The sequence below is a fragment of the Pituophis catenifer genome, unplaced genomic scaffold (assembly GCF_029215685.1).
Source record: "Pituophis catenifer annectens isolate HBS135680 unplaced genomic scaffold, rPitCat1.0.hap2 SCAF_4, whole genome shotgun sequence".
Classification (NCBI taxonomy): domain Eukaryota; kingdom Metazoa; phylum Chordata; class Lepidosauria; order Squamata; family Colubridae; genus Pituophis; species Pituophis catenifer.
The window spans coordinates 91,530,500-91,652,752 of NW_027256884.1; the positions used below are offsets into that span (position 1 = coordinate 91,530,500).

Below are 122,253 nucleotides of genomic sequence, written 5' to 3' on the forward strand. Positions count from 1 at the left end.
TTCACCCCACCTCCAGTCGCCGTGGTGATTCCACCAGCAAGGGCCCCACCCGCACGGTTTAAAGCGATGTTTGATGGTAAGCCTATCAAATTGGCCTATTTCCTCAGCCGAGTATGGGCTAATATAGATCAGTATGGAAAGCAATACGAAACAGATCGCAACTTGATATCTGCGATCTTGGAGGGGATGAATGACGGAGATGCTGCTGACTGGATAGCCCAGCTGCATAATGAGGGGGTTGCTGAATTAAATGATGCGGAAGGTTTTGTTGAGCTGCTTCGGGCCAGATTCGAAGACCGAGACCGAATCAACGAGAGTGAAGCCGAGATAAAGGTGATGAGTCAAGGAAATCGACCCATAAAGGACTTCGTATGGGACTTTAGATGGGTCACGGGGAACTTTGGACATTGGCCAGACAGAATACTTCTGCATTATTTTAAAGAAGCCATTGATCAAGAAGTCAGAACCGCCTGTGGAATCCAGGGGTGCCAAGCGACTGCAAGACTGATATACCATGTCAATAGCTCTTGATAGAAAAGTTCACCCATGCCACAACCTCTCAGCTGAGAGGCCCCCAGGGAGAACTTTGGCTAGACATCCTCTGACAAACCCCACTGAAATCCCTCCTGCTCAATCTACAGGGGTAATCAAATGCTACCATTGCAGACAAGTGGGTCATCGAGCTGCGGAGTGTCTGGCACTGTGCCGGTTCCACAACCATGCCCCGCCACGTCAGCCCAAGGCAGAAAGGACTCACGAAAGCCCCTGGATGCCAGCAAAATTTCCAGGCAGGCAGTCGAGACTTCCCCTCCCCCTGGAGAGAGCGATTGTTCTGGTCTCATACACTATTCCACGTGTATGGGACCAGCTATCATCTTAGGTTGAGAAGGACATTACAAGGAAGACCAAATTACCTGAAGACAGACATAACTCTGTCTTCATTTTTATTTTTCTCCATATGGAGATGAAGATGAAAACAATGGGCAAATAAGTTACTTGCTCACAACCTGACCTCACTTTTGTCAATGGCATAATATTTCACGCCAGATTTCATGCCATGGCTCAGTGTTAGACTTTGGAAGAGAAGCTTGTTACTTTCCAGAATGTCATGAATCTGTATCAAACAGATTAGAATCTATTAATGCTAAATAAGCAGTGGAATAACCTGCCCACTGAATCACTGGAGCTCTTCAAGAAAAGATTGGACAGCAATTTCTCTAGGACAGTATGAAGATTTCCATGTTGGACAGTGAGTTGGACTACTCGGATCTCCAAGTCGCTTCCCCTTCTGTAATTCTATAGAAATATGTTTGTGCATAAGGAAAGATCAACTTTATGTGATTGAAGAGTAAAATCAAGGCTGCCAGACATTCTGGCATTGATGTAGGGATGTGGGATCTCTTATTTAGGGCAAGAATGTCTAGCAGGAAAAAGGTACTTTGTCTCAAAGAGTCTAAACTTCTTTCAGCAATGTGAACCATGCAAGATTGCATCTCCAAAAAAGTCTAGTGTGATTTTTTTCCCCCACTGACATACATATATATATATATATATATATATATATATATATATATATATATATATATATATATATATATGGAAGATAGATAGAGCCTAGTTTAAATCTCCATTCAGTCACTGTTGACATACAGCCAATTACTCTGTTTGTTTGTTTGTTTGTTTGAACTATTATTGAGAGGAGCCTGGTGTAGAGGACAGCAGAAGAAAGGAAGCGGAGAAGGAGACAAAGAGAGATAAGACCAATTATACTAAATGTGGTTGCAGCTCTTACCCCTTGCATATTTTAGTTACAGAAGAGTTTTGTGTCTTTGCAAACTGCCTGGCTATTATAACATAACTAAAACAATATTTATATCCCGGGGAAAGCTGTATTATTCAGTAGCTTAAAAAGTGGCGGGAAATAACACGAAATGTATGCATTTAGACTGCACAAATTGTCCCAAAGGTGTTTTTTCAAAAGGAAAATTGGGTTTTGTTTTTCTAGAAAAAAGCACCTTTGGACAATCACGACCTGGATGATTGAGAATCTCCATAGACAGATAAGTAACTCTGGCCAATGATAAAGCTGCATATACTGGCTTGTGGTTTTAATTGATACAAGTCAAACATGAGTCAAAATGTAAAAATGTAGTTATCAAGATCCAGGTGTCGTTGTGTTCTGGCTACCATTCTACTCTGTTTTATCTCAACATTAATGCCGTGCACAGTTGCACAGTTATTCTCCTGATAACCATAAAGCGGTTCTCAAAATCAACAAATTCTGTGAATCTCAGCAGTCTTCTACTTACAGGAACAGGAAGCTAGTAAAAAAAAAAAACCACTATAGTGTTTCCACATGCGTAGTGGAAACAAACATGAATGTTGTTTTTTATTTTCACAACGTACATCAGAAGTATAAAACAAATCAAGATTCTAAAAATGTGCAGTACAGAGTGTAGGAAGTTAGCACCCACTCCTCTCCTAGAAGAATGAAATATTCTAGAAAATATTAAAAAGGCAGAATATTATATTTCCCTGGATGAGAAATGGAGAAACATCCCTAGTATAGGTCTCCTGCATGAGCAGGGAGTTGGACTAGATGACCTCCAAGGTCCCTTCCAACTCTGTTACTGTTACTAAAAAAAAGCAGACTCACTTTTAATAGGCCCCACCCTCCTCAATAGCCCACAGCAGATGTCAGCACTTAAGAGATAAAGAGATAGCTAGGTCTATTCTTAAGCAAATGCCCTCACTCATGATCCAACAAAGATAGGATTAGCCGTCTACCGATCTAGCAACAGAACTCACCACATGGCACCTGGAGAGATTGCATCACTCAGCAAGGCTCAACCAAGCCTGGGACTCAAAAGACAACCTACAAAGTTACCCCTGCATGGCCCCATGGGAGCCTGACAACCAATCCAGGGGTGGGTTCTATTTACCTTTACTACCGGTTCGCAACGGGAGCACGCGTGCCCTTTATTTGGGGTGAAGTCAGGTTGACTAAATGGAGCTGAGCATTTACTGTCCGAATGCCCTCCCTGATACCTACAAAGAGTTCACAGCAGATATTTTTTCTTTGTACCTTGATAGAGAAACATATGCCATTGCTACAATTGAATTGTCAACCTTCTAAGTGGGAGGTGAGCATCTTCACCTCTAGGGCACCATGCCATTGGTGAAGATGAATGCATAGGGCTTGTACATAAAATCAGGGAAAGGCCAAAAAGTATGCATTATGTTATTTTCACCTCATAGACATTCTTAAAAAAAACTAGTTTTAAAAATCTAAGTTGACTTGACTCCTGTTTTTCTGGGCAGCAAGAAGAAATTGCCCTTGCTGCCTTCTAAAATATATTTTTTTGCTTGTTAGTATAGACCACAGTCCTGGGTGACTGTGACCCTAATGGTCAGCCAGTCAAGTAATAAATAGACATGCTAGTTGGGTTAGTGAGAATTGAAGTTTAGCACAACTGCTTTGGATTCCAAAAACTCTGAACTTTGTGGAGATCGTTTGATTTTCAGATTTCAATCCATCCTTTATTTTTAGTTAAAACTAGAGCATTCTTCTCCTCCTCCTTCTCCTTCTCCTTTTTTTTTTTTTTTTTTTGTATATCATCATGGCATTCAGCTGACAGGAGAGAGGTTTTCAAATTACACATTTCTGCACTGAGGTTTCATAAAATAGAGACTTATCAAATAACATATGCTAGCCTATTCTGGAAGGATTAATTAAAGTAATTGCGTCTCTGGAACTTGTTTATAAACATTATTTATTTTCCTAAAATTGTCAAACAGTTTGGCGCTCTCTCTCTCTCTCTCTCGCTCTCTCTCTCTCTCGCTCGCTCTCTCGCTTTCTCTCTCTTTCTCTCTCTCTCCTTCCCTCCTTCCAACTCACTTCTGCAACAAGTACATTTGGGCAGAGAAATAAGAAGCAGAAGGAGAATAGAGAAAGAAAACTATGCCCCCTCCATTCTGAGGTCCTTAGAAAAGTAATGGGTCCTGCAAAAAACATTTGCTCAAACTTCCAATGCTGAAGTTTTGCCCTTTGCTGCCACCTGGCGGCAAAATTGTCAAATTGCACAGCTGTCCAATGCTTGATGCAGCTCCCTGAATGCATGTTAAATTATTTATAATTAAACTCCTCAGCATAATACAATCCTTCGAATTCTTGGTAACTGTATACCACCAACTTGCTTTTCCCAGCTAGAAATATTGTATCCTAATACTACTGACCCATAAAGCCTGAAAGAAGGCAGTTAAAGCAAGTTATGAAAAGTATGCTGGTCAAAAGTATGCTGGACATTGAATCTCCTCAGCCTCCATTAAAACTGGCCACACATTAACATGCAGTGTTTAGCATTGCCTGGAAGTTGTCCGGGCCCATAGTCTTTGTTAGCTGGGCAACTCTTCTGGCCCAGAAGCTAAACAGAGGCATGCCTGTTTATTACTTGACTGGCTGACCATTAGGGAATATCCAGGACTGTGGTCTATACTAACAAGCAAAAAATATATTTTTGAAGGCAGCAAGGGCAATTTCTTCTTGCTGCCCAGAAAAATAGGAGTCAAGTCAACTTAGATTTTTAAGGCTAGTTTTTTTAACAATGTCTATGAGGTGAAAATAACACATACCTTTTGGCCTTTCCCTGATTTTATGTTCAAGTCCTATGCATTCATCTTTGAGTCAGCACGAATGAATTTTAATAATCTTTATTTTATTCTGATTCCCCACTGCATCACTTCATTGCCAAACAGGTCTCTTGTCTTGAACAGGAGTGTGCCACTTGTTATCCTGGAAAGTGATTAGTTTTTTCCTCTGACTTTATTTCCATCTTCTTCCAGCATAACACCAACCAATTTTTAAAAAATCACATTTACTAATAGGACACTGTGGTATAAGTGCAAAAGATTTAATTTTGAAACCCTGCCTGAGCTCTCTCAGTGTCTCTCCTCTTCTTTGGGTCTTTGGTGAAGCCCATCCAAATAATCTTTCTTACCTTCTCATTCTTTGAAGCCTTCTCCTTATATTTCCCATTCTTTTCTATCCCCTGCCTCTTTTATATTAGCTCTGAGAATTGATGTTATCTCTCCTACCAGTAGTGGTTTTCACTTACTTTTACTACCGGTTCGGAACTGTGAGCACGCATGTGCATTGCGCTTGCTTTGCTTGTGCACGGCACTTCTGTGTATGCACAGAGCATCCATGATGATGTCCGGGCAGGTGGGAGGAGCCGGTTCACCAGAACCAGGGTGAACCGGTAGAAACCCACCATTGTCTCCTACTCTCATGTCTGCTATAGCTACAAAACAACAACAACAATAAGTTGTCATGAGAAAATAGAAGGTAGCCCTGAGCCATTGCATACAAGGTAAAGAACTTTTACAAGCTAGGTCCTACAGAGCTAGAAAACTTAACCTGACTAACTGCTGGGAATGTAAAATTTTAGATCAAGGCTAAGCAGAACAACTGAAACTGATAACCAGGGCCATGAGTTATTATATCTCCATATAACTGGGTCAAGGATATATACTAAAAAATATCAGATAGATCATTACAAAGAAGAGAGCGCTCCAATTTGATGGTAGTTTTTATTTCATTTGCTCATCCATCTGTCAGGTAACCAGATTGCATAGGCTCAAGGTGCTACTGGCTAATTCAACTCTATATGCAATAAGATTATCTTCATTCATGATTTGGTAGTGGATGAAAACATACATGAATTATCAAAAACCAGCTAGACAAAGGCAATAACATTTTGCCTAAGATCTGCCTAGAAAAATTTTGGTCCTTCAGCAAAATTGATGTTGAAATAGAAGAACGGTTTTAGTTATGATAGACACTGTATTTTCAGAATGGGGCATAGGTTAGTCTTCTACAAGTTTATAGGCAGTTCCTCTTCCGGTAAAAAGATACTGACAGTGACCTGGACCTAAGCACCTGCTTCCACCATGAAAAAGCCAGGACAGGCATAAGAAAGAGGACATCCCTACAGTTTTCCAAAGTCCCATACCCATACCTATAATTATACACAATCAATCACCTGATTCAGGGGTGAAATCTAAAATTTGTTATTACCAGTTCTGTGGGCGTGGCTTGGTGGGGGGGATAATGTGACTGGGTGGGCGTGGCCAACTTTTTTTTTTTTTTTACTTTTAAAAGCATTTTTTCTACAACCTCTTTGGCCAAAGAGGTTGCAGAAAAAAATGCTTTTAGAAGCCTCTGACGATCAGGCAACTCAGCTGGGATCACCAGAGTCTTTTAAAGGCATTTTTTTTCCTACACCCTCTTCGGCCGAAGAGGTTGTAGAAAAAATGCTTTTAAAAGCCTCTGATGATCCCAGCTGAGCCACCCGACTATCAGAGGCTTTTTTTTTTCTTTTAAAAGCATTTTTTTGGCTGAAGAGGTTGTATAAAAGTAATAAAAGTTTTAAAAGTAATAAAAAAGAACCTCTGCTCAGCTGGGCAATGGGGGGGGGGGGACACAGGGATTTTTGCTACCGGTTCTCTGAACCACCTGCTGCCATCGCTACCGAATGGGCGAGCCGGTCCGAACTGGAAGCATTTCACCCCTGACCTGATTTCATCTTCAAAGTAAGTAGTGATAAAGCAGGACAGTTTTAAACATCACGAAGCTGGGGTAGAATATTGTAAGCTTAAGGGGGAGTCTACTTTAACACTGGCACAGTTAATAATAATTTAAGGCTGTTTCATGAGGCCAATGCTGAAGATTAATCATGGCACAATTAGTTTTATTGCAATTAGGATTCATTTATCAGGCAGTAGCTTGATAATAGCAGGAATACAATTCTGCCAGTTAAAGAGAAGCATGCAAATAATTAAATATCAGTATCTCTCCTTATTTTAAAATAAATTTGGTGCCAGTGACTTAACAATGAAAGTTAATGTGGAGTAGGTAAGATATTGGACTAGGACTGAAGGTATCCCGATTCAAGTCCATCGTCAGTCCCTGGGTGATGTTGAGGTTCTTTTAACTCAACATGTAAGATTTGTAGGAAAAGAATTTATGGAAGGAATTTTATATATGCTATCCTGAGTTTCCAGATGGATGACAGAATTTAAAATTCACACATACAATAACAGGGAATAAGTATGAATAGGGCTGTTGTTTATATCTAATTCTCAGGATTTCTTCTCTTCTCTGGGAAATGGAATAGTAAAATTAGACTGGTAAGAGAACCAGCTTTGGATTGCTGGGGGATAAAGGTGACTCCTCGTTTAGTAAAATGCTAAAACTGCTGAATATGCTGCCAGGTAAGAATTTTAGCCAATGTTGAAGAATAAGCAGGTAATACAAAGAATCCAACTCCTTGGTCTAGGTATATAAAACAACCTCTTTATTAGTGAAGGACAGCATCATAAAAAAATCACCACAGTGTGAATACAGCTCAAAGCATTACAGGAGAATGATTTTTCAGACATTGTATTATTGCAATATAAAGTGGGGAAAAAATTAAGCAAAGCGGCAAGCTTTAGCTATTCAACAGAATATACAAAGCTACCTCATGCCTGGGTTTTCTTTGCATCTTCTTTGGTGTACTAAAGATGCTCCTCATTCAAAAAGCAGGAAGTGTCTGTTTTATTGTCCAAGGGGCTCCTCTAAAAATGTCTATCACCAGAGTACTTTCATTTTGATTTGGTTACTTTTTCCTAATTGCTACTCTTAATTGTATAATCCCTAATGATCCTGGCCAAAACTACTTTAAAGCCTTTAGGAAGATGAAAAAGAAAATCCTACAACTATATGCAAGTGGTACAATAAACTTTGCAATCAAGGTAACTATTATTATATGCCATGTTTATATACCATGTTTCTGTGGAAAAAAAAAAAGCATAAACATCTAGCCCCTAACAAGGGTTATTTATTTATTTATTTATTAGTTCAATTTATATGCCGCCGTTCTCTGAAGACTCAGGGCAGCTTACAATGCACTATAGCAATAGCCTTCATTCTTTTGTATATACCTGCTTATTAGGGCTTTTGGCCCCCCATAAGCGGTGTTTCTACAAAGTCAGCTTATTGCCCCCACAATCCGGGTCCTCAATTTACCTACCTCAGAAGGATGGAAGGCTGAATGCAGTGGTGAAATCTTCCACGGTTTGCCACCAATTCACTGCCCGCGCATACACAGTGTGCACCAAATGCACACTGCACATGCCTGCATGCACAGTGTGTGCCAAATGTATGCATGGTGCATGCCAAAAGCACACTGCGTGTGTGCGCATGCACAGTACATGTCAAATGTATGCTGCGCATGCATGCATGCACAGTGTGCACCAAACGTGCACTTCACACAGAAAAAGGAGGCTTAAGAAGGTAAGTAGAACAACGAGGGGGTGGAACAGCTGTACCGCGTGATTTAGATTCGCTAGAAAGCAGGCTTTCCTGCTTTCTAGTGAATATAAATCACGCGGCACAGCTAATTGTCAGAAATACCGGTTCGGACAAAACGGTAGCATTTTTTCACTACCAGTTTGCCCGAACTGGTGCGAACCAGTAGCATTTCACCCTGGTTGGATGGCAATAAAGTAGAAAGGAAAAAAACAGTGTTATCTCTGCTTCTTGTTTATTATTCTTAAAATGTTTCAGAGTACAATGCTTTAAATGGTGGTTATAATAGATGCCAAAACTTTATTTGTCATCACCAAATTGTTTGCCTGTTTTCTTTTTTTAAGTGCATTGGATACATCTACAGCCAATTCATACTATAGTATGCACTCCTGCAAACTGTATTTATTTTTTAATAGCAGACTAAGCAATTGGAAATTTTTTGTTCCCTGAAAGGAAGAGTTTTAAGCCTTAGTTTCAGTTTCTCATGAAATTAAGGCCTATGTCATTTTAAAAAAATAAAAGCTTTTTTTCTTCTTCTTATGGCAAGGTCAGCATAAAATTGTTGCTGATTTAGACCAATAGTCAAGCATGTTCAGCATCATAGTTCCCACAGTGGGTGATCTGACATTTACATTAAATACACAGGACAATATGGGGGCAATCACTTCTCTTGGTTTTATCCTTCAGAAAATGGAGGATGGTTTTAGAAGCATGAAGCACTGGTCCTTTAAGCTGTTTGTACCGGTAGCTACTGTAACTAGAAGTCTTATCTTCTTATATAAACTTATTCACAAAGTTCCACAGTGGGACACCCTTCTGTAAACATTTCTCACATTCAACAAGAGTCACAAGACAGATAAACTCAAAAGATACCCATTCTTTATTTTTAAAATAAACACAAGCACATCTTAAATAAAGATGAGAAAAATTATGAAACTATTGCTGAAAAACAATAGTGGACTTAAGATGATAACATCATCTGCAAAAATGGTGGTGAGGGAATTGCTCTGTTATTCTCTACCTGTTAGTCACACATTAAGAGTGAGAGTATTATAGAAAAATACTTTCTCTTCAAATATTCAAGAGAAATATATGATCAGAATCCTGACTCCCAGCATTATAAAAATGTGGTGAAAGGGCTTTTGTTCATAATTCAGACGGCTCTTGAAAATTATGGGCTGAGACAAATCTCTAGACCCCAAACATTGGTGTATGGTCTGCTGTTGAAAGAGGATGCAGAAAACCCAAAATGTCATAGGCAGTTTGAGAATATCCTGTGTAGCTTAAGGAGCCTGCTACTAACCCCTGGATTTTATGGTTCAAGAACCAGTTTTGGTTCATGTAAACACTTAGCACAGAAGTAAATAGACATGTTTAATCACAAAAATCTGCAACAGCTAAACATTTCAGCAAGGAAGCTTAAAACTTTCTCTAGAATTTTCTCTAGAATTCTTGATTCTGATTTCAGTGTAAAAAGAGCTAGAATTCCTCAAAAGTGTTTCATCATTTGTATGTCTACTTAAGATGAGCCAAGAATCTTGGGGGCTTGAAGGCCAAACATTGACTTGGAATAGAAATTATTCCAATTTGGGTATCTGATAATTAGATTTCTCATATCTATATCATTTCTATAAATGCCTTTAGGAATAGGAACACAGCAGAAAATCACATTTGGAGCTAATTTTAAATGATTTGTAGGCTTATGCTATTAGCAGGTAAGTAATTTATAAAGGACATTATACTATTCTGAGAAAGCTTGGAATGAAGAAACTCCAGTTCCCCAGACTTGGAGAAGGGGAAAAGGGGCACAGTGGATCAAGCATCAATAGGATCAGGAAAACAGTCGTCTATAACTTCCTGAGCTGCATTGTCAATTGTGTCCTCTTGGAACTCTGTTTCTGTCCCCTCTTTCTCCTCTCTTCTGCATTCTGATTTCACCTCAGGTCCCACCGAAGGATTTGGATCCTCCTTATGGTCCGGTTTGAAAGTTTCACAGATTTGTGCACCTTTAAAAGAATGTCAGGAAAATTCATAAAGAATATAATTTAGTATTGTGTACATTTGCTTAAATCTTTAATCAAATCTTCATGTTGTCTTGCTTATGATAACTGAATTCTTGAACTTAAAACCTGCTTATTTCTTGTGAAGCTGCTTATGGATTAGTTAAGTTCCATTTATTTGAGGAAGTCCAAGAAAATATAGGATATAACTGTTATTATTAGAAGGAAAATCTATATCAGTTTTACTTGTCCTGATGTTGTCAGTAAGCATTTGACAAGGAATTCTGGACACAAGACCCATTTTAGCAAGTTTGTTTTATATAAACAACTGCTTAAAACAATACATGTACCAGTACATATAGAACAATCACTACATAGAAACTGTTCCAAGATTTATTATTGTACTTGCCATAAGTGCAAAAGATGGCTTACTTCAAAGGATACTGGAAAGAGTTGTATTACCATGGTTCATCTCCATGCCAAAGTAGACAGTAGGGAAAACAGCTTTTAGAACAACACAGATACATTTACTTTCTGTTGTATAATACAACACTCATGTTTCTGTACTTACTAGTATTGGGGGTACTATCAACAAGGACATCTGTAACTTCACAATGGTCTCCATTAGGAGGAGGATTTGGTCTTTCACTAGAAATGGCAGACATGGTTATGCCCTCATCCTTTTCGTCTTCTGTAGAAAAGCACAGTCAGAATCTGAAAACTCCAATTCATGCGTGTTCTTTCATTCTTAATGTGGAACAGAGTTATGCTTCAGTCCTATAGCCTTCTTATCTGGAAAGAAGCCCTAATGGGCTTTATGACTGTCATATTGTTGTCTAATTTATTTATTACATTTGTTTGCCGCCCATCTCTGCAAGGCAATTCTTGAAGTTTACAACATCAAGATATACATATGTATCTTATATATTAGGGTTTAGTGAAGCTTTGAGGGATGTTTTGAGCTGATGAAGATTCAAATGAATATCCTCAGGAGCTGTTTTGTGAAGCAAAATAGTGTCTCTGCTTCTAAGAGTGAAACAGTGTGACTCTACTCTTACACAGGGGTGTCAAACTCATGACCCATGGGCCGGATGTGTCACAGGGCAGCCATGCCCACCTCCAGTTTAGCGAAGGGGGGGAAGCTGTGATGCATCATGTGACGATAACATGATGCTGCAAGTTTGACACCTCCGCTCTTACATACCACTCTGTTTGAGAGCCTATCTATGCGTTTCCCATAGCATTATGCCACATCATAGAAGAGAGCTGAGAAGATTTTTTTTTTTGTTTATTTTTGGCAAATGGTCCTGAGTTGGACAAGAATGCTTGTTCTATAAAGCTAACCAAGATCCATCAACAATGGATGACTTTAACCACCATTATGTGATTGCCAGTTAAAAGCCCCTTAACATGTGCTGCCATGGGTCTTCCAGTCTGGGCAACTTTGGCAAACATGGGCACACTGAGATTGCACAGCCTGGAATCTCTTCCAGACTATTTGGCAACTGCTTTGGTGAAGGTCATGCTTTGGTGAATGTTGTGGAGGATGCTCTGCTTACAATACTCAGCTTGGTAAGCGGTTTGAGAAGGTAAACAACATGGGTTCAGCAGCATTCACCAAATATGGAGATGCCTTCCACAAAAATATCTGTTAATTATTTGCCAATTCGCCTGAAGGAAGTTCTTAATAATAAATATAAATGGAAAAAACACTTTCTGTCTATTTTTTTTTCTTCATTATTTTGTTTAAATACTTGTTTTCAAATAAGTATACATGGGGCTGCATTTTGAGACACAACACCAACGAGAAAAAGCATTACTTACCCACAGGGACCCGAACAAAATTGTGCTTGGTTTTCATGCAGCAACATGTGATCAGTGAGGCTGTGACGGCTAGTAAAACCGCTCCACCTCCACAGGCTGTTAGGACATATAAGAAGAGTGGATGCTGCAGCAGATCCCCTGGTATAAGAAAAGAAATGGCCTTCAGCAGTTGACAAAGTAGAAGAAATCAGTGCTAGTTTTCTAAACATTAAACCCCATCAGAATTAGAGCTGATGTCAGATACATGTTGACACTACAAAGGGCAGAATTTTATTTTTTAATGTTTAAATATATACACCAAAATATTATAAAATGAAAAAGATTCACAAAGCATATGTCTCTTATGCCTTAAATAAAATTAGTGCTATATATCGATTCATGTCAAATTCCCCAATGCTGAAGTCAGTTTATTTGTTTATTATTTTATTCTATTCTATTTATTTTATTTTTCACATTTCTGAACTGACCATCTCCATCAAAGAGGGACTTTGGGTGGTGAAAGAAGGACTTCAGGTGGTGATTTAACAACTAGAAGCTAGAATAAAACATGAATTAATATACACAGATCAATTTTTTTATTAGTTATAATACTTATTCAGAAAAAGAGGGGACTGAAATGTAGTCAAATCTTATCAATTTTCTCCTAAATAGATGCTATTCAAAACAAGTTTTTATTAAATTAAACTTAAATAAATTAAACAAATATATATATAACTGTGAAAGAACAGGCAACAAATATATATATATGATATAATATAATCATGTGTTATAGCAACTCCTTTTATTTCACATATTAATTTTATTCCAGAAACTCACTGCTTTTTCTAGATTTTTCTGTGTTTTTGCATTAAATGTGAATTGTTTGGAAACCAACTAGGAAATGATTGAAATGAATATTGCTTTTGTAGTTGCCATGCTCCAGATTTTAATTATCTGGAAGTGATCCCAATCCTTGTCAATTTTATCCCCCCTTGAAGTATGGAACTTTGGTGGGGGGGAGGGAGTATCCATTCCTGTCTGGTTTCTCTCCTCTTTGCTATCATTTATTCTTTATTTTTGTATCTTACTGTACTATTTTAATGTCTGTATTTGTGAGCCACCCAGAGATGTTGAGAGTCATACAGTAAACTAATTAAATAAACAAACAAACAAACTTTTTTTTATATAGCTGAGTAAGCATCGAACTGCTTGAAATCTACCTGCACAAGTTTTTTAGAGATTTGGATTGCATATTCTAATTGATATGCTTAATCCATAGGACTAATTTTATTTTATTTTTAAGAGTTGTGCTTTTATGGGTTTTTCTTTGTTTTCTTTCTCTTTCTATTTGCAATAATTTATAGTAATTTTATTTATAGTAATAAATAAAAATAGCATAACATGGCTTGCTTACAGTCTGCTGTACATGGAAAGACTATAACACTTTCCTTTTCTGCAGCAGTTTGGAGTAATTTTTCTCCCCACAGAAGCTGCTACTTGCAGGTTAGAAAATCTTGCACCAGTATCTTCCACTGACTTAGACGCAAAGGCCCAATTAGATTCTCTTTCTACAGCTCACTGAACCCTTGCTTTCTCACCAATTATCCAATTTAGCATGCTGTCTAAAACCATTTCAGTGTGTCGTGTGAATCTATAATAACTGGATTGAGAAAATCATGGCTAAAATAACTACAAGTTAGTTGGTTTGTGAATATAATTTTAGTGTCACTTTTGGTTCATTAAAAAGGGAGGAAAAGGAAACTTCTTAATTTGAAGAAGAAACTCTTGGCAAGTAACCAGGTAGGAATGATCTGTCACTCTTCTGGCAAGGCAGTCCACTGGGAGCTGAGAGAGAGGAAGGCTAGAGGAAACTTTGTCTTCTAAGATTAACAGTAGGAAGAATATGTGTGTGTGTGTATGCTTATGCATTAGGGCAAACTATTCCTTTGGTAGGCTGATATGCTGTACTTCAAATCTTTGAATCACAAAATTGTCATGATCATAATGTGAGAAAATACCCTGAGCTCAATAGCACTGAGCATTTTGAGCTGAGCATTGAACTGAGTTGAATGCTCAAAGCAATACAATTTCCTTGACTTTAACATACTATTTTTATAAACTATCTGCCAATATTAGCAGTTGCAGAAACCTTAAGCATAGTTGACAAAATATTTTCTACTTTAATGTTTACATCCTATAAAAAACTAATAAAAGTTTAATAATTTAAACAATTAAGCATAAAGTTGTTATTATTAATTTATTGATCCCCTTAATTATTTGGATTCATCTCTGTCAGTCTGTTATCAGAGTTACTATCTGCAAATAGCTGTTGCTTTGATATATATCATTCAGTGCAGTGGTGGATTGCTCCCAGTTCTGTCTGGTTCTTTAGAACCAGTAGTAAAAGTGGCAGGAAGCTCCGCCCATCCCCCCAGACATCATAATTGACGATCTGCGCATGTGCAGAAGCGTGCATGCACGAGCAAAGTGAGCGCACGCATGCACTCCCATTGTGACCCGGTAATAAAGGTAAGTAGAACCACCCCTGTTTCAGTAACAGCTGCACAATCCCCTCAAAGATGATTCTTTATGCTCTTTTGCATCTTGTAATAATGATACAGCTTAAACTATAGCAATCAGTCAATGTTAGTTCAAATACAGGCCAATCTGAACACAGAAATGATGTTAGGGTAAGGCTCAGTAGTGGGTTCCACTTACCTTCACTACCAGTTCAGAACTGGGAACGCATGCATGAGTGCACTTGCTTCACTTGCGCGTGGTGCTTCTGCGCATGCGCAGAGTGTCCATGATGATGTCCGGGTGGGAGAGCGGAGCCTTCTGCCCCCGCCACTACCAGTTCGCCCAAACTGGGGTGAACCAGTAGAAACCCACCACTGATAAGGCTGAATAATGTAATTGTACTATCAAATATAGTTTATTTATTTTATTTTTATCATCTTTACTATTTTTACATATAATTCAAGATTGTGAACATGAATAATAATCTTTTTCTTCCTATTTTCTATACTACACCCACAGGTTAGGCTGGGACAGTGGGAATGGCCTAAAATCACTCAACAGGCTTTGATGCCTAAGGCAGAACTAGAACTCATAGATTCCCAGTGTCTAGCCCACTACTTCGACCATTAGACCACACCAGACTCATTTTGTTTGTGTATTTGCATTAACAGCCACATATTTTATTTTATTCTTTATTTTATATTATTTATAGATATCAATGCGTGAATAGTGTGATACTGGGTGTCATACATTTTAATACAAATAGACATAATATTATTACTCATAGTTATTATTTCATTTTCATTGTTTCATATTGTTTAAACATTGCCAATACTACCGCCGTTCAATTTCTAAACCTCCCTCTTATTATTACATACGTATATCTCGTTATATTAATATATATATATATATATATATATATATATATATATATATATATATATATATATATATACTATTATTCCCCTCTTATTTCTATCTCTATTTTAATTTTCTTTTCCATGTCACCATAATATTCAAAGACGTTTCTTTTCTATTTTCCATCTTTCACCTGCTTTGTTATTCATATTTCCCTTATTTAGCTCTTCACATCTATTTATATAAAAGTTTCAGCCTTCATTCTTTCATTATTCATTGTTTCAATGTACACTTCTAGTACCAATCACAATCATTTAAACATATAGAGTAAATCTATTTCTGTTCTTTCCAATCATCCAATCCATGTGATTCTACTATTAATACACATGTTTACATTAAAATATATTCTTTCATTATCTAATCATCCATTGTTTAAGTTTATCATTTCACTGCTAATCATAATTTTTATGCATATTTAATAATACCATCATTCAATCTCTAATTTTCCAATTAATGCTTAATTCTTATTCATAATTCCCATATTTCACTCTTCATATCTATTTATATTAAAATATCCTAATGTCTATATAGTTCTAATATTAATACACATGTTTTTGTTAAAATATATGCATGAAGGATCTTTTTCTGTCTTTTTTCTATCCATCACCTCTTGCCTGCATCAGTACTTTAAGTCTTATTTTTTTGACTTGCCTCCCATATTCTTCTCTTAAGTCTTTTACTCCATCTACTTCTATATCTGCCTTCTGACTATGCAATCTAACTTTTTCTCCCCTCTCTATCCTTTCCCACTGTCTAGTTTTAAAGCTATCTGTTCTAAGCCCTACCTCCTTTCCCCAGGATCTTCCTGTTTCTCTCATTCCCTTTTTAAATCTTTTAAAATATTTTCCTCCTGTTTGAATTCCTCATTCATTATTAATTTTGATTATATCTCCTCCTTGTTGTCTTCTCTTCATTAGTTTCTCAGTTCTGCTTTCCCCTCAATTCCTTCTGGTGGATCCATCTTTCCTGATTGTCCTCGTCTTTGCTCATTGTCCCTTGTATAGTATTTTCCAGTTTTTTATCTATGCCATCAAATAATTTCACCATCACCTTATGATGTTCCTGTATAAGGTCCTTAATGCTTTGAAACATCAGCTCCATTTCATTTAAAATTCCACTCGCTTCCGCCTTGTGTTGCATCTTATTTTGTTTAATAGGTCCCACTTTTAGCCAGTAGTCCAGAAATTATTCATTCAAAACTGAGCTTACACAAATCACAATTTTTAATATCTCATAAATAATCAGTCAAATCTATTTAAGTAAACCAGGGGGTTGTCCGAACCTCCTCAAGTCACTTTTATATGTTCAATCATATAACATAACATTCAAGGATCTTTTACTTAAAGTTCTTATTTAATATTCAAATCTCCAGACTACTCTAAGTGGTTTAAGAGTAGATACTAACCTAGCCTAACATGAATATGAATTTTAATGGGTGTATGTTAGTTTTTTAATTTGTGGGCCAAATTTTTGTATATTTGATTTTAATGGTTTTTAAATTTTGTAAATTTTATGTGTTTTAATATGGCTGTACACCTCCCTGAGTCCTTTGGGAGAAGGGTGGTATAGAAATCTAATAAAAGTAAAGTAAAGTAAAGTAAAGATACATGCAATACAGTAAATATTTTCAGTCCTTCATCTGGTTATTCCCAGGCTTGCATATTTTCCCTTTCATTAGCAGATGGCGCTCTCTGTTTCACGATGTGTTATTGGCAAGTCTGATTTTAATTATTTTAAATTATAATTCCAATAAAAAAGCAGTATTAATTTTTTAAGCCCATAGTTCCAGAATTTTAAAATGCCTTCTCAATACCACATCTTCTTACTTTGAGAGTCCAATTACATATATATATATATATATATATATATATATATATATATATATATATATATGTATGTATGTATGTATGTATGTATGTATATATGCAAAAAATTAAAATCTCGGGTGTTTTCCCGCGTCATGTTAAATAAGTTAGTTAAAATGTTTAAAATTCTGGTTAAAATCCTAGCTTAAAATCTTCCAAAATTCCTTACAGAGCACTCTGCAAGGTCCTTTAAAACCTTAGCTAAAATCCTACCAGTACCTTAAAAGTTTTTCTTTCTAACGACGTTTCGACAGGCTCACAACCCTGTCATCATCAGGCTCTTGTTTAGTTTAGAAGCTATGGGTGTATTGCGAGGTCGGAGCTGTCGCTTTTCTATGTTGACGCTGCTGACGTATGCTGGTTAGCCTGTAACTCTGTGTCCTGATTGTAGGACAGCAGTTTTTCTTCCTGCTTCCTCATCCTGGCTGTTTGGCTACGTGTTACAGGCCTAGCTTTCTCAGGTTCTCTATTATTATCTGTCTGCTGTAGAGGAGAAAGGATTCTGGTAAGCATCCCAGCACCCTTGATTGTTAGTTGAGATCTCAGCCTGTCTTCTGGTTCGATCCTCTCTCTCTCTCCCTATTGCTAGCCACCGTCTGCAAAGAGGGAAGAATTCTGGCAGGCCTTACAACACCACTGGTTGCTTGTTGGAATCTCTGCCTCTCTTCTGATGTTAACACTCGACTTCTGAGTGCAAGTCCCCAAATACTTGATAACCTAGAGGCGTTGTCTCGTCTGTTCATATTCTGCGGCCTCTTTTCAATTTCGATGGCCTCCCTGATTATTCTTTTGTTGAGATGTTCCTCTTTCGCCACTGTTCTGGTTTTATTAAAATCAATATTGTGTCCCGTGGCCTTCATGTGTTGTACCAAAGAAGAAGTTTGCTCTTCTTTCCTCACTGCATTTTTATGTTCTTCTAAACGCACACTTATTCGTCTATTTGTCTGTCCAATATAAGATGACTGACAGGAGGCGCACGGCACTTTGTATATCCCCTGGTTTTCCAACTCAATTTTATCCTTAGGGTTTCTCACCATCATCGATATTTTTCTATCTGTATGGAACACTGTTTTTATTTTTTGTTTCCGTAATATCTTACTAATTTTGTTGGTGGTCCCTTTTATATAGGGCAGGATGGCAGTTCCCATATTCTGTTCTTCTTCCTGGGTTTTGCTCTGGCCTACTGTCCCTTGCTGGATTATAGTTCTAATTCTATTTTTGTGGAACCCATTTTCCATTAATACTTCTTCATGTACAAACAGAGCTTAAGACCCTCACAGAAGTATTTTGTTTTCTTTTAAAAGCCTCTGACAATCCAAGCTGAGTTGCCTGATCAGCAGAGGCTTTTTTTCTTTTAAAAGCTTTTGACAATCCCAGCTGAGCCATGCGATCATCAGAGGCTTTTTTTTTTTACTTTTAAAAGCATTTTTTTGGCTGAAAAGTTGTAGAAAAAATGCTTTTTTTTTCTCCAATTTTTATTTATAAGTATAAACTAAACAGAACAATGAAACGTACAAAACATAAAAACATATAAACATCCATTTCAATACATGTCCAGTTTGTCGCAACTATAATATACATTTCTCTTTGTATTTTGACTCTTCCTTATTTGGTCATTCACTTTTATCTATCTAATATTGATCTTTGTTAACCTATATTTATTCTTTGTTTCCATCATACTATATTTGGTCATTTTGTTTACTTCCTATTGCTTCATCTCTTTCCTATCTTTCAACCAACTATACCACTTTTCCCATACTAAGTAAAAGTCATGTTCTTCCCTATTTTGTAATTCCTTTGTGAGTCTATCTAATTCCGCACATTCCATAATTTTATTGATTACTTTATCTGGTGTTGGTATATCACTACTCTTCCAGTGTTGCGCGTATAGTATTCGTACTGCTGTTATCATATGTATAATTAAATAAAAATAAAAATGCTTTTAAAAATAAAAAAAAAAGCCTCTGATGAGTGTGCGGCTCAGCAAGGCATGGGCGGGGCAGGCATTTCTGCTACCGGTTCTCCGAACCACCCGCTTCCATCGCTACTGGATTGGGCAATCCGGTCCGAACTGGGAGCATTTCATCCCAGATAGATAGATAGATAGATAGATAGATAGATAGATAGATAGATAGATAGATAGATAGATATTAAAATATGAGAAAAAGGAAGGAGTTCACCTTATCATCTACACTATCTAAACAAGAGCTGTAGTCTCACACTAAAGAGGAGAGAAGAGAAAATGATTTGATAGAAATAAACAATTTTCTCTGGCCAGATTAAATGAAGGAGTACAATCTGCTTATCTGTATATTTATCCATATAACATTTTGAAGTCCAGTAAGACAACTTAGATAAAATATAACTTACCATTATCACATGTCATTTCAACAGGAGAACTCTTACAGTGATTTCCTCTTTGGCAAACGTACTTGCCACGTTTACCTTTTTCCAAAATAATTTTAGTGCCATTTTCCTTGATACAGCCATCACTTACAGGATTTCCATTCAGAGTCCAATGAACATTGCCATTGAATTGGCCACCTATTTCACACAACAGGCTGATTTTTCCATTAGGGAGACAATGGATGTGAACAGTTGGAAGCAGATCTAAATGGTGGGATATCAAAATCAGAGGGGAGACAAGAATTCAACTGGTTATAGCTATAATGTTGTGTCAAATACAGAAATTATAAAATAATAAAATAAGTAAAAATCAGTCTGGTTTAATGTCTATAGGAAAATATATCAGAACTTTGCCCTGGGTAGTTTTACAAATAAGAAACTTATATTCCAACAAAACCTTATCACATTTCATTTTTATATCTAAAAGGTGTACAGTGTCTTGCTAACATGTGGTATACCTCAGGGGTGGGTTCTAAAATTTTTTACTACTGGTTCTGTGGGCGTGGCTTATTTTGTGGGCATAGCTTGATGGACATGTGACAATTATTTAGGATTTAGCAGAGGTACTGGTCTACCAGCCTTTTAACTGCTTGCAGAGCTGTACCGATCTACCCATTTATTTTTTGCAGGCACTGGTCTATCCATTTATTTTTGCAGGCACTGGTCTACTCATTTGTTTTCTGATCAACACTGTAGGGCAGCCCTTTGAAGCCCGGCGGCAAGAGTTTAAACAGTTTTTTTCCCTCTAGCCATCACCTGGGACTCAGGAAGCAGCAATAGATTGGGGGTGGGGCCAAATAAAAGGTAAGAATAACGCGGGGGGTGGGGGTGCAGGGGGGCAGAATCGGTTCGGTGACATCATATCGTTACCGCTACCGGCTTGGGAGAACTGGGCCGAACCGGGAGGAACCCACCACTGGTATACCTCCTGATGCATGGTATATCTCTTTATTCAAAATCATTTCAACACCAAATTACTATGCTTTTCACAAAACATCTATCAACTTCTTCAGTTAGAAAAATGACAATTGCACATGGTAAATCTCCACAGATTTTTCCTATTCTCCTGAAAAAAAAGATTTTTCCTATTCTGTGCCTCCTGGATATAATAGCCTGTAAAAATATTTCTTTCTACACAAGTTATTCAGGAAAAAAAATGAAGTCTAGAAACTTTATAAAATAAATCACATGATAATACAATATTTCCAAATATAACATAGTATTTAGTTAAAGATGAAATGATACTGCAATGAAGGTATTGTTCTGACATAGACTTCCTGATATAGTAACAAGCACACAATTAGTCCCAAAACCCCTTTTTTTATTTTAACAGCTGTGAATTCCTTTCATTCACAACAGGTGCTGAATCACCAAGAGTTTATAAATAGTCCAACAGAAGTCTGCCACAGTCATTTGGATAAGGCTGGTAAACATCCACCTTTATCTTCTTTGACATGCTGCCAAAGACCTAATTGGCAATTATCTTGACAAGGCCACACAGAAACACAGAGTCAAAAATGAAATTTCAAAGTACAAACCGACATCATCCACAACACTGCTTCCTGCAAGGGCCCATGTGCCTTTGCTCTTCCTTTATGTCTTATGGGAGGGGCCAATCATCTCCAAACTTTACTCCCTTTTGTTTAACTGTTCTTGCCTTCTGGCAGCTCTGCACATGCATGCTTTAGGAACAGGCTCTCCCTGCTCCTCTGCCTCTCTGATGTCCGACTCTGGAGGCTTTGGAGTCTGCACAAAACTCCCATATGGCCCTGGCTCCATCTCTGGCTCTGATGCAGAGCCCTCATCCGAGACTTCCCCAGACTCCAGGACTAGCCCATGTTCCTCCCCAGCCTCCTCACTGTCCGACTCTGCTGCCAGCTCTGCAGGCTGCTGGCGGACCACAACAGGTATAATACAGGTAGCCCCTGGTTTATGTTCAGCAACTTTCCAAGTTATGGTTGCACTGAATATGTGATACATGACCAGTCGTCAGATTTTCAGCTATCACAATGTCTCTGCAGTCACCACTCACAACTGCACCATTGCAGCAAGCTATGGTCATGTGATTTCAATTTCCTATGTTTTTGCTGCCTTTCCACAAGCAAATTCAATGGAAACCTGCAGGAAATTAGAAGTTGTGGCTACATGAGGTCCTCATTTAATGAGCTGCATGGTCTTTGCATAACAAAATCAGCAAGAACTACTGCATGATCCCACAATATCACATGCTGTTTAGGGATGGCAATTCAAATCCCAATTACCTTTATATTTTATTTATTTATTTTTATTTATTTATTTTATTTATTTTGTCAAGCATGTATAAGGTAACAGATATAAGTACTGTATAAACATGATTATTAATACATGAAATGGATACAAATAAATGGGAACATTAGGACAGGGACGGTAGGCACATTGGTGCTCTTATGCACGACCCTTACAGACCTCTTAGGGATGGAGTGAGATCAACAGTAGACAGTCTAAGGTTAAAATTATGGGGGTTAGAGGATGTAACCACAGAGTCAGATAGTGCATTCCAGGCATTGACCACTCTGTTGCTGAAGTCGTATATTCTGCAATCAAGTTTGGAGCTGTTTACCTTAAGTTTGTATCTATTGTGTGCTCGTGTATTGTTGTGGTTGAAGCTGAAGTAATCATTGATAGGTAGGACATTGTAGCAGATTATTTTATGTATGACACTTAGGTCAGACTAAAGACGACATAGTTTGAAGTTGTCTAAGTCCAAAATTTCAAGCCTGGTGGCATAAGGCGTTCTGTTGCGAGTAGAGGAGTGGAGGACTCTTCTCATGAAATATCTCTGGACTCGCTCAATTTTATTAATGCCTTTTTGGCAATGTTGTTACAGTGGGCTTAATTATTAATTATTATTAATTAATGTTAAATTAGTGGTAGTTGAACCTGAGCTAAATGGCAAAATATACAAAATGGAATTGAATTTTTTAGGAAGGACTCACTGGAGAAGAGCCTAATGCTGGGAAAGATTGAGGACAAAAGAAGAAGGGGATGACAGAGAATGAGGTGGCTGGATGGAGTCACTGAAGCAGTAGGCATGAGTTTAAATGGACTCCAGAGGATAGTAGAGGACAGGAAGGCCTGGAGGAACCTTGTCCATGGAGTCGCGATGGGTCGGACATGACTTCGCAACTAACAACAACAACAAAAAGAATACTTATACCTAAAATTATATCCATGACATTCTTGAACTGGCCACAGCTCATATATTAACACTGAAGAGAAGGGTAATAAGTTTCCCTCCACACTGAACATTCCCCTAGTCGTTGGATTTCTTCAGCTCTACCAATTCAGAACAATTCTGCAGCATTTTATTTTATCTGTGATATCAGCAGTTTTCAGTTGATGAGAATTTCCCATCTCATCCTGGCTCACTTGTAGCCACAACACTATGGCTCCTAAACACTAGTTCATTCATTTTTAAATTAAGTGACCAGTGTTGCCTCCCAGTGAAAACAGACACAATGACTTACTGAAAAAGATTTGAATGGAGATGGGGAATGAGAGATGTGTGGAAATTAGCTTTTATGCTTTCCCATGGCCACTTTTGTGGAGTACCAAGTGTTACAAGGATGACACTATTGAGAAAACTGAAGGATGTGTGATATTCCTCCTACTTCACGGTGCATCTGTTCTCTGCATCTATGACTTGTCAGCCCGGCTATTTTTGGACACAAGTTAGCAGTTCTTCAAAAAAAAAAAAAAGTAATAGACCCATGTTCAGAAATAGCCTGACTGACAAGTCAAAGACAAGGAGGAAGTCTTGTGAGAGGCCTCTGGGTATTCCTTCCTGCTTCCTTCATGCCTGTGACTGTCAACAGAATCAACAGACATAAAGGTAGAGCATGGGCTGAAGCAGGAGGGAAAGATCAATAATGACGGAATTCTATTCTTGATTGCCAGGGAATGGCTGGACTGCCAGCAAATAACCTTTCCTGCAGCATTTGGAAGTAGCAGGTTAAATTGGCACAAAAGACACACACACCAGCAAAGTAATAAATACAGTAAAAGCATGGCCACAGGAAACACCTTGTCAACAGAAGTAATACAAAAACTAAAGCACTCATTCATGATAGAGCCCATCTGCCTTTCCTGGTTTAAACTGATTTTTGCCCAGCTCAGGTCTAGCACTTTCTCAAATCAGCACTAAATCTATGTATATAAGAAGCCTGGTCAAGCATTACATACCGTAGGTGGATTGTCCAGAAGCCAGATATCCCAGCTCATCTGTACACAAGGCCCAAATGAGCATAGAAGGCAATGGCCAGGAACTACACAGAAGGGTCTGTGACTGCAGCAGCATGAAGTGGCCAAGGAGAGCTAAATGGATCCCCCTAACTCTTCCATCAGCTATATACTTAGTGAGACATACTGGATTGTGTACAGGGCAGAAATTGTGCCATGACAGAAGGAAATCCACGACAGATAAACTAAAGATGAATTGAACTGCATCGATATGGGTTCAGGATGAATGAAGGCAACATTATGAGGAAATGTATATAAAACATTTATAAAACAAATCGATAAAAATATTCTTGCCAAGATTAGGGAGATATAAGAAATGAACTCCATCATTCAAATATAATAATCAAAGGTATGACATGGGGATTTTTAACAATCGGAACTATGTACGGTAAGCAGAAACAAAAGAGAAGGTGCTTTGAATAAAAAGCTCCCTCTTGTTTCCCAGATGCCTGAGGAATTTGTCCAAATACTTCTTTGTCTCGCTTGTCATAGGAATACTTTTGACAAAAATGCTCTTGTACAGGGTTAGTTTTGTTTAGTAAATAAGATAGGCCTTTTGTTCAATTCCTATTCCTGCACAAAATAAGAACAGAAAACATTGAAAAATAGAAATGTGTGGTTACACTGCATTTTGGTGGGGGTGATACTTGAATTAAAGAAAGAAGCTTTGTCATTTTTAATCATCCGGGGCTGGATCTATGTATTTAGAAAGTTGGAAGAGAAATAGTGCGCTCATAAATACAGCATGAGTAAAGAGCATTTTCATTGTTCCAAATCTGTTGATTTGTGCAAAATTTGTTTATTTATTTATTTATTCATTCATTCATTCATTCATTCATTTTATTCATTTATTTATTTATTTATGTTCTTTGCCCTTCATGTCATTGTCAAGTGAATCTTTTTTGTTGTGAAATGACTAAAACATTTCTGTTCCTTGTTAGTCAATGGCTATGATGACAAACTCCCATAATCTTTTTAGGATGAGCTATATACTTTTAATTTCAGTCCAAATTATTTTAGGCTCATGGTAAAACCAATAATGTGAAATATCAATAATACACTCCAGATTATTTAGTATGTCTATATCAGTGATGGCTAACCTTTTAGACACTGAGTGCCCAAACTGTGCGCATGTGTACACCCAAACTGAAAGGTGTGTGCGCGCACATGCAAATGTGTGCATGCATGGACATACACGAACATGCGCATGCACGGACATGCGCAAATGTGCACAGCAGAGACTCAAAGACCAGCTGGCCGGTGGGAGGTGGGGCATCCCAACACTGGCAGTGCGGCAAGAGGTAAGATCTTTTTCTTTCATGAGCTTCTGTTTCATCGTTTGCAAGGAAACAGAGTTTCACGAAAAAAAACGCCATGGAGATCTGACCAGGGAAACGGCTGCCAGCAGAGAGGGCTCTGCGTGCCACCTCTGGCATGCGCACCATAAGTTCGCCATCACAGATCTATATGGTATCTGGTAGGTGAACATAAAAATAGTTGAAGTTGTGACTGCTGATCATAATAATGTGCCACTTGAGGTGATGATGAATGCCAGTTTAATACAAAATATGTTCTCTGTGCTATAGCCTTTAGGCTCCACTGTGTTAAATTCAGGTTCATTTAACTGCAGATCACGGTTTAAGATTAGATGCTTAACTGAATTAAACAGGTTTAAGACATCAATATATATAATGCATTAGGAATTGCAATGAAGTTCTTATATTTTGTCATTGTTGACCCCGAAATCAAAATACTTACCACATACGCAAAGAAAGGATGTATCATTTCCAAGGCACTTTCTTTCATCATCCTTCAAACATATCACTTTGTCGCAGGTGTGTACACAGTTTATGTCTCCTTTCCCTGATTGATTATATTGTGATACTTGTGTTTCTGAGAAATTATTGTGAGTGATTAAATTATTGGCAGCACAAGTCTTGCCTATAATAAAAACAAAACAAAACCCATTCATTATTGAACTATTCTGGTATAGTGGATATTATACGTATCTGGCTTTATAATGGTGAAACAGAGAAAACCTTGGCATAGAGATTAGTATATTAATTGACTGATTGAAAGAGTGGTATTGCATTTGGAAATGAAAATGAAATGCAAGAAAAAAATCTACTTCATCAACATAAAAAATAGTGAATATACTATAAATGTTATAATGACTAAAATAATATCATATGATTAAAGAAAAGACTTACAAAAAAAATAATCTAATAACCATAGACAATAATTATAATATTATTATTAATTAATAATAATTAATTCAGTCCTAACATAATTTATGTTTAAATTTTATTTGTTTGTTTATTTATTTATTTGTATCCAACCTTTATTACTTTTATAAATAACTCAAAGCAGCAAACATATCCACCTTCCTCTTCCTATTTTCCCTGTAACAAAATCCCGTGAAGTGGGTTCTATTGAGAGAGATGCCCAAAATTACCCAACTGGCTTTTATGGCTAAGTGGGACTTGAACCTATGATCTCTAGTTTGGTACATTAACCACTATACCAAATTGGTTCTCATATATCATCATTTTGTTTCATCTGCTCATTTATAGAACAAAGATTTTTTTCACTCATGTCCTGATCATTTCCCATTCTGACGTTTGGACTACAGCAGTGCGTGCTATATGGGGCTAGCCTTGAAGAGCGTTTGGAAGCTACAACTGGTGCAGAATGCTGTGGTGCAGGCTGTTCTTGGAGCCCCTAGGATGGCCCATGTCACACCACTGATTATTACTTTTAAAGCCCTGCATCATATGAATCCAGGTTGCTTGAGAAACTGTTTCACCCAATGGATTGACCCCACCCATGCTGACAGAGAGGACATGTTGTGAGTCTGTTGCAGAATTTTGGCTGGGTGCAGGAGAAGAGCCTTCTTTGCCATGGATTCTGCCCTTTGGAGTATCTTGGCCCATGAGGTAAGGTTGGCTCCCACCCTTCTGACCATCCATAAGGATTTGAAGACCTGGCTCTGCCAACTGTCTTGGGGAACCAACAGGGGATTATCACTGGAGGTGGTTGATGATTTAAGAGAAGATCTCAACTCTCTTCCTCCTGCTCTCTCCCACCTTTTGTGCAATCCTTTACTTTGGATTGTAATTGTATTTTTATTGTTCTTAGAAATATTTAACTTGTAAGGTTTTATTGCTTTTAATTTTGTAAGCCACACAGATTCACTTCAAATCAAGATGGGGGGGCAAACATAAAATAAATTTTAAAATAGTACTCAGGCTTGATAGACCCAAAGTTCCTGATGTGATGGCAGACTCCATCTTTAGGAGTTCATCATCAAATTGACATTCTTAAATATAATATTTCTTTCTGTGATTCAATTATAATTTAACAAATTATAACCAAAACAAGACTGAAGTTGGATACAATCAAATTATAAATTAAGTAACATTTCTTACAACATGAACACACACATACACACACACACAAATCAGGTATCCAAACTTTTTAAAACTTGCTTCGAGAAGTACAATAAATATGAAATAGTATTTTCTGTAAATTAATATTTATTAATTCCTAGACCTCTTGATTCTCCAAAACTCAAAATTCTCATTTTTCACTTCACAATTCATATAATACACACACACACACGAAATATACACATAATCTATCTTAATCTAATTCTCAAGCAAATGTTATAGGTGAATCATACTAATACATAATCTGTCAACATCTTTCAATCAGCTACTATATTAGCAACCAACTGATTTAAAGTATCAGTTCTTTAGTTAGCCCAAGTATTCCATTAAAACATCTTCTCTGCTGCTTGGGTTCTACAATCATTCCAAAACAAATAGACATCAAAACTAAAATCAAATTATATAGTTAAAATCCTGATAGGTTAAAGCTATCAACATCAAAGGATAACCCCCGATAGTCAAAGATATCCTGATGGCTTAAGTTTACTAAAAAAAAACAATTAATTTATCTGTCTTTATATCATACAAATTGGCAGTGGAGAAAACAAATATTATTGTGATTGCTAATATAAAAGAGCATTGCTTTATTATTTTTGGAACAGATTTAAAGTGTCTTCATATTGCTTTTCTTAGCTCACATGTTTACTTCATTAAAGTCCAGGGAAACAGCAGATAACTGTTTAAGGAACCTCACAAATGCTATAATTCCTGGTTGGTTTACTTATAAAGCTCAATTTGATGTGATTGCTGAGAGTAAATCCTGTTCTATATTTTTTTCATCTATACTATCTCTCTATCTATCTATCTATCTATCTATCTATCTATCTATCAATCTATCTATCTGAAAACTTGAATAAGTTAAAGCAGATGAGTTCACAGACCTCAGATTTAAATGAGAATGCTTGCTAATGTGTTACTAAAACAAAACTACAACATATATATCACTCTTACTTGAGTAAATATTTAAAATTTGAAATATATTATTTGTCTGCTTATTTGTGTAATTAAATACACTTTATATTGTCATTTATAATGAATACAGATGCATATAATTATATTGGTTGCTTCAGTGGCTTCAAAAATTAGGAAATGTTTGTTCACAGTTCTACACTAACACACATATAATAAACCAGTAAGAGAAATAACTTTCATTATTAAATAAAAATATAAATAAGGACATGACCAGCACATATACATCTGAATTTGTAATATTCTATATAATATATAGTCACTGATTCTGGAATCATGAATGAACATGTAAAGGGATCTGGTATTTCAAATTTTAAAAAAATCAGTATGATAAAATCTTGAAATTTATTTTCAAAACTATGTATAACTGACCTAAGTGATTTGGGATGATTTTTTTCTAGCATACTGAATCATTTACTCAAGGACATATTAAGAAAAGAGAAGGAAGCCTAAGAATTATTGGTGTTTAGCTTCTCGTTTTACCCACTGTATTATGTGCAAAGCCCTTCAATCAGTTTTATTTTTATTATAAATGCAGTAAGCAAAAAAAAAGGATAAATTAGTTTTTAAAAAATAGACTTAATTACCCCTTTTTATGCTTTGATGATGATGACACCAAGATTTTGCTGAGATTTGTTGACACCTTTAAAAAAGGGATAAGTGTCTGTGCAAAAGCACCATTTCCATTCAGCTAGGCATCATGCTAATTTTATAAAATAAAGTATGACTTACCACTAATAATGGTCAGGATCATCAACATACATGGCAGGGAAAATGAAAAACTGAAATCCATTTTAAACATCTTCTTGTACTGCATGCTGAGCAGATCTAGCTTTGCTGTTAAACCAATGTACTACTCAGGATATGATGTCAGAAGCAGTAACAAAAAAATGAAATAAAAAAAGAACGAATACTGGAAGGATCCAAGATTAATGTAGAATCAAAATAGAATGGAAGGTTGTTTGGTTGACTGACCTCATGCTATAGCCACATTAGCAAGATGATCTATTTCAATGGCCATATACGCAGGAAGTGGGGTGTGTAAGAGTAAATTCAGAAGATGAGATGAAATAGTAATCTAAGCAAGACCATCTTAGCCTACAGGTCAAAGATAAGAAAAAAATCTAAGCAAATTCTGACATTACACCAGTTTCCTGTTTTTAAGTCTTTTTTTAAATATATGAAGCGAATAATGACAGGTTTTTTTTTTAAAAAAAAGCATCATCCATTAAATGACTAGAAACAGTGAAACAAGCTAGTTGCAAACACTGTGTGTTGGAACAAAAGTGCAAAATTCTATTGTACTTATCCATATTGTACTATATATAAGCTCAGCCAATATATTCTAAACATGAAGGAAAACTGATATTTATGTTCCACATCTATAGAAAGAGAATCAACAGGGAAAGCTTAAAATTGCACCAAGACTTGTTACTTATAAACAATATTAAAAGTCCAGTGAAAATCTGTAGTCTTCCAGATGTGATTGGTCCCAGTGGTGGATTGCCCCCGGTTCAGACCAGTTCTCAAGAACCGGAAGTAAAACCGGCGGGAGGCCCCACCCACCACCCCGGATGTCATCATCAGCAAACTGTGCACGCACAGAAGCATGCATGCAATCTCTTTGCGAATCAGTGGTAAAAATAAGTAAAACCCACTCCTGGTTGGTCCTCAATTGTTTATCATCTCCAGCTAGTATGAATCATGGCCAAGGAAGATGGCAAATGTCATATGACATCTGAAGTGTCATATATTTATATCCATTCACTTCTAATAAGTGAAACTTCATATATACCATTCACTTCTATAAGTGAAACAGTATTTCTTATGAAATATTAAAATTAATCTACTGTACTTTAGCAACCTAACAAGCTGAGATCAAAAATAATGACTAGCTTGTAGAGGTAGAACTTGTTTAGTGATTTGAGGTTATTTGAGGTTATATCAATGATAGAAAAGTAACTTTGAAACCAATGCCTGTTTTTGCAACTTTCATGGCATCTCTCTCTCTGTCATGTGTTCACCATTACAGTCAATTAGCATGCATTGTTTACCTGACTTGTTTTTTTCTTTACTCACAATGCATAGAGATTGCTTAAACAATCTCAACAATATACCATGTTTCCCACAGGTATCATAAGACAACAAGGTCAGCATTCTGTCCTTAATTAGGTGGCTTGTAGCTGCTGCCTGTAACTGACAAACTTTAAACACTTTCACTCCAACAGGTTTGTTTCCCTCCTAAGCAGCTTGGGACTCATACCCATGAGCATTCTAGTTGAACAGCAGCACTCATGCATTCCCTTCAATGTGTATTATCCATTCTGTACTTGCTTACTTTCTTGTAATTTCTTTCTCTCCAGTAAATGTAAATAAAAACATGATTTCCCTTCTTGTTATTATCCCTGTACTGCAGTGAGCATTCCAAAGAGTGGGAGAAAAGGAAAACTGAAATAAAATCGCACTCATGGGATTTTTCACTTAGCAACTGTATCACTTGGTGATCAAATTACCGGTTCCCCCATTGTGGTCGCTAAGTCAGGATTATCTATAATTGGACTCTGTCAGAACAATTATGTTCTGCAACATCTTCTGGAGCCTGCCACCATACAGAATATGAATATTTTCTCACAGACTGAAACAGAAACATTATTTTACACAAAATATGAATGTCTGCTTTTTACAATATAATATTCCTTGGCAGCCTCTAGACAACTTAGACCCATTCTCCCATAGATACAAGGTAACAGTGGCAAGGGAAAGAATTTTTTAATGAAAGAAACTAAATCCAAGAATGAAATGGGACAATCTAGCCAGAGTTCAGTTCTTTATTTGCTTACATACAGCAAATGGAATCTTGAAACCCTTACTACTCCTAGCCTAAGAATATACCCTGTAGGATTCTAGGACATGGGTATCCTCACCCTCTTCTTCTGTCTTCTATGGGGATTATGCTACCTCTTGTCTCCCTCTCCTTTCTGGAATATGCTCCCTCCTTCCTGAGAAACTGCCATTTTACTGTAGTCCATCCCTCCAGCTCGCCTTCCATAGTTACCCTTTCTCATGGTAGCTACCTTGCTATTGCTAATCTCATATAGAATCTGAGTATATGTGTCTGTGTATTAATGAATTAAGCCAAAGAAGAAATGAAGTATTAGAGCATTAGTGTCAGAATGTAATTGGTTCCTTTTGTTTGTGCATGCTATGGCTTCTTTTCTTTGCTAGATCCTACCTACCTTTGTTTATCATGATTGTCATTTTCATGGCAACTAGATGATTCTAATATAGGAAAAATAGCAATAGTACAGTAATACTGACAGCAGCATTCTCTTTTCAATATTCATACAAATTTAAGTCTTGTTTATATTACAGCTGTATTTAATATGCAATTTTGACCAACAAAGAAATATAGCATATACATTTGTTGTGCATATTATATTAATGATCTATATGGTATATTTGCATATATATTGATCCAATGTATCAATATATATAACCTATCTTCCATTTCGTGGTAAAAATTCTATTTTACAAAAAAATTAGGCAGAGTCAAGTTTATAGTTAGCATAATGGTGGATTCCCCACATACCCCCAAAATATCAGACTCTATTGCTAAAAGCAATAGAACTGACTGAAGGTCATGATAACTTAATTTTGTCTCTACTGCTCTCTCTTTTAAAAAAAATTCAGTGATCTAAGATGTGACAAAAATAGCCTTCCGTGAGAAAAGCAGTCATCTGAATCTCCAGACATCTGCAGGCCAGCACAGAGGGGAGAAAAGACATTTGCAATTAGAAAGGTACCCATGGATGCCCTTGTCCTTTGTGTTTTGGATTTGCGCCAACTCTATGCTAATAGGTTGCTCCTCTTCTCCAATCCTAAATAAAATAGGTAAGACGAAGAGAATGGGATCTTGCAATTGTGTCTATATTTGCACAGCAGCATCATGAGCTATAAAAGAGCCAATCCCATTTTGGCTTGTGTTATTACACAATCCAAAATGTGTAGTTATTTTTGGATTTACAATGTCATGTGGACTTAGAAATGGCAATTATTCTGGCTATTCTTGCTGGTCTTCTAGGTACAGTATATCTATTCTGAGAATAATCAAGGCACAAATGTGAAAATAATGTATATAGGTGAACAGAAAAGAACTCAGGAGAAGGTTGCAGTCAGGTCAGCTTCATATTTAAAAAATTATTTGTGCTTTGGAAGAAGCTTCTATTATTTTTGAGTAGCAATGGCATGTAGCAGTAACAATTTAACTACCCCTCATCATTAATAGCTGCCTTTTTAATTTAATATAATGTCAGAGAGTAATGCTACATTAGAGACCTTGCTGGAAGTTCATATAGTAGCTGGACCCAAAATTTTAGAACATAAATTATTTTTGGAGCGAGAGTCGGATGAAATTGGTGGGGGCCTCTGATACTGTAAGACCAAAACTTAGCTTCAAGTTCCTTCTCTTGGTTTCTAGGTAAACATAATAGAAAATGGCAGAAAAACCCTCCTGCATTTTCTTAGCAATTTTTGTTCAGTATGGCAAAAAGAGAAATTACTTCTGATGGAAGTTAAGTTGCTTTTAATGACAGCAATTGACTTGGAAGCTTTTTCACAGGAGAAGAGAATTTCTGGTTGATTCTTATGAGTGGAGTGCAGATACACTTAACAAGATGGCAAAGGGTATATGAGCATATTACATGTTCATCTCTTAGTTAGTCTAAAGCCTTTATAACTTTCTACATACCAAGCAATTTTCCAGGACCAACAGAATGAAATAATTCTTTCTCCTTTTTCAGTAATGGTATTACCATCAACCTGCAGTGGAAGGCTGTCCTTGAGAAATTGTTGGAGAAATGCTTCTTTTGTCTCTTTTCCATCCAACAAATTTGGTGAAGAATTTAGAAAAACTATTTAAATGTGAAACAAAAAAAAAAAAGATTTTTCCTGAACTAAATATTTAGTATGTAAAGCAAATTCAGTTATATCTAAAATGACTCAGGATAATAGTTAGGTTTTATCCTGTCCCTTCTCATTCAGAATTGAATTTCCAGGTTACCTGGCACAAGGTAATTTCTTAAAGGCATGAATGTATGATGTTGACCTAAACCCACCCATATTCCTTATTCATAGCCAATTGCTAATGAAATTTTTTTCTGTGTAGCTGCATATCAAAGGTAGTATTTTTCATATTTTGCTACTTCAAACTGGGTGGTCCTGCTTCCATGCTGTGCTTCAATTCCTTTAAGCAAACCCCTTCACTTCAGTTGGTTACTATGCCAGCCATGGTCAGAGCAAAGTAAGAGGTTGAAATTCAGAAAATGATCCCTTAAGATGGCATTATTTCTAGCCATTTTATGCACTGGAGTCAGGCAGCTGACAGCTAAAATGTGGAAAAGGCTTTGACATATAATTCCTCACCCAAATAACCATTGGCAAGTTCTTGCTTTTACATTTACTTCCCCTGATTCCATTCATCCACATCATTAAAAGTCATATGTGAAATATCAATAGGTACTATTGACTAATTGTGAAGAACAATTAACACTTGATTTCTACAAATATAGAAAACTATTACAATAGAATGGCCATGCTGCAAATCCAGCCAGCCAAAAAGTGTTGACTAGTGGGAACTAGAAGATGGGCTTCTTTTCCTTTTTTTTTTTTTTTTTGCTTTTGTTTGCTGTAGCTTCTGCCTTTTGAAATATTCTTCTCATGGAGATTAGAATGGCCCCAACCTGTTGGCTTTTCACAAGCTTTAAAAACTTGGCTATGTACCTGGGCCTAGGACTTGGAATGTCTTAAGGCCCCATTACTTGGTTTTACTATTAGTTTATTAATCCTCACAGCTGTTGTTCATGCTTATTTATTTTCTGGTTCTTTTTATTGTTTTAATGTTTCATAATTTTAGAATTATAGGCTGCCCAGAGTCACTTGATTGAGTTAGGTAGCTATAGAAATTGAATAAATAAAAACTCACAGGTAAAATTCAGGGTATAAGCATTTGGATTGGAGGGAAGGCAATATATGTTGCCATTCCTCCAAACCAATATTAATTAAATTATTTAATTAATATACTTTAATTAGGCATATTGAATAATTATTAAAGTGATATTTCCAATCACTCATATGATTAAATCAAATCTTTATTATAGATCAGCATAAGAAGCTTTGGCACAGACAATTAAAAAGCATAGAAGTTACATCAGAATCTAAAAAAATTATAAAAAACTAAAAGATATTAAAAATATGTGTATTAAAACAGAAAGCATATATAAAAAACAAAAGTCTAAAAGGAAAAGGGGGAGTATTAAGTGAATATAGGGAGCATGAAGGATAATATTTGGAAAAATGTATCTATCAAATTATAGGTTTGTTTTATTGAGCATATCATTTTGACATAAATGAAAGTAAAGCAAGGACTGCCTGTAGAAAAAAAAAGCTGGGAGATATTTAGATACCTCTTGCTCATTTCATCAACCTTAAATGTATGTTACTATAAAAAGTATAGTAAAGAGTAAAGAGTATATATCCATTTCAGATCATTAATATTTCTTGCAGTTTCAGTATAATTAAAGAAAAAGATAATTCCCTCCGTCATGGTCATAGGCCACATTGTCCAATTAGATGTTCTGGCATCTCCTTGGCAATTCCCCTCAGTCTCTGGCCAGTACCTATTAAGATGACCTTGGTTCCCACGGGATGATCGGTTGTTGTTGTCTGGTCTGACATTCCAGACTTCCCCTCTCCCACACTGTGTGGCAATATGACAAACAGAAAGATGGCTATGGCAGGCTTGATCCATTTTGAAGTTGACATAAATTTAGTATGGTGAACCAGGTGCTCATTAAGTCTAGCTTATGGCACTGATCATCATACAACAAATTTAAGCCCTACTACACAAAGCCTGGCAACCCTGTAAATGTGAAGCAGGTTTAATATCTCAAAGCAGCAAAGAAGTATAGAATTGTGCTGTGTGGGTTTTTGTGCAGTAATGCTGAGATGAAGATAGTATGATTGTTTCTGTAATATAAAATTCTGTTTCTGGAGAAGCACAGACTCTGTTGTTTCTGTGTGTCCAGAGTCATGGGGCACTGTCTCTCTGGATGAGGGAATCTTCCTGTATTGGTCTTCTTCAGGGACAGCTGGAGGAAGGCATAACAAAGTGCTCGAGTAAAGGCACTCTTGCGTTTAGGTACTTCAAGTTTAGTTAAGCATGCCATAGGGAAGGCAGAATATCTGTTGGATTTACTCGTAATAAAGCTTGAGAGCCAGGCTAAGTCCAATTAGTACTCTATGTCTACTCATTGTGCTTTAGTCTGATCATATCCCATGCTGAGTAGAAAGCCTAGAGAGATGCCCAAGGATGAGATTTTTAGTTTAGTTTAGACTGCCCTTTTACTATAAGCTCCAGAAATTATGTTTTGGATTTTGTTGTGTATGTTTGAATTTTTCCAACACCATTTAACTTTCTATTTCCAAGTCCTTAATTTACAGAGCCTTTATTATACCTCATTCAAGGTACACAGGTGTTGGGATTCAGCCTTGTATTCTTGACCAAATGGATAAAAAAATTAAGTATTCTACTGTTTGCTCTGTTCACTGAAATTTGTGAACAGAAAGTTATTTTATTATCTTCAGAAATTAGGACAAATGATAAAAAATATTTCACAAATTGAAAGTACACATTATAATTCCATATAAAAAGCCTATGCAGTTTTTTTTGTGTAGAGTTGTTTCCCATCTAAATTAAACTACAGTACCTAAATGACGGTACACACATGGAAATATAAATCAAATGTTTTCATTTCTAATCTCCCATAGCTATTCAATTTCAAAACATTTAATAATATCATATTATGTATATTTAATACTGTAAAAAACAATATTTACTTCATTACACAATTGCTCAAGTTTCTTTTAATATTTGTATAACAAGTCCAAATTATTGATAGGGAAAAATAGTCTCCATAAGTCATCTAATTGCATTGATGCAAGAGACCTGAAAATACTTGAATTCACATTTTATTTTCCATTAAAATCTGCTTCATGTTATCCTATTTGTACAGTTACACAACTTGCACACAGTAAACAGAGTCTTTACACTTCAATCAAGAATCATTAGGAAAATTGTTTGGCCCCTAAATAATTTATCATTGGCAAGGATGTTAGAGATTAATTGATCAGACAAAGAAGGCATCCTGTCAATTATCCTCCACATTCTATACTGACAAAGGTATTTAACAAAAAAAAGAAGGGTAAGAAGATTTGTTTAACACCATGCATTCAGAAGACTTAGATGGTCTATCTCCACTTATCCTCTCTTCACTGAATACTGAATATTTGCTGAAACAGAAGACTTTATTCATAGAAGTAATAAATAATTATTTCAGTTATTAATAATTCAGTTACTATTTGTTAAAAATTCTACATGTTCCATCATTGTCTTCTTTTGTTTTTCTTATTTTTCATTTTTTTTCCCCCAATAAAACCCTTTTTATATTTAGTGGTTTGGATCACTGGTTTAATAATAGCTCCAACTTTGCTTTTTCTGTAGTTACTGCAAAAAACCAAGCATTTGACAACTGGGCTATTCTCAGATTTCATTTATGGAGGTTCCTGTGTATGAGATTTTTCAGTGTTTCTGGGTTGAGGAAAATGTTTTGCTAACTTCATGTGAATTTTCTAAACAAGGTACTGCATTTTAAAATATAGTTCAGATTTTATACAACTATGTTTTATTGAAATATCCCAATTGCTTTGATTCAAAAACTCATTGAGTCACGAACTAAGCACACTGAACCACAAATTAACTAATCATGTTTTAGTCCAGCATATTATTTGAGCTTTTTTAGTCACTTTATTTAATCATAATCCCTTTTTCCTGGGGATCTCCAGTCGTATACCATGTTTCCCCGAAAATAAGACTCTGTCTTATATTTTTTTTGAACCCCGAAATAAGTGCTTGGCCTTATTTTTGGGGAGATCTTATTATTTTGGGGCATGTGGATCAAGACGGGGCTCCTCTTGCTGTTTTACCTGATTTCCAGCTCTGTCTCCCTAACCCTAACCAGAGGAAATGGCGGGGACTGGCTGTCCTTGCACTTAAATAATTTCGGGGAGGGATTATTTTTGGGGGAGGGCTTATTTTCAGGGGAGGGCTTTTTATCCGGGGAGGTCTTATTTTAGGAGAAAACTGTGTTTTCCAGGGGACCTGCAGCTCCCGCATTTCCTAATCAAAGACCTTCAGAGTCCCAGGCTTTCAGTTGATGTTTTTGAACTCTAGGTCAATCTATAGTATGGTGTCCCTCATTTATGACTTGATCATAGATGATAGGGCTGACCTGGCATGGATTACTGAAACATGGCTGGGCTTAAAGAGAAGTATGGCTCTCTCAGGTTTGCCCTGCCAGGTTGCAGTATAACTAAGATTCCAAGGCAGGGCTATGGTACTTGTTATCTGAGAGTCTCTGTTAGTATTCAGAGGTGATACTCTGCAGATTGCTCGGTGACAGACCATGTATGTTGACTTGTCTCCAGGGTGGATTGGGGAGTGTTTTAAGTAGTAACTAAATGGTTGACTATTTCTCTATAAAGTGAGAACTTCTGAGAAGTGAGAACTTCAGAAACCACAATGGTTTATTCTCTTGTTTTTCAAATAAACTAATCAATAAATTGCTCATTTCATCAACCTTAAATGTATGTTACTGTAAAGAGTAATATCCATTTCAGATCATTAATGAACATATATTTTTCATTTTTGGCCTATATATATAGTGTTTATGCTTCAGTAGCAAGGTATACGCTTGCAATTTAAAATAGTATTTTGAAGTCAGTGAATATTTTATATCATATCTTTCTCTTTCTGATCAGCATGATTTTTTTCAACATTCCCAAAACTGTTCTTTTATGAATCTAGAATGTGAGTCTTTAAAATATTCAGTGATTCTCTCTCTCCATTTCATTTTAGGCTTTTTTTCCCTAACTGTTTGTCTCTAGGATGATATCTGCTGACTGTGGTAAAAGAACTGCAAGTGTCAAAAGAATCTTGATATAAGTGCTAATTAGCATTACTATATATTTAGCAGAATTCGGAAGAAGGCTTTCCAAAATCATTTTTAAGAATATCAAAGAAGAAAAGACTAGTCAAATGAAGCATAAAATGTATCTCAGCAAGTACGGAATGTAGAAATCACCAACAAAGAATAAACTGATAAAATTTGAAAGTTCTTGGGTTTTCAGTATTTCATTTCATTTCATTTTATTTCATTTATTAAATTTTTATACCGCCCCTCTCCCGAAGGACTCAGGGCGGTGAACAGCCAGGATTAAAAACATACAATATAAACATTAAAATACTTTAAAACATAATTAAATCTATATTGGCTTCCCCCCTTCCTAGTATTAGTATCTAATTACTTGTTCTGTTTTATGTTGATGGGAATAAAACTTGTAACTAACTGATATAAGGAACACACAAACAGTTCAGTTGCTCAGCAAGCAAAGTAGTTGGCAAGCTAGTTTTTAGGAAGAAAAAGGGTTTAAAATGATATGATTAGGATTAAAAGGACACAGGCACAAGCTGGGATTTAAGAAAGAGACTACAGAAAGATGGGGAAGCCAAAGAATAAAAAGCTCATGAACAAATAGGTGGAACAAATAGGTGGAAAACTAAGATTTTGGTGTGAAAACTAAGATTTTGGTGGTTGTTTGAAACTTAGAAGGAATGACCAGAACTTGAGTAAAAAAGATAGGGAAGTTGAATCAAGAACTGAATAAGCAGAAGTTATCTGCACGAATTGAAAAATGGAGCAGCATTCTAGAAAAGAGTGGGGGTGGAGAAAGGCTACATAAGACTGTTGTGCAGTTTTCTTCAGTTCAAAAGTGGCTCTAGACTTTTGTGATCAAACTGTAGTATGTTAGCTACGTTTGAGAAGCAGCTGCTTTATTTCTGTTTTGTTCTGTGTATTTGTAATGTGAAATGCTGCAACTTTTTGTTTCACAGTTTTAGGAATGTCTGCCTCCCATACCTCCCATATCCCAGGCTTGAGTTCTAATAAGGTTGAAGTAGTTTGATGCCTTGTCAGTACCTTCTTCTAGAAATAGCTTTATAATTTTGCATATGGCTAGCTAAGTGTATATGACATGAATTAAGATGTGCATGGGCGATTTTATTTATTTATTTATATTTTTCATTGAGATAATCACAAAAGTATTTATTTATTTATTTATGTAGCTGCCTATCTCTTATATCTACTCCAGATGGCCCAAACAATCCATAAAACATAGTTAAAAACAAAGATACCATTTCACCCAGGCACCAGACCAAACATCCTCACAATTTAACCTCCCCTCCTACCAATACTTGGGAAAGAACCAGATCTGCATAGCCCTCAAAAAGTCTCAACAAAAGGCTGTTCCAAACAACTGGAAAGGCCATTGATGATGTCTTGAGGACCTATCACCATGATGGCGAACCTATGGCACCCATGCCAGAGGTGGCATGCAGTGCCCTCTCTGATGGCACGTGAGCCGTCGCCCAAGTTCAGTTCCGCTGTGCGTATGCTCCCGCCTTCTGCCAGTCAGCTGGTCTTCAGGTCTCTACCATGCATGTGGGAAGGGGCGTGGGTGACGAGTGTGCAGACATGGGGCACATATGGAGGGGACCGCACAAGCATTGCATTTTGGGGATTCGGGCACGTGTTTGCTTTGGGCACTCAGTCCAGAAAAGGTTAGACATCACTGACCTATCAGATGGCAACATTTAAGAGAAGGGACCTGGGGCACACCTACCCATCAAACCCTATTAGGGTGAGCAAATACTCTCATGGAGAAGTGGCCCACGATAACCTGGCCCTATTCTATATAGAGCTTTAAACCTATAACCAACATCTGGAAAGCAAAAATGGAAATCAACTGGAAGCCAATACAGTTCACACAACAATAGTATTATTGGGAGAACCACAGGAACCTATAACTGAATGTTTTGTGCATTCTGGACTGCTTGTAGCTTCCATATGTCTTCAAGGGCAGCGCCATATAGAGAACATTGTAATAATCCAACAGGAGGTGACTAAAGTGTGGATGCTCACATTCCAGTCCAGGAATGGGTACAATTGGTGCACAAGGCAGATTTGTGCCAAGTCCCTCCTGGTTATGGCTGCCACTTGCGGTTCTAGAAGGAGCTGCATCTTCAAGAAAATTGTATACCAGAACTGTACAATGGAATGTTATCCTGTCCAGAGCCAGAGATAGTAACTCCCCTGACCCTTGGAAATAAAAAATCCATAATTACTCCATCTTCTAGGGCTGAGTCACAGCCAGTTTCTGTCCCTCCAAGCCCTTACAGCCTCCAGGTACTGAGCCAGCACCTGAACAATTACTTTCCTGGCTGGCATAAAGATGTATAATTGGGTATCATCAAACATACTGATTACACTAATCTCTCCCAGCAGCTTCATATATAGATGTTAAATAGGAGCAAAAAGAGATTTGAACCATGAGGCACCCCACATAACAGGGCCCTAGAACTGGATCTCCACCACAATTTGACTTGTTTTCCTTCATTTTGTGTGGCACATTCCAGAAACTTTATGTTTGCATTTCCATAATGCAGTCTTGCTGTTTCCCAGAGACCTTAATCCATATAAATATATTGCAAGTCATACTTTCTTTTAGCATATCCACAAACTTTATACATTGCTTTTTTTTCTTCTCTGTTTCTGGGTTTCATTAATTGCATGAAACCATGATTTTCCCAGAATTTCTGTTCCTGAAACTTCTTCACTCTTCTATTACATATTTATTTTGCAAATTGACCCTCATTCTTTGTTTTCATCTGACCAATCTATACCCTTTTTATTAATTACCTTTGTATTCGGTCTATGATCATTCAACATCCATTCATATCTCATTTTACCCAAAATTTAGTTAAATAATCGTCATTCCATTCAACCTACTTTTGTTTCCCCTGATATCTACGACTCTCATTACCTGCCTTCTTTTTCCATTTTCCAAAATCATATACAATGAGCTCAGTGCCACCAGAAATATTGTAAAATAAAAGCCTAATAAGATGACTCCATATGTAGTGGAATTATTGTCTTCTTTAGAATTGGATTCTGAAAATAATTAAGTTATTTTAAATTCTTCCTGACAGATCATTTGACAAAAGGCTCTGATTGAACATTGAATAACATGCAGCAATGTATAAAACATTAATATTAGCCTGTCAATAAATGAAATAATTTAAATTAAGTACTCTGCTCCTAACATTTTCATCAATTGATCACATAAGAGAAATATTACTTTACCTCAACAGTTAATCATTTTTCAGAAAAAATGTCTTGAAAAATTAACAAATAACAAAATAATTAACAAAGCCTTAAGCTGAGAGACAATACACAGCCCTAGCACTTGGGCTGATAATCAATTTTGCAGGAATAAATTAGCCCATTAGCACATACTTAGGCTGTGGAGTATAGCAGGTAAGGTGTTGAACAGATCTCTGAATGGCTTATGGTCTCTTTCTATCTCTTACCTCAAGCTGCTGCATACAAAATTATTGTGGCTTCAGAGTATCTATTTTTATTTCTGTGTATATGCATGCTCTGTTAGATTAGTTAAGCTAAAATACTTTTGGTCTGTTTTTAGGACTCTTATGTTTAACATGTTAAAACAAGGTGTGGGAAAGGAAAGAATTGCTGAATTTATGTTGTAAAATTTTGAGAGATCGGGGCCACCAAAAAGAAATCGAAAACATGGTGGTTAAATCTATAATTAGTGATGTTTCTCTAAGCAAACACGTTCATTTTGCCATCTCTCATAGTTTTGTCATCTTGACCAACCATTGTGGGTGTTTCACAGTCTTTCCAGTTTTGCACATATAATAGTCTCACAGCAGTGATCAATTGTAAAGATAATCTTCCCTTTTCCAAACACATTAACATCTACTTTACTGTTGCAACAAGGATATATTTTTTCTCTTACAAGATTAAATATATAAAATCTCTCTAAGTAGTAGCCTTGGGCAATCATAGTTATCTTCCAATGCTGCTCGGTTAATTTATAAACCTGATGAACCATGTTGCTCAGCAAACTATTTAGACTATTGGGTTCAACCCTCTTTGCAGTGCAAGAATCCAAATTAAAGCATCTCAAATAAAGTTTTCTTTCTTTTTTCTTTTTTCTTTTCTTTTTGTCCACCAATATTTGTCCACCTGCAAAGACCTGGAACTCCACAAGGACCACAAGTGTCTCTTACAGGGAGGTATTAACAGTTGTTTTCCTGCCTCAGAAAGGATAAGATATGATTCTACTATTCCCTCTAGTTCTGTGATTGTAAAATAGAAAATAGATATCTAGGATGCATTCAGATGTCTCCATATAGAATAGAATAGAATAGAATAGAATAGAATAGAATAGAATAGAATAGAATAGAATAGAATAGAATAGAATAGAATAGAATAGAATAGAATAGAATAGAATAGAATAGAATTCTTTATTGGCCAAGTGTGATTGGACACACAAGGAATTTGTCTTGGTGCATATGCTCTCGGTGTACATAAAAGAAAAGATATATTCATCAAGAACCATAAGATACAACACTTAATGATAGTCATAGGGAACAAATAAGCCATCAAATCATGTTAGGAAACAATCAATATAAATCGTAAGGATACCAGCAACAAGGTTACAGTCGTACAGTCATAAGTGGGAGGAGATGGGTGATAGGAACAATGAGAAGATTAATAGTAAAGCAGACTTAGTAACTAATTTGACAGTGTTGAGGGAATTCTTTGTTTAGCAGAGTGATGGCATTCTGGAAAAAACTGCTCTTGTGTCTAGTTGTTCTGGTGTCCAGTGCTCTATAGCGTCGTTTTGAGGGTAGGAGTTGAAACAATTTATGTCCAGGATGTGAGGGGTCTGTAAATATTTTCACAGCCTTCTTTTTGACTCATGCAGTATACAGGTCCTCAATGGAAGGCAGGGTTGGTAGTAATTGTTTTTTCTGCAGTTCTAATTATCCTCTGAAGTCTGTGTCTATCTTGTTGGGTTGCAGAACCAAACCAGACAGTTATAGAGATGCAGATGACAGACTCAATAATTCCTCTGTAGAACTGTATCAGCAGCTCCTTGGGCAATTTGAGCTATACATAAAATACATAATTTGTGACATACATAAAAAACTGGCAGAATTTTGATCACACACTTGTGATTTATACCCTGTGGACACATGGAGAGAGGGAGAGAGAGATTTTCCTTAAGTAATTTATGCTGCAATGATTGAATTCATATATCTTAATATATAATAATATGGTTTATTTTATGTTGATTAAGTCAATATATAAATTCATATAAGGTTTCCTTAACTGTAGTCTGTTGAACAGGACATAATTCGCTAGGCTTACCAAACACTCAAATCATAAATCAAAATTTACAGACTACAGTAATTAGATTCACAGAACTCTTAAAATCATAAGAAAATTACCACATTTTTGTTTAGCCTGATGTGTACCAGATTAATATTAGGCAAAGGTATTGCACTGATAAACAAAAATTCAATAGCTTATTTGTTTGTAGCAATATAATTAATACGTTTTTTTCTATGTATTTTTGAAGGAAAAAAGAAAATAATATTGTCTTCATATTTAAAAACATAAATAGCAGCTTCCAAGGAAGAAGAGGCTAGAGGTACTACAAACTAGTAATGTCATTTTATCTAGTGTGTTAGACAAATCAAATATCGCTGACAAGTATATGGTCCAGTATATTATGGTAATTTAAACAATTGGTTGAATACATTGTTTGTTATTTGTTTATTTAAATAATAACCGAGCTGCAATATCAGATGGTGCCAATATGGATTTTCCCCTTGATATAAATAGGAATGTTTGAAAATTGTGGTTTTAACTCTTATCTTTGTAACCAGTCCCAGCCAGTCATAAGTATGCAGTCTTCAGAAATTTGGAATAGATGCTACATTACAGATAATTATCAGTGGGTCCTTGGTCAGGAAAGCTGTTTTTATAATATATACCCGACTGCAATCATACTCAGATTTTCAGCATCTGTGTATATGCAACAGATAGACTTATTGGGCATATTTTTAACAGAATAAACATTGACAAATCTCTCTCTCTCTCATCTCTCTCTATCTTTCTCTTCTTCATATTCATACAAAGTTTTGACATGAAATGTATTTAGTGCTTGGTCAACAGACAGTCTAGTCAAAGTCTTCCCACCATGCATCCTGGATGAATTATAGGCCCTTTCACCAGGGGTGTTATTCAGCAGGTTCTGGAGAACTGGTAACGGAAAGTTTGAGTAGTTCGGAGTACCAGTAAATACCACTTCTGGCTGGCCCTAGAGTGGGGTGGGAATGAAGATTTTGCAATATCCCCACCCCAGGAGTGGGGACGGAATGGAGATTTGGCTGGCCCTGGAGTGGGGTGGGAATGGAGATTTTGCAGTATCGTTCCCCACCAAGCCACGCCCACCAAGCCACGCCATGCCACGCCCACCAAGCCATGCCCAAGCCATGCCCACAGAACCGGTAGAAAAAAAATTGAATTCCATCATTGCCTTTCACCATTTCGGTGTTTAAATCCTTATCCATCCATCCTCGAGTCAGCAGAAAAAAAATATTGCATGAAAATGGTGGTCTATGTCCTTGACAATCTATGTCCTTCATTATTACCTCTGATCCAAGTCATTGCTGAAAAGTGCTGCCTTGATCAGGTATACTTTCACCCTGATATACTGTAAACAAAGTGCTATGCAAAGTACCTCCAGCTTTGATGCTCATGAGTAACAATGGGGTAGGCTCGTCCTTCTCTTAACCCCAATCTGTCATAACCTGAATTGAGTATTGAATAAAAATTGAATAAAATTCTTCATTCAACAGATGAAGTCCTAATGGAAATTGAAGTTGATTTCCAAAGATTTATCTGTGTTTTGCCTTTCCTCTCATTATAGATGCAACACACATGCATAAGGGAAGAGGGGTCACTCCCATTATTTTTATGATTTTGCTATTTCACTCTTGTGCTACCCTGATAAATACCACAGAGATATGGTCACACAGTAAAACTAGCTGAGAGGTCACCTTTTGAAATTATCAGTCCCCTCCCCCCCAATGCTTCCAACATTGTAAAAATGTAGGAAGCATTGGGATGTAAAAAGGCAATATCCATGAATCATACATATTGTGCTATATGACAGGCATGTGTTTATAGCTGAGAATCAGTTGCAAGCAGCTGGAGCAGTTTCCATGTATACAAAGGTGTATCATTCAGTAAAGAAGTTCCATTCTACTGCTGTTACACAAATTCAAAGGACCCAGTATAACCTATATTTATTGAAAGTAAAAATGAGGTAGGAAGTGGCATCACAACTACTGCTTCCACCCTCCAATCCTTGTTAATGCAATAGCACTTAGACTTATATACCGTTTCACAGTACTTTTACAACCCTCTCTAAGCAGTTTACAAAGTCAGTATAGTGCCCCCAACAATCTAGGTCCTTAATAAGAGTGTATTACTTGATTCACCACTTGAATTGAAATATTCCGAGATAAACATTTTCTGGTACAAGAATTAATTTGGATAAAACTCAGCAAGGAGATGATTATTTAAGATGATTGTCTATATCATATAAAAATATTATTCATGAATACCAATCATCAATATTATTTTTTACTTTCCACTTGATATTCTTTCCAATTAAGTGTAATGATTTAAACTAATTTACAATGGAATGCTTATCCTAGCACTGAAACAACTGTGGGTTTCTGGTGCTGCCTGAGCTTGGTTGTTTTCTTCCAGATGTTTCAATACCAAACCAGGTAACACCACCAGTGCATATTCTGTTCTACTCTAGAAAATGTAACAATTTTCTCAGCATTTACTAACAGCGTTGCAACCTGTGATGGCAAATGAGAATTTACTGCACATTTTACCTCTAGGAAGCAATAAAAAGATATTTATTTGTAACCTGGTTCCAAATGTTTCCTATTTATTTCAGTAGGGTTTACTTGCTGCTTGTGAGTAAGTATTGCCTTTTCAAACAGGCAATAACATAAGCGAATATCTAATATATGACCACAAGATGGTGCTAATATCTTAAGAATATATTGTAAAAATGTATGCGTTTAAGTTTACAGAGAGCAAAAGGTGTCTCATGTTCATTGAGGAATTTTCACAAGATCACTCTGAAAGTTAAAACTAATTTTGGATCTATGTAACTGCACAATGGCATCTGGTTTTGAGAAATTAGCCAAGTTTATTTGCTTGAGACTGAAAATGGTCGAGTGTCAATTGTTTGTTTTGCAATGCTATTCCTTTAAATGAGAATAAGCACACAATCTATCATTAGAAGGAACTGAACTTTAGCCATCCTAGGCTTATTATGATTATGATTATGATTATGATTATGATTATGATTTTGCAAGTCTGCATCGTAGGAGGTAGACATCTAATTTCCTTTTTAAAACATGGCCAGAGAAATGCAAATAATATAAATTCATGGATGATATGCATATATGTTTGTAAGAAATTAATGTGTTTCTCTTTGATGCACCATATATATGAAGGGATGTTTGCTTTTCCAATACTTTCTACAGCCCAGGTCAGGAAGTGATTATTTTTGTTCTCAGCATTACACAGCCAACTTTTGAGGAACTGAAGAGATGACTCAGTGTAAATGTATTCAAAAGCAAGTCCATCTGGCACAATTACTTGTAGTATCAGATGACTATCTTTTCAGATAAATGTCAAATGAACTCTGGCAATCAATGTGAAAGATGTCACAGTCAGATTGTCCTCACATGTATTAGATAAATATATTTATTTTGAAATTTTCTGAAATGTTTTAAGTTAAATGTTCAGCTTATGATATTTAGCTTAAAGTTGGTGGCTGCATATATTAATTAAATACAGTAAAGATATAATCTTTACAAGTTTATATGCATCACACTCCATTTTGTCTGCCTTCAAGCCTAAAATAATATTTGAGAGTGATTAGCTAGTTTTGAATTGAGCCAGCCTTCCTAATGCTGGACAGGGACATCCATGAATCAATGTGATTAAGGCAAAGTCCTTATTTTTTCTTTCAGTGTCAAGCTGAGCTTATCAGCAGTCATCTTCCAAAGGCAATTTCCTTCAAGGTTCTCTGAAAACTCAGTAGTAGAAGCCCCTGTTGAGAATGCACAAATGTTTCTATGTTATCACTAAAAACAGCATAGTGGAAATTTGATTCACACAAAGGACTCCCCCAGCTAAAATGCTAGAGAAAGGGAAACTCCAATAATCTCAAGGTCAGGAAGACATCAATCAATTCTGCTTTAGAAAAATCCTTGATAATGTATCAGTGGTTCATTAAAATAAGGTAGAGCTAAGGGGAAGCTGAATGAAACTGTCCATTGGAGTATCCACTCTGATAACTAGGCCACTTGTGATCAAAATAGCATATTGTCACTCAGGAATGGAATATGCTACAAAAGTAAGCAGCAATTACAAGCAATGGTGATTTATTGAATTGAATCAGTACATATGAAATTATCTTGAGGAGAATTTATGCTATTTTCCTTCCATAAACCCTGATTCTACAGGTTAATTAGGATCAGAACATACATATAAGAAGGCTTGATTATTTAGAACAGCTGTCCCCAACCTTTGTGACTTGGCAGGCCAGCAGAGGGGGGAAACCAAGCCGAGTGAGCAGCATGCACACATGTGCAGTTCAACTTGCACGAACAGCAGAGCAACATGCATATACATGTACATGCTCAGTTGTGAATAGGCGGAAGCCTGATAGTGGGCCACAGCCTGGGGGTTGGGGACCCCCGATTTAGAAAACATATTTTCTGTTTTCCATTATAACCAAAGGATACTAAGTGGATTGGTGTAAGAACTGAAACTAGCAAGATTTCATTCACAGACAGAATTGTTACATAAACATTTAGTAGTTATCTCTAACTTTTAATGAAGGAAAAAGAATGGCCAAAGTCATTCAAAGACACCCAAAAGACAGGATGGAAAGATATAGACTTTAAACACTTGAGACAATTATATCTAGGGTTTCATCTTTATGTTCATTAGTAGCAGATATTCTGCACTTATATAACATTTGGTCTACAAGAAAGCAATTTATTTAGCCAAATTGTATCGGTGAAATGTCTGCTACAAGATTCTGAATATGAATCTTACTACCTAAGGTGTAAAAATGTATTGCCTTGCTGGTGTGAAGTCTTGCAAGTGATAGCACATAAAACCTTGAATTTACTGGGTCTAAGTCGAGTAGCCCTCAGCTGAAGAAGACAAAATCCACCACTTTATATTGAATATGCACATGAAAAATATGCATGTGTAAGACCCTATTTGAGTGTAATGGGCATTTAAGTCTAACAGGCATCCATTACCCTCATTACTTCATTAAGTAAAAGATACTCGGTACTGGGGCCTTCAAGGTATATTCATACTGTATCAATTGTTTTCATATCATGATACAGCATAATGTATTGTTGGGTTTTGGCGCAATGTATGATTTGTATATTGAGATTTATGGATTAGTATGTTGGATGTATGTCAGTATGTATTAGTATATTTATGGATTAGTAGGTATAATATATTGGCAACAAAAACTTTTCACTTGTCCATTAAATCACAATTAAATTCAGCCTTAGTCTATTATGATATAGAATATTATGATAATTGACCTATTATCAGTAGGTCAATTATGCTGATAGTTAATGCAATCTCATTTACCATGAACTGGACACAGCCATATAAGCATTTTAAAAAGCACAACTATCACTAAGAGAGAGCCTTGTCTATTAGTCTTCTACATCTAAAAAGCTACTATACATGCTAAGCTTACATTTGGGTAGCTCAATTACCTCATGCTGATGACTTTCCATTATTGTGAATTAAAATTTCTGGAGTTCCAGAAAAATGCTGATTGACCTTGGACTTGAAACCTTGTGTATCTGTTGGGCATGAGTTTGTGAATAACTATAGCAGTCTGTTCTTTTCATCTGTACGTACAATGTAATTTTTTAGTTAACAGGAAGTTTCCAATGATTTGTACAGCTAGGAAACAATGTACTGGTTTTCTGCCAACTCTGAAATGTTTACTGATATTGATAAAGCTTAGTAACAAGTTGTCTATCAAGAAAGAAACCTGACATTTCAGAAAAGAAATCGAACTGTCTTGCTAGTGTTGTCACATAAAATAAGATGGTTTATGTTAGGATACCAACTAAGCAGGAATCATTGCTATTATTTGTTAACAGCAATCCTTGTGTTATTTGTTAACAGAATGGACAGCATGGCTTCTCCGCATGGCTTCTCCAATATAACAAAATAAAGCTAGTTTAATCATTAAAAAATAAAAATAATATATCAAAGTTTCATGAGGTTGGAAACTGTCTCAGATTTTCTGGGTCTTCATATGGAATCTTTAAAGATTTTAGACATTTTGTTTTTTTAACATTTTAAACCCTTTTATTGAAAAAAAAATATGCATGGAAAAATGTTGAGAGTTTTAAAATTTCCTGATGCCTTCAACATGATACAAAAGAAACCAAACTCAAGAGCATTTTAAGCTGCTAATTCTGTCACCCAATTGTTAAAAGACTATTAATGCTTTACAAAAAATTAAAAAAACACGAAGTAGTTCTTAATGGTCATGTTTATCCAACATTTTTTTTATTTTTAGGATTTTTTTTCTATTGCTTTTTGAATAGTCTCAACCAGTAATAACAATCACAAAGTAATACTGATCTATGTATAAGTATAAAAAATGGAGAGAGAGAAAGAGATTTACATAGATATATTCTTTGTTTTCACTTTCTCTCTGTATGTATGTATTCCTGTATGTGTGTACGCATTTTCTTTGCATCTCATTTTATTCTTTCTAGTTGTAGTGTTTCCTCCCAATTGGTTTTCTAAAACAATGATAATTGTCCAGAGTGTTGTCAGCAGAACCTGAACTTGAGCTCATCTTAAGATAGGACCATTCAGTAACCCCAGCTGAAGCCTTTTATGGCTATACTTTATCTGTAAGGCAATGCTGATACATCATATCAGACAATAGCAAAATAACATGGAACATTTTCATTACAGCAAAATATATTGAGTTTCACTTTCAAAATAAAACATCAATCTCACTGGCATCTCCCATTACTGAATGAACAGGACATTAAAAAACAATAATGAACTTCAGATGTCATACATTGTTGCTTTGTCCTTCATAGTCCAATGCTCCACATCTCTGTTTCAGGACATTTCCAAAAGGATGAAGATTCCTTTTTCCAGATGTTCTTGAAAAATATTTCTTAAATTACAACAATCACTAAGTATTTATTTGAAGTCTCTATTTCTGTCTGAATGTGATTAAGCAGAGAAATGGGGCAAACTCCCTGAACCTGTTGCAATGTTTTCTGTGAAACATAAGATCCAGTGCATGTGGAAAGTCTGCCATATCAGAAGACAAAAATTCTACTGTACATTAAAGTTGCTTCTCTAAAACTGCAAATGTTCCAGAGAGGGCTCAAGATAGAATATAAAGGCAGCACCTTTGCAGAAAGAAATCCGAGGATAAACTTGCCAAGAAACTTTGTGTTTCATTTCCTGGTCAAGTGAGCTGTTCCTTTCCAAAGGGTTAGTCCATCAATTGCATGAGATCAGCTGCTAACACTGACTATGATATAAGATCTCAGTTCACAAGATGAAACATACAAATCTTTGAATGTACCCTATGAAAGCATTTATTTCTTTAAGACTTCATGACTTTGCTTGCTTTCCCAGTCCATTAAGACAACTCTTCTATAGTAACATCAAACCACAAGGGACATCCTTGTCGGGAATTCATTCTGAGAAAAACAAGAAAAGAGAAGCAAAAAATATAAAATATAAAAGCAATCAACAAAGATGGGGTGTAACATATCAATGTTTTACGTCCTCCTCCCCTCAAAAAAACCCCCATAAAATGAAAAGGATCAAACATTTCTGTCATATTATAACCCTAATACACACCTGCATAGCCCTCCAATTGAAAATAATGAAAAAATAGAACAGATTCATTTTGTATTCCTCTTTTTTAGAGTTAAAAATCTCCTGTGTACACACTTCATCAAAGGGGCTCTATTTTTTTCCCTTCTCCTTTGAAATAATGATCACCTAGCAATATAATAGTCAGTAACATGAAATATTGTGTGGTCAAATTCTTTCAGACAAAAAGAAGAAAGGCTTCACTTCAAGAGCAAAGGACCTTTATATGATATAAATAAAGAAACAAAATAAAAGGAAGGCTCTTCAATTATTTTTATATGTTAAGGCAATTTCACTTTCCTCTTTTTTTCTTTTATTCCATGTAAAACAGGCAAAAAGTCACTGTGCTTCTTTTCACGTAGAACACACAATTCTATGAAATCAAGCATTCAGCCTTCCTTTAAAAAAAAAGTTTTGCCTGATGGCTGGGGCAAAAAATTATCCATTATCGAGCTAGTCTAGGAAGAGACAAGAGACACAACAAGGAACAGAACAAAGGGGCCATTTGGCCATTTCAGGCCAAGAGACTATCCTATAAGTCCATTCTAATTGATCTGGAGGCTTTGCTATGTGCTAATTGTAATCAGTATGGATTTTTCATTGATTTGTTTAATGATATTTTATATATAATGATCATGAAAAGAAAGACGGCTATGATTCAATTATTTATTCATTCATAGGAACCTTAAAAATGTGTGTGGATAGTTTGTCCTATTCCTTTAATCTGTTTTTTCATAAGCACAACCTGAAGTTTATATTTAATATAATTAGTCCTCATTCAGGGACCACAATGGAACCGATGACTCAAGCAGGAAGCGAAAAATCATGTGACCGCAACTGTCTTTATGATATTAGATTTTTTTTTATGCTTTTCAGAGTCTGAAGGTGTTGTGGTCCGCCAGCGGCCAACGGAGCTGGCAGCAGATTTGGACAGTGAGGAGGTTGGGGAGGAACATGGGCCAGTCCTGGAGTCTGGGGAAAGCTCTGACAAGTGCTCTGCATCAGAGGCAGAGATGAGACCAGGGCCATATGACAGGTATCAACTGCCTTCAGAGTCAGACATCAGTGAGGCAGACAAACAGGTGAAGCCTGTTTCCAGTGTGTGCATGCGCATAATTGCCAGATGAAGGGAACAGCTAAGGAACAATGGGAGTAAGGCCACAGGTGGACAATGAAGGGCCCCTCCCATAGGGAATAAAAGAGAAGTGAAAGGGGAGTGCTGTTTCCAGGAAACTATTAGTTCATTCCTGCATTCTTGCCAAGTATTGCGGCGTATTGGCCACTCTCCAAGCCTGATAAAGGTCAATAATTGTGAACTATCTTGAAAGTTAGGAAAGGATAGGAAAGACTTTGCTGGAGAGGAATTCACTATAAATTAAATAAAAGGGGTTTATCGGAATGAGGACTCAACTTCGTGTTACTGTGGAAGCCTAGGTCAGAACAGAAGAATATAAATGCTTATATAGCCCCTTTTCCCTACTCCTTTGCCTTTCGGAATGTTCTCCCCAACACTAGGATAATTAGCAAGAACAAAATCAATATTTGCATTTACATTCAATAGGAAGGAAGGGAATACAAGAGAGTGACAGACACACAATGCACTACATCAAAAGGTGCTAGTAGCTGCCCAAGAGACAAGCAAAAGCCTTTAGTGTGAAACTGATTTGGATCTTGTCAGTTTCAGGCAGCAGCTATGAGTTGCATGGTTCTATCAACTAATGAATATCACAGAGCTGAGCCTGTTAACTTGTGGTTAGCATTTTTTAGCAATGCACTGTGCTGTGGTGAAAAGTTTGGTTATAGACAATTAGTCTGCTTTGTGATTGGGGGAGGGAAGAAAATCATGATAAAGCACAGAACAACGTGTACTAATTAACTATAATGACAAACATGTAACAGAGAAACAGATGCTGTGAAATTCATAAATGTGGATATTGATCACAAAATTACTTTTCATCATAGATGTAACTGTGAATGGTCACTGACCAAGGCAGTCCCTAACAAGGATTTTCTGTACACTCAGATTTTTTAAGGTATTCACTTTCATGATTTACTCTTCACAAATCTGGTTCAACACAAGAGTGTCAATGGAAACCAATGAAGTCTCACAAGCAGAAGAACCATCTGAGCAGACTCTAATACAGAATCCTTTTCTTTTTGCTATCATTCTTGTACTACCATAGCTACAATGTTCAATGGATAAGTTCATATTGTAAATTCACTGGATAACAACTCTTTCAACCATTCAGAAATAAGTCAATATGTCTTTCAAGTGTGGCCTAATATTAAATTCTTTAATTTATAGGTGTAAATTAATAAACAATGAAATTTTTATTGATGAAATTAAGATGACATTAAGACAATTCCTACTGAATTCATGGCATACCCTTATGCTAATGACACACACTTGTTGAATTCATATTTTGCTTCACTCATATTTCTCTTAATCTATGATACTGAATTTTGCACTATCCTTTTCATCTGGCCACATTTTTAAATGTACATTTTTGAGTTGTAAAAGCAATATTCCCTGAGGTAAAGAAAAAGTAGTGAGGGGTTGTTGTTGTTTTTTGCCAACTGCAACTTTAACATTAAGAGTACACAACATCTCTGAATCGTTTTATCAAAGTGCAATAAACATTCTTCCTATTTATCCTCAGAGCAAGGGTATCAAACATAGCCTCACTGTTTTGGGGGGCTCTTTTTTCCTCTTCTTCTCTGATGAATTGAAGTTAGGTTGTTCTCTGTTTTTGTATGAAGAACCCCGACTCAATTCCCTCTCGCTGTAAGGTGGCAGAGTATCTTCTCCTTCCTCTTGTTGTGGAGGTTGTTGCTGCTGCTGTTCTGCTTTATAAGTTGATGGTGGTGACCAAGCATAGTAAGATCCTCCCCTTTGACTGGATTGTGAGCTGAGCTTTGAAGGCGACTCACTATGTTCACCATTCTCATCATAGCTTCGTGATTTCCTTTCAAGGGCACTAGTGAGGTAGGAGTGGTCATACTTCTGACTTCCTCCAGGTGTCCGACACACTAGCCTAGGCAGGTGTTTCTCTTCATGCATACGTCTCCTAGGTGGACTGTATCTCCAACCCCGGTCTGAGTCTGTTACTGGTTCACGGTTTCCTCCCCTGCATTTACTATAAAAATTATCTGAATTCTCCAGATGTTGTATTGGTCCCACCCTTGATCCTGTTCTCTCAAAGTGTCGTGGCTCCTGACTCGCCTCAGCCCGATGGACCTGTTGACTGTAAGATTCAGCAAAGGCTGCTAATTCATCCATGGAGACAGCTGGCACTCCGAAAGAAAAATTCTTTCTTGAAAGCATTTCTGACTTTGATCTCTGCTGGCTGCGTAAGAGATAAAAGAGATGCTTTGAATTTTTGGTTTAATTTTTTTAGATTAATTATGTAACCTACTTGCCTGTTCAGCCAATGTAAGTAATTCCCAGATGAACATTTAAAATATTATAACAGTATTATACTCGTACTGGCAGCACCCAAGTAAGAAGTGGAAAATTCTTTTTTAACACTGATTGCCCTATTTCTAGAGCAGAGGAAAGTATATATCTCAACAAAGACAAAACTTTTTATCTGTGTAGTTTTCTATATCCAGGCTATCTGAAAAAGTTATTCTCCAAAGCCTCCAGTAGAGGTCTTTTACCACATGCTCTTTCAATTGGATTTGTAGCTATTGAATTTGGACCCTTTGTCAGGCAAATCATCTGCTATGCTGTCAAACTATAGCTAATAGAACTACAATAAGGATAATCCACATGCATGACTCCAAGATATTCATTTTAACCTCAGTACAAATAATGACAGAGACTTAAGATCACAGAGCTGAGCCTGTAAACTGCTGGTTAGCATTGTATTGATCAGATAAGAACAATCAACTAAGAGAATAATACTATGCCATTTCTTACATCCCATCTTTCCTCTAGGTTGAGATAGCCTGGCTCAGAGAATGACTATTACAAGTCAAGCATGTGTTGGGGAAATCCTGGTTTGGTAATAGTACATATGACTAAGGTTTGACACAGTAGTTGGTTGGTTGCAAGCTAAACAAGACAGCAGTATAATATTTTGGGAGAGGAAAAAAAAGAAAGAGGGAATTTTACTTTACTTTGTGTCAATCACTTCAAATATCACTCTAATTCTGACCACAAAGAAAGTGATGAAGTTGTCTACTATAGACTGTGTATTATGGAGTGTAATACATCTTATGAAAAGATATTATTTTAAAGAAACCTAAAATCTGATTTGTTGAATGTGATACAGTGCCTAATCAACACTATCCAGATGGTTGACATATCAGTATGGCTCCCTAAACAGGCTGTGCTTGGATGTTAGATGTTTTATGCTGTCTGACAATGTCCAAAAGATAAAGCGCACAAAATACATTTTCCAGATACGACAATGCCCTTTTACTGTGCTTTAACTGTGCAAGCTACTTTGTAACTTAGCTTAACTATTATTAATTATATAACCCATATTTATTGTGTACAACTCAAGATAGTATACATAATGTTCATTCCTCATAACAGCAGTGTGGGGCTGTTGGGCTGAGAGAGAGATTGGCATGAAGTCACCCAGGTAGCTTTCATGCCTAAGGGAGGACCAGCAATCACAGCCTCCCAGTTTCCAATCCAGCGTTTTAACCACTATATCAAACTGGCTTTCCTTGTGTTTATCATATCCAGTGCGGTATATCAGATCTTTTAAATGCCTTATGTTTATACTTGCTATTCATCCATATAAATCAGGAAAGTAAAAATACCGAAAAGCAATAGTCTTCTGTTTCCACTTTCCACCATTGAACTCACCTCATTCTGAAGCTTCCTCTGTCTTCCCTGTAATCAGAATGTGTTTGTGGCCTCGATGTACCACTTCCACTAACAACCCCTGTCCAGTACTCAGCATCACCACCCATATCTCCTGAAGGAGGAAGTGCTTTTCTGCACACTTGACGGTAAGATTGGCGGAAGTTGGGACCCCCGTCGTGTAAAGAACTGAGCTCTGAGATGGTGTTACTGTCTGGGGTGAAAGATTGTAGTTATTGGGAAAGTGTTAGAGAAGATACAATTTCTTGAGACGCTCATACCACCCTGAACATTAGTTACCCTCAAAACAATGCTATAGAGCACTGCACACCAGAACAACTAGACACAAGAACAGTTTTTCCCCGAACGCCATCACTCTAACAAATAATTCCCTCAACGCTGTCAAACTATTTACTAAGTCTGCACTACTATTGATCTTCTCATCATTCCCATCACCCATCTCCTTCCACTTATGACTGTAACTTTGTTGCTTGTATCCTTACGATTTATATTGACTAATACGATTTGATTGCTTTTTTGTACCCTATGACTATTATTAAGTGTTGTACATTATGATTCTTGATGAACGTACAGTATCTTTTCTTTTATGTACACTGAGAGCATATGCACACAAATTCCTTGTGTGTTCAATCACACTTGGCCAATACAAAATTCTATTCTATTCTATTCTATTCTATTCTATTCTATTCTATTCTATTCTATTCTATTCTATTCTATTCTAGTTGCATAAACATTTTCATTGTTTACTTATGATGTAGAAGAATTTACAAACAATAGTTCTCAACCTTCCTTATTTTAATTCTCACCACTGATTTCTGTCAAAAACCTAGCTGCCACTTGTGGGGAAAAGTCAAATTTTTCAAATTGTATCATACATATAAACTTATGTTCTACTATTATGTTTATCACTATCAGTAATTATGATACATTTTAAGAGCAAAAAACTTGCATTAGTACTATGATCATAAACTTTACCCTGCAGCTCTAAAAAGAATAGATGAGATTAATTGGGGTGAAACAGTGTTTGACATGGGAAACCTTTGCAAATCAAGAACTATTCCAAATAATGAGACATGGCAGAAAACATGTATTTATCTATTTGTTTAATAACAAGCTTATGTTTTCATAAGATGCTCCAAAGCTAGATGCCAGGAGGTCCTCTGCTGAATGCTCAACTTCCTTTGTCTTACCACATTCAAGTGGAGAATTACTTTGCCTTCCATCTATCTGGTCTTCCTTTCTGTTATAAATATACATACAGTATGGGATAAGGGTTCCACAGTATTACTTAATGGGCTCTGTCTGACCAAGGGAAACTTAAAATTGTAGTCATCATCAACAATCTCTTGTTTGGGAAATTTCCCAGCATTCTGCAGCATAAAATCTCATTCTTGCAAAGAACAGAATACTGGCTGACTTTTGGTGTGTAGCATGCTGGCTGATTTTCTTTACTCTCATGATACTCTACTAGGAAGAATGTTCTGCCATTTAGTCCTTGGTACTGGTGATGCTGGAAAGGCCTGAGATAATTGACTTAGCATTTCTCCATCTGACTAAGACCTGAGTGGGAAGGATTCATTTCTTTGAGGCCAATGAGGAAGTTGCCAGTGTGGTTGTTCCCAAAAGAATCAAATAAGATAGCCCCATTAGGAATCCCTAGAAAAACTGAGCAATTTAAAGGTCAAGGCCTTCTGCTTGTGTTATATGTGTGCTTTGTTATACTTGTTGGCATACTGTTTATTACTGCTAAGTATATACAGTATCTAAGGATGTTAGTACTGGTATTTGCTGCAGGATGGGTGTATAGAAGAAGGAGTTTTCAGGCAATGGAAGATGTATCACTGGGAGCACAATTAGTCAAATAAAGAAAAATAACAGGCTAAATGTTTGAAAGCTGTCCCATTTCCAAATCAAGAATTCCAGGCATCTTCTGTTATTTTGGTGATGCTTTAAGAAACTAGGTCACTTTATTACTAACATTCTACCCATTATTTCAGTGCAGATGAGAGGACTGATTGACATACATTATCAAAAATTGGGTGCAGATATTGATAGCATTATTCTCATCCTCTCTGCTCATTTAAGTAATAATTTCAGGGCAACCTAGTTTGGAGGACCAAGGAGGGAGTGCTGATGTTTTCATAAAGATTTCACCATTCTTATAAGGAAATATTCAGTGTTTCCATGTATTTGGTACTGGACCAGATAGTAGTATTGCTGGCATATTAATCATCATGTTCTCCAACAACCTCTCTGGTTAAAGTGGCTAAAGTGGCCTTAGAGGTGACAGTGAAGAAGCAAGAAACGTTAATTTAGACTTGTAACATTGCTGTTTGGCAGAACTGTTTCAGGTAGTGAACAGACTCTTCAACAATGACCCAGTAATGACAGCTCCTGAAATGTTAGCTTGTTCACTGTGGTGAATTTGCTAAGGACTTAGTTTGCATCTATTATAGCTGAATCTGGAGAGAGATATAGATCACCAAGAGTTCATGTTTTAGTTGACCAGTTTCAGTTTCCGAGAATTGAGGATAGCAATATGTTCCACCTATCACCTGCAAATTTGATTTTTGTCCATTTTGCTTATTACATCTAGCAGACAGGAACTGATGATATTGATCCAGGGAGAGGTAAATGCCTTCTCTGCTCGAAAAAAAGTGGTGGTTTAATCCTTTCTAAAGACCACACCTTAGACTTGGGAGATACTTGAGAACTATTGCCCTATTACAGATATTATTGCTTGGGCAAAATGCTTGATAGGATGATAAACAATTTATTTATGCGTTATTGGATAATATTGATACACTAGACCTGTTCCAGTTTGCTTTCAGGCCTGGTTTGGCACTGAAGCTACTTTGGTTTCTTTGCTAGATAACAGATTCAATGGGAAATACAGGATAAGTGCAACTTTCTAATCTCTCCTGGATTTAATCTTAATATTTTACCATCTACAGCTGAAGCATTATTTTTCAATGGCTTGGTGCCTACTCCAGAAAAGATTAAGGGACTACAGAGTCCCTGGCTCCAGAACAGATCCATTTTATCACTCTTGTTTAATATCTATATTAATTCTATTATGGTGCTATCATCAGTAGATTTGGAGTTGAGTATCATTTGTATACTGACGATATCTCTAGCTCTAATTGGTAGGTTTTTTTGTAGATTACTTTTGCCTGTAATTGGATCAATAAGCAGAAGTTGAATCCAACAAGATGGAAACACTGTGGATTGATTGTCTATGAACTGGAAAAAAGTTCAGTTCTGGGTGACATTACTATTTATTCCCTACAAAGAAGGTGGTACACAGTGTTGGGGTATTAGATTTTCTTCTGTCACTTGAATGCTGGCAGCTGCTGGCATGCCCTTCTGATCAGGGATAATCCATGCCCTGGTAACATATGCATATTTGAGTTATTGCAATGAACTTGATATGGGTGTGTTATTCTGGATCTGTTCTTGAAGATGGCACAAAAAATGCTGCTAGTATAGAATGCAGAAGTGATTATTGCTTTGCTTACTTCACTTAGATGTATTCCTTTATTTTGAGTTTATGGCTTATACATTTCTTTGAAAAGTTTCTTTGAACAGTGGGAGGCTATACATTTTTTAAAGAACTAAATGTCTGGTAAGTCTAATTTTAAAGATTGGTCCAGTTTAAAAATATTACAAAAATGACTGCAGATCAGAGCTCAATAGGGGGAAAAAAAGTTCAGGGAAAAAAAATAGAGACTACATCTTAAAAAGTGGTGCCTTTATAGTGAAGTCTGCTTATAGAACAGCATATCAAACCAATGTGACATTTATATTATAATGTAAACATTTTCATATGCATTATTTCTATGGTGTCAGAAATATGGGATCTCAGTAATACTTTTTCTGGAATGGTAAATGCAGCTTTTCACAATGACTTGATGTTTCCCACCCATCACCCCCATTGCTTATCCCACTGCATGCAATGACATTTGGATCCTAGGCATTCCAATCTGGAGGGAACCTTTTTATAGTATTCTTAGTGGGTGGCAATGGCAGCATGTTCAGTGATGAGTGTTGTAGAACACCATGTAATTTGCTAGTTTTTCTCAGAACTATGTTTAAAGTCATTCCTTCAGTCTGCCTATCAATTGATTGAGGCAGCCTGCATGTCTGAGACAGCTAGAATGTACTGGCTCTTTTAAAGTGAGTCTATTGAACGTGTGTGCTAAAAATAGACAGCAGCAATTATTATTTTTTACATAAAAACCCCAGTATTCATCAAATCTGAGAGGACTAGATGAGTCAATGACTTGGGTTACTATTTTGTTTCACTTGAAATGATTGCTATATACAGATAGATATAAGATAAAGTATCCGTGGGTAGCAATTTGTGGACATGCACCTGCTATAATATTCTTTAGGAAAAAAACACTTCAATGAATGACTCAGTTATTCACAGTGGAAATGGTAATATAGCTAATTTATCTTCTTCCTAAGCTACTTGTTAAATCTTTTTAAAATCTGGTTTATAGAAAATTGGTTAAAAGTGGATTATATTATATATTACTAGTTTATGACATAAACAATATTTAAACTACTTTTAAAAAGTAAGCCATATATTCATTAGCTAAACAATCGAGGAAATAGGCAGTTCTAATCCTTGATTCTTATTGAAGTAAGAGGTCTTATTTTATACAGCATTGCATGCAGTGGCTCATTTAATTGAATATTTTTTGTACTTATTGAAAAAGTCACATGAAAGTTCCAACCTCCTTCCCACTGCAATATATGAACTGGATAACATGTTTATGTAACTTAATTTATACGATTAACAGATTTATCAAGCATCCAGAAAATTTCTCCTAAGGATTTTTGAAAATTAGCACTTTTTTACTAACAACACCTGGAACCAGTGTTACCTAAAGGATAGAATATGGTGGTGAGCATGGCAGTGGGAGGTCTATGTTAAAATTCCATAATATTTTAAATTGAACAGCATTAGGTTGAAATAGTTGATAAAATTGTTTCTCACATCTCTCTCGCATCCTTCTGGCTGGATCAAACTGGGCCAATTCTTTCTCAACATAGTATAGCACCTTCATAGAATCTCTGTCTTTATCAGTTTGTATTCGGTAACCCTTGTGCACTGCATAGAGAAGTAAGTGATTAGTAAATGTAGTCTTTCTAGGAAACAAATATCTAATATTCCATTAGGAGGTTATTGTCCTATGATGTATAACTGTCCTAGCAGTTTTTAAGTATTTAGAAATATATTTTATTAAATAATAAACCTTTACTAGCTACTGATGATGGGGAGGTTTCCAAGTCCACTTCAAAGTGCTGCTTGTCATCTTTAAAGCCCTGCTTGGGTCAGCTTCTACCTGTCTCTCTTTACTCTAGCTTTCTCCGAATTTCATCTGCCCATTCAGTAACATCTGACAGAGAGAGTTTGCTAGGAATCCCAGCATCAATTGAATGTAATCTTCACTGAATCCAGAATTCAAATTTTCTTCATGGTTTTCCTATTCCTTTGCAAACAGAAACATTCCCAACTAGATATCTGCCACAACTACTCCTAAATTCATTTTTAGACAGTCATAAAACATAGCTCTTCATTTGACATTTAGAGATAAGATAATACTAGGATAACTTTCTTGATTAGTCAATTGACTATATAAAAGCAGGATAAGGAAATTTTATGCTTTTCTAATTAGTAGTGCATCCAATTGATTGAATTATAACTGATTCTGTTATAAATTCTATTTATTTTAACATTCCAGAAATGAAGTGGCATAGCAACATATTGGAGAGGGAGGGAGGGAGGGAGGGAGGGAGGGAGGAAGAGATTACCACTTTGTGTTCCTGCACCAGATTCACTTGGTGCCAAGGGAGGTAGATGTGACTTCTCGACAAGGACAGCATGAGATGGGACGCCACTACCCAAAACAGTAGGGATACAGTATGGACCTGGGATTGATGTGACTGCTGGAGGATATCCAGCTTTTGCAGCTTTTCCAGCTTCATACACTGAAAAAAGAGTAACAAACAATACTTAAAATATATCAATGAGCAGCTGTCCTTTTCTTGTTTAGCTAGCAGATGACAATCTTGGCTGAATGTGAAAAATGAAGAAGAATTGGATCTGATCACTATTCGAATTGGATTCCATGAGAAAATCTCAGGAGTGTAGGCTACATTGGAAAATAGAAAACCTAAAATCATTAGCTGAGCACAACTCAGAAGATTTGCCAGACTAGCTTCTCCTCGATCCTGGAAACATGAAGGAATAAGCATTATAATGGAAATTTAGTGAACTCATTTTAAAGAAGCAATCTCACTAGAAGATATTCCAGAACACAATTTACATATTAGTGCCACAGGAAAATTTGGTTTTTGAACTGGTTAGTTGTACAAAATTTGAACAATTGAATAGACAAGTCCAGGATATAAATGAAATTCGAAAAAATATAACCAGTCACTCTCTTGCTGAGGAGGGGGCTGAACTCAGGAACCTCATATTTCCAACTCAGTGATTCCTCCCTTAATCTCATAGCAGTTGACCTTTACTACCATTGACAGCTTCAAGTTAGTATAAAAGGACAACCTGTTGAACAGATATGGTAACAAAGTAGGACTAATACAAACAAAAATGTGCACAAAAAGATCGTATGAATGTTCTTTCTCGCCATATAGTCATTTTGATTCAGAAAGATTAGTGCCATTTTATATATGCATTCATTGAGAATGCATACCTATCTTCTCCAGTACAATAATCCGGTTCTTTTTAACTAACTGAATTTGCAGATGAATTTAAATGTCATTTAGCTACCACTGTTGATTGAAGCTGCTGAAATGTTATGAAAAACATTTAAATCATCAAAAATTAAACAGCAGCTTTAAAAAAATAACACTTTTAAAAGTTAACATTGCAAACTCACACCCAATGGTGGCTTTGTGCTAGGTGCTAATATACCTGTTAATTGAAACCAGAGAAACCTGCAAATTGTCTGTGCCATTATCCATATTAATTTCAAAGATCTCAACACTTTTAGATGAGCTCTTGAGAAAGCTTGTAGAATTGCAGATAAGAAGACTGACAAAATCTGGGTGTGCTAGCAAAAAAATCTCACAATTAGGTACATTATCCTACACTAGCAGTACAAATAAAGTGTAAACTTTATAGTCAGCTATACAACAAGTTAAATAAAAAAACAAAACAGTAACTTGTTTATACAAAAGGCTAAAAGAAGTTATACCAACAGACATGTTTTAAAAATGTACTAAAGCAGATGTCCCCAACCTGTCCATGGCCTGTTAGGAACCAGGCCATGCAAGCGGCGAGCAAGCAAGCGAAGCCTCATCTCACCATGTGCGGAATCTACCTTACATGCAAAACCATCCCCCCTCCTCCAGTCCATGGAAAAATTATTTTCCAGGAAACTGGTTCCTGGTACCAGAAAGATTGGGACTCCTGTTCTAAAGCAATGTTTCCCAATTTCAGCAACTTTAAGATGCATAGGCTTTCATTTTAAAGTTTCATCTAAAGTTACTGAAGTTGAGGAACAGTATTCTAAAATGTCATAAAACAAAGTAGTCCAACTTTATTCAGCCTCCAGTAGTTATACAGTACATAACTAGTTAAACATGTTTTCATCTAGACTGGAAATATCTTATTGCTATCCCATGAGTAACAACATTTATATGAAATTTAGTCTTCTGAAAGGCCAGATAATTTAAGTTTTAGATTTGTATACTGATTTTTATACTATATGTACCCTAACTATAGCTTTCAATCCCATGAATAGCAATAGCACTTAGACTTATATACTGCTTCACAGTGCTTTAAGACCCCTCTAAGCGGTTTACAGAGTAAGAATATTGCTCCCAACAATCTGGGTCCTCATTTTACCAACCTTGAAAAGATGGAAGGCTGAGTCGAACTGCTGAACTGCTGGCAGCTGGCAGTCAGCAGAAGTAGCCTGCAGTACTATATTCTAACCACTGTGCCACCATGACTCTTAGCACATAATTTTTCTTTATATAAAGAAATATACCAGACAGACAATGTATCTTGATTAAAGATTTGTTTATACTTTAATCCGCATTTTATACAGTTACTCACATGCTCGTGGACAACAGCAGGTATCTGGACAGCAAGGGCAACGAATGTAACAGCAGCAGTTATGAGGACAGCATTGGCACCAGCAAATGCCAACTAGGAGAAAGAAAAGGAAAAACCCGAGGATCACCAAGCCTACAAACATCCATTCTGTAAACAAAAAGAAGACATATGAATAAAAGTTGGAGGTGTCAACCAATAACTGATTAATTGATCAATGAAATACAAATAATAAATGAATTACACAATACATAGGCTGAAAACAAATGCTGATCTTTAGCTCATTATACTTATTTGATAAAACCAGTTTAAATTAAAAGTAGACCCATGAATCTCAATCCTAGAACTATTTAAGACAGAAGAAATAGTATTTCCTGAGAGGGTCTATAAGGAGTAATACATTTTGTATAGTGTATTAAGGAGAATGGCAATATAATGACACACATGTTTATGAAATGAAAAGCTCTAAATCCTCTTTTTGCTCATTTCAAATGGATATTTGTTCTGCTAATCAAAATTCGAATTTGTTAGCTGAATGAACAGCCAAAAAAAATTGGGCATAAAGAGGCGTGAGGATTTCCGTCTAGAATATATGTATGGGATTATTTTGAAATACATTAAGCAATGAAATAATGAATAAAATAATTAATTTTATAATAATGACATAATAAAACAGTGTAATATAATATGCAATAATTCAAACATCATAAAGTTGCCAAATCATAAAAACTCATAATAAAAGATATCTTACAGCAATAATCAATTTGTGTGGCCTGGATGCTCTCTGATACCATCTTGGTGATATCTTTGCAGTTGTTTCATTACTAAACTGGGTAACATTATCACCAAACTAGGTAAGATCATCAGTTACTAGGTAATGAAACGACTGCAAGAAAACTGTCAAGTTCAGAGAGCACCAAGGATCCCACAGTTCAATCCAGAGCAATAACATTATCTTCTATCAATAATTAATCTTGAAGTTAGCCATTCCTTGGCCAGCTATTCCCTTATTGTTTGGCACCTCAACAGATAAAATATAGCTTCGTGATCTTTCTAAATGTCAATAGAAAAGAAGCTATCCTTAATTTGAATACAAGCTAAAATGATGACTATTTTATGTAACTAAAATTACGACTTTATTGGATTTATGAAGAAGCATGTAGTGTTGAAAAAGAACTGTTAGATTTTTAAGTAGGTTTTTTAAGTAGGTTTGTTTTAAAAGATCAGGAAACTAACAATTCTTTATCAATGTATGTTTATACTAGAATATATACATCCAATTGTTGTAAACTGGTATAATTACAGTAGGCTAGGTATAAAAGGCTAGTAATGGAATCAAAATTCCCTAATATGCTGTCCATAAATGCTGGTATTCAAATCAAATGATCAGGAATCCATCATTCTTGTTGGGAATGAAAACCAATACATCTCAAGAAAACATACTGGTAAAACGTGCTCTGAATGTGGCATGAGATAAAGAATGGCCAGTTTTTATGTTGCCAGGATCTTTTTTTTTTTTTTTGGAATAGGAGGGCCAAAGCAGGGAAGATGATGACGCAAAGAAAGTAGACCCATGCAACACACTCATGATAATAATTTCTTTTCTTTTTTTATGTTTTAAATGGGAACATTTTTTTAAGAATACAGTACATTTGATCTCTAAATAATGTAAGCTTCCTTACTGAATATGGTGTGAAACAATAATAGTAACCTATAAAATGAGGCTTGGGATTGACATTCATACATCGCTAGCATTTCAAACTCACTCAACCATGATCTTAATATTAATATAATTGATAATTAGTATTTAGAACATAAACATACTTCCCACGAAGTATCCATATTCACTTATACAATCCTAGCCTCTGAGTTATTGGAAGGGAAGCCAAGATATAAATCTAATTAATAAATGAATAAAACACTCTTTTTACATCTCATCTTGACCTGTTAAAAACCTTACCACTCACCCCTACTCTCCATAAGTTGCAGAGTTATTGAAGAGGTAAGGCTACAAGTAAAAGCAAAGAATAAATTCACGAACAAGGTACAGTAGAAAACAGAAGAACAGAAAGTGTTAGATGGCAGAGTACCTGACATAATATCCACAGCAAAACTGGGTAAGAGACCAGCAAGCATCCCTGTCCTGCCTAGAAAAGACCAGGAGGAATGGAAAGAAGGAAGTTAGTGCAGGAAAATCACTTCCCATTCTTTGTCTTAACATTAAGCTCATAGAACTGCATGGTATAAAGCCTGTATATGCTCTTTTAGAATATTGATCATCTCTGCTTTGTTTCTCATGACATACAGTAAGTACCTGTAATGAAATGCTTACTATTTTACATATTGTAACAAGTTCATTATAATATTCTATATATAATGCCGCAATATGCTAGCTGATACCATAAGGCTTTGACAGATACTCTTTTATGTTTTCTTGACCATTACCTATTGATAAGTTACCTAAGTTTTTCAAAAGTTACCCACAATACTGTCCATATTAGGTTGAACTTACTGTATGTATGAATATTGTCGTTCTGTTCTGCGTTTATATTTGGTCCAGCATGGATAACTTTATGTTTTGACTTTCATTACGTTTCACTGGTAAAATTTTACATACAACTTAGGTAGATTTTAACATCATATACTTTATCTTAACTATGCAGGAGGCAACCTCATTTGGGCTTAATCAGGTTGTCATCAGCGCAAGAATGCAGATGGGAATACAGTAATTGTTCTTTTACCATATCAAGATATTCCTTTATAAGACTCTCCCACAAGATGGCTGCTGATCATTAAGAGGATTTTTCTCTCCTGCCGATGATTTACTGATTTTGCTGCCAAAGTTGGCTGTTTGGAAATGCTGCTCCCTCGATTTCAATGGAAACACTTAGGAATGATCCAAGATGACTTTTGGATGACCATGGACCCAACCTGGATAGAGGAATCTTGAAGATTGCAATTCCCAGTAGGAGAGGCTAGAAAGTCAGGTCTTTTCTTCTTGGCTGATCATTTTTTTAACCAAGTCTGGGTTTTAACTACTTGAAGTTTCTATTTTACTTTGCTTTTTATCTCTAAAAGTTAATTGACTGGTTGAATGCTGATTTATTTTAATCCCCTGCTAGACTTTATCTGTTTTCTCTCTCTTTTTTTTTTTGGGGGGGGGGGGATTTACTTTGCTGTTTTGAATAACTATTCCTTTTCCGTAAGGAAGTTATAGCATGTTCTTGGGTAGTGAAAGTGTCTTCACTTGATTTACATTTATATTGGACTTTCACTACAGGGATTTTGCATTTTATTAATTTGCAAAAAGTTTGGAGCTTGTTTTTTTAAATTTTTCTTTTAATTTTGGATTGAAATATCCCAAAAGATACCCTCCCTATTTCTCTATACATTTTTTACTGTGAGGAATATCACTTAAGCATTCTTTGTTCTCTGTCCTTGAAGAGCTTTCTTATCTTGGGTTGCTAAACTACAAGAGAGCAAATAATGTATCAGTTTATAGAAAAGCCACTCTGACTGGCATTTGTGAAAAGACTGCTTTTTAACATACAAACCCAATTTGAAAACTTTTTAAAAGTTTGACAAAATAATAATGCTACAAAGAATGCCCAGATGCAAGTAACTGCAGTTAAACCAGATTTACAAAAGGAACTTGGTTTGAAATTGGAAAATTTGGTGGAGAAGACTGAAAGAAATAAGGACCTTACAAACTTAGAGTTGACTGAATGAATAAGTGATAAATTAGTCTCCCTTGAGAAGACTGAGGGAAATTGGGGAATGGATTTATTATATTCAACTGGAAAACAATTTCTTCTGGACTCTTGGAAAATAGATCGATTTTGGAGAATAGTTTTATTATATTTAACCAACTGATAAGAGATATTATTTAGAAGAAAACAAAGATATTTGACCAAGGACAAATCAGAGTTAACAGCTGAGATGGTTTGGGATAGTAAAGAAGCTGTGGTAAACTTTCTATAAGTTAAATACAAAAATAGATTGTTAACAGAGGGTTTTGAAATTTTAATCTTGTCTTCTTTTTTATCATTTCTGTTAATTGTTTTGTTATTAATATAATAGGTAGATGACAAATTAATAATTTTCAAATAAAGTTAGAAGTTTAAAAATTTTGAGCTTGTTTGGCAGGGGATGGAATACTAATATTGTTGAATTATATTTAATCAGTGTTAAACTAGTGGAAATAATATGTGTATATGTGTTTCTGCCCTTTTTAATGTACTTTTTAATGTCTTGCTTATTTTTTTTGTTCATTTCTGTAAAAAAAACCTTTGGGGGGGGTTTGTTTTTTAATTTTTTTAATAAAAATTCAAGATAAAAAAATATTTTTCTTTGTAAATCGACTAACGCTATATTTCTATATCAATTGAGGTTAATTCTTGAAGGATCAGTGCAAAGGTTATGACTACTTTAATCTCTGAGGGCACAAGCTACATGAAGTCTTCTGCATTATGTACAGGACTTGGAACCCTGGTAGTGCAGTATCACAGGCAAACTCTGCCCACAGCCTGAAGCTTGATCCTGACAGGGCTCAAGGTTGACTCAGCCTTCCTTACTTCCAGGGCAAGGAAGGCTGCACCACCAAGGTGATGGTTTCTTACCTCCCGCCTTGAAAGAGGCGGTGGTAAAGCCCCTCCTCAAGAAGCCTGCTCTGGATCCAGCTGTTTTGGCTAACTACCATCCAGTCTCCAACCTTCGCTTTGTTGCGAAGGTTGTTGAGAGTGTGGTTGCGCGGCAGCTCCCACAGTACCTGGATGAAACTGTCTATCTGCATCCGTTCCAGTCCAGCTTCAGACCTGGGTTCAGCACAGAAACGGCATTGGTCGCGTTGGTCGATGATCTCTGGAGAGCTCGGAACAGAGGATGTTCCTCTCTTCTGGTCCTATTAGATCTCTCAGTAGCTTTTGATACCATCGACCATGGTATCATGCTGCGCCGGCTGGAGGGGTTGGGAGTGGGAGGCACCGTCTTACGGTGGTTCTCCTCCTATCTCTCCGACCAGTCGCAGTCCGTGTTGGCTGGGGGGCAGAGGTTGACCTCGAGGCACCTTGTTTGCGGGGTGCCGCAAGGTCAGTCCTCTCGCCTCTCCTGTTCAACATTTATGTGAAGCCGCTGGGTGAAATCATCCATGGATTTGGGGTGCGGTGCCATCTGTACGCTGATGACACTCAGCTGTACATCTCCACCCGACCACCCCAACGATGCCTTTGAAGTGATGTTCCGGTGCCTGGAGGCCGTGCGGGTCTGCATGGGAGGAACAGGCTCCAACTCAACCCCTCCAAGACCGAGTGGCTGTGGTTGCCGGAGTCCCGATATAGCCAGCTGGTGCCATCGCTGGCTATTGGGGGTGAGTCATTGGCCCCCACGGAGAGGGCTCGTAACTTGGGCGTCCTCCTGGATGCACGGCTGTCTTTAGAAGAGCATATGACGGCCGTGGCCAGGGGGGCTTTTTATCAGGTTCGCCTGATACGCCAGTTGCGGCCCTTTCTGGATCGGGACTCCTTATGCACGGTCACACACGCCCTCGTCACTTCTCACCTGGACTACTGCGATGCTCTCTACATGGGGCTCCCCTTGAGGAGCACCCGGAGGCTCCAGCTGGTCAGAATGCGACCGTGCAGGTAATTATGGGGGCGACATGGCGCTCCCATGTAACACCTCTCCTGTGCGAGCTGCACTGGCTCCCGGTGGTCTTCCGGGTGCACTTCAAGGTATTGGTTCTCATCTTTAAAGCACTCCATGGCTTAGGGCCCGGGTACTTACGAGACCACCTTCTGCCACCGATAACCTCCCACCGGCCAATTCGCTCCCACAGAGAGGGTCTCCTCAGGGTGCCGTCGGTCAAGCAATGTTGACTGACGACCCCCAGAGGGAGAGCCTTCTCTGTGGGGGCACCCGCCCTCTGGAACGAGCTACCCCCAGGAATACGACTGATCCCGGACCACCGTACTTTCCGCCGAGCGTTAAAGACCTTCTTATTCCAGCAAGCCGGGCTGGCTTAAAATTTTAATGGGTTATTTTATGGGGAAAGGGTTTTAAAATTTAGGGAAGCCAAACTGATTTAATTCTGTTTTAATTCTTTTAATTTTTATACTGTATGTGTTTTAAATTTTGCCTGTTCACCGCCCTGAGTCCTTCGGGAGAAGGGCGGTATATAAATTTAAATAATAAATAAATAAAAGGTCGGTAAACTGCATCACCAAGGTCAGTAAACTGTGCCACCAAGGTCGGCAAAATGAGGACCCAGATTGTTGTGGGCTATATGCAAATAATGCTTACATTGTAAACTGCCCAGAAAGTGTTGGGTTGGTATATAAGCCTAAATGCTATTTCTATTGCTATTATACATATTATTTGTAAGTATGTAATATATCCAGGCACCATTATACACATTTTAAATGGCTATGCTTTCTGCATCTATTATTATAGCTTGAATTCTAAGCCATTTATTTCATTGTTTACATTTAGGTTAGTCCTTCCTCAGATAATATTTGCATGATTTGTATTTGAATTTCTAACTACATTTTTGTTCTTTGGAACTGCATATTTCGCCTTTCATGTTTTGTTATAAGAAGCATAATAAAACAGAACACTATTGCAAAACATGGGATAAGCTTCATTTAAAAAAAAAGCAAAGTTTGCAGTTTCATAAGTGTGGCAAACATGAAAGTTATAACACGAGCAGAATTTATTATTACCATTCAGATTCTATATTGTATGTTGTTGCATTCAATGTATATGTATATAATTGATTTTCTTAAAGGTGCATTCAATCCTTTCATATAAGGTTTGGGAACTGATTCCAAATAGATTTGAGTTCTTCCAAACAGACAGATCTGAGAATTTTCAACAGGTTGCACTGGCAGGAGCACTGATGATGTTACCTAGTTTTGGGTAATAAAACATCTGCAAGAAAACAAACAAGCTCAGAGAGCACCAAGGACCCCTCAATTTTCAACAGCCATTTAAGGCAGGATCAGTACAAAATATTGAAATTAATGCAATAGGGAGCATGTCTGCAATCTTCAGAGCCTATTCCCAGTTGCTTTTAAGGCATAATGAACAAGTATGGGAGGCCTTTTTATGCATACATCCATGAGGCATAAGCTTCTGTAGCATTGTACTTGTAGAAGAAAACTTTAAATTCCACTAGATCAGAAAAGAATACCTAAAAGTAAATTAAAAAAACTCAAACAGTCTGACTTGAAATGCTTTAGAACTATTTCTTCACCACAGACCATAGCCACGGACCCCCAAGACTTAACTCAAGTTTTAAATCGTAACATTTCTTCAAGCCTTCGCGGACTCCCTGTGAGAACATTGTGGCACCCTAGAGGTCCACAAACCACAGGTTGAGAACCAAGGCTTTAGAAAACCAAAGTTCTTTGTTGTGGTACCCAAATAAAAACTAAGATCACTGGAAGGTGCACAGACAAGTGTGCATGATATGCAGGAAAGGCAAAGTGTCTGCCAAAAATCCCTACGTTCTGGAAGCTGAGCAGACACCAAACCCATATTTATGAATTACAGAAAATAAAGATTCAGTAAAGAATCAATGTTTATCAGATGGATTAATTTTGATTTTAAATAACATAATTAGTTTCAAAGCATCTTCATGAAGAACCAGTCTATATTATTTAATTATAATTGTTAATTATAATTGCACTGATCTGTTTGGTAATGAAACATTTACAAGAAAATCACGAAGCCCAGAGAACACCAAAGACCCAATTATAATTGTCCACTGCCACAGCAAAAATATGCACCACATACTTTTCTAACTATGTTTTGGTGATCTATTCTAGTTCATTAATGATTTTTATAGTGTTCTGTATTATAACCACTAATCATGAGTAACTCTTTGGAGTTGTAATTAAATGATAAACATGATCCTTCACGTAGGGTTTTCATTTTTGTTTTAAAATAAAAAAAATATTTTCATCTCCATGCAAATAGAGCTTATTTACAAGTGTTAATATGAGAATATTGCATTTATTTTACAAGTATATTTGATTGTATGTCAGCAGGCTTTTTTCCCAAGTGAACTAATCAGTTGGTCAGCACTTTTCCAAGTCTCAGATGTTCAAAACTCTTAATAGATTGTTAAATCTGTGATAAGTAAAATGCAGAAAAGATTTCAATTATTTTTTTTAATTCAAATTTTAAACCTTGTTTCAGGGGGATGCTGTAAATATCTGTGGATAGGATGTTACCAACCTAAATAAATCACAGTGAGAAAAAGATTTGTAGTTGCTAGAAAAACAATAAAGGCATACAGTAAGCCAGTACTTAATCCCTCCATGGCTTAGCCAAGCATAAACCTTCTTGCTATTACTTCTCCTGCATTTTGCATATTTTAAGAGGTAAATGTGCATTTGAGATATGAGAGGAAAGCAGCTTTACCACACTCTTACATGCAATTCTGTCTTATATACAGCAGCTACTGCATTAATTATTTAATTACTGTATTACCAACATTTATGGCTTTTGGGGCTTTTTGAGACAATAGACCTCAGTCACTTCTCTTTTGGGGATTGAAGAGAGAGAAGGGAATCCATGCTCCAATTTCAAATACTTTCCTTTTCCTAAGAATTGTTGTAAAAGATAGAAAACATTTATCTCACTATAGAATATTACTTTCTTACCCGCTCTGCAATATTTTTTGTTAATTTAACTGCAACTTTCAAAAGTTATTTTCCTTCTAATAGCTCTATTTTCCCCATTAAATAAGACAGCAGCTGGAGAGGATGTGGAAGTTTTGACAGGAAATATAACAGGAATAGCAGAGCAGGGAAGGTCTTGGAAGGGAATAGAGTTTCATTTAGTTTGACTCTGCCAAGATTAAGTAATCTCACTAAGTTTAAAAACTATAAATGTACTAAGAATGGCTCCTTATGAACTAATTTTGGTTGCACTTAAACGTCTGGTTTGCAATTGTAATAGCAGCAAAGGCCAACAGAAAATGAAGAATGCCAATAAAATTGATGCAAAATATCTCAAGACTTGGAAAATTATCATCCTGAGTACTCCTAAACTGTGATCAGTAAAAAAACAAAATAATATTATCTATTCATGTTTTGGCAAGTCTTAGCAAACAACCATATTACTGTAGTCAGGACTGCCAGGAATGATCCTGGATGTTCCACTCCCAAGAGAGATTAATAGCTGGCTTCCAAAAATACAATGTTCTTCAGACACTGTACACACCTTCTGAAAAACTATTTTCTTTTCTGGTTTCACAGATTTCTTCTCACCCTCCCCTTCTGCTCACCACTGTTCTGAGAAATAAAATCTGTAATGGAATTCACTAAAGCTCTCTTTTTATTAACCATTTCAGCAAAAGGCTGGGTAGAAAAGCAACGCCTAAATCTGAAACTGCTAGAAGATTTGAATGTGTCAGAACTCCCAATATCCATTGGGAGTTTTAAAATAAAACCTAAGTAATTCTGCTACAATCATAATTTTTTTCCTATGCACTGAATTAATTCAGTGATAACCCTTCTCCCTACCGGTGTGTAATTCTCCTCCCCATCCTCATTTTTAATAACCACTGTTAAGTAGGCTGCTGAAAAACTCTACAGCTGACCCAGCCATTCTTTTTAATACCAGTGGTTTCCACAGCAACAGAAGGGGAAGATAACACACAGGCTTGTCATGAATGCTTGCTAATTGAAGGCCAACTTTCCTCCCACAGGGATGAGCAACACGTGAACCAAAAATATATAGAAAGGACAAAAGAACACACATTGATTAGGGTAGGAAATGTTCTGAAGCTGCTAGAAATACAATATGAGAAAATGGAAGCATTTTTATCAATTAAAAATGATATATTCAAACAATAAAACAGCTGTGACTACATGATATTTCCATAGGTTTATTTCTTGGAGAGGAGAGAATGCAAAATCAAGGAAAGGATCAGCAAATGTTCAGAATGCTAGAATGCTAGCATGTTCAAAATAGAACTCTGATGTTCTTAAGAATGAGGCCTTCTGGATATAACTGATTACAATTTATACAAATTGGGAATTATGGTATCGTAAACATAGGCTTTAGAATTATCACCCAAAATCAGTTCACAGTCAGGCATCACATTAATATCAAATACATCATGATCAAGATCAAGACATCAGTTTGGAATGACTGTTTAAAAACATTTGACTCAAATCAGAGTGTAGAAATTAACAAGACCAATGGTTCTTAACCTGTGAGGGCCATGATGTCATCACAGGGGCTCCAAATCATTTCTTCAAACCAAACAAAGGTTTGAAGAAATTTTATGATTTAAATCTTTAAATCTTGGTGATCCATAGCCCATGGCCTACAGGGTATTTAAAGGGGATCCATGGTGAAGAAAATGTTGAGAATCATTGACCAAGATTGTTCCTATTATTCAATTGCTCTTTTGTACTTATCAATGTATGTTGAACTAGCAGTCACATGAAGAAGTAAATATCTTTTGAAGGGGTTATGTAATTCAGTATTAGTTCCTCACCTATGATTATCAAGAAATACTTTTTAAAAGTAGCTGACCCTAAAATTCCATTTTGTTGTAACTATTTTCAGAGGTCTCCTGGTTTCAGAGGAAGGACACTGATTCAGCACAGCTGAAAAGTATAATTTAGCTATACATGTGTGCAACCTTTGTTTGTATATCACTTCCAATTGAAGAAAATATTGTTTCTGGACAATAAAAACTAGAGAATGGAGAAAAAACCTGCAAGTTGCTGGAGGTACCAATATACAGTATGGTATGCAAGGTTCCTGTCACCAAGTAATATAGTTTCACTGATAAAAATATTGCTAAAATTCTTTCCTCAATCTCCCATAACAACAAATCTGATTCATGATATAATCTTTGTCACTGTTTCTCAATGCCATATCCCCAAATGTACTTAACTATGGCATAATCATACAGAATCTTCAATTTATGACTGTTGGTTCATGACTGTTCAAAATTATGATAGCCTAAGAAAGGGTATCATAAAAATTGCTGTCCCCATCACCACAGTCACATGATCGCAATCTGGGTATTTGGCAACCTGTGTGCACTTACGATGATCAGAGCTCTGTTCCTGCAGCCCACTGAACAGTTCTCTTCTGTACATAGAGAACAGCCAAATTCCTTTGGCAGGGTGGAGAAACACCTCAGATCCTAAAAATCTGAGCTCCATTCTTGCAGCTCAGTTCTGTGCATAGAAGGGACCTGAATTCTTCACAAACTTTTTCGCTCTGTCCACTTAATGACCTGGGATATCACTTAATGACCACAACTGGGAGTGCCAGGATTGTAGTCATTGAGTTAAGCAATCACATCGCCATATCACTTAATGACAGCTTTGGTCAATGACCGAGATTGCAGTCCCAATTGTAGTTGTAAGTTGACTAGCTTGTATTAGCAACACTTATTTTCTTCCTTTGTCCCATGATGTTGCCTTCATCTCATTCCGCACTTAAAGTTATCATTAGTTTTATCAACAATAAAACTTTCAAAAAGTCTATTTGCTGATGTTCCATGTAGGAAATGACAAAGAAAAGCTAGAAATACAGAATTACAGTCAAAACCTGGAACATAAGAAGCATAGTCCCAGGAAAACTTAACCTTACAAAAGATGTAATGACCAGACTATACATTCACATCATTGACATGGACTAGAACTGAACACTTTTAGTTAGAAGATTATACTGTTTAGTATTTAGGACACATAAAATAAAATAGAGAGGTTTTGCTTTCATAATCAGGATATAGCAAGGAAAGTAATTGGGTCAATTATTGAATAATAAACTTCATAAAAAACGTTTAATATGATTATCCAAATTGTGTCTTTGATGTTTTAGACACTGATGCAGAAGAGGAGTTTAATCAGTTTTATGGTCAAGTTCAATCTTAAATTGACAAGATATGTTACATGTAGTTAAGAGATCCAAATGCCAAAGACATTGGAAATATTAAAGAGGAAAACATAGTTGGACTGTATGGTCTAGTGAAATAAGACATTGATTTATTGATTTCTGCCACTCTAGTGATTTTTTCATTGTTAACATAGTCTCCCAACAACCAAAACAATACCTATACCCATGTATATTATCAGGTGAAATACACAGAAATCAAAGTGACTGTGTTATTGGTACAAGCTAGTATATGAGCTCTGTTATGACACCAAAGAAGTGGCTAGGAGATTACTATGAAACAGATCACAAACTGTTCATGTTCTAGTTCCAAATCAAACTAAAGCATCAGAAGAAAGCCAACCAGTTTCCATGATATGATTTTAAACATATACCCACCATTTTGAAAAGAAAACATCAGTAATCACTTTGAAGTCTTAAATCTAATTTATAGAGAACCGGAATAGCTGAGTAAAAAGAGACTACCATAACTCAAGAAAAAGAAGAGAGCAATCTGGACGTCAGACCTAAGAATAAAAATTGCTAAGAAGAAAAGAGAATTCAAAACCAAGACACAGAAAGTTCCCAGGAAGGAACTTAACAGAGAGCTATTAGAAAAGAAATGCATCATTAATGCAACATATGAAAAGACACTAAAGACAAGGAAAAACAAGAGAAGTCTTCCAGATCTTAAAATTCAGAAGGACATCTCAGTTTTTATTTGATATGCTAAAAATGTAAATGAACAGATTCAAAGGAAAAAAATTCAAAGAAAAATAAAAGAAAAACAAAGATGGGAGAGAGGACTATATGTTGAGCTGCGGAAGAAGAATGTGTAAGGTTCTATCAAACAATGCCAGGAAATCTGGAGAATGACACAGTGGCCAGCTGATTGGAAGGGGCGTTGGTCCTACCTGATACGCTCCTTCTCGTTGAGTGGAGACAGCAGCCAGTGTGGGTACTACTCATCCAATCAGATTGAAGGACTGAGTCAGCCAACAACTTTAAGTCCCGCCTCTGTTGCCGGGCAGACCCAGCTTTGGCGAAGACTCGTAAGACTGACTCGGCGTGTGGGCACAGAAGGCAGTATCTGCCACCAGGTAAGTAAAGAGAAGAGTAAAACAGACAGAGAAAATACAGCCGGAGAAAAAGGGGGGGTCTGGCTGCTGTCTCCACTCAACGAGAAGGAGCGTATCAGGTAGGACCAACGCCCCTTCTCCATTGAGAGTGGAGACAGCAGCCAGTGTGGGACATACCCCAGTTCACTGTCCTGAGTTCAGGGTGGGAACCGGCTGGTCGGCAACAACAGTCTCCCCGGCAACGACACGCTGAAGCACCCGTCGTCCGAAAGCCGCCTCCGCCGATGCAAACTGATCCAATCGATAATGGCGTATGAAGGGTACCGGTGAAGTCCACGTAGCCGCTCTGCAGATCTCCAACAAGGGCGCCTGGGTCGCCCATGCAGCAGTCGTAGCCGCGCTACGGGTGGAATGGGCGGTCACTCGAGCTGGACGCGGAAGGGATCGAAGGTCGTATGCCGAAGCGATGGTAAGTCGAATCCAACGACCGACTACAGCTGAGGAGACCTTGCACCCTTGGGAAACGGGCAAAAAAGAAACAAACAGCGACTCCGAACGACGGAAAACAGATGTCCTCTTAATGTAGATCCGCAAAGCCCGTCGTACGTCGAGCGAGTGCCATCTTCGCTCCCTTGGATGAACAGGGCGCGGGCAGAAATTAGGCAGAATGATTTCCTGCGAGCGGTGGAAAACCGAATTGATTTTCGGGAGGAAGGTGGGGTCCAAACGGAGAACTACCCGGTCCGAATGAAAGACACAAAGGTCAGAACGGATGGATAATGCCGCTATCTCCGAAATACGACGGGCTGACGTTATCGCCACAAGGAAGGAGACCTTGCAGGAGAGTAGACGGAGACTAGTAGTTCGCAAAGGTTCGTACGGGGGACCCATAAGCGACTCCAAAACTAAGGGGAGATCCCATGTAGGGTATCTGTGCACTACAGGAGGACACAAATTCGTAGCTCCCCGCAGAAAACGCCGGATTAGGCGATGATGCGATAAGGATGGCAAAGACCCGCAGACCAGGACCGAGGACAACGCGGCCACATGCCTGCGTAACGTGTTGGAAGAGAGGCCTTGTGCCAGGCCCTGCTGCAGAAAACATAAAATGTCCACAATGGATGGCTGAAGAGCGGAAACACCGGACTTGGAACACCAGGAACAGAAGGCACGCCAGGTGGCAGAGTAAATGCGATCCGTAGAAGCGCGGCGCGAGGCTTGCAATGTCTGAATAACGTCCGGCGGGATATGCACCGCTGTCAAAGTGCTCCGCTCAACCGCCAAACGGTCAGGTTGAGCCAGGCAGGGTCCGGGTGTAATAGAGCGCCCTGGGACAGAATGTCGTCCTCGAGGGGGATGCGCCACGATGGGGCCACCGAGAGGGACACAAGGTCCGCATACCAGGGTCTCCGGGGCCAATGAGGTGCTACAAGAACCACCTCCGCCCGCTCGTACAAGATCTTGCGAACCACTCTGGGCAGGAGTGAGGTCGGGGGAAAGGCGTAGAGAAGACCCGCCGGCCATGGAATTCGAAGAGCGTCGACGCCTGCTGCCTGAGGATCTGGGAACCTGGCGAAGAACTGAGGCAGCTGAGCATTCGTGTGCGTTGCAAAGAGGTCGATAAGCGGCATGCCGAACCTCCGAGACAGCTCCTGGAAGATTCGGGGATGGAGGCGCCACTCCGCGTTGTCCACTTGACGACGACTCAGCCAGTCCGCTTGGGAGTTGTCCGCTCCGGAAATATGCTCTGCCCGAAGGGAGCAAAGGTGCCGCTCTGCCCAGAATCCCAGTCGCAGGGCCAGCAGAAGAAGTGACCTCGACCTGGTCCCCCCCAGCTTGTTCAGGTGCGCTTTTGCTGCAACATTGTCCGTCAGAACGAGGACGTGTGAGTGGGAGACCAGGCTTCGGAATGCTCTGAGAGCCAGGAAGATCGCCTGTAGTTCCAGCCAGTTGATCGGGCGACGGGACTCTGCCGGGCTCCAAGTGCCCTGAGCCAACTGACCTTGGCAATGGGCCCCCCAACCGAGGAGGCTGGCATCTGTGGTTACTATCACCCTCTGAGGCTCCAGGAAAAACGACCCCGCAGCTAGGGCCGGGGAACGCCACCACCGCAGGGACCGACGAACCGCCGGAGGGACCGGAACCGGCCTGAATGAAGTGCCTCTGCCCGCCTTCTGCAACGGCAAGAGAAACCATTGAAGTTCCCGAGCGTGCAGTTGCGCCCAGGGAACTATGGAGATGGCAGAAATCATTTTCCCTAACAGTTGGGAGAGGACAAGAGGGGAAACGGCCCTGCAGGCTTCCACCTTGGAAACTAACTGACGGATACCCGCCTGTCTATCAGGGGACAAAAACACCCTACCCTGAACCGTGTCGATCAGGGCTCCCAAATGGACCAAACTGGTGGAAGGAGAGAGGTGACTCTTATCTAAATTAACCGAAAAACCATGGGCCGCCAACGTCTCTACCGTGAGACGAACGTCCGACACTGCCTGAGCAACAGAAGGGGACAGCAAGAGAATATCATCGAGGTAGCATAAAAGTCTAACAGAACGGACACGAAGAAATGCCGCTAAAGCAGCCAGCACCTTCGTAAAGGTACGGGGGGCAGAGGAGAGACCAAAAGGTAACGCCCTATATTGATAATGGACCCCCCCGTAACAAAATCTCAAAAAACGTCTATGGGAGGGGAGGATAGGGATGTGCAAATAAGCCTCTGTAAGGTCTATGGAAGAGAGGAGATCGCCCCTCCGAACACCGGCTAGAATAGTTTGTAAGGATTGCATTTTGAATTTACGGTACACCACGTACCTATTTAAGCGTTTCAGGTCCAAAATAGGGCGCCACCCCCCTGAAGATTTGGGAACCAGGAAAACCCTGGAATAGAAACCCTGATGCTCCTGGCCCACAGGGACGGGTTGAATAGCTCTAATGGTCAGGAGATGGTGAATTGCTGTGTCCATAAGGGACCTTCTCTCCAAATTACGAGAAATCGGACAACAGACAAAGGAGTCAGGGGGGGTGGAGACAAATTCGATAGCTAGACCCGAACGAAGAGTGGCTAAGACCCACTGATCAGAGGTGGACCGTTCCCAGGCGGCTACGAAAATGGCCAATCTGCCGCCAATGGGAGGATTAGAAATGTAATTAGCGCCGGCGACGGATGAAACGACCTCCTCCCCCTCGAAAGGGCCGCTTAGACCCTGACGACCTACCCCGGAATCCCCTATCTTGCGAGCCCCGCTGTCTGCCAAAATTTGAGTACGGCCGGGGCGAGGGGAAGGAGGAGGAAGAAGGCCCACCAACAGAGTTACCTCGAAGGTGGGGTCGAGGGGGATATGGAGAGAAGCGGGAATCCCCCCTGCGGAAAACCGCCGCCAAAACCTTCCGTTTGTCTCTGGTTTCGGTCAAAAAGGGATCTAAGGCGTCCCCAAACAAACGGGACCCCCCAAATGGGACCGAGGCGAGCTTCCATTTATGCCTGGCGTCCGCCTGCCAATGTCGGAGCCAGGTCAAACGGCGAGCTGTCACAGCAGATGCCAGCGATTTGGCCGCAAAACGAGCAGCGCTGAGAGTGGAGTCCGCTGAAAACTGAACCGCAGCTACAATCTTATTGAGGTCATGCTTAATACGAGCATCCTCCGGTGACAATGTCTCTTGTAACTGGCGGAGCCACAACAACGTGGAGCGGTTAAAGAAAGACGCTGTAGAGGCCGCCTTAATGGCCCATGCTGCCCCCAGATGGGCCCTTTGGAGAACCATATCAGCACGGCGTTCATCAGGTCGTAAGTTCTCAGCAGGATCGCCCGGCACAGCGGCAGAAGAGAGAAGAGCAGCAACGGGAGCATCTATTGACGGGAGCTGCAGAAGAGTGTCCAGGTCAGATGCGACCTGGAAATTAGTACGGTCAGATGAAGAAGGGATAGGAGCTGACGCTGGGGAAGTCCACTGCCGTTTCACGACGTCCAGGAAAAGTGGAGGTGTAGGAATGGTTGTAATCGGTTTGGGTGGCTCAGCGAACATCGGGTCCAAAGTCCCAGACGGCCCAGAAACAGAAGGATGGGAATCAGGGGAGGAAAGCCGAGCCGTATTGACGGCTTTGAACAGAAGAGACCTAAACAAGGCCTGTGGAAAAAGGGCCGTAGACACCGGCTGATCAGGTGGAAGGTTCTCGTCATCCGACAACCCAGAGTCACTGCTGTCACTGATGTCCGCATCCGACAGGGGGGAGAGTTGACCAGCATGGGAGCAAGAAGGAGAGCGAGATGGCCTGGGAGGTGCATGACCAGAAGAACGAGGCTGCTCTGGTGAGGCCGACCGAACAGACCCAGCAACACTGGAGGGACGACGACCCGCTGCCAAAGTCTTTTGCACTGCAGCCTCAATCATCTTTTGCAGTTGGTCGGAAGACAGGGAACAACTCACCGCCTCCTGAGGCAAGACAGGAACCAAGGGAACCGCAGAGGTGTCAAGAGGAGGTGGAATATCAGGAATCTCCTCATCCGCAGGCGGTGCAGTGACAAAGTCCGCAGGAACAGAGCCCCACAAATTTGAAGTGGAGATGGAGACCGGGCAGTCCCTGAGAGACAACTGGTCCGGAGTTGCCGGCCGAGAATACTGCAGCGGAGCAGAAGTTGTTGAAGACTGAAGATCAGAGCTCGCCTTGGCGCAAAGTTGGGTGAGGACTCTGTCCCTCCGTTTTTCCACTCTTTCCAGCGCACTGCCATGCTTTCTGCTCTTGTGATGGGCGTGAGAAGAAGGGGCAACAAGTGACTGCGCTGGATCTTGAAACGAGGCAGATTCATCCTCAGACTGCCTCTGAGCAGCAGAGCTGTGCTTACGGCCATGTTTGGATTTGGCCAATGACTTTGGCATAATGACAGATCCGAAGACAAAGGCAGCAGTCACAAAGTGAGGACCCGGTGGGGAGCGCGGCAACTCCACTAATTTCCAGCCCTGAGCACACGATCCAGAGGGCGAACAGCAGGGGGAGCGCAGCCACTCCACAAAATGGCCGCTGCAAGAAGAAAGCAGCAGGCGAACAGCAGGGGGAGCGCAGCCACTCCACAAAATGGTCGCTGCAAGAAGAAAGCAGCAATAGAGGCTGGCAAGGGCAGCGGGGATACAGTAAGTTCAACAGCCAAAGGAAGGGGGCGCGAAGCTCCACAAACACCCGCACAGCCAGCCCAGTCAAGAACAGTCCAGACAGTAGCCCTTTAAATCTGCCCACAGTTTCCAGAAGGAGAAAAACAGCTCAGAGGCAGTCGCTGGGAAGTTGGTGGGGGGGGGGGGCGCGAAAACCCCACTCTCCAACTTAATTGGTAAACAGGCAGGAAGCCCCCCAGGAGCTGCAGCAGGGAAGACAACTAGGGAGGCACAGCAGCAGCTAAAAAAATCCCCACTAAATAGCTCCGTTGGAAGCCACAGCTTCTTCAGAGGGAGCCTGCAGCCCCGGCTCAGCTGTTGGTCGGCTATCAGCGCTGCGCTAATTAACTCAGCAGGTGGTGGAGCGGCTTTAAATAAGCGCTAGCAGCAGCGTGGGCAAGCACCAAGAAGAAGCCACCAGGAATCACGAAGGGCAGGCAATCTAGCTTCCAGGGAGGTGGATTCAAGTCCAAAGCAGCAGGCAGCAAGTTCTTTTAAAGTTCAGAAGCTGCGTTTTGGAGCGGAGGGTTTCAAAATGGCCGCCGCCACAGAAACGGCGCGAAAAAAACGGCCGATAAGACAATTAGGAGGCCCTGGGGGAAGCGGTCAGCAAGGAGAGTCAGGTCCTGAGGAGGTAGCTGCTAAGCCTGGCAGGGAGCCCCAGGAAGCCCCCCCAGGGGTCCCCAAAGGGAGAAAACAAAAAGCCCTCACAACAGAGGCTTAACAGTTCTTAAGGGGGAAAACACAGGGCAAAAAAACTTACAAAGTCCAAAGGCAACCAAGTCCATAGGGAGAGGCAGAAGAAAAGTCAGAAACAGTCCAGGTTCAAAAATACCAATAATTCCAAAAAGGAGAGATAGTTTGGAGAAAAACAGTCAGAGCTACAGACCCACACGCCAGTCCAACTGAAGGACTGAGCCAAAGCTGGGTCTGCCCGGCAACAGAGGCGGGACTTAAAGTTGTTGGCTGACTCAGTCCTTCAATCTGATTGGATGAGTAGTACCCACACTGGCTGCTGTCTCCACTCTCAATGGAGAAGAGGTCATTCTACACACCAATAACAAAGAAAAAAAATCTTAATAGGAAAGTATCATACAAAATCCTTAATTTCACGTTTTACATGAAGTATTATAAAAGAATACTTAAGATTATCCAACATCCAACACTGATCCACATGGGCTAAGTGAAAAGGACAAAGAATGCCCAAACTGAATCAATATGTTTTCCACTGTTTATACAAAAGCCTCAGTTGTGTCAACAATGTCAAGTTGTGGGTGCTTTTAAGAAAATGGGAAACTCAGAACATCTTAGAATATCACAATGTCTTCAGGTCCCCATACAGAACATAGTCCAATTAAACATGCTGAATCAGATTAAGTCTAGGTTGGCAAAGAAGTGAGAGAAGACTGTATATTCTTTCTTATTTATCCAAACGATATACTAAATATACATTGAAGGGAGCCAGATTGGAAGATCATGGGACTGGTTATTGTTGTGGCTCCGACCCCCGAGCCCGTCTTATCAGAGGGAGAAGAGTCCAAAAGTGAAGGAGAGAAGTTGGCAAGGCCTCCCTCTCCAGGACCCTCCTCTCTGGCAATGTCTCAGGTGTCTTCCGAAGGAGAAGAGATAGGCCAGGAGCCAGGCATTTCCGAGCAGCCGCAATTAGATAGCGACGGAGATAAGTCTTGGCTGGATCCCCGACAGCGTCGGAAAGACAAGTGCATGCAGCAGAGAAGAAGGTGTGCCAGAGATTAAGCTGAGTCACTGGACCACACCCCACAGGGAATAAAAGGGGGTGTGGTGGCCATTCAGGCTTTGTGGCGGACAAAACTGAAAGCTAGCAAGTCATTCTGCATTTCTGGAACTTTGTTATATGCTCTGCTTGGATTGATTTTTTGGACTGGACTTGATTATTCTTTGGCTTTTGTGGACTTTGATGTTTTCGGTCGGAGGAGATAAACCTCCCTTTGTAAGTAAAGACTGTTGGCAAGCAGCAACTGGGTTGCTGCCAATTCTGTTATCAAAGGAAATTCTTGTCTGTTGGTTTATTTTAACTCTTGGTCGACTTGGGGTGTGTGTGTGAGACGGGGACAGAACAGTTATAAATTTGGAAGAGAACTATCAATACCCATGCTGTGCTGATGACACTCCACTGATAGCTGGAAATATAAATCATATAGATGTTCTAGTGATAAAAATAGAACTAAGATTAAATAGAAAGAAGAATAAAAAATGACAACAGAATTGACAAAGAAGATACTAAAATAGTGAATAGCTTCTGCTTATTGGAATTAACTATCAACAATAAAGAAACCAGCAATAAAGAAATATATCACAGATTAGTACTTGGTAGAATAGCAGTGAACACTTAGGGAGACATAATCAAATATCATCATATGCCTATCTATGTCTAGACTCGTGTTGGCGAACCTATGGCACTCGTGCCGGAAGTGGCACACAGAGCCTTTTTTCTGGCACATGAGCCATCACCAAGCTTACCTGAAACTGCGCATGCGCACGCACCCAGCTGGTGTTCAGGTCTCTGGTGCACGTGTGCGCAATCAGGGGACCCAGTTGGCCTTCAGAGCTCTCCTGTGCATGCACATGTTTGCCCATGCATGTGAGATGACTAGTGCACAGTGCGTGCATGCAGACAGCTTTTGCATGTGTGCATTGCACATGCGAAAGCTGCATGCATGCGCATCTGGTGAGATTGTGCACATAGCGTGCGCTAGTGTGCATGCGTGAAAGCTGTGCACATGCACAGATGGTGTAGTTGCACACGCAGAGCATGGTGGAGGCATGTGCGAAAACTGTTCACATACGCAGATGGTGTGGTTGCGCACGCAGCACATAGAGAGGATGTTACTGTGGATGGCATGCGAGCGTGCACAATGCACGAAGCATGTTCCTGTTAGGCACTTGGTAAGTAAAAGGTTCGCCATTGTTGTTGGTCTAGACCTACAACAATCAGAATATTTGTGCAAGATACGGCTTCCCTGTGACACTTTATGAAAAAAGAATGGACTTTGAAGCAGGACAGAAAGAATATTGTGTTTTTGAACTTTATTATTGGAGAAGACGCCTGGAAATACCAAGATACCCAACAAAACAAACTAATGAATTATGTAACAAATCAATCCAGAATTATCACTTAAGAAATAAATGCCAGGCTCAAATTATATTCTGAACACATTATACAAAAGTCAAACTCTTTTGAGAACTCTGTGATGCTTGCAAAGGTGGAAGGAAAAGGAAAAAGAAGAAAGGGCCAACCATCAAAATGAATCGATTCAATTATAGCTGCAATGAGTAAATCACTGAAAGGACTAGGATGAAATAGACTGTTCTGGAGAAAATCTATGTGATTGCTTGTTGTTGATATCAATTTGATGGCACAAAAACGATCTAAATGATCAAGAATTAGTAACAGGCACAGAAAATAAATTGGTTTTATTTTCTGTCAAATGAAGATTAAAATGACACTTGTGGTAATAAAGAAACGCTCTATGCTGTCACACTTTAACTCTCATCAGTATATAAAACCATTCTATTAAAAATATACTGAAAATACACAATTGTTCTATGCTGCCTTTCCTTAATTCAGTACAAAAGGTTCACCCATACTTTGACAGTCTTCTGACTTTGCCTTCAACTATTTCTTAACTCATATTATCTGAATAAGGCAGTCCTTGCTTAATGACCATAACTGTGACCTATAATCCTGTCATTAAGCAACATGATCATTCAGTGAGACATCACATGACTGCAACTAGCAGATTTACTGCCAGCTTCTACAATAACTTGCTTGTCAGTAGCCAGCTGTGAAGTGTGCAAATGCAAGTCATAAATGTAAGAACCAGTCATAAAGTTATTTTTTCAGCACTATCAGTCACTGAACAGGGCAGTCATTAAGCAAAACTGCCTGTATATAATTGCCTCTGAATTGTAAGTTTTAACACACTCAACTATTCAAACATGTTCTATTTTTTTCTTATTAAGTGACCTTTCAGGTTTTGAAAAACCTTTGCAAAATTTCTTTACTCTCATTGTGCACCGAAATTAAGTTTAGCAGTCCTAACTGAATACATAGTTTCAGATCAAATGAAATACAGTGTATGAGATCTCTCTCTTCCTCCCCCTCCCTCTATTTAGCCTGCTTCTGTCATATGGGAAGGGGCGCAGCAATCATTAGAGAAAGTCTTTGCCCGAGGGAAGCCACTGTTCCTCAGATAGCTGGATGTGAGTCCCTCCTTGTGAAGTGGGGTCGGGGGATTCAGATGGGCCTACTGATTGCGTACCTGGCTCCCTGCCACGTAACAGCGGTCCTGCCTGAGCTGCTCGACATTATAGCCGGGGTGGCGGTGGAAACCCCCAAACTTATTGTTATGGGGGATTTTAACCTGCCATCCGCTGGTGAGATGTCGGAGACAGCTCGGGAGTTCATGGCTTCCATGACGGCCATGGACCTGACCCAGGTAGTTCAAGGCCCCACCCACTTGGGGAATCACACTCTGGACTTGATTTTTGTCTCTGATCAGTGGCTGAATGATCTAAGAATAGGGGATATAGACATCAAGCCCTTGTCATGGTCTGATCATTCTCTCCTTCACATGGACTTTCAAGTCACTTCCACCCACCGCAGGGAGACAGAACCAACCAAATGGTTCCATCCCAGGCGCCTGATGGACCCCGAAAGGTTTCTGATGGAGCTTGGGCCATTTCCTGAGACTCTGGCTCACGACTCGACTGAGGACCTGGTGGTAGCCTGGGACAGGGCGGCTACTGGGGCCTTGGACCGTGTCGTGCCTTTGCGGCCTCTGACCCGATGCCGATCTCGTCTAGCTCCTTGGTTTTCCGAGGAGCTGAGAGAGATGACGCGTTGGAAAAGACGCCTGGAGAGCGATTGGAGGACAAGCCAATCTGAATCTGACCAAACACAGGTGAAATCTTATATTAAGACCTACCTAGTGGCGATAAGAGCAGCGAAGTCTAGCTACTTCTCTGCTCTTATTGCATCTGCAGAGAACGCGCCCAGCCGCGCTGTTTAGAGTGACCCGCTCCCTACTTCAGGTGGGGGTACGGGAAGATCCCTTAAAGGGTCGAGCTGAGGATTTTGTACAATTCCTGCATGATAAAGTCGCTCAGATTCGGGAAGGCCTGGACTCCGATTGGGTAGATCCAGGGGAGGAGACAGGGGCAGGTCTTGAGGGCGTTATCTGGGAAGAGTTTGACTCTGTGACTCCTGAGGACGTGGACAGGATTCTGGGCAAGCTTAACGCTGCCACATGTTTATTGGACCTGTGTCCCTCCTGGTTGGTACTGGCCTCCCGGGAGGTTACACGAGGCTGGCTCCAGGGGATTATAAATGCTTCTCTGAGTGAGGGTGTCTTTCCCGCCGCCTTGAAAGAGGCGGTTGTGAAGCCCCTCCTCAAAAAGCCTTCCCTGGCCCCGGCTATATTATCAAATTATCGTCCAGTCTCCAATCTTCGCTTTGTTGCGAAGGTTGTTGAGAGTGTGGTGGCGCAACAACTACCCCGATACCTGGATGAAGTTGTCTATCTGGATCCGTTCCAGTTGGGCTTCAGGTCACGACACAGCACGGAAACGGCATTGGTCGCGTTGGTGGATGATCTCTGGAGGGCTCGGGACAGAGGTTGCTCCTCTATCCTGGTCCTATTAGATCTCTCAGCGGCTTTTGATACCATCGACCATGGTATCTTACTGCACCGGCTGGAGGGGTTAGGAATAGGGGGCACCGTGCTTCGGTGGTTCTCCTCCTTCCTCTCTGACCGTTCGCAGTTTGTGTTGGCAGGGGGGCAGAGGTCGACCTCGAGGCACCTTATTTGTGGGGTGCCACAAGGGTCAGTCCTCTCACCCCTTCTGTTCAACATTTATGTAAAACCGCTAGGCGAGATCATCCGTGGTTTCGGGGTGAGTGTTCATCAGTATGCTGATGACACACAGCTATACATCTCCGCCCCAGACCACCCCAATGATGCCCTTGCTGTGATGTCCCGTTGCCTGGAGGCCATGTGGATCTGGATGGGGAGAAACAAGCTCAGACTCAACCCCTCCAAGACCGAGTGGCTGTGGCTTCCGGCGTCCCGGTATAGTCAGCTAGTACCATCACTGACAATAGGGGATGAGATCTTGCTCCCCATAGAGAGGGCCCGCAACTTGGGTGTCCTCCTGGATTCACGGCTATCTTTAGAAGATCATTTGACGGCCGTGGCCAGGGGTGCCTTTTATCAGGTTTGCCTGATCCGCCAGTTGCGTCCCTTTCTGGATCGGGACGCCTTGCACACGGTCACTCATGCCCTAGTTACCTCCCGTATGGACTACTGTAATGCTCTCTACACGGGGCTCCCCTTGAAAAGCACCTGGAGGCTCCAACTGGTCCAGAATGTAGCCGCGCGGGTGATTATGGGCGCAGCTCATTACGCCCATGTAACACCTCTCCTACGTGAGCACTGGCTCCCGGTGGTCTTCCGGGTGCGATTCAAGGTGTTAGTTATCACCTTTAAAGCGCTCCATGGCTTAGGACCTGGGTACCTACGAGACCGTCTTTTGCCACCAATAGCCTCCCACCGACCAGTTCGTTCTCACAGGGAGGGACTACTCAGGGTACCGTCAGTCAAATTATGCCGACTGGCGACTCCCAGGGGGAAGGCCTTCTCCACGAGGGCTCCAACCCTTTGGAATGAACTGCCCCCGGAGATACGGAATATCCCTTATCTCCGTGCTTTCCGCCGTGCCCTCAAGACCCTGATGTTCCAACAGGCGGGGCTAAACATATGAACATGTGAATGATTTTTTAAATGTTATCTAATTCTGGGTTTTATTTAATTGACCAAACTAAGTAATAATTTTAATTAGCAATTTTATGATGTTTGTGTGTCTATATTTTTCTTGACTGTACACCGCCTTGAGTCCTACGGGAGAAAGGCGGTATAGAAATATAATAAATAAATAAATAAATAAATAAATAAATAAATAAATAAATAAATAAATAAATAAAATATCTGTGTTGTGTCAAATTTTAGGATGTAAGCTGTTGGGCAAAGAAGCTAATAACCTTCTTTTGATTTACAGAGATGTAATGATACACCTATTTAACAGATTAATATTGCTTACATTTGTCAATTTTATATTATACAACACAATACATTTGTCCATTTGTAGTTGCCACATTACCTATTCATTAGGGGTGAAATGCTCCTGGTTCGGACCGAATCACTCGATCCGGTAGCGATGGTGGCGGGTGGTTCGAAGAACCGGTAGCGAAAATCCCTGCGCACCCCCCCCACTGCCCAGCTGAGCCACATGATCATCAGAGGCTGGTTTTTTTACGTTTAAAAGCATTTTTTTCTGCAACCTCTTCGGGCAAAGAGGTTGTAGGGAAAAAAAATGCCTTTAAAAGCTTCTGGTGATCCCAGCTGAGTTGCTTGATCGTTGGAGGCTTCTAAAAGCATTTTTTTCTGCAACCTCTTAAGGTTGTAGAAAAAATGCTTTTAAAAGTAAAAAAAAAAAAAGTTGGCCACGCCTACCCAGTCACACTAACCCCCCACCAAGCCATGCCCACCGGTAGTAACGAATTTTAGATTTCACCCCTGCTATTCATTGTTACCAACAATTTGTAAACAGAGAGGTAAATGTACTTTCTTCTGCTAAACTGAAAATCTGAGGTCATATGATTTTGAAGCATATCAAACCTCCATTAAGTATGTACTTTGATGAGAAATCACGTGAAAAACCATGGATTTTGCATGGTGTTCAGTGGTGGCAGAAACGGGAAAATAAAGTAAATATATTATGAAAACACATAAGGATTTTCCTTTCCTTCTTATACTTATTTGTTTGTTTGTAAAATTTATAGGTCACCCGTTTTACTTCAAGGTAACTCTGGGTGGCTTCAACCAGAAATCATTGTTATTATTATGTGCCATCCGATTGGTGTTGACTCTCAACAACCCCATAGATTTATTTTTTCATGATCTTTCTGGTCTTCCAAGAGTGCATTCATTGCAACTATAACTGAGTTCATCTATATTGCTGATAGTCATCCTCCTCTTCTCTTTCCTTCCACTTTTCTCAGGATTAAAACTTTTACTAGAGAGTTAGGCTTTCACATAATGTGTCCAAAGTTGGGGAGAAGGGAAAAAAGAAGAAATATTTTTAAAAAGGAACGAACAAAAAAATAAAAAGAAAGAATGAGTCCCTTCATTAAGATAAGTATAAATATTTTCAACAACTTAATCCTTTCTCTAATATTCTTATCCCATAAATCATCTTTTGTCTATTGGTAAATAATAAAACCTAATCTTTCAACTAAATCAGTAAAAGTTTATTAAGAGAGTTGTTTATGGCTATGGTATGGGAAGAAATTTTTTTCTTGTAGTTCTAGAGAAAGTTATAAACTGTGACATTATAATTGAGAGATTTGTTCAATCTCTCTGTTTTCTTGGCTGTTCATGTTATAATCAGGAATCTTCTCTAATACCAAGACCATCAATATTCTTCCCTTTTTTTTTTCAAAATCTTAGAGAGCCACAGGGGATATGATGGCTTGGTCTATTGTCATTTTTGTAGATATAGATATATCATGGCATCTGAACATCTTTTCCAATGACTTCACGCCTGCTCTATGAAGTGGTGGTCTCTGGCATCTAGAAGAAATGGTTGCTGACAGTGTTCTCAACATTAGGATAAAGAGCAAAGAATTATCACAGCTTATAGATGCAATTAGGCCCCCAGAGTCAGTGTGGAGACAACTTGCAGTTTGCATGCTAATTCTAACCCCTTTTCTGCCACTTCAGGAGCTATCTAATATAGTACTGGCGAATTCAGTGGCAAATAATTGAACAAGAGTACTGTAATTTTCTGTTGGTTCAAAACAAATAGAGGTATTATAGAAGAGAGAAAAAGAGGAGGTAAAGACATCATCATATAATTACTTCCATTATTACATAATTTGCCACTCTTAGCTGCTGAAAAGAATCATTAAAAAAATGAAATAACAGTAACAATAATTGTTTTCTAGAGATTGAAGTGAGGTATATAGGTATGAATAACGTGGTATTTGAATAGGGCTGATATATAGTAAATATCCCACACCAATAAGTGGCACTTCCCACTTGTCCCAGGACTGTTTCAAGTAAGGGACATTTTTCCTGGGTGAAGCAAGCTTTCATTCCTGCACGGAAGAACATTTATTCCCCATTTCACCTATCTTCATAACTGCATTCTTCATAATTAGAATGCAATATATCCAAGTCTGGAAGAGATGCCAAACTCGGTTCAAAATCAAAGTCTGAATATTATGGCAAGATGGAGATAAAATAATAATAATAAATAAATAGGGTACGGAACAATCCAAACAGCATATTAAGCTATCCAAGGTAACATATCACTCTCCTTCCTTTTGTTATTGCCTTTCCTCATTGGATAGGGAACTGAAGAAATTTGATAAATAGATTATTTTTATTAATGCAAACAAAACCCTTCCTGTAGTCAAATGTCTATGTTTCAGAGCAACTACTTCCCTGCTATTCTTTCTGCATGGCCCAATTTCTTAAGTCTGACTCAGAAGATTTGAATATTCAAATGGCAAGTTTACCCTTCTTTCGATAATAATCTAGCACGTGCTGTCATTTTCTTCATTCTTACTATATACTGATTATACCTCTTGTACAAGTACATATAACAGCTGCTTTTCAGTCATTCTGCTAAAGGCACCTGCTGCCTCTCATGCTTAAGCAGAAATTTGAGCTGAGCATATAATTAAGTTGTAACAAAAATAGAGCAAAGCCAACAAAAGTAAGTAGCCCTGATTTTACTGCCTAACAAATTTTTTCAAAAGTTTTGCTTCCTGAAAAACTTTTGGTGATTACAATAGACCCATTCAAGCTGATTACAAATATAATTTCAGTATGACGGTGATCATGTAGGAATCATGAGAAATATGAAATTAACTTCTAATGCTGTAATGTTTTTAATTGTATAATGTTTCCTATACTCTGTATGAATTCAACAGGGCTACAAGTGTTTAGCTGCTGATTTTCATTTGTGCTCAGTGTCTGATGTATCTTGTTGCAATGTCCAATGCTGACCACGATGAGTCAGCATTGATGGATTCCACTTGTCCTGATAGTGTTTCTACATTGTGGCAATATCCTGGTGAAACTTTTCACCATGTTCATCATTAGACTAGATGAAAATCACTAGATTTTCAGGAAAGAAGTTCAAGTGTGAATGCAGAAATTGAATCCTCACTGACATGTTGTGCTTCATGGTTTGTATGCTATAAGAAGTTTGTCAACCAGCTGAATATAGTTTGGTGCTCTGTGGTTGCCAAGAAAATTCTCAATGACATCCTTCAATGCTTTCCAGGCAAATTAATTTGGACCCACTAGCAGATCTTCGAACCACTTGTCACTGGTGATGTATCTGATTTATGGGTCAGCAAAAATACATTTCTTAATCTTGGCATCAGTTATTCTTTAAAACATCTGTCTCAAATAACGAAACCTGCACTTTCATTGTTTATCCCTTTTACAAAATTTTCATCAGTCTGAGTTTTTTGTCAAGCAGAGCCAAAAATAACTTGTCGGACAAATAAGTGGTTCATGTACCACGTTTTTCTGTCCTAGAACCAAATTCTTTCTTTTTAATGTAATGAACTCTCTTGACCCATTTGCATATGTAACAACATATATCCAAGCTGCATTCCAAGCATTAGAGCCATTTCATTTAGATCTTCACAGGTATTCTAGTTGTAACTGGTGTACTAGATGTGCTTCAACATTTCCATGTTTTCCTATGTTTCTTTCATGTGTGTAGCATAGCCACCAGGTACTGAATATTGAATATTGCCATTGTATAAAAACAGAGGATTTCTATAAAATGGTACTGGATAGATTAAATTACATACTATTTTCATGATTAGCAGCCAAAATTTTATAAGACACATGTACAAGTGTTCAGGAAGCAAACTATTTGTTATCCAGTGCTTTGTTTAGAATATAAGAATGTATAAAATTGAGAAAGGAGACATATACCCAGAAGTTAGCTATGAAATAAAAGCAAAGGAAAGTTAGATTGACCCTAAAGGTGCAAAAAGACAAAACAATCCCCCTCAACAAGAAAACATTAGGCTGAAAAAGTAAACAACATGATAATAGGTTAGTATGACAAAAAATAATTAGATATACTATCAGATAGGAAAACTAGCATTGTAACTTTGGGATGTTTAGATTCTATTCTATAAAATATGAGGTTTGCTTTAAGTATATATTTTAAGTTTAGGGTTGCTGGTATTCTGGTTATTTGGCAATATAAATCTATATTTTTATTCTAGACATCTAAAGCACTGTCTGTTCACTGTACACTAAAACATAAGATTAGTAAATGAAAAACTGAGATAAAATTAGGCTGGACAAATATCTTTGAATTTGGAAGCATTTTTAAGACAGTGTTCAGATGCAAAACTCTCATACAAATGAGATAAGCAACTAGCAATTGTTGATGTGTTCATACACAATAATCTATGGAAATCTCAGGAAATTAATAAGGTCTGGAACTCTTGAAATTTTATCCCTTGGTGAATGAAGATATGCACAAGATTATGAAACAGGTCAAATTAAAATAATATCATGGTCAATATGACAAAACAAACAAAAAACAAGCAAATATGCAACTTCATTGACAGCAAGTGAATTTAAGCATAGGATAAAATGTATCATGATTATGTTATTGAGGGAAGGTATATTGTTCATAGTTATATACTTGTGCAACTTTTTAGGAATTCTTTTGGGAGGGAAACTCCCAACAGTGCAAGTGTACCGCCAAGCCATAACATTCTTCTGACCTAAGCATTCCAATAGCCTTTCAAATGCACAGAACAGGAAATGTGTTTCTTGTAAACCAGAGAGGCATCCAGCAATCTGCTGGGAGATTTATTAACAGTGTGTGGTCATTTAATTAATTCCTCCTTGCTCCCTCAGATAGAATTAAAGCTGCTTTCCCTTCAATTCTCTTTTTGGGGATTGTCAATCCACGGAAAAACAATGGCAAAATTTGCCAGAGATTAAAGTTTTCACAGACACAGAAATAGCCATGCTGACTGTTACCATAGAAACTTTTAGTAGCTTTGAATTGAACCATTAACCTTTGTTAAGAGTGTATAGCTGAGGTTGGCAAGTAATAAGGAATGATGGGGAGATCATTGGGCAATAAGTAGTATTTCAAAGCCTTGTTAAAGGGGCAGAGGCAAGACTGAACAGACTGAAGAAGCTGCCAGCAGTGTCATGCAAGTTATAGAAAAGGAAGATAGTTGGAGAAACTGCACTACTTATAGGTTAGAGCCGTGATGGCGAACCTATGGCACGTGTGCCACAGGTGGCACGTGGAACCATATCAGTGGGCACGCAAGCTCAGTTTGCTGATTTCTGGAAGTCAGGAAATGGGCTGTTTCTGGCCTCTGGAGGGCCTCCTGGAGGTGGGGGAGGCTGTTTTCGCCCTCCCCAGGCTCCTAGAAAGCCTCTGGAGCTTGGGGAAGGCGAAAAACAGGTCCACCGTGCCAAAAGCGGGGGGAGCATGGGGGGCACGCGTGCATGCGCAGGGGGCCGGGGCACATAGAATTATGGGTGTGGGCGTGCACACAACCCCCCACGCTTTTGGCACACAATGGCAAAAAGGTTAGCCATCACTGGGTTAGAGTAAGCTGCATAGGATATATAAGAACTGCTTCAAAAACAGGTATTCAGTTCCAGGTCAGTAGAACTCATAGATATCTGTAGAAATATTATAATATGTTTATGAGTTTATGACTTAAATATAATAGTACTACTGCACAAGAACCTTAGCAATAGAATGGAAGGCTTGATAGGCTGCTGTAGTACTGAGTAGATCCATCTGAAAGGTACGCCTGTGAGATTGGTGGCTGTTTTAGTTGCTTAGCAAGATCAATAAAAGAAGGGTCCTAAGTGTACTGACAACAAGGAAGAGAATAGAATCATGGAAAGTCCTGTAGGGCCAAAGGTTATTTGAATTGGGGGGGGTTGCTAGACTCTTTTTATTTGTGACTACTATGTCTGGTTAGGAGGTCACACTACCGGCCTAATTAGATTGGAAAGCCATGATAAATTACTCATGCCCTTGTCACCACAAATGTAAACTATTGCAACATGTTATATACAACATAGTCTGCTTTTTAAGATGACTTGGAAACTTCAGTTAGTCCAAGTGCAATGGTTCGCTTAAGGAGTGATAACAGATTCAGCCATAGCAATTAATCAGTGGAACAGTTTGCTCCAGAAATTATGGGTGTTCCATATTTTTAAGAAGAGATTGGACAGTCATTTGTCCAGAATGGTATAAAGTCTCCTGCTTGAGCAGAGGGTTGGACTAGAAAACCTCCAAGGATCCTTCCAACTCTGTTATACTGTTACTGTTCTCTGACTATATCACAATAATTAGGTCTTGTATATATCTATAAATATAATCCCAATATCTTATTCACTGTACTAGTTGATAATTTGATACTTGGTCCATTTCAAATACTGGTTATCCCCTTTAAAGTTCTACACACTGGAAAAGTGAAAAGATCCCAACAGTGGAAGAAATAATTAAGAAAATCCTGGACTGTGTGAAGATGGGTAATTAACAAAAGAAATAAAAGAAAAGGAAGATACAGAATATTATCAAGTATGAAATAAATGGTATGATTGGCTTGAGATTAGGTAAAGTAAATGTGAATAAATGATGGAGAGAAGAATGTGACAAATGTGTAAAATATTGTAAATGAAGAAAATTAAAAATAAAGGAACAATAAAGATAATGATAATAAAGGATAGGAAAAATGGGGAATGTATATAGTAGAAAGTAAGAGGAACGAAACTGATATGTAAAAAGAAACACATATTGTGTGTTTGTGTTTTGTATGTTGTGTTGTGTTGTTGTTGTTGTAAAATCAATCAATAAATAAATAAAAATAAAGTTCTACATACCACGTTCCTAGATATCAAAAGGACCATCTCTTCCAATAAGAATTGGCCTACCCCATGCTTTCCTAGAGGGAGGGGTCTCAATTAGGGTTCCCAATCCACATGAGGTGAAGAGGGGGAGAACCTAACAATTGCCTTTTCTTTAACTCCCAAGTAAAAAATGCTCCAGGAAGCTACTCAAAACCTGGCTTTTCTGAATATTTCTCTTGTTCAAATTGCAGGTTTTAATAAATCCTAAGTAAACAGAACCTGTCACAACTTCTATATTTTTAATTACTGAGTTTTGTTTGATTACAGCAGAGTACAAATATAAATAAATCTTTCTGCAAAGTTGAATATATAATATTTATATGCATTTATTTACATATTTGAAAAAATATGCAAATACGGCATGTGAATATGGCAGGTGCATGTTTGGACTCATTTTCAGTTAATACTTTATAAATCCTCTTCTGGTAGAAATAAAGTTTCCAAATGTTTCCTGTGGGTAGTTAGCAGATTACTGTTGCTGTTTAATTCCCCCACTCCACTTCCTTATAGAACCTTTCTACCTTAGAAATAATCTTAGGTCTCCTTGTACATGTTTGAAATATTCCCATAGATTCTCAATAATATCCAAATTTAGGAATTTTAAAGGTCATTCCAAAGCTTTTAGCTTCAATTTTTTCGCTGATTATAGGACATTAGCTTCTAGGATATATTGATATTGAATGGAATCCATTCTTCTGACCACCTACACAAGTATTTCCTGTGCCACTTGGTGCCATTAATAGACCCACCCCCATGCTTAACAGGATGGTCTCTTCTTTAAATGCTTCATCCTTTTTTTCTCCAAATATATCTTTTGTGATCATGGTGAAATAATTCTGTTTCTGTTTCATCTCTCCAAAAAACATTGTTCCCAATTGTTTCAGGCTTATCAAGGTTCCCCCCCCCCCATGCTTTAGATAATACTTTTCTGATGAAGATTTCTTTCCGACAACTTTCTGATGAAGATCATTGAGATATAAACAATGCTTTACTGTGAACCTATGGACAACTCTTCAGTATCAGCTAATCTTTTCAACAAGCTATTTGTGTTTATCTTTTTCAGATCTGGGAAATTTGGGTATAGTTCTAGGAGATTTTTTTTTTCTTGGTTCTCAAGCTAATGTTGAGTATTTCAGCAAGATAATAATCCTTAATATCGCCAACTAAGTATCAGGTACTTAGAGAAAGAAAAAAAGGTTTTTGAATGTATAATAAATTGTTCTAAAAATTGGCCTGCAGCTATATGTGATTGACCACAGTGACATCCCCAGGCAGCTTGTTGTGAAATTAATCTTCTCAAAAGAACATTTCTGCACTGAGTATTGGAAAAGAGGCTGGCAGCTATTTCCAAGGAGAACCGAACTGCCAGCTGCTAATCTATGATTCAGAATACCAATAGACTGAATCCCAAACGTCAGTATCCCATGCATTTCAAAGACAACATCTGTTTTAGTTACTGCAAATCACGCTACTGGAAGCCTTTCAGCAAAATAACAAAATCAGAATAATTTATGTAGACTGTCATAGCTTAAGTAACCTACTCATGAAGAGTTTTCTGTTTTCCATTTCACATTATATAGTATAACATGTAATTTTATGCTGAATATTTAAAACTGACAGGATTTAAAATACATTTCCACCATGAATACATATGTATACATACCTACATACAATTAACTCATGATTGATTATTACATCATTCCTTCTAAAATATATCAATAGAAGTATCGCCAGTTTCTTGCTATGGATGTAAGAGATTATAGTTCCCTCAATTCACCAAACCACATACATTCTGCAAAGATAGGACTTGTTTATCTTCTAAACATTATGCCAGATACTATAAGAGAAAAAAATTAAGTTTTCTACCTGTTTTACTGACTTTTCTATGAATCTTACAGTTCAGAAATCATGTTGTTTCACTATCTTAGGCAGTTAGTAATATTTTTAAATACAATATAAGCAACTGAAACTTTCAGAGTAATAAATTATAAAAATTAATAATCACTCCAGTTCATAAGAATGCTTCTCCTGATGAGACATTAGCTGCAATGAAATTACATTGCAGCAAATGTGTATTGCATTGTGATAGGTGGTTAAATGGACAACTGTTCAAATCATATTATCTACTGTTCTAGAATTTCTCTGAATATTACTTGTATTATAATACAAGAAATTTTATATTTGTAATTCATTTTTATAATGCAGTGCTTTAATTCAAAAGCATCTAGTAACAAATATTACATTTATATATCTCTTATTGAAGTTTTCTATAAAGATCATATATATTACTTATTCAAAAATAAAGTTTATTTCTCTCATTTGTGCCAGATGTATCAAAATATTCTTTTTTAAATCAGAAACTGTTGCACAGTCTGTTGGCAACACAATGATTACTTATAGGTAGTTCTCAACTTACATTTAGTGACCATTTGAAATTACAATGGCACTGCAAAAAGTGACTTATTACCGTTTATCACACTTATGACTGTTGCAGCATCTCCATGGTCACATGATCAAAATTCAGATGCCTGGCAACTGACTGATATTTATGAGAATTGCAGTGTCCAGGAGTCATGTGATCAACATTTGTGACCATCTGATAAGCAAAATCAATGGAAACGCCACATTCACTTAACAACCATGCGACTAACTTAAAACTTAACAACTGTGACAAAGCAAAATGGAACAAAATTAATTTCACAAATGTCTCACCAAAAGAGATTTTGGGCTTAATTATAGTCATAAATTGGGGACTATTTGTATTTGGTATTGTGTCTCACTGAGCAATCATGGTATCACATAACTTTAAATCATTAATGTCACAGTTTCTCAAAAAAGCAAATACCAATATTTGTAGTTATTTAAATTGTGAAGACAAAATGTATACCCATTTAGAAAAAGACTAAATCTTCCAATAATCTTTATTCTATTTAAATAAATGTTTTCTAATTTTTTGCAAGAAATCTTATTCTGCAAGAATCAAACTGAAACATTTGCATGAACAATTTTTACTGTTTTGACTCCTACATTTTTTAAAATATGAAAGCAAATGAAGTGCAAATGACCATTTTAAAATACTTATTTTTACCAATACAAATTAGAAAAGAACTAAATCACTGTATATTTGGTTACTACTGTGATTGTAGTACTTCAAAACATCTGTTTATTATCCAGTAACATATACCAGGTGATTTTGAAGAGTTTCTCTTAAAGCATCAAAACATTTTTTTTTTCACTTTAATCCAGAGAGAAACAAAGCCTTAGGATGTTTCAGGATTTATAGGAAGCTTTAATCCTTTTGTACATGTAACAAAAAACAATAATTTTTCAAGGTAATTATCTCAGAATTTCAATATACTATTTATATCCAGCTTTTTCTTGCAATTCATTAATATTTGGTTGAGTCTAAATATTCAAAGAAGTTCCAAAAATTCAATAATTAGTAATTTCTTAGTGTTTGGTTTTTCTTTATTTTCTAGATTGTGTTGCAGAGAAAAGAAATACTAAGAAGAAAGTATTGCTATATGATTCTCCATATGTTAAAACTCGTCATGGCCTTTAAATGATAAAAACACTGCATCGTAGGGCAACATTTTTGAACTCAGGAACGTATTCAAAATCCAAAAGCCCATGGCTCCTGGAGGAATGAAATTTGGGGAAGTTGTGACTGCTTCAGGGCTGCTGGGCTTGACATGCAATCACCCAACTGTAATTTATTTATAATCTTTATCTTCATATTGACTGTTTTCATTTATTTGCTTTTACTATTTGTAAAACATATAGCATTTGTTACCAGCTATTTAAAAAAACACAAGCTTTTGGAAGTTCAGCAAAAACACATTGGTTATTATTTTTTCATGAATTATAGAAAGAGTGGAAGGAAAAAAATCTGCTTTTGTCACGAAATTAAAGGGCTTTCCCAATGAACAGAAAATCTTCTTTCAATCCTGTGGAAGGACAGCCTTGCAGTGACCAGCATGACCTGAAGATTGCACCACACCTGGACTCCAATTATAAAAGGAAAAGCTGCAAGCTCCAGTGTGTGGGTGTGTAAGTGCATTTGGAAAAAGATTTGTGTGGGAAGAGAAGGAATGAATTTTCAGCTGACGGAGTGGAGCCATCAGCTTTAAAAGGCAACTGATGATAGAGGAGGAGCAAACTTGGACTTCAGAAACCAGCAGCAGACAAATTGAAAGAAGCACAGCCCAAAAGCTTCACTGCTCCAGCAGAAATGCTGAAAAACTTCAGCCAGCTGGCTGCTTGTAAAATACCTTCTTTTTCTCACTGCCAGCATAGACTGAGAGACTGCCAAGTCAATCCTTCAGCAGCAGTTTAGAACAACAGCTGACAGCAAAAGAAGCCAATTTGAAAGTGGTTAAATGGTGGCTAGAGATTTTGACTTAAACTCAAGCAATAAAAGACAATAGAATTGTTATAAGGTATTTAGGAATAAGATATAGACAATATAAATATAGGATAATATATCAAAGATCAGTAATAAGTGTCAAGGTACAAATTAAGAAAATAAGTTTATTAAATTTTATATTTACCATTTCTCAAAAGAATTTGTTTAAACTGATATATACCGTGGCTGATTAGTAATGGGCAGAACCAGTAGCTGGCCTGTAAAATCTATCAATCTGCATTCAGGAACAAATCAAGCACCATCACACTTGGATACACATATTTCACACAGTATCATCTGGTCTTCTGGTGTTATTTATATAGCAAGGTTCAATTCTAGCTTGGAAAATAAAACGTATCCGATACTGGGCCAGTCCATTTATACTGTCTCCAAATTTTCGGAAGTATTTGTTCTGGCTTGATTAGAACATTTTTCTTGCACAACCCTTTATATGTTGGAATAGTTACTGTTATCTTTTAAAACAATGATTCAAGTATTTTGAGGCCATACAAAATTTGCTGTATTTTAAATTTTGTATCTGAACATTAAAATATACATTTCTTCTGGCATTCTTTTAATTTGGTCATCTAGTGTTTATTTTTATTTTTTTTAAATCTACTTTTACCACTATTACAGTAGTGGTCAAAATCATGGAAACCTTCGGGAAAAGTGTATTTTATAAAACTAACTAATAACACCACTTTTGTTTTGGATTAGTACCATAAAATTATATATTAATAGAAAGATAATTTAATCAAGAATGTAATGCACTAACTTTTATGAAGATTTGCTATTAGAATAGCAGAATACAGTATAAACACTTAGAAAAAAATGAAATATACAAAAATTATCACCATAGAAGAAATGAAATATACAAAAATTATAATGTCAGTTAATACTTAGTTGGATAACCTTTAGCACGGCCTTACAACGTCTTCCTCTGGAGTAAACCAAGTCTTTTAGTTCTGGAGCTGTTATAATGTGAAACCAAGATTGAGTGATTGCTTCTATTAACTGGGTCTTATTGCTGGGTCGCTTCTGACTAACAAGTTTCTTTAGTCGGCTCCATAGCTTTTCAATTGGGTAAGGTCTGGGCTATTCCCAGGCCATTCCAGAAGTGGAATCTTGAAATGCTAAAAAAAAGTGGGGTTTTAGCCATCAAACCACAAAAATACATTTTTCCCAAAAGGTTTCCACAATTTTGGCCACTATTTGTACACTAAAATAGTGTTAAATTATTTCAAAGTGACTGTGAAACAATATTGCTGGCCTGATCTTACATCAATCTTATTCTGGAACAAAAAACAATGCAAAGTGCAGAACCCATGAATGAGGCTCATGCAAATTTACAAGAATTATTGTTCTTAATATTTATTGAATAAATATGCATTTATATACGATATAAGTAGGAAAGAAAACTCACCCAAAACAAGTAGCTCCACTGATTCCTCATTCTTGCCTTCTACATCATCAGGTGTGATGACAAGGCAGTAATACAATCCACTGTCTCCCCACATCAATTTTCCAATGTGGAGGTCTGCATCTAACAAAAAATATAAAACAAGCAAGAATCAAAAAGAGAGAGGGGGTACCTAAAATCTAGATGTTATTGACATTAATTTTTCTTATCTGGAGTGATGAAATTTAATAATTAAAAATGCTAGGACTCTTCAGAGAACAAGGGAATTACAGTAAGTTTTTTTGAACCTGTGACTGTCAACACATTTTTTTTATTATTATTATTTGGCTTCACAAGAACCTTTAGGCTGATATCATTATTGCATAACCGCGGTGGCGCGGTGGTTAGAATGAAGTACTACAGGCTAACTCACTGCTTACTCCAGGAGTTCGATTCTGAACGGCTCAAGGTTGACTCAACCTTCCATCCTTCTGAGGTCAGTAAAATGAGGAGCCAGATTGTTGGGGGCAATGTGCTGACTCTGTAAACTGCTTAGAGAGGGCTGTAAAGCACTATGAAGCAGTATATAAGTCTAAGTGCTATTGTTATTTCTATTATTGAATAGTCAATTCTAATTGTTCACAATCATTTTAGCAAGAAGTTATTAAGGAGGAGGATTAATGTGGGGTTTTATCTAATGGAAAAAGTAAATGGCAATGTTAGAAATGTTTTGACATATTGGAATATTTGAAGCAACATAATGAAAAACAAGCTGCATTGATTTTCTTAGATGTAGAGAAGGCCCTTGACAATTTGAGTTGGGCTTTCTTTCAAGTTTTTGGAAGATAAAGAATTTTGGAGAGAACTTTATAAAATAAGAAAGATTGATCTCTTTCTTATAGACAGGTCCATTGCAACTTTAAACTGTTGCTAAGCAACCAATCACTAAGTGAAGACTACCATTCAGAAAGAGAACTTCCGCATGTTGTATCCATAGAGGTACATTTATAATTGTACTTATAACTTGCTAGATAGTATTTTTTTTTCTATTTTTATTTTACTTTTTACCCCTTTCTCATGCTTTTAGGTTTCTTGATTTCTTACACTGTGTTAAGACACAAATATCATCTATCAGATGTAACTCAGTGGTAATATTTATAGCTGCAACACTTATAGCTAACAACATTCTTTGTACCGTAGCATTTTCAGCTTCTGAGACCCCAAAATACTAGAACTGATTAAATCCTTTAAAATTAAAAAAACTACAATTAGTTTTTTGAGATGTTTGTTATCAATAAATCAATATGATATATAGATGTTAAAAGATGAGTGGAGTAAAGAATTACAAGTTTATTTTTTAAACTCTTTTATAAAATGATACAAATGTTTAAATGATTTTGCTAAAACACAAGGATTTACTTTATTACATTGCGTCAGGAAATACATGAACAGCTTGAGATTAACAGTACAGATAGTCCTTGATTTACAATCACAACTGAGCCCAGAATTTATGTTGCTAAGTGAGAAATTTGTTAAGTGAGTTTTGCCCCAATTTACAACTTTTCTTGCCACATTTGTTAAGTGAATCACTGCAGTTGTTAAATTAGTAACACAGTTGTTAAATGAATCTGGCTTTCCCACCGACTTTGCTTGTCAAAAGATCACAAAATATAGTCACATGAGCCTGGGCATTGCAACCATCATAAATATGAAGTAGCTGTCAAGCATCTGAATGTAAATCATGTGACTATGAGGATGCTGCAAGAGTCATAAGTGTGAAAAGTGGTCATAAGTCAATTTTTTCAGTGACTTTGAACGGTCATTAAACAAACTGTTATAAGTTGAGGACTACCGGTATGAAAAGAAACTATAGCCTTTTTTTCCAAATCATATTAATTTCAGATAAAAATTAGGCAGAAACTACAGGGGAAAATAAGTAACAGTAATTTTTGCACCAGAAATTTGAATTAGACTATCTAGATCTGATGCTTTTCAATACTAGATTTTTGGAAAAAAAATCTTTATTCAAAGTAATTACAAGCTCAACCCATGGAGGTCTGCTAAATATTACAAGACTGGAATTTTCCAACCCTAAAATCTCATACTGAAAATTATTCCACAGTCAGAACAGCCTGTTTCAGGGTGGGACACTTCTAGTAAGATTGGAACAGTTTGTTCCAATATAGAAATACTTTGGTAAGAGTAAATGAAACATTTCCTGAGTGATTGTGTGTGTGTATGTGTGGGGGGGGGTGTTTACAGGGTGAGGACATTTCAACCTTTAACACACAAAGGGTTGTGCTATAACAACATGAAATTACAGAATAAGAGCATTACTGTACTATTACCAGATCAGAAAACAAAGTGACTTAATTTAAAACATTTTATAAACATAGGAAAGGACAATTATTGGCAACAATAGTGCCTCCTTCAGAAAGCATTCAAAGTCTGAGCAGTACCCAAACAAACTGATTTCTTTCAGCATGCATAATGAAATCTTACACTGAGGGATCTCCTCCGAAAATCTTAATGCAATGAAGGACAGAATGAAGGGAAGTGAGTTTTAAGGTTATTTCTTTGCCAAATCATTTAGAAATTTAAAGGAGAAAAATCAGCATAACCAAGTGGGGCTAGTAACAAAAAGGAAGCCAATAAATCTTTAAGGATTATAAAACATGGCTCTATCTAGATAAACTACACAAAATTGTAGGTGGTGAATTCTGCGTGAGAGGATGCTTTAAACCACTTCTAAGGGTATATAATTCCATTATATTAATAGCCAAAATTTACTAAAGGATGTCTATGCCCAGGGTAAAGTATATAATAATATTGACTCAATGAAACAACTTTTCATTTTTTAATTTTCAATTGCATGATAGTAAAGCTGTTTAGCTGTTAAAACTAGTAAAGCTGTTTTCTATTCAGGAAAGAAATTAACTATTTTTATATCATTCTTGTCAATGATAACAGCCACAATTCTGTCATGCTGTCCCCAAAGATTTGCCTATTATTTATTGTGTTTACTTTTTGATGAGTAAAATATCTGTTTTCATTTTATAATGTTTTAAAGAATGTTGATACTTGTTACAACATTTCTTAGAATATAGTTACATTGCCATCATTTGCAACTGTCCTGTTCATTTTAATGTTTTTTAAATTTGTAGATACCTTTAAATGTAAACTTACAGGATAGATGAAGAGTGCTATTAAATATTTATAATAAACTATAATTAAAATGTTATACTTTGGTCTAAAAATAAAATATAATTTTTATTTATTCATTTGTATCTGCCTTTATTATTTTTACAAATAAGGAAGTGAACATATCCAACACACCTTCCTCTACTTGTTTTCCTCACAACAACCCTGTGAGCTGGACTGAACTGAGAAAGAGTGATTGACGCAAAATCACCCAGCTGATTTTCATGGCTAAGGCATGATATATAAGATATGAACTCATATCTTCTGCTTTCTAGCCTGATTCCTTAACCACTAAACCAAACTGGCTTTCATTTTATAAGCTTTTTTGTATTCTAGGTTTTGTATTCTATTCATTTTATATGCTACTATTCATAGTATACTGTACTGTTCATAACATAATATACTATTATCTCATTTTATATGCTACTATTCATAATAGCCAAAGAAAAACTTCAGTCATAATAAAATGATAAGCAGATTGAATTACCATGGAGAATAGAGATATCTCTTCCTTTGTAGAACTCTCCCATCGTGACCACCGAGCCCTGTTTGGATGCCACAATGCGAACTGTTCTCCTGCTATCCACACAGTCCAAGTACGGATCCCATTCCAAGTTCCTCTTGTTTATTGCTTGGATCCCTGCAGAAACAACTCCCAGAGCTTCTCCCATGCGATCTTGGCAATAGGATTTGAATTTCCATTGCACCACCGCTGGTTGTGTGGAAGAAGTTGAAAAGTGGCATCGAAGCACAATTGGTTGAAAGAGCATTGCTACCTGTTTCTTCTCAGGCACCATAACATGCACTGTTTCAGTCACAGCTACAAAGCAAAATCATAAATGTTACCAACTTGTAAGGTATATATCATCTATTCAGTATGCGCATTCCCGAAAGATAAATGAGAGATGGCTGCTTTCTAAGATTTATCATCTAGCTGTGACGTTAGAAGAAACTCTGCCAAAAGAACATGGATAGCAAGATGAGAGAATTTTAATGCTAGAAAATGGTAAGTTGCTGTTTTATCTACCATAAATAACAGTGGCTTATCAAGTCATATTTATGACTTAGATTTGCTTTCCAGTTAATCAGTTGACATTTAATTTTAAGCAAAAGGTGCCTAACCTTAATTCTGAGTTGCTTCAAACAAATCACTAAGCTTCATTAATTTTAAGCTACTTATCAACAATCGGTAGTCACAATGGCTACATGTTACTTCAAATATTGAAGGCACTATGTTGGCAAAATCCATAAGTTATGAATAGGTGACACTTTATGGCAACTATGTTGATGTATTACTTTTGAACTTTCAATAGACATCCATTTAGTCACTACGTCAGTATCAGAGTATTAAAAAATTTTTGTATCACAAAAGTCGAATTTCAGGCATTTGTTTTCAGCTTTACTTACATTTTATTTATTTCCAAACTTTCCTTTTCAAACTGATAATGAAACCATAAAAGAAATATACAAACAGATCACAGCAGCATGGCTGTGGGGAGGAGACATTTGACAGATGCCATAGGCAGGTTGATAGATAAACTCTCTTCTCACTGTGCTAAGATTCAAATAAACATTTGAAATAAGTAATAATACCAGGAAAATTTAGGAATTCAACTAAAAGGAAAGACACCAGTGTCAAGAGAATTCAAAATATGTCTCATTAGCACTTAAAAAGAAGTAGGTAACCTAAATATACTGCAATTTGACTGAAATGAACTGCTGTTGCCAGAATTATAATGTAAGCAGGGCCAAACAAAATTGGCTTACTCTAAAACATCTTGAATATTTTATAGAAAAAAAGATAAAAGATATAGAAAAAAATAAAAGATAAAAATAAAATTCTGAATACAATCTAGATTATGTGGCTTATTTTACAGGAGATTTATACATACTACAATACGGTTGTTACTTCACATCTCTGTAAAAAACTGTTTTTTAATTGCAGAATTAAATTGCAGAATCCTGAGGGTAATACTGTACATAAAAAGTTATTTTGAAAAAAAAAAGTGCCTCAAAATGCAAAACGGAAATGATCACAATTGAAAGAAACAGCAGCAGTATCATCAAAAAAGAACACAAAAAGAAAAGAAAGGAAAGAATAGATCTCAATTGCTTATTTTCAATTGCTATTATAGGATATGATGCTGTTTGTGACGCTGGGCTGTATGGACAAGGTATTCTCATTGTGTACTATCCACTTTTCTGTACACTTTTTGTTTATTCTTGGGCCTTATTTTCTGGCTCGTGCTAAAAATTAACTGGATTATAATACTAAATTCTTCCATTTTCAATCCTTGGGATAGAGTTTGACCCAAGTTCATGAATTTGTAGCATAGCAATTTTGTGTTTATTTCAGATAAACTTTGGCCTCGTACATGAAAGTAGTCATACATGAGATCTAGTTTTCACCTCTTACTAATTGTATGATGATTTGAAAACTGATTATTTGGCTGTTAGTCTTTTGTTGTGGACAAATAATTTCCTGATTTAGCTAACGTTAGTTGATACCTCAAATTCCTGAAGGACATGAGCACCGTTAAAGAGATCTGTCCAAGATATAGTACCTTATAGATTTGAAGGATTGCAGCAGACAGTTGGGACTTTTTCTAGGAATCTGATAGGCAATTTTGCTGAGCACCAAGTTCAGTCCAGAATGTGGAAATGATAAAGAGCATTTGATGATGATGTGCCTAAGCAGCCTTTTATTTGCTTATTCTGAGATGCCAAGAAGCTCTGAGAAATAAATTGTTTCCTGATGGAAATTTAACTAAACAAACTCATATTCAAGGGTAACCTCAGGACCAAGTGTTAAAATATTCTTACTTCTTTGCATTTACCGCATTGTAAACACTGCATCAACAGTCTTATTTAGGTTAATCCACTCCTTTTGGAGGGAAAGTATCAACAAATATTGCCTACAGGTTTCTGTGAGAATTTTAGATAAGATTTCATTGATATTTTTTTAAAAAATACTGATTCCACAGTAATAATTCACCATAAGAGAACAATTCTGAAAAATGAAGAGACTAGAGAAGAAGTAACTGAAATTAAAAGTCAACAGGGCAAAATCTATCCACAGAGATTATTTAAAACCACGCTAATTGAGACTCAAATGAATTATTAAAAAGTGATCTAAGTTCAGAATAGATCAGCAACATTCTCTAGTACTGTCTAAAAAACATTTAATTTAAATTAATAAATTTAAAAATAAATAAATAAATTTAATAAAATAAATTAAAATAAAATTTGATTGCAGAGAAATTAAATGAATTCTTTGTATTTCTTACGGATATGTAGAATACATACCCAAACCATTACCAATTTTCTCTGGGAAGAATCAAAGTAATTAAAGCAGGCTGTGATAATAGGTATATTCTGTGACATCATTAGAAACCACATAACAATTAATCATTGGATCACGATGGCAGTCACCGTCTTTAAAGAACTGAATAGAGTTTTTCACCTCTGAACATAAATATGTAACTTATTCTTTGAATACCACATTGATAGAAGTGATTCTGTTGAAATTCTACTCTCGGACTTTCAAAGAGTTTCTAACTAAATTCTTCATCAAAAACTCTGAGTAATCTTAGCCACCATGGAACAACAGCATCTGCCCTTTTATGGATTGCTAATTGGTTAAAAAAAAGCAAAGAGAAGAAAAAATGGGCAATTTTTGAAAGAAATGAAATGAAATGAAGAAGCATTTATGTTTGGGCTAATTCTTTTTCATTTGTTTAAGAATTAGGAGTAAATTAGAAATAAGAAGTAAAACTGGTCAAGTTTGCAGTTAATACCAAATCATGTAGTGGTGAAAAACAAAAATTGTGAAATGTTTTAAGCTGGGTGCATGATCAGCCAAGTGGCAAATGATTATCAATTTAAATAAATACAAAGTGATACACAAGGAAGATGGAAAAGAAACAACTTCACATATACCTCATGGTGTATCTAAACCCGTGATGGTGAACCTATGGCACGGGTGCCCAAAGTGGCACGCAAAGCCATGTCGCCCGGCACGTGCAATCTTGTCTGTTTGTCTTCCGGGTTTCAGGTGCGCATGCGCTCGCGACAATCAGCTGTCCTTCGCTTATGTGAAGGTGCCAAAAACCAGTGTGCGCATGCATGCCGGTTAGCTGATTGTTGGGTGCGCATGTGCACCAGAACCTAGAAGTTCGGCTATTCTGGAGCGTGATCCCTTATCACGTGTGAAAGTACCAAAAACTGGCCAGCGCGCATGTGCGCTAGAACTTGAAAGTTCAGCTTTTCCGGAGTGTGGCCCTGACAAGCGCATGTTTCCACGTGACCTTTTCAGCACTCGGTGCTGAAAAGGTTCATCATCACTGGTCTAAGCTGTCTATAACTAACAGGAAATGGACCTTAATGTCATAGTGGATACTCCATGAAGATGTCAACTTATCTGGAGTTATGAGAAAAGACAAATCCATGCTATGGAATCATTAGGAATGAGATGGAAAATGAAATTATCAGCATTAAATGTGCTTATATTTTAATCTATATTCATCTATATTTCTGTTGCTAGTTTGATTATTCTGGTTAGGCCCAATATAAGAGACTGTAGACTTTCTTGTATCAATAATGTTTATTTCTCATCTTCCTCAGGAACACTTTTTGACAGCTAGCAGTCTGAGAGGAGTAAAGTCTTATATACAGAGGAGGCGGGGCGAATGGTAAGTAGTAACCAATGGCAAGGGACATAATGACATCACACAATGACATATACACAAGCACACATATTTACAGAGAGCAGGTTAGGTATTTTCAATTGTAACAAATCCCCCTCTAAAATACCTAACCAATGGTGAGTTATTAAGATTATATATGTACATTAAGTTTAGAAGTCAAATATATATGTTGTTTGGTTGCTAATGGCTTAGTGAGGATGTCAGCAATTTGTTCATTAGTATCGCAATGAACAGCCTTAATGAATCCTATACTTGACAGTTGCCTTACATGTTTATATTTGATATCGATATGTCGAGATCGTTGGCCTATTGCTTCGGAAGCTGATATGTCTATTGCTGCTTTATTATCTTCATTAATGATAATTGGATAAATAGGTTCATCCCATACATTAGATAACAAATCATCGAACCAGGTTAGATTATTGACCGCTTTGGATAAACAAACATACTCGGCTTCTGCTGTAGAGGTGGCAATTAAGTTCTGTTTGCCAGTGTACCAGTGCACCGTACAACCATTTATAAGAAAAACATATCCAGAGGTGCTTTTTCTGCTTTTTGAATCAGCAGCCCAGTCTGCATCGGCGTAGCAGGTCAACGTTGGTTTTCCAGAAATGAATGGTTCTAAGTATAGACATACATTAATGCTAGATTTCAAGTATCTCAAAATTCTCTTGATTCCTTCCGAATGGTATAAGTTAGGATTGCTTACATGTCTTGACAACAAATTTACGGCAAGGGTGATATCAGGCCTAGTCCAATTAGATATGTATAATAAGGACCCAATAATTGATCAATATAAAGTGTTATCTTTGAATGGCTCGTATTCATTGTGCACATTTCTATAAAAATCAGTTGACATGGGAGTTTCACAAATTTTTGAGTTAACCATATTACACTTTTGTATGCGTTCTATGATTTTATCTTTCTGAGACAATTTGAAACCCTTATCCGTTTTATCAATTTGGACTCCTAAATACTTGTTTACCTTTCCTAATACTTTTAAATTGAAGTGTTTGCCCAATTGTTTAACAAAATCATCACATTTAATCTTATCACGTCCAAAGTATAATATGTCATCAACATAAATCAAAACATATTCAATAGAATCATTATTTCTTTTTGTGAAAAAACAGAAATCAGATGAAGTAGCTATAAAACCCATATCATTAAGTATCTTTGATAAACATTCATACCACCGTTTGCCAGACTGTTTTAGTCCATAAAGACTCTTATTCAATAGCCAAATTTCTCCCTTTTTTGTATCCTTTCCTGGGGGCGCTTTTACATAGATTTCTTTATCAAGATCAGCATGCAGATAAGCTGTCTGTACATCAAATTGATATACTTCTAGGTTTAAGATGGAAGCTAATACCAATGCTGTTTTCACACTTTCTGATCTAACGGTTGGAGAGTATGTGTCTTCATAGTCATCTGGAAATCTTTGGGCAAAGCCTTGGGCCACTAATCTGGCTTTATATAGGAATTTACCATCCTCTAGCTCTTTGATTTTATAGATCCATTTAGTGCCTATGGGGGATTTCTCTGTGGGTAGATCTGTTGGTGAATATACATTTAGTTGTTTCAAACTGTCCATCTCCTTTTTCATCGCTTCCTCCCACTTACTTTTTTCTTCTAGAGGTAACTTGAGTATGTCATCATATGTGTTGGGAGTCAGGTGTTTAGCTTGGATAGACAGTACATAATCATCTAATCTTTTAGGGATTGTGCCTCTATTGGATCTAATGGGTCTACTCTGGGGATGTTCATCACTATGCATATATTTAGTTTCTTTTTCAGTTAATTGGTCTACCTTCAAAGTGGGATGTCCTTTCTTCCATTCATCATTAATTATTTTTGGGCATTTGATTTTGTTCGTGGTTGTACTTTTGGGGTTGGTATCTGATGTATGATGTTCTGTGTGTGTATGTGTAATGTTTTTTGATTCTGGGTATATTTCGTTGAGATGTATTTTTGACCAGTTCATGTGTTCATGAAACACGGCAGATCTGGATACAATGAAATGGTTATTTTTATCAATGAAGCGATATCCCTTGGTTCCTGATTCGTACCCCATAAATATTAGTCTTTTGGATACTTTCTCTCCTTTGCGCCTTAATTGTGTGGGGACATATACATCAGCAGTTACACCAAATACGTGTAAATGTCCAATTTTTGGTTTTCTTCCATACATGAGTTCGTATGGAGTTTTGTTGATTGTACTCGACCATAAGCGGTTTATAGTGTAATTGGAATAAGTAAGGGCCTCAGCCCAGAATGATTGGCTCAAGCCAGCATTGTCTAACACACATTTAATCATGGTTTGTAACAAACCATTCTTTCTTTCAGATACTCCATTTTGAAAAGGGGAAAATGGACAAGATTTAAAGTGCAATATCCCTTGTGATTTTAGCCAATTTGAAAATTCGTTGGATAGGAATTCCGACCCCCTGTCAGTCATTATTTGTTTAATTTTAATATTGTGTTGTGTTTCTACCATTTTAAAGAACTCCTTAAATTTTTTGAAAACTTCACTTTTGTGGTTAAGGGTGTATACAAAACCGAATCTACTGTAGTCATCGACTATGGTTAGGAAGTATCTTTTTTTATATTTAATTGAAGGTTTCAATGGGCCTACTACATCCATATGGATTAATTGAAAAATTGATTGTGTGGTGCGAGTGGCTTTTTTGGGTTTAGGTTTATTTTTAAGTTTGGATGAATTGCATACGGAGCATTCCAAATAATTTTTACAGTTCTTTATTTTTAAATCTTCGGAACATTCTAACATCTTTCGTATGACAGGAAAACTTGCGTGTCCTAGCTTTCTGTGGAGTAAGTGACTACAATTATCGTGTATAGGTTTTCCATTGTTTAAGTTTTCAGACATATTAGTATCAGTGGTTGTTGCATTATTATTATTACTCTCATTATGACTATCTGATTTTGCCTCTTTGTTTTTTAATTGATAGTTTGCGTAGATTGATTCGTTATTTTGTGGCAGCAGATATGTTAGTCCGTCATTTGTGAATAGTTTACCTATGTTTCTGTTGTTTTTAGTCATAAATACCTTTCCACCTCTGAAAGTGGTCTCTACTTCATTTTCTATACTTAATTTTAGAGTTGCCAATATATTACTTGGAATTTCGGGCACAAATAGCACCCCCTCTATTTTTCCTATACCCTTTATATGCGTGTCTCCCATTCCTCTCACTAGGACTTCATTTTGGTTCACTACTTTAATGTAATATTTCTTTTCAGTGAAATTGCTTAATATTTTTCTATTGTGAGTTGTATGACATGTGGCTCCAGAATCGATGAGCCAAGTGTTGAGTGAATCAGATGTTAAAGTGTCACTGTTTCTTATTCCATATAGTGATCCTTTCTTATTTTCCCTAGGGTTATTTCTGTACATTTGTCTTTCTCTAGAATGTGGTGATTCCCTGCATTTATATCTGTAGTCAGGGGAAGTTCTGTCTAAGAAATGTATTCTCCTATCTTTGTGTTGATATGTGTCACTGTATCCTGTGTTCTTGGGGCAGTCTCTTTTTTGATGTCTTTCAGATCCATATATTGAACATTCATGTGGGTATCTATCTCTGACCCTAAAATCAGTTCTTCTTTGATTTCTACCTTCCCTTTGTTGTGTATATCGCTCCTTTCTAAGTCTATCTTCAGTAATAAGCTTATTGGTAAGGTTTTCTAAGGTAATTTGTTCTATACTTAAGTTATCGATTAAGGTAATATAGTTATCCCAGCTGTGGTCTAATGAATTGATTATAATGCTTTTCATAGTGTTATCAGAAATAGTTTCCCCCCTTTGGATAAGATCTGCTCTGACTGCGTTTAGATTCAAGATATGTTCACTCATGGAGGTATCATGTTTTAGTTTGGCAGAACAGAATTCCCTAGAAATTTTTGTGGTGGTGGCTACACTTTTGCTATAGAACAAATTGAATAATTTTTGGTATGTTTCAGATACAGTCAGATTATGTTCAATACTGGGAAGTATACTTGGGGAAATAGAGGCAATTAATATATAATATGCTTTGTGATGGAGGCAGTCTATTTCATAAGTCCAAGGTTTGTCTGGTGGATTATCAATAAAAAATAAAACATTCTCTTTCAAATATGTAATTTGTAAACATTGGTTCCATTCCATTAAGTTGCTCCCATCTAATTTTAATTTTATAAAGTCTGAAGATAGTGTCCCTGAGTGCTGTGAAGTGTTATTTATGTTTAGGAGTTGTCCATGGTTTAAGACCTTAACATACTCGCAATAAGGCCTGGGTATGGTAGATGTATGTCTGTATTTATTTATCTCTATGTTCTGGCTGGATCTGCGCTGACTTGTATCTATGTCTTCTTCTTTTCTCTTTGCAGGTTCGTTCTGGGCATGCTCAGTCCTCATTCTTCTCCAGCAGTCGACGAGGGAGGATCCTGTGTTTGCAGCTCCCGGGGTGAAGTCCCAGTTGGCCTTCTGTTCTTCAGCTTTGTTTCCGGAGGGCCTCTGGTGACTGAAGGATGCCTGGGGTGCTGCTCTGCTCGTCGGGGAGTCTCCGAAGTCGCGACGATCGAGGAAGAAGCCACCGGAGGCTTGTCGGCCATTTTCTTCGAAGCAGTCAGGAAATGGAGTTCGAGGCGGGCCGCCATCTTTGATGAAGCCGGGTTGCTCAGCAAGTCATTCTTCGGTAGGTAAGTATGATTGCCAGCATGTCTTTTTTCGGGTGGCTAGGTCTTTCTTTAGACAGTTTATTTCTTTTTGGCTTTTGGTAGGTGATAGTTTAGAATTTTCTGGTTGTTCATTTGGTATTTTTAGTTTAGTCCCAAGTGCTGCAGTCAGCACCTGTATAGCGTTATCTATTTCTAGTTCAGTAGGTTGAGTTTTGTTTTGTTTAAATAGTTGTTTTTTATTTGTTTCTGAACTCGGGTAGTCATCTTCTTGGTAGGTTTTGTTTTCTACTTTATAGTTTGAGGTTTGGAATTCTTTTAGTAATTGGTCGGCCATTTTGGGAGTATTAGGTGGGTAAGATGGCTGCCGTGAAAAAGGCGGGAAGCTGTCGCCATCTTCGGTGTCATTTTTGAAGTCAGGGGTTGAGCTTCTTACCTTGTATTTTTCTTGTTTGTTATTTTCGTTATCTGCTGCTGTTCCGTGGTCGTTTATCATGCTGCGGATTTTCACAAGCAGATTTGATTCAACTGTAGTTGTTTCTATTAATTGTAGTATTTTTCTTTTTACTTCATCTTCTTTGTTTGGTGTTGAGAAAGGTTCTTCTGCTCCAGCTAGTGGTTGTTTGTTTTGTGTTAGCAGTTCATTTTCTTGTAATTGCGTTTGTTTCTTCATGTTTTCAAGTGGTGTATATTTGTCAGGAGTTAGCTGAGCTGCCATTCTTTTTGTTATGTATCTGGTGGCAGGTCTTCTTTTTTCTTTTTGTGAGTCTTGCATCTTTATGTTTGGTTGGGCCTACCAAACCATCCTCTTGCTACCAATTTGTTGCTAGTTTGATTATTCTGGTTAGGCCCAATATAAGAGACTGTAGACTTTCTTGTATCAATAATGTTTATTTCTCATCTTCCTCAGGAACACTTTTTGACAGCTAGCAGTCTGAGAGGAGTAAAGTCTTATATACAGAGGAGGCGGGGCGAATGGTAAGTAGTAACCAATGGCAAGGGACATAATGACATCACACAATGACATATACACAAGCACACATATTTACAGAGAGCAGTTAAGGTATTTTCAATTGTAACAATTTCCAATACTGAATTCAGTTCTTGTCACTATATTTGAAAAGGGATATAGAACAACTATGACAAAGGAAACTAAAGTCATCAAGGCTCAAACAAGAAAAGAGTCAAATATTTGGCACAATTTAGCACAGAAAAAGTGCAAATGATACGACTGAGTTATACAAAATTGTGCATGGAGAAACTGAACAGGGATAATTTTCTCCTGTCTCAAAGGGCTAATACTAGTATTCCTCAAATAAGGGGAATGGAAGGAGATTTGAAATAGAAAAAAAATAATTGTTGACTTGATTTATAACTACCCTATGGAATCTTATGATCAGCAACCCTCAATTGAAGAACACCCAGAAACTATAGCTTATTCAGAATATGGCAACACAAGCAGTTATGACCACACTTTAGTGCATCCATGTTACACTATTAATGCATGAATTGTACTGGCTGACACTGGGCTTCCAAGTACAAATCAAGGTGATGGTAGTTGTCTATGAAGTTCTTCCTGGCATACTGTATGGTTATTTGTGGAATCATTGGTCTCCAGTTGTCTCTGCCTCCCATATACAACCCAGCAAGGCTAACACATATCAAGTTCCATCAATTAAACAATGTCTTCTCTGTCACAGACCCTTCCCTGTGGAACAATCCTCCCATGTCACAGATAAAATTAATTATCTCTATTTTGCCAGCCCTTAAGAATACCCTGAAGACATGTTTCTTCTCTCAGGTGCTAGTCCAGAAAATTAGATGAATGTGCTGTATGAGTCCTTTGTCTGATCCTATTCCACAGTATATTTTACCTTATTATGTTTTATTATTTTACCATTTTGTTTTAGGATAATTTTAACCCTTACGTTTTGTTAACTAAGTTGACAAAATCACTTTATGGAGTGAGATAGGCAGCATATAATTTTAATTAATAGTGGAGGACAATATAAATTGAGGAAATAAATAATGAATGAATGGTAGACCTTTACGAGACCTAACTGCCTATCCTATTTTTTTCTTCATTTATTCAGAGATACTATCAACAGTAATCTTTTTCAGATTACTTTTATCCGAAAAATCCTTGGTTCATATATGTTCTTGTATCCTATATGTACTTCCATAAACCCAAAACCATTTATATAACTTCAGTATTGCAGTACTGGCAACTTCCCAGGATCCTCTCTAGCTATACTTAGATACAAAGTAATATTTTTCCACCAATCCTAGTAGAAATGACTAGATGACATTCTGCTCATAGAAGTGTCAATCTTACAGAGAACCTGAAGATTTCTTTTTCCCTTATTCAGGAACAGAATTACCTCAGGGCATCTTCAGGCATCATTTTTATATAGGTATGATTTCTTAAAGTAATTCTGTTAAATTGTATACATTGCTGTGTAAACGTAATGAGATTATTTTACATACAGTGAAAGTCAATGTATACTGCTATGTATATAATATTATACAGTAACACAAATTTGATAAAAGCAAAGATAGATGGCATGTTTTCTGAGGGAGTCTTGAACACTAACAAGAAAAGTAGCAGTTTTATAAGAAAATAATACTTTCAAACAATAAAAAAGAGTCAGAATCAATTAATAAGGGCATATTACACAATGCTGGAGTAGCTTACTCTTTTTTTAGGATTACCCTCATGTACTTTATGTGATCCCGCCCTATATTTTTTAATATCCATGCTATTTATTGCAAAATATCATTTCAGTTAGTAGACTGAAAGTTGTATACCTCTTTGAGAAGAAATAGGGGCAGAAAAACTCACCAGGATGCCATCATTATCCCTGTGTCAGCAACTGGGCATTGCATGACCCCTGCCTCTAATCACTTCTTCACACTGTACAATGACACCAAGAATTAGTTTGTATTGCACAGAGCTACCTGGATTGCTTCAAATAGGCTATCATTTGCTCGCCTTAATGGAACACTCCTTAACCTCCCTAAATTAAACCACTGTTGTGTTAGAAAACACAAGTACAGAGCTTCCTGGCTTCCAGCAGCACACTACAGTTACAGCAATCTGGAAACTGAATGGCTCAATAACGGAGCATAGTGGCTCTGGGAGGCAAAGGGAAGATTGGCTTCAAAAGCAAGAACAGCTATTTATAGAGGTTCCACAAAATAGAAGTAAGTATAGATAATCTGAGATCTTCAGGGTATCAGACCTCTTTGATATAAAGAAAGAAAGCACAAACTTTCCTATGGAGGCAAGCTGTAACAGGGATGAAAACTATAATGGGTGGTAAACTTTCTGAAAGCTTATTAGTCCCCTCCAATTTTCCAGCTCTTAAGACAATTGCAGACTAAGGCAAGAATTGGAAGGTTGATTGGTTGATATTATTTGGAATGTTCACCATTCCAAATCACCACCCATTTCCCTTCCATATCAAATCGTGCTAGGCTATAGAAGTGATTTTTAAAAGGATGTCTAAAAATGATTTCATCCTTCTTCTGAAAAAGATACTTATTATAGATTTATAATTTGCAGATTATTCAATGTTTATGAGAGAACAGAGAGTATTAATTTGTATTTGTGGTATATGGACAAAAGGGGTAATAATGACTGCTTTGCGAATCAAGACATTTGTGTGGGAAACTGTTTCCTCTCTTAGGGCTCAAAGAATCTTCAGCCTGCCCTAATCATGCTTACTCTCCATATTCTCTGTAGATTTACAAAATATATTTCTTTGCATGGAATCAACTACAAAGAAATTCCAGAGATGGCATCCTTAGGAAAAGAAAAATATTTCAGTAATTTATGTTCTTCATCACACTAAATATTGTGGCAATTTATTCCCAGATTAAGCCTTACTGAATCAAATCAAGAGGAGAAATTCAGAACAGGAGAAAAAATTCATGTAAATAGTTATGTGATGAAGAAACAGGTATATTATTGATATTTGAAACAAGATTGTCAGTCAAATACAGTTTTCTATTTGCTCAGCATCTTGCTCTTTGTGCCTCTCATTGCTTTACATAATATCAAAGAGACAGCACGCCTGCAAAGAAATTCAAAAATCTTCATTTTCAATCCAAAAAGTTCTTAATCCATAAAGAAATTAAAGAGAAAAAAAACCTTACCTGTCATCCACAGGAAAGTGGTCCAGCCCAGTAAGACCCTGTCCATCTTGTAGTCTGTCCAGGCAGAAGAACAGCAGGAAAGGAAGCAGAGCCAGAAAGTAAATAAAGCTCCTTGTTTTGAATACTGTGAAGTGGCACGTAGAAGAGTTCTTTCCGTTATCTGCAGGTCTTCCACCACACAACTCAGTGTGTGAAAAGACAGAGTTCTGAATGGGAGCTACCATTCTGCTAGGGGGAAACAAAAGCATGCAACGTTCTATTCTAATAATTCTATTCTCTCTTGCTTTATTTACCAATCTTGGGCAGGAAGAAAAAATCACAGTTAGCCAATTATTTTACTCAAACCAAATCCAGATTGAAAATAAGCTTAAATCTTATTATGTTTTCAAACATCACCTCCCCTGACATCATTCTTAGACTACAAGAGTTTCTAAATCACATGGCAGTCCATTGAAACTGTCCAGGAACAGAGAGAGTTCATCACTGGAAATTCTTCGGGTCAATCAGCCTGCATAAAAAGACCAACCGTATCTAAAAAGGCATGAGTGAAAATTAAAAGAAGAGACTAACGTTTAAATAAAGTTGCATGATTTTCATCTCATAATTTTACAACACTGTAGAATGAAACTGAAAAGGGAGCATTTATCTACAGAAAGTTGTATTTGCATCAATAAGAGAGAGGGAAGAAGGTAAGCAATGAAAATACGGTGATCGTTTCTTTCCAAGTGATTTATAATGTCTTCATAGCATCTCCCAGCTGTTGCTGAAAACTGCCCTCCATACTATTATTTTGGCATAACACTGATTGAATGACTGTAGAAAACACTATAAGTTGCTAGTGGAGATGCCATTTGTAACAGGTAAGTGTAATTATCAGGCACAACCTGTTAAAATTCTATAGATTGTTCTACTGTTCATGTTCTAATCTTATTCCATTGAATCTAGTAGTGAAATCTCCTTCAAACTGTAATGTGCAGCAAAGTAGTTGATATGTTATTCAAATATAAATGATTTCTCATATACACTTGATACATTTAGTAACAATAATAGATGCAGGATGATATTGTGCATATTATTCTATATGTTATAGTTTCCAAACATTTAAAAAATTGTTTTACTATGCAATTTTCTCTCCCCACCCCCAATATCAAAACCCATTCCAGTAATATGGTCTAGTTTATTTTTTCCCCTCTGGCTAACGGATTTTTTATCTTTAAAAATGTATTTATTTATTCATTCCTAATAATATGGCTGAAAAAGAAGGGACAAATGCAAATTATACTGTAATTTGAACTTTCTCTCCCTTCTCTATAAAAGTATTACCACCCAGTGTACTATAGGAAGCATTGCACAATTGGTTTTTTTTTTAAAAAAATGACTTTGTTCAAGTGATGTTGCTCTAAAGGGAGAATATAAATGAAATACTATTGACTAACTTATATGTCCAAAGTCAGGGAAACAATTATTCTTATTTGGTCTTCAAGATTGGTATACCTGGGCCAACCTATCTTCCATGTACCATTTTTAGCAGGGGGCACTAAATCATAGAATCAGAATGGGAAAAATGGTCATTTAGATCATCAAGTTGAAACGCCTAACCAAAAAAAGAAATTCAAATTAAAACAGCCCAGACCTATGATTGTGTTGCCACTTCTTGACTATATTCTACTACTCCCTCTCTCCGTAAATGCTTACACTGTTGAAGTGCTTTTACATTGGAAAGACAGGTTTTTATATGGTTGGAATTTTCATTAATCAGTTTTCCATGTCTGACCTCTAGAATAAATGAGCTTCAATCTTAGCTTCCATTTATGTAAATTCCTTCAATTTTTCAAGAGTGCTACTATATTCTGTTCATTTATTTTTTTTTTCCCCTGAAACTGTTTTATTCTCTTCTTAAAACTAAGGTGTTAATCCTAGGATCATCTTTGTTGCCCTTCCCTGATCCTCTTCCAGTTTTTTTTCCTGAAGTTTTCTTAAGATACCCAAAACTCAACCCAGTAAGTCAAGATGGAATCTGACTAAAGCAGAAAAAATGGAAAATAGTTCCTGTGATTTAGAAATCGTTATTGATCAAAAGTTTCCAACACTGCATTTGCTTTTTTTTTTTTTTGCAGTCATATCACATGACTGGCTAATAGTTTGCAATTAGTTATCATTCCCATCACTTTTTCACAATTACTATTATCCAAACTATATCTGAGCATCCTAATTTGTTTCCAAAGTAAAGACACTTGTATATGTCTACCTCAAATTTCATTCTGTTATTTTCAAACCACTTCTCCAACTAGCAAACTCATTATGAATATTATTTCTGTGTTCTATATATTAGCTATCCTATCCTATTCCATATTGTGTCATTTGCAAATATGGCAAATATCCCTATTAATATCCATGTCACTATTAAAAATAATGAATAGTAGAGAATTTCATACCATCTCAGATAGGAAACCTCTTAATACTTTCCCCCAATTAGATGAGAAACCATTACTGGGCACTTTTTGAGCACACTTTTTGAGAAATATTTTTTTTTCTTTCCCTTTAGTTACCCTAACAAATAAACATTGACGGCTGCCAGAAAATACTTTGTCTTTCTACCAGCTCCATTACATTCAAAGAAGCTCAAATGATTTTTCTTAACTCCAAAAGAGATCACCTCATAAACATTTAACAGTATTTTCCCCTAGTAAAATGTTAATAGAAAACATTTACATTAGCTAACAGACAACTATTTAGTAATGTAAACAGAATCTACAGGATCCACTCTGGATCAGTCAGTAGGACCAGATATTTTGTCTTCTCAGCTTTTGGAATAGTGCTGGGGCTCATTCTCAGGGAACTTCTTTCTAGAAGAAAAGTTTTCTCTAAAGAGAAGTTCCCAGAGGATGGGCTTCAGCATGAGTCCAAAATCTCTAGTCTTGGGGACCGACCCAGATCGGTCCTGCAACCTGGGTCGGCAACCAAATGCTTTCATTTGTGACAGACTACAATTGGGACATTAAAGACACTTC

At 37.4% G+C, this 122,253-nt stretch overlaps 1 protein-coding gene across 1 annotated transcript; it reads right to left on the reverse strand.

Annotated features, from left to right (window-relative positions):
* Window positions 1–51,361: 51,361 nt before the first annotated feature.
* Window positions 51,362–112,400, reverse strand: ILDR2 (immunoglobulin like domain containing receptor 2). The gene is made up of 10 exons (XM_070943641.1): window positions 111,311–112,400; window positions 106,198–106,530; window positions 102,534–102,653; window positions 66,632–66,688; window positions 64,545–64,691; window positions 62,273–62,449; window positions 61,455–61,568; window positions 56,432–56,642; window positions 54,296–54,956; window positions 51,362–51,431 (listed from the first exon to the last, which is right to left on the reverse strand). Exons 1-10 carry the CDS (start codon window positions 112,398–112,400, stop codon window positions 51,396–51,398), a joined length of 2,946 nt encoding a protein of 981 aa, XP_070799742.1. The 3' UTR covers window positions 51,362–51,395.
* Between the last annotated feature and the right edge of the window lie 9,853 nt (window positions 112,401–122,253).

What these genes read in the sequence shown, in the direction of transcription:
- ILDR2 (XM_070943641.1), bottom strand. Translation starts at nt 112,400, where the DNA reads ATGAACTGGTCAAAAATACATCTCAACGAAATATACCCAGAATCAAAA. An exon ending in CTGCTGTTGTCCACGAGCAT is followed by an intron (nt 62,450 to 64,544) that starts GTGAGTAACTGT and finishes CTCTTTTTTCAG; the next exon opens with TGTATGAAGCTGGAAAAGCT. An exon ending in TGGTGCAGGAACACAAAGTG is followed by an intron (nt 61,569 to 62,272) that starts GTAATCTCTTCC and finishes TTCTCTATGCAG; the next exon opens with TGCACAAGGGTTACCGAATA.